We start from the raw sequence: 143,335 nt of genomic DNA, 5'->3' as shown, positions 1-143,335 counted from the left end.
CCACTTCTGGTAAAATGAACTTGACGTCTTTCAATTTAATTCTGAGTTGAAACTCTATGATAATTTGTCAGTTTTTCTGCTTTTATTCAGGCCATTCTTGAAGTTTGATACAAGTTGTCACCTAAATTGGGAGGGGGGGAGTCTAAATGTTCAGCATTAAGGAAATCATTAAGAAAATGTATTGGATTACTGTCAATTTTTAATGTTAAATATTTGGATTATTTATTTACATAGAAAATCTTGTGAAATTAGTCAAAAAGGATTATCATTATAAATGTGATTTTGAAATAGATTGACAATTCAAGAAACTATTGAAACATTTGTGGGTATTTTATGAAGTAATCCTTTGACTTGTGGTTTTCTGTCTGGTAATGCTAATTATATAGTTTTTAAAAGGATCAGTTAAGCTAGTGGAAATGTATATTACAACATATAACACATGAAATTCTGAGATCTTTGATCTGTTTTTTAGATGGAGGTCATAATGCTATAATAGAGCATACCTATATATATGGTTTATTAATATGCTAGTATTTTCCCCTTTGTCTTTTTTTATAAAGGCTTCATCTCTTTCAACATATAAAATAGCAGACCAAGACTTTTCTTATTTCTTTCCTGATGATCCACCCACATTTATCTTCAGTCCAACTAACAGAAGAAGAGGGAGACCCCCTAAACGAGTATCTATTAGTCAGGTAAGTAGAGAATAGACAAAAACCACATCATAGCCCTTAGTAAAGCTATTCAAAATCAAGAACAGTGTTTGACTCCCCTCACCCTTGTAGCTTGTGGTAAGGAACACATTCTTTCACACACACCACATTTATGTAATCTGTGTTATAGTAACAGCTCAGCAATGACCTTGTAGAAGTTTAGGTGTGAATTAAGATGGCTCTCATATCACAGGGTATTATGCCAAAATGGAAGCAAGCATTTAAGCGGTTACTAAAATGTTGAGCAGGGTGTAAATTATGGAACATTAAAGAACATTTAAAAGATAATAAAATAAGAGTGTCACATTAAGCTGATTAGAGATATTATTCTCAAGAGAAATAAAGTAAAAATAAATGTTTCACACTGTTTAATGTTGGCCACAAGAATGTTTCTGACATGTCTTTTCTCTGCCTCTTTCATATTTGATGTACCCTGCAAGACTGTTTTAATTTTCCAATACTTAAAGTTTCTCTTTATATACTACCAGTTTTTTTCCTGGGAGGCTTTTGTACTAAATTGCGGGGCTAGAGAATTAACTCATATTCTCTATAGTCCTATGGTTAGAGTTTTTAAAAGTTCAGTTATGCTTTAGAATAAAACCTTGTTTTATTACAAAGGAAGTATAATTGATGAGTACTTAATTTTTTTTATTCTTACTGTAAGAACAAGACAGACTCGGTTTGTAAAATTTATGGTTCTATAACTTTAGTTTCTTGGTTTGTATTTTCAGGATGACAGTGTTGCTATTAAACAGACTATTGCTGGTTATAGGAATAAAGCTACTAAAGAAAGAGACAAACTTTTGAAACAAGAAGAAATGAAGTCACTGGGTAAGTTTTAACAGTCTCCAAAAAAAACTATTTCAGTATAAAAGAATATTTCTCTGTGCCAGGGCTGGCGGGGGGAGAGGGGGTCTAAAATGGCATATTTCTTGTGTTTGTGTGTGGTTTTTTAAGCATAGGTTTTTTTATCTCAGCTGTCAATTTTTTTTTTTTTTTTTTTTTGTGGGACCCTCGCTGGGGATCGAACTGGCGCTGCAGAGGCTGTGGGCAGCCTCGCATCCCAGCGCTCAACCGCTGCGCCTGCCACCAGGGGAGGCCCTCAGCTGTCAATTTTTATCAGTGAGACTTCTGTTCATCTCTTTTAAAGCAATATTTTAAGGCATATCCTATTCCCCGTTAAACTGGTGAAATGCTAATTAAACACAGGTTAGAATTGTTAGGGCTTACAACTGTTTTGGACCTTTTTTATTTTTTAAATTCACACTACCTTATAAAACATTGTTTCCCAAGTTGACAATCCATAATGAATCATTTGAGATCTTAATAAATGAAGACTCTAGATTTGTAGCTCTAGGTGGGAAAAGAGAGTCTTCAATTCAAGCAAGGTAACTCCTTGCTGCTGGTCTCTGGTCTAGAGTGAGTAAGTAGCAGGGCATTCAAAGGAAGGTATGTGTTTGTCTCAGTACAATAGTTTGTCTTAAACCCAGCCACTTGCTTTTCCATTTTATTTTTTTTTTTTTTTATTTTTTTTTTTTTTTTTATAGAGGCATGCTTTATTTATTTGTTTGCTGGTTTGTTTGTTTGGTTATACATGCACTGGGTACAGTCAGAAGCGCGGGAGGGTGAGAGAATTCACCAGAGCCAGAGCGGGGAGCAGAGCAGGCAGAAGGACCGAAGTACACTGCTGAGGGGAGCAGCGGGCAGCAGGAGAGGTCTGCGCGCCATGTGGGACCCTCCTCCGGTGGCCGGGGAGCAGCCGGGGATCGAACCGGCGCCGCAGAGGCCGCGGGCAGCTTCGCAACCCAGCGCTCAACCGCTGCGCCACCGGGGAGGCCCTGCTTTTCCATTTTAATTTTGATGGTTCCAGTAATTCATAACCCCTTTGAATCTCTACTGATCCCACTTAACCTTAAATTGTTTCTTTTGTTATATTAAAAAATGTGTTATTTTCTGTCTGTGTACAACGCTAAATTTGACTTTCTCCACAGCTTTTGAAAAGGCTAAATTAAAACGAGAAAAAGCAGATGCCCTAGAAGCAAAGAAAAAAGAAAAGGAAGATAAAGAGAAAAAGAAGGAAGAATTGAAGAAAATTGTTGAAGAAGAAAGACTGAAAAAGAAAGAAGAAAAAGAGAGGCTAAAAATAGAAAGAGAAAAGGTATTCAAGTATATTGGCTATATTCTCCCCACATATAGTACTTTACATATTTAAATTCATGCTTAATTTTCATATGCTTTTGCCACTTTGACTCATATATGTAGTTTCTGGTAAGCACTAGTGATCGATGTTGCTTTATTTGCCTTTTGCTTTGGAAAATTCAGTGAATGCCTATTTAGTTCAACACACACACACACATGCCTTTATACCTCACTTAAAACTTATTTTAATGTTCAATTTTAGTGATTTTCTTCATTACTTGCATATTTTTTTTTTTTTTTGGAAGATGGTATATATAAAACCTTCAATCGTAGAATGTATAATTCGAAAAATACAATTAAGTCTATTACTAACAATGAGGCCTCCCTGGTGGCCTAGGGGTTAAGTCTCAGTGCTGTCACCACTACCACCTGAGTTCGATTCTCCTGTCTTGCCTTCCTCTCCCCTTAGCAGGATTTCAGTAGCTCTGCCTCTTCTGCTCCCCTCTCTGTCTGATTAATCCCCTAATCCCCCCCCCCCAACACTGCCCCGGGCACCTCTGGCCTATACCCCAGTTCTTCTACGAAAAAATACATATTTTTTTAAAAAGGCTATTACTAACAAGTATTGCTCCTTGAAGAATTAATGTATCTCTGGTAATAGGGTATTTCACAGATTTTGACAGATTTCAAAGAGCAAATCTTTGATTATAATCTTTGGTGGTAGGTAATTCTTCGAGAATTCTGTAACTGGTTTCCTCCACAGTTAGTCATGTCATTGTTTTAGGTAGTAACAATTAACCTTGGGTGATCACAGTACTTAGCTGACTAAGAGATATTCATTTAGGGGGCCCCCTCTTCTTCCATTAGTTGGATGGAAGATAAACATGGGTGGATCATCAGGAAAGAAATAAGAGAAATCTTGTTCTGCTATTTTATATGTTTCTTAATGATTTCCTTAAGTTGTTTCAAACAGACCATTGAGGTGGGGTGTCTAATACATGTTTGCTCCAGAAAATGTAGAAAGCAAAAAAACCACTTGTAATCTGCATGGTAATATTTACAGATAGCATTGCTAATACTTTGATTAATTTGTACTTAATCTGGGCCTTAAAAAAAGAGACTGCAGCATTCATGCTTTTGTATATTTTGTTTAACACTATTATAAATATTTCTTCATATTTATAATAATGTTTAAGAAATATGAATACTTTCTGACATACATAGGTATTTGTTTGCCAAACATGAGCTTTTTTACATTCTTGGCAACAGTGAATGGGTAAACCCATCTTATTTCCTACAAGAATTATTTTTGCAGAGCGGAGACGACATATTTCAGCTTACTACTAAAAACACAGTAAGTTCCATATCTAGTCATTCTTTTCTATGTTGAAAATTTGATAAATGTACATCTGTGTTCCTAAATTCCAAGGAAGAGAATAGTATTGATATGTATTTATTAGAAATAATTATAATTTTTTTAACCTTGTGCTTCACAAGAGACTTTTGGTATCACTATTAATCTTGCAGTTTCAAATACCAGAACCAAATAGTAGGGTTTCAAAAGGTCAAATTAGCAAGAGAAATGGCCTACATTAAAAGAAGCATCTACCGGGCCTCCCCTGGTGGTGCAAGTGGTTGAGCACAGCGCTGTCAGACTGTCTGCATCCTCTGCAGCACGGGTTCAGTCCCGGCTGGCCAGCGAGATACCTGCATGGTGCCGCAGACCTCTCCTGTCTCGCCTGCTGCTCCCCTCAGCAGTGTATTTCGTCAGTCTGTCTGTTCTGGTCCCCGCTCTCTCTCTGGTGAATCCTTTCGCCCTCCTGCAAATCTGGCCTGTGTCCCTATTCTTTTATGCATGCATAATAAATCTTCTTTTAAAAAAAGGAGTCTGCTTACTGTATTATAATATTTCTTTTACTTGCTCTTTTCTTTGTGTCTGTCTAGCTCTTTTTCAGGTTGAAATAAATCTTGAAAGCAACAAATGTATTACAAAATATATGGGAAGATTTTATTTTCAATATTCTAACAATTTGTTACCTACATTTTCAAATATAATTGATTTGAGTAGGGGGAGAGCTGCTATGGGCAGAGTAATTGGAGTAGTATTTATCCAGTAGCTACTATGTGTCAGACATTTTTTAACTTGTCATTTCAGCAGTGTTTTGATCAGTGATTTTAACACTTTAGTCTGCATCAAAATCACCAGAAAGGCTTATTAAAACATCAGTTGCTGGACCCCAACCTAACCTGGTTCAATAGGTCTGGGGTGGGACCTAAGTATTTGTATTTCTTCAAGTTCCCAGGTGATGCTAATACTATGTCATAAATTTCATATACGAGTTGTTTTTTTTTTAAACTTTTTTTTAGGAAAGAGAGAAATTACGTGAGGAAAAGCGAAAATATACAGAATACTTAAAGCAGTGGAGTAAACCTAGAGAAGATATGGAATGTGATGATCTTAAGGTATAAGCATGTAATGTGATGTTTTGCACACCCACGTACACAGTACCCTGTGTGTCTTTGCTAATGAAACCTTTCTTTTTAATAGTGGCTTCTTCATATTTAACTTAGAGGAAACAGCCAATTGAACAAATGCTTTATGTAGAGTTCTAAAATAGCATTGTTAATATTTTATAACAAGCTTTGTGGAGATAATTGGTCATTTGTGTAATCCTTGTTAATCCAGTAACCACTAGGACCGGGCATTCATTTATTTTTTCTGCTAAAGATCTCTGCTTATCTCTAGAAATTACCAAACGATCTAAACTGAGCTCATTCATCTTTGTTTATTAGGAGCCATTTATAAGTCACTGGATTGTGAGTTACTTCTATTCCATGTTCTAAGAAGATACCACATTGAAGATAATATTGACACATCTAATATCTTAACCTCAGAATCTAGGTTAAAAGTTCCTCTTAATTAGAAAATGTAATCCAGAAATACTTCCTCATTTGTGACAATATGGCTAGACCTTTGAGGGTATTATTATACGTGACAAAGTCAAACAGAGAAAGATGATAAATACTATCATCACTAATACTAACCAAATACTAACCTCACTCATAACTGAAATCTAAAAAAGAACAAAACAAACTTGAGTCATGGATACAGAAAACAGGTTGGTGGTTGCCAGAGGCAGGTATGGGGGTATGGGTAAAAGAGGTCAAAAGTCACAAACTTTCCATTTTAAAATAAAGTCCAAAAAAAAAAGTCATGGAGGTATAATGTACAGTGTGATCACTACAGTTAATAATATATTGCATAGTTGAAAGTTGTTAAAGGAGTAGATATTAAAAGTTTTTATCACAAGAAAAAAATCTTTTTAACTATGTATGATAATAGTTATTAACCACACTTCTTATTGTGGTCATTTCATAATGTATACAAATAATAGAATCATGATGTTATATATACCTGAAATTAATAGATTATATTTCAGTTATACCCAATTAAAAAAATACATTTCAGTTTAAAAGCTGTATTCTTAGTGTCATGAAGAAAAGCAGTCTCTAGAGACTATGATTTAGTTAAATTGGAATAAGACCACATCTATAATTTTGTAAGTTCTAAAGGTAATTGTGATAAACATCCAGAGTTAAGAACTACTAGTCTCTATAATTCTTATTAGGTAAAGAGTATATGTCTATCTATCCTTTACTCTGTAAAGGATATATATCCTTTACTCTGTAAAGATATATATATATATCTATCCTTTACCCTGTACTTGATTCAAATAGTTATATAAATTATTTAATCTTGCAGGAACTTCCAGAACCAACTCCAGTGAAAACTAGACTACCTCCTGAAATCTTTGGTGATGCTCTGATGGTTTTGGAGTTCCTTAATGCATTTGGGGAACTTTTTGATCTTCAAGATGAATTTCCTGAGGGAGTAAGCCTAGGCAAGTGCTGTTGTTAACCTAAAATTAGTGTCTGAAAAGAAATTATGATCTCTCTAAGTTCTGTGGAGTCACTGGACCTAGCCTGTCCAGCCCTTATCCTCTCTTGGGGTCTCTCATGTGGTTAGTCAGACTGCTACTGGAACTGGAGTCCTCTGGAGGCTTACCTGTCTAGATAGTCAGGATGGCTTCTTGAACCAGACACATAAGACTGGTGCCTAACCTCCTCCACATGGTGTCTCACTCCAACTTAGTATCCTGCACTTTGTATGTGGCATCTGAGGGCTCCAAGAGGCAGAAGACAAAATGCCAGTCTTCTTAAAAGATATGCTTGGAACAGCCCAGTCTTATTTCTGTCATATTCCATTAGTCAGAGAAGTTACAGGCCTGGTGGGCTTTAAGGTGAAAGAACTTCTTGCAGATGGCTTGGTTTGTAAGTGCAGGTTGGGAAGGAATTGGTATCAGCAGATTTGGAAACAAATTATTGCTTGCCTTTTGTTTATGAGTTTGTTTTGCTTCTATACTTAAACAGTTTTACTGTGTATAAGTATCATTTGTAAGAACTAAATTAGTATGAGATCAAATTTTGGATTTTTCTGTCAAATAGCAAAATAATTTTCTCAAGATCCGAATAACAATTCTCAAATGTAGAATTATAGTACCACTCTTATATTAGTAACAGTGCATTCTTTTCAAGAGAGCTTTCATATTCCCTCACTTTTTATGAGCTAGGTGAGGCATGAATCATTGTGCCTTACAGATCAAGAAGGTCTAAACAATGATTTAGGTAAGATGAATTAGATGAAGCATTTATGACTTGGACACAATATTGGGATTAACATTATGCTGATGATCACCTTTCCAATGCATTTTTTGGTTAACAGTAATGTTCCACATAACTTTTAGAACTCTGGGACAATAATAATAAATATTTGTATTGTTCAAATAATTAAAATTATTATTTTTAAAAATGGGCCTTAATTTGCAACTCAGATTTAAACTTAGGTGAAAAATTACATTGATCTTTGAGGCCACTTTGGCTTTCTTGAATGTGGTGATTTTGACTTACGATTTTATTCTAATCATTATAAATTTTTTTTATTTGCCTTTGAAAATACTTGACTCTACTTTCACAAATGGACACTTTAGAAAATAGTCATATAGGTCTATTGTTGATTAAAATGTTTATTCCAATGGAGTTGTTTTTTCAGTATATGAACAGAACTTTAAAATCATTTTAAACATTTCATTCACAGAAGTATTAGAGGAAGCTCTTGTAGGAAATGACAGTGAAGGCCCACTATGTGAATTGCTTTTTTTCTTCCTGACTGCCATCTTCCAGGCGATAGCTGAAGAAGAAGAGGAAGTAGCCAAAGAGCAAATAACTGATGCTGACACCAAAGGTCAGAATTCAACATTATTGCTGACTGATAGTAGCTTTGTAGTAAAATGAATTTTTAAGGTTATTTTTAAATTAACTTTTATAGCTATAAACTACAGTTTAAGTTATCCAATTCTTGAGCCATATACTAGCAACATATTTTCAGTTGTTTTAGAAAACTTAATGTATCTTATTTCTGATGATCTTAAAAATATCTCCCCCATCCCCACTCCCTACCTCTAGTTATCTTGCTTTTTATTCCTTTAGATTTCTCCTGTGATTTAGCAGCATTATAGATTTTATTGGCCAGTATCTTTAATTCCAAGAGTCTACTAAAAAAACAAACACTGATTTTTTTTTTTGCCCCCATCTAAGGAAATACTCTAATTGTTGTAAAAACTTTCAATTGAAAATACTGCTGATTTTTAGATCTGACAGTTTTTAGATCAAAATTAAGTAAAATTATATTTTTTTATTTCACTAGTTTGAACTAGAAATGCTTCTCTATTCAGTGTGTAATACATACTAATGTAGGAATGATTCTTGGGCAACCCTTTTTTATTTTTAATGCAGTATGTTCACTGTTTTGTTTAGGGTATGCCTCAGAAGGAAGTGTTAAGCTTTTATATTAAGACAGTGATTTCCTACTCTCTGAGAACTGTCACATGTGAAATTTAGATTAGAAGCTTTATTTTCTTTTTCTTTTTCTATTTTATATATTTCTTACATAATTTTTCAGTTTTGCACAATATATGCATTTTCATCTTGGGTATAGTCCCCATACAATTCCCACCACCCTTGGAGATAGAAGCCTTATTAAACAATACTGTTACGTAAAATTCACAGTAAGAACTGTTGGAAGACATCTTGATTACAGAATCTTGCTACAAAAAGATGGGACATTCTATCATTCAGAGAGTATAGTTGGCCTTAGGTAGTTTGAGCTCATCTTTTTTAACACTGGGTCCCTAAAGCAACAAAATAATGATGAGTATACATTTGATGTTGGTTGCTTTTTGATTTTACAGCCTGAGTTTGAGCAAAATATATTTTCTAGCTTCAATACGAGGTCCCTTATCAAGGCCATTTTGGCAGTATGGTCCTCGTGGTCCTCTCAAATGACTTAGTCAATTAAATGAAACTATACTAAAAGGTAGATGAAAGGGTAACTCATTTATAAAACATCTGAAGATTTTCTAAGATGACAAGTGCCAGTACCAAAGGTGAATTATCTGAGTCAGACAATGTAGCAAATGTTACTTCTTTCACCATTAGTTTGTTTTATTGACCAATAATGTTATAGTATTATTGGCCAAATACTGACCTTAATACAAGAAATAAAGCTATATTGAATTTAGGATTTGAAGCAGATGAATTTTGTAGTTTTTGGAAGTCCTGATGACAAAAAGCGGGGTGACAAATAAGTTGTATAGGAAAATTAGCTATTTTAATGGAAGAACATATGTGACTATTGGCTGGTTGTATTGCCAATTACAGTTTCTATTCATGATTTATTTGATCTGTAATTTTTATAGGTCTACTCCTATACTGGACTATTTATAAATATAAGGTCTACCTCTGAATAAATTCTGGCCATTAAATAAAAGTTTTAATGGTCTTTTTTAAAATGTTTATTTAAATGTTATGGAGGAAAGAAAACATACTATGCGGTTTATCCACTTTTACTTCCCTGTTATTAATGGTCATTTGTACATGGTTATTTCAGTTTTAATGTATGTCCTGTACTTTTCATATGTTCTCCTATCTCAGTAACAAAAAAGCTTTTCCATAGTCTTCCTGGAAGCAAGGATAGAGTAAAATATCCTAGTGATGAAAAAACAGGTTGAAAGAGGCTATTTGTTTCATTTATTTCTCTTATCACTTTTGTGAGCTAGATAAGAATTTACTGCCTTTAACATATAAGGAGTTTCATTTACTTGTCTAATAAGGTAGCAATGGGATACAATCTCAGGCATTCTGTCTAGAGCCTCATAATGAGATTCTGCAATGTTAACCTCGTAATATAACACAGAAGTTGAAATTTTGAATATTTGTTTTCCTAGCATTGCATCTGTGAAATATCTGACAAGAAGTTATAATTTCTTTGCTTTTGGGCTCCCAGTTTTTCTGCCAAATCTTGGAAATTTTGAACAGCATTTTTAAATCTAATACTCAGTATATCCAATCTCTAGTCTTACATCACGAACTTCAGTCCTTCAAAGTATGAAAACAAGAGCATCATCCTTGTATAGTGTAGTTTTATGTATTTATTTGCTGAGATAGCATTATTAAAGAGCTGGAATTATAGGGTACCTAACTCTAGATTACAATGATGATGAATGTGTCTGTTTCAGACAGTCATAGTAAACAATTTAGCTATATTGTGTTAGTATGATATACCCAAGTGACTGTAAATAAATCCTAGAGGGACAATTACTGTTTTTCAAGAGTGCCATTGGTAGATAACTGAGATAAAAGAATGCATATTTTAACTTGTTAGTTTAACACAATTAAAAGTAAACTCGTTTTGTTGTTTGTCCATTTCCTGGATACATAGTGTTTGCCCTAGGGTATTATAACTTACTATCAAAATAAATCAGTTGAACCTGATGATTACTGCAAAGGAAAAGAGCCCGTACACGTTTGCTAGAGCTGTTGTTAATTTTAGAGTGCCTATTAATTTTAAAGTTGTTTGGCTTAATATATAAAAGGAAAATTGAGAACGTTTTAGGTCTAGTACTCCCCTGGTGAGGAATAATATGTCTGCTCTTTGTGCTAGATTTGTGGCCTGATAGGAATTACTGTTGCGTGTGTGTGTGTGTGTGCGCGCATAGTTTAGACAGATAACTTATAACTTCTCCTGTGTTATTGTTGATGCTTTAAATGCCATGGAGTTGTCAATGATTGTAATCAGACATGATCCCAGAGTTGCCTTTTTTCCTTTAGTAAAGGACAGCAGTTTTCTATGGTTCATTTTGTCAGCTTGTGAGTTTTGTGAAGGGAATCCTATAGTAGGTTAAGGAACCACAGAACCAGTTTAGCAAAGTGATTTTCCAGCTCTAATCCCTAGGCCTCTATAAATTGTATGGTGATTCCTCAATGCCATTGCAGGAGAGCTGGAAAGATGAATGGGCAGGATTATCATCTCCATACCCCACTTTAACAGGGCATCTTTCATTTTACATTGAGCATCCAAGAAACACTGAAAGAATTTGATACTGCTGATATAGGCTCACTCCTTTAAGAAAAATGAAGCCTAGAATAAGAGACTTGCCTGAGTACTTCATAACTAGACACTGGCAGAGCTAAGACTAGAATATATATTATGTGACTCTAAGTCTGATGTAGTATCTACTGTACTATGATACAACAGAAGAGGTTTTGTAAATTTTGAGTTTTAGCATAGTTGATACTTTAATTTTTTTATCTTCTGTGTGTTATAATTAGGAATAGTTGTATAAAGTAATATTTTAAATAATGCCAGGTTTGCTCCTTAGTCCTACTTGTAAGCTAAATATTGCTTTCAAAGCTAAATAATTTATTTAGAAAATGCAAGGACTCTTCCTGTTGTTTCTTAGATCAGAGAATTTTCAAAATAAAAAAGATATTTAAATGAAGAGGTTAAGTGCTAGCAGTGCAGATTTTAAGTTCTTTTAGTTCTTTTTCTGTGCAGATTTTGTGATTACACCATTATTTTGTTGTGATTCAGTTTTAAAATAGTTACAAAAGATTTGCTTTCTTCAAATAGATTCTGGTTTCCAAAGTAGACTTCTAAAATTATGCTGAGAAGATTTTTTTTTATTTCTGAAGTGCATTTTACCATTTGGGGGGATAAAATTATGTATATGTGCATCTTGTTGGAAACTTGGAAATTGTCTATGTTAAGGAAAATATTAGTGTGTCGTGCATGTTTTAGTATTTATAGTTTGAGGTGGAGACTTGGCAGACTGTGAATGATACTTGTTGTACCTAGTGTTGGTTCTTTTGAGGTTCCCGAATGTTAAGCTGTTTGCTGTTTCTTTCATCATTTTAAAAGGACATTATTCCCAAATATTCAAGTTTTGATTTGCACTAGAATAAAGTATTTATTTCCTTAAAGATTTAACAGAGGCTTTGGATGAAGATGCAGACCCCACAAAATCTGCACTGTCTGCAGTTGCATCTTTGGCAGCTGCATGGCCACAGTTACACCAGGGTATGTGTGGGTTTTATTTTTTTTATTGTCTTTTTATATTTAATTTTATAAAGGTACATTTTTTACATTGCTGAGGATTTATTGTCTATGTTCTTAATGACTATTTCATTTTTAACAACTATAGGCTGCAGTTTGAAAAGCTTGGATCTTGATAGCTGCACTCTTTCTGAAATCCTCAGACTGCACATCTTAGCTTCAGGTGCTGATGTAACATCAGCAAATGCGAAGTACAGATATCAGAAACGAGGAGGATTTGATGCTACAGATGATGCCTGTATGGAGCTTCGTTTGAGCAATCCCAGTCTAGTGAAGAAACTATCAAGCACTTCAGTGTATGATTTGACACCAGGTAAACTTTACAAGTTGGAATTTGTGTAATCGGCCCACTTCCTACATTTTTGTGCTTCTTATGCCCATAAAACTAAATAACTGAGAGAAATTTTAGTTGAGAATCAGTTTTAAAAGAGAGAGAAACCAATCTTTACTGAAAAATTGTTGGAATATAAATAGTATCCTAAGTTGAAACTACCATTGTTTATTCATATTAATTTTTATGATTTTCTTCCTCTTTTGAAAAATTTGTGATTAGTCTGCCACATCTATTATATGTAAAAGGGTAAGAATTAGCTGACTTAGGGGCCTCCCTGGTTAAGTCTCAACACTGTCAAATTATCACCAGCCACTGCAGTATGAGTTCAATCCCTGGCTAGGGAGCTAACCCACAGCAACCCTCTCCTGTCTCATCTGCTGCTCCCCTCAGCAGTGTATTTAAATAGATCCGCCTGTTCTACTCCTGGCACACTCTGTCTCTAGTGAATCCTCTCACCACCACCATGCCCCCGCACCTCTGACCTACAATCCAGTTCTTGTATGCATAAGTAAATTAAAATAAATCTTAAAAAAAAAGAATTAGCTAACTTTTACTTGTATTCATTAGTGTTGCAAATTTAAACTATAGCTTTTAAATTCTAACATTTGTTTGAATAAATGTTTGAGCAAGAATGAGGTAGTGTATAAAATTAAAATGAAGTTGTTTTTCACTCCTTTTCCAAATAAAATAATAATGTACAATATGCTTATTTAAGAACATTTAAGTGTACCATAATTCTTAACATTCAGTTTTTATCATTTATGGTAGTGTTTTTGTGCAGTGTTTTTAGAGTAGCCATTAAAAAAAATTCATGTGTTTATAATTTAGTTTTGATTTGTTCTTACGTGAGCCTAAAATTTAAAACTTGTAATTCTTTTTTTTTTTTTTTAAGATTTATTTATGCATACAAGAACTGGGGTACAGGCCAGAGGCATGGGGGGTGAGAGGACCCACCAGAGACAGAGCAGGAAACAGAACAGGCAGACTGACTGCTGAGGGGAGCAGCAGGAGAGCCAAGAGAGGTCCGCTGTGCCATGTGGGCAGCCCCCTGACCAGCTGGGGATCGAACCTGCACTGCAGAGGCTGCGGACATACAGGGACCCTTGCGCCATCAGGGAGGCCCCCAAAGTCGTTCTTTATAATTAGAAAATTTTTCATGTCGACTTAAGTACCATGTAAGATTTTCGTTAATATTTAAAATGCCTTATATGTCACATAACTGTTAAATTGGATTCATTGGTATGTTTGATTTCCAGATTTTTATGTGTTCTTTATTAAGCATTTTCAAAAATTTTTAAACAAATTCTTTTTTTGTCATTGATAATACAGAAGATATTTACCAATTTTTAACAGGAGAGAAAATGAAGATACTTCATGCTCTCTGTGGAAAACTACTGACCCTGGTTTCTACGAGGGATTTTATTGAAGATTATGTTGATATATTACGACAGGCAAAGCAGGAATTCCGGGAGTTAAAAGCAGAACAACATCGAAAAGAGAGGGAAGAAGCAGCTGCTAGGTAAAAGATAATTATAGTTAGTTGTGCTATTGGAGGCATTTTCTGAATCTATAACCATTTGTCACATTGTGCTGTAATTTGATACTTAACACAGATGTTTGATGGCTTTATTATGAGTTTATGAATGGATTACTACACCGTAGTTTTGTGATGGTACTTGGAGCACTTTCCATCATTTGATGGTTAAAGGCAAATTAACGGTATCTTTGCATCAGATAAACTACAATATTTTAACTTTCAGAATTCGTAAAAGGAAGGAAGAAAAACTTAAGGAGCAAGAACAAAAGATGAAAGAGAAACAAGAAAAACTGAAGGAAGATGAGCAAAGAAATTCAACTGCAGATATAGCTGTTGGGTATGGTTTGATTAAATTGCTCACCAGGGTTTATGTAAAACATAAAAACCATAAAGCTTAGGGCCTCCCCGGTGGCGCAGCGGGTGAGCGCTGGCCTGCGAAGCTGCCCGCAGCCTCTACAGCGCTGGTTTGATCCCCGGCCGCCAGGCGAGGGTCCCACATGGCACGCAGACCTCTCTTGCCGCCCGCTGCTCCCCTCAGCAGTGTATTTCATCACTCTGCCTGTTCTGCTGTCCGCTATGGCTCTGGTGAATTCTCTCACCCTCCCTCGCTTCTGACTGTACCCAGTGCTTATATAAATAAATAAATAAATAAATCTTTTAAAAAAAAAAAGAAAGAAAAAAAAAATCATAAAGCTTAAACTCTAAGATGCTTTCAAAATTTTTAGAGAACTAGTTTTCTGTAGTAAATAACAATTGTGTTAACTAGCCTATGAAATGTACATATAAATAATACCGAAATATACATGTCTTATATTAAAAAAAGTACTTCTTGGGCCTCCCTGGTGGCGCAGCGGTTGAGCGCTGGGTTGCGAAGCTGCCCGGAGCCTCTGCGGCGCCGGTTCGATCCCCGGCTGCTCCCTGGCCACTGGAGGAGGGTCCCACATGGCGCGCAGACCTCTCCTGCCGCCCGCTGCTCCCCTCAGCAGTGTACTTCGGTCCTTCTGCCTGCTCTGCTCTCCGCTCTGGCTCTGGTGAATTCTCTCACCCTCCCACGCTTCTGACTGTACCCAGTGCTTGTATAAATAAATAAATAAATCTTAAAAAAAAAAAAAAAAAAAAAAACCATTTGTTAAATAAATAAATAAATAAATAAATAAATAAAGTACTTCTAGAAAATCTAGAATTAATTTTGTCGTAGCCTTAATGATGATAATTTTCCAGAAAATCTAAAGTAGACTATTTTTAACCAGTACTGTGATTACAGCATTAATAGTATTCTCTTCTCCACCACCAACATTGCCACAATTGAGCCTTATATTTCACAGAGCTCTTCTGAGCCTATTAATAAGGATAATGTTGGAGGTTTTGGTAGAAGATATAGGGGGAGGATGGCAACACCTGAAGTAATTTAGTGACTGCCTAAGTGTTTTAGTGCATTTCAGAACATCTGGGATGAATATTACTGTAAAGATGTGGGTGTTTTTCTATATTGTAGATGGCAAATCATATTTAAGTTTTGCAGAAATTATTTCATTTTCTTATAAAATCTGAAAAGGCAAATTCTGAAAACCTCAGTATTCCAAATTTTGTGTATTCATTGATTATACTTGCCTGTAAAAATACCTACTAAGTCTTGGGGACCATAGGTCACAAAGTTGCAATAGCTATGTTTAACTGACTATAAGAAATTGAGGTTTGATATGTTGAGAAAGTTAATAGCTATGACACCTATAGTTAAGCACAAGCCACCAAGGAAAAAAATAAGTAACTGGACATCATCAAATTAAAAACTTTACACTTCAACGAACACTATTGAGAGAATTTAAAAAACACAACCCAGTGAATGGGAAAAAAATAATTGCAAAACCTACTCTGGAAATAGCTTAATATCCTGAATATGTAAAGAACTCGTACAGCTCAACAGTTAAAAGACAACCCAATTAAGACATAGGAAAAGGATTTTAATAGACATTTCTCCAAAGAAGAGAATATAAGAAGCACATGAAAAGATGCTTGACATCATTAGGGAAATGCAAATCAAATGCACAATGACATATTACTTCATATTCACTAGTCGGGTCTTAATTGAAACAAATATTGGTAATAATGTGGTTAATGTACATACAAAAGTCCACAGCAAAGTTACTTTTTTAAAAAAAAATATGTATACAAGTAAGGTATAAGCCATAGGTGGGGGTGGGGGTTGAGAGGATTCACCAGAGACAGAGTGGAGAGCAGAACAGGCAGATTAACTGAAATACACTGCTGAGGGGAGCGGCGGGTGAGTTAGGAGAGGTCTGCTGCACCGTGTGGGTAGCTCCCTGGCCAGGGATCGAACTCCTGCTGCAGTGACTGTGGGTAGCTTCATAGGTATAGGTTGTATCTTAACCCCTTGCGCCACCAAGGAGGCCCGCAATGTTATTCTCAATAGCCAGAAAATGGTAAAAAACCCAAATGTCTACTGGTTGATGAATGGAAAAACGAAACAATATATTCCTTTTTTGGTATATTCATACAGTGGAATATTATTCAGCAATAAAAAGTAATGAAATCTGATACATTGACAGTATGGATGAACTTTGAAAATACTAAATAAAAGAAACTTGTCCTATGATTTCATTTATATTAAAAGTCCAGAAGGCGGGGCCTCCTTGGTGGCTCAAGGGGTTAAGCATCAGCACTATGAAGCAATTTGCAGCTACTGCAGCACTGGTTCAATCCCCAGCCAGAAAGCTGACCCACATGATGCAGCAGACCTCTCCTGTCTTGCCTGCTGACAGGATCGATCCCCACCAGCCACGGAGCAACCCACATGGCACGGCAGACCTCTCCTGTCTTGCCCACTTCTCCCCTCAGCAGTGTATTTCAGTCATTCTGCCTGTTCTGTTCCCCACTCTCTCTGGTGGGTCCTCTCACCCTCCCACGCATCTGGCCTGTACCCTGGTTCTTGTAAAAATGAATTGAATCTTTAAAAAATTTTTTTTTAATTAAAAAAATGTATATATATATTTAAGTGTGTGTGTGTGTATATATGTATCATATATATGCACACATACATACACACATATATATATATGATGTGATATCCCTCTTCAGGTGTTGATGCCATACCACACCCACCACCATAGTCCATTATGCTCCCTCACAACCTTGCTCTCTTTCCTTCCTCTCCCTCTCTGTCAGCCTCAGTTCTATAGCCAGCTTTATAAAGTCATTTTCAGTTTGGCTTTATCTGATCCTTTGTTTGATTTCTCTGTATTCCACGTATCTGTGAAACCATCTGGTATTTGTCTATCTCCTTCTGATTTTTTTTGATAGCTGAATAGTATTCCATTGTGTGATCCATCTTCTTGATCCATTCATTTATGTTTGGACACTTAGGTTGTTTCCATAGTTTGGCTATCATAATTAGTGCTGCAGTGAACATGGGAGTACATGTTTCCCTTGAAATTAGTTTTTTTGTATTCTTTGGATAGATATCTAGGAGTAGAATTGCTAAATTGTGTGGCAGATCCATAAAGTGGTGATTTTTATGGTATGTGAATTAGATCTCAATTATTTTTATACTTTGTGAACTTTTCCCAGTTTAAATATAATTGATATATAGCACTGTATCCATTTAAGTTATTCAACATAATAATTTGATATATAGTGTGAAATGATTACCACAATAAGTTTAGTTCATTCCCATCACCTCACACAATTAATTTTTTTCCTTGTAAAATCTTAATTAAAAAAAAAAGAAAAATAGCATGGTAAAATCTCACCATTTTTTAACTTAACTTTTTGTACTTCTCTAGTCTCAGTCACTTGTATTGCCTCTGGCTCTTGAATACATTTTAGTTTACAGACCTCCCTTTGAATGTAGAACATGCATAAGAGAATTTACATCACACACAATTTAGGTTTAATTTGGGCAATATAATGGATTACATAAAACTCCCATTTTGTGTTCATTCTGCCTACTTATTATATCTGAAAGTTGTATATTTAACTTTGAGCCACTATCACCTCCCAGCTGGCTACTTAGACTATTACAGTGACTTCTTTACAGGTCTCTCCTACTTTCTCTGCCAAATTATTTTCTACATAGCAACCGAAGTGCTTTCTCATCATATAATATACCTTTTCTTAAACTCTTCTACTTTTTCCCCCTTGCTTTTGAAATAATGCCCTACAAGAGCTAGCATGACCTCTTCTCCCTTTTTCTCATCCTTAACTTAGATTTCTTTTTCATTTACATTCTTCTCAAAATATAAGCTCCTTCCTTTCCCTTCTGCTCAATGCCCTGCACGCTATCCCTGCTGCTAGAAATGCAGATTTCTTCTCAATTACTCCTCCCCAGCTTCCCAAATCTTATTTATTTTTTGTAAGATTTATTAATTTATACAAGACCTGGGGTACAGGCCAGAGGCGTGGGAGGGTGAGAGGATTCACCAGAGACAGAGCGGAGCAGAACAGGCAGACAGACTGAGAAACACTGCTGAGGAGAGCAGCAGGCAAGACAGGAGAGGTCTGCCGCACCATGTGGGCTTCTCCCTGGCTGGCCGGGAATTGTTGAACTGACACTGCAGTGGCTGCGGACAGCTTCACAGCGCTGTGCTCAACCCGCTGCGCCGCCAGGGAGGCCCTCCTAATCTCATTTTAAGTGTCACTTCTTCAAGCAAGCCTTTCTTGATTCCTGAGATTAGATTCAGTTCTCAAAATGCTGTCTTACCAACTTATACTTCTTTTTTCGTACTTACTACATCTTTTAATTTTACAATGGTTTATATAGTTATATGTTTCTTCTGCAAAACTATAACTCTTTGTCATCTTGTCCACTACTTCCTCAGCTTAATGCCTGGCACTTCATAGGCAAGCAATAAATATCTCATGTATGGAATTATAATTTCATTAATGAATATTATGTTTGTTTTTATCCTTAAGGGAGGAAGAAAGGGAAGATTTTGATACTAGCACTGAGAGCAAAGAAATAGAGCAAAAGGAGCTAGATCAAGATACAGTCACTGAGGATGAAGATGACCCAGGATCACATAAAAGAGGCAGACGGGGTAATACAGAAATTTCTTAAAAACATGCTTGCTTCATTTTAATTGATGAAATACTTTACTAACTCAGCTGTTTTGAAGTATACATTGTATTGCTTCTAATTGCAATTCCAAGGTTGTGTTTTTTAATTCCCCTACTCCTACCTGGGATGAGTTTTAAAAATGGTGACTATTTCATTCTAAAAGTGTTTGAAGTTACATTATTATGTTGTTTAGTATTTTTATATGTGGATTTATATTTGCCTATTATATGTACTTAAGGGAAGAGAGAGAATATTCATGTGTCTTTAACAGGTCGATTTCATTTAACTTTAACTTGGTTATTCAGCAAGTTTTGTTGAGATTTTTACATTTACTATTTTATATTAGGTCAAATAGAAATTTATATTTTGTAACATACCCAGTAATTCAGTGTGCAGTGAATGTTTCCTAGAAACTGGAAATACAGACATCAATAATAATGGTCATGGTATTATATTGTTGTGAATGGAAAACTCTCTGCCTTAAAATAATTTTATTAATTACTGGATCAAAGGGAGTACAATTTTATTTTTTTTTTTTAGATTTATTTATTTATGCATACAAGAATTGGAGTACAGGCCAGAGGTGTGGGGGTAGAAGGGAGTACAATTTTTTTTTTTTTTAGATTTATTTATTTATGCATACAAGAACTGGAGTACAGGCCAGAGGTTGGCGGGGTGAGAGGATTCACCAGAGTTGGGAGCAGAACAGGCTGATTGACTGAAATACACTTCTGAGGGGAGCAGTGGGCGAGTCAGGAGAGGTCTGTGCCATGTGGGTCACCTCCCCTGGCCAGGCATCGAATTTGTGCTGCAGTGGCTGCAGATAGCTTCATAGTGCTGCATCTTAACCCCTTGTGCCACCAGGGAGGCCCCAAAGGGAGTACATTTTTAAAAGCTATTGATACAAATTACTTCTAAGGAACTTTAACTATTTCCATTTGAGAACTACTGAAGTAGAGATCCTTAGGTTTATTCTGTGTCTGTAATTTGAATATTATTTTTCCCTGGATTATTTTCTAAATGGTTATTATAAATACATGAAAAATGCCCTGTGATCAAGGAGGCTATATTTCCTGATAATGCAGTTGACTTAGAAATCCAAGACAAATAAATTTCATATGACTAGAGTTTCAAGTATACTTCTAAGTAATGGGTCAAAGGAAAAACCACAATGGAAACTAGAAAATATTTCAGACTAATCAGTACTGCACATTAACACGTTTTTGGATACCCTCTTCCTCTATACAAATCAATACCTTTTTTTTTTTTAAAGATTTATTTATACGAGAACCGGGGTACAGGCCAGATGTGCGGGAGGGTGAGAGGATTCACCAGAAACAGAGTGGAGAACAGAACAGGCAGACTGACTGAAATATACTGCTGAGGGGAGCAGCAGGCGAGACAGGAGAGATCTGCCTCACCATGTGGGTATCTCCGTGGCCGGCGGGCATCAAACTGGCACTGCAAAGGCCACAGACAACTTCACAGCACTGTGCTCAACCGCCTGTGCCACCAGGGAGGCCCCAAATTAATACTTTTAATACATATTAGGAAGGGAGAAAGGAAAATTGAGCTAGGCATTCATTTAAGAAGAGAGGTAGAAAAAAATCTCCCCTGTGAAGAAATGATAGACATGAATAGACATGATAGAAATGATAGACATGAATAGACATGAATAGACATGATAGAAATGATAGACATGAATAGACATGAATAGAATGTAAAACTATGATGAAGAAAGACAACAAAGTTTGTTCTTTGAAAAACACACAAACTAGACAAACCTTTATTAAAACTAACTTTAGAAGATGAAAAGTTGAGTTAAAATAAAAGCTAAGACAGAAAAGGGAAACATTAAAACTACAGTTAGAGTAGAAACAAATAGAAGGGGATAACATACAGTTTTATGGCAATAATTTTGAAAATGGAAGTAAAATGTCATAATCCTAGAAAAATACAAATTGTAAAAATGAATTCATGAAAAAATCAGAAGTGTAAATGGTCCCAAGCCATTAAAGATCTTAAATAAGTATTCAAAATCTTCCTAAAAAGAAAACATCAATCCTAGACTGTTTTATAGTTGATTTCTGTCCAACTTTAGAGAAGCAGATAATTCCAATCTTGTACAAACTCTTTGAAGCAAAAGAAGTAGAAAGAGGAAACATCCCCAGCCATTTAAACAATTTTGACAGTGACTGAAATACAAGAGAAGTCCTTTAATACAGCATAAAAGACCAGGTGGGTCACCAGGAATCCAGGCTCTTTCTGTCAGGTACTGCTATCTGGAGGGTTTTGTTGCCAGGTACTGCTCCCCTTAGCAGTATATCATCACCATGTCTCCATTCTACCTATGAGTAGATTTTAATAGAATATAAAACTGTGGTGGAGAAGAACAACAAAGCTTGTTCTTTGAAAGAGACACAAACTAGACAAACCTTTGTTAAAATTGGCTTTTAGAAGATGGAAGGGTGGGCATAACACAGAAATCATAAATAATGCTTCTGCTATCATCTCTCAGATAAAGTTTCTCATGTAACCATGCCTACTGAGGAAAGAGGGCCTGAGATATATTGTCTATCTTTTGGATGTCTGGTGCTGAGCTAAAAAATACAGGTTCTGATACCTCAAAGTAGTGGTTAGTAAACTATAGCTAGTGGCCCAAATCTGTCCTGCCCTCTCATTTTGTATAACCCATCAGCAAAAATATGAAAAAATAAAAAATGGTCTTTACCTTTTTAAGTGATTGAAAAAGTTTTTAAGTATACTTTGCAGCATGTGAAAATTATATCAAATTCCGATTTCAGTGACCATAAGCAGTTTTATTAAACACATTCATGCTTGTTCGTTTATATGTTGTCTATGGCTGCTTTTTTGCTACAATGGCAGCGTTGAGTATCTGATATAAAAGCTAAAGTATTTACTAGCTGTACTTTTATAGAAGTAATTTGCTGACCCTCTAATGCAAATTAGAGGGACTGAATGTTTGTTGCAGAATAACTATCAGACTCTGTCCCTTTAAATTTAATTGTCAACTGGTACAATAAAGAAAAATTGGTTTTATTAACAGTGTATGAGTGATTATGATGCCTTTACAAAAATACCACAGATTGCTTGGCATAAGCAATGGAAATTTACTTTCTTACAGTTCTCGAGGCTAGAAATCTAAAGCCAAAGTACAAGCAGAGTTGATTACTTGTGAGAACTCTTTCCTCAGCTTGCAGACAGTACCTTCTCAATGTAACCTCACCCAGCTTTTCCTCTGAGCTCAGAAGTGGAGAGAGTGCTGCTTCGGTCTCTTTCTCTTCTTATAAAGAGACCAATCCTGTTGGGTTAGGGCCCCACCCTCACGACTTCATTTAACCTTAATTACCTCCTTTAAGGTCCTGGCTCCAACTATAGTCACACTGGGGTTTAGGATTTCAACCTATGGATTTGGGTTTAGTCTTTAACGTATAGGAATTTAATCTTTAACATATAGGAACTTGGTATAATTTTGTATTATATTTCTCTTGAAAAATTAAAAGGATAATGATCAAGTGTTATTTCAACTGTAGGGAAAAGGGGACAAAATGGATGTAAGGAATTTACAAGACAAGAAGAAGTCAACTGTATAACAAGAGAACCTGTTACTGCTGATGAGGAAGAAGCTTTAAAACAGGAACATCAACGAAAAGAGAAAGAACTCTTAGAAAAAATTCAAAGTGCCATAGCATGTACCAATATCTTTCCTTTGGGCCGTGACCGCCTATATAGAAGATACTGGATTTTCCCTTCTATTCCTGGATTGTTTATTGAAGAGGATTATTCTGGCCTCACTGAAGACATGCTGTTGCCTAGACCTTCTTCATTTCAGAATAATGTACAGTCTTCAGTTCCTCAGGTATCCACTAAAACTGGAGAGTCTTTGATGTCTGAATCTACCTCCAACATTGACCAAGGTCTGTGTGATGATTCCGTGCAGCTGCCAAAACCAGTGCATAAGCCAAATCGGTGGTGCTTTTACAGTTCATGTGAACAGCTTGACCAGCTTATAGAAGCTCTTAATTCTAGAGGACATAGAGAAAGTGCCTTAAAAGAAACTTTGTTGCAAGAGAAAGGCAGAATATGTGCACAACTTGCCCATTTTTCTGAAGAGAAGTTTCATTTTTCAGGTAAATCTCAATGAAAACTGTTTTTCTCTCCCTGTAATCTTTGGTTCACTTGAACATTTTCCAGCAATTAGAACTGTATTTAAAATACCTTGTCTTTTGTTTAGGACTATGCTCTTAGTTTGAGAAAGTTTACAAAGAAACAAGGTTCTCTAGTTTCCACTGGGTTCCATTTGGATTATGAGGAACACATCTAGCAATGTGAGAAGATACATACTTTTACTGATCTTCTTGTTCCTTCATTAGTAGACTCTGAATACCCAAGGCACCATCAGTTTGAGAGATCTGATAGTGTTTCACTCAATAACGGTTTTGGCAGAAGGTCCAGGGACAAGTTCCATTAGTAATCACTTCTTTGGAGATTGGCTGCAAGGGCAGATAAAGTACCAACATTTCCTCTTTGATGGCTGATCTGTTGATGACAAACGAGAAAGCAGTAAGGGTGTTTTTCAGTATAAGCTTTAATATTACTAAATTAGGTTTTCTAGATAGAGAATCTCTTAAATGTAGCAACATACTACCACGACTACTTTAGTTTTCTTGAGGATTTTCAATTCTTTTTCTAATGGCTTTTTCAAGATTTAATTAATACACCGTAACACACCCATTTAAAGTGTGTAATTTTTGTTTTTCGGTATATTCAGTTATGTGCAAACATCCACAATTTTAGAAAATTTTCATCACTTCAAAAATTAACACCATGCCCTTTAGCCACCAACTTTATACCCCCCCCCCACACACACACACAAAAGCCCTAAACAACCACAAATCTATATTCTGTGTCTTAATTTTCCTGTCTGAACATTTTTATATGAACAGTGTTAAATAATATATGGTCTTTGGTGACTGACTTCTTTTTCAGTGTTCATCCAAGTTGTTGCATATATCAGCATGTTATTCCTTTTTATGGCCAGAGAATGTTCCTTTATAGTATATACCATACTTTACTTTTCCACGTAGTTGATGGATATTTCACTTGTTTCACTGACTACAGTTGACTATTATGAATAATACTGCTATACGCTTTTGTATACAAGTTTTTGTGTCAACACTTTTTTTTATTTGGGTTATGTACCAAAGAGTGGAATTTCTGGATCATGTGGTAATTCTTTTTAATCATTTGAGGAACTGCCATCTGTTTCCCAAAGCAGGCAGGCCATTTCATATTCCTGCCAACATTACATGAAGGTTAAAATTGCTCCCACTTCCTTGTCAACACTTAATATCTCATTTTTTTATTCTAGCCATCCTAGAGGTATAAAGTGATGCCTCATTGTGCTTTTTATTCATTTCCTAAATGAATGATAATGTTGAGCATCTTTTCATGCCCTTGTCATTTTATCTTTATTAAACAAATGTCTGTTCAGATTCTTTGCCCAGATTATTTTTATTAGGTTATTTCTTGTTTCACTGATTTGTAACAGTTCTTTATATACTTGTTAGATACAAGTCCCTTACCAAACATATGATGTGCAAACATTTTTTTTAAAGATTTATTTATTTATGCATACAAGAGCTGGGGTGTAGGCCAACGGTGCTGGGGGTAAGAGGATTCACCAGAGACAGAGTGGGGAGCAGACCAGGCAGATTGACTGCAATATACTGGTGAGGGGAGCAGCAGGTGAGACAGGAGAGGTCTGCTGTGCCATGTGGGATCAAACTCGTGCTACAGTAGTTGTGGATTGCTTTATAGTGCTAATAACGCTTCACCCCTTGCACCAGGAGGGAGGTCCTGCAAACATTTTTTTTTTTTTTGCCTTTTTCTTCACTTGAAGATTTACTAAGTGTGTTTATGCCCATTATCTCTCAATCATAAGTCACATGGGACAATTGTATTTTTAATTAAAAACTCATAATAAAGGTGTTCAATAACTTTCAGATAAACTTCAAACTGATAGTAAACCTACATATAGTCGGGGGAGATCTTCCAATGTGTATGATCCATCGCAGATGTCTGCAGAAAGGCAACTTGAATTGAGACTGAGAGATTTTCTTTTGGATATTGAAGATAGAATCTACCAAGGAACATTAGGAGCAATCAAGGTTTGTACCTGTTCTCATATTTAGTTTTCTAATTATCAGAATTTTGGTCATATTTATTAATTTGTTTTGATATAGGCAAGGTATATGTGTTTTAAATAAATGTCAGGGACTAATTTATGAAAACTAACTTACTCTCTTGGATCAGAATGTTTATAAATGGATAGAAATCTTCCTAAAATACACTGTGATTATCTTTTTTAAAAAACAATTTAGTAAACATTATTGCCCTTTTTACTATCAATTTTTAGGATTTTAACTTTTTTTTAATAGTATTTTCATCTGAGATGTTGAAATGTGTAAGGATATTTTCTTTCTTGACTAGCTCCTGCCTGCTCTGCTGAGCCTGGTTTGTTTATTGGTTTCTTTGTTACCTTTTAAAAATCTGTAAGTAATTCATGCTTGATATGTGTGTTCTAATCATTCCTTTGTCTAATCATTCTGTCATTTTTTTTGCTACAGTCTGGTCACAAATCTTAGAATTGCTTATAATTTCACTATATAGAGAGCAAGGCATTAGAGCTTCCATGTATGAATAATACGAATTACGTTTTGTCACTAAGTAATCTTATTTTTAGGTCCCTTTTTTTTTTTGTTTTTTTGTTTTGTTTTTTTTTTTAAAGATTTGCTTATTTATTTATACAAGCACTGGGTACAGTCAGAAGCGTGGGAGGGTGAGAAAATTCACCAGAGCCAGAGCGGGGAACAGAACAGGCAGACTGATGAAGTACACTGCTGAAGGGAGCAGCAGGTTGCAGGAGAGGTCTGCGTGCCATGTGGGACCCTCACCCAGTGACCAGGGATCGAACCGGCGCTGCAGAGCCTGCAGGCAGCTTTGCAGCCCAGCGCTCAACTGCTGCACCACCGGGGAGGCCCTTAGGTCCCCTTTTTATTCAAAATATGTTCTAGAATATTCATGAATTTTTCATATGTATATTGAACTTTATATCTTTTAAGAGCAACATAGCCATTTCCCTAGGATAGTAAATTTCAGTTTTGTTACAGGTTACAGATCGTCACATCTGGAGATCAGCTTTAGAAAGTGGACGATATGAGCTGTTGAGTGAAGAAAATCATGAAAATGGGATAATTAAAACTGTGAATGAAGATGTAGAAGAAATGGAAATGGATGAACAAGCAAAAGCCATAGTAAAAGACAGGTACTAAAAGGATTTTTCTAAAGTAGTCATCACTTTTTGCCACTTTAATTGTATCATAAATGTAATCATTTTTTAAGTAAATGTTTTTATTTCTTAAAAAAATTGTGTTCTGGGGACCTCCCTGGCGGTGCAGAGGTTAATGTCTCAGTGCTATCAAGTTATTGCCAGCCCCTGCAGCACAAATTTAATCCCTGGCCAGGGAGCTAACCCACCTAGCACAGCAGACCTCTGCTGTCTTACCTGCAGCTCCCCTTAGCAGTGTATTTCAATAGATCCACCTGTTCTGTTCCCCACTCTGTCTCTGGTGAATCCTCTTACTCCCCATACCTCTGACCCACACCCTGGTTCTTGTATGCATAAATAAATAAAAATAAATCTTTTTAAAAAATTGTGTTCTTAGCATGGGGATTTGAGTATTTATAACTACTGAAATGATGATTTTTCTAAATCTGACTCTTCAGTTATTGCAATTTGTATTAATACAGCCAAAAGACAACTTGTTAGGATAAAGATGATTTCTCTAGTTTTAAAAATGTCTTTCAACATAAGATTTTACTAATTTCACAAACTAACTTTATACTAGTCAGTCTTCTATGGGAAAACAGTAAATTGTTGTAGCCTTAAATGTTATCTGAACAGTAATCAAAACCTGTGTCTGTGTATCTATAAATAGGTACTTTTACTTTTTCTGAGTTATTTTGGATATCTGCCCTTAAGGATAATTGTCTAAAAGGAAATAGTGGGGAGACATTAAACTAGCAAATAACGACCAATATAAGGGTTGTGGTAGAAGTGAACACCCTCTGCGGCTGCAGCACACAGAGGGGAGCACACAGAGGACAACGAAGGAGTGCTAGAGGACTGACCACTGGCCAGCCGTGAGACCTGAATTGGAGGAGGGTTGGTGCTGGGAGAAGAGAAAGTGTCCTCAAGGCTTTGAGCTTCTCAATGGCCATTTTCTCCAATATGGAGATTTATTGCAAAGGGAATAAGATTGGAGGCTAAAGAATTAGAGGGAAGCTATAGTGTCCAACCAGTGAAAGTTTAAGAGGAAGGTAGAAATACGCTGCCTGAGACACTTAACCCTTGTGGCTCCTCAGCAGTGTTGCCTCTCTAAAACCTTTCTCTAAGCCCTGTCTTACCCATCTTCCCCCATTAAATATTTGACCCTGTGACCCCCCTTAAGTGACTTGACATTTAATTTAGCTCTTGATTCATGATTTATCTCCCTTCCCTACTAGTTTATGAGAGCTCCTTTAGTTTGAGGAAAGTATTTCATTCATATAAGCCTTCAGATGACAAGTGAACTCAAGTTTTACCTAATAGTTTTAAGTTCCATAAACTCTTCATTTTTTTAATTATAGACTTGTGGGCATAAAAACAGAAACTCCAAGTACTGTCTCAACTAATGCAAGTACACCACAATCAGTGAGCAATGTGGTTCACTACCTGGCAATGGCTCTCTTTCAAATAGAGCAGGGCATTGAGCGGCGTTTTCTCAAAGCTCCACTTGGTAAGTATCTGTTTTTATTTCAAAATATTAGTAATGTTTTAAATAATCTTGAACTTGCTCTTTAATGAAGAGAACTTTATTGGCCAACAGTAAGACTGATTGACTAATTTGATAACTGGAGATTGTATTAAAATATGAGTACTTTCAGGTGAGATTTATTTTTTAAATACCTAAATACTAAGGTTTTTTTAGTTATTCTAGTTAATTATTGATTTTCATGGGTGTATTTTTTACAGTTGATCTCTTTTATAAAAGTTTCATCAAAAGAAAGGTTACTGAAATCTGACTTGCCCCCAAAGACACAACTTAAATGTCTACCATTAGGAATAAAATTAATAAATTATAATTACTAACCTGAATGCTGTACTAAATCAGAAATGTTAAAAGGGACACAGAGGAGGAAATGCTCTCTAACTTATGGTTAGTATGATAGAAATGATACTGTCTGGATCATGTTTCAGCAATTTATGAAATTAATATGCTTTAAGAGACTTAAGACCATTCTCACTGAATAAGGGATCAGGAAAAAGACTAATTATAATAAAGTAAAAATCAAAATCAACAGACAGCTATAAGCCAGAGACACACTACAGAGGGGGAGAAGGGAGTAGGATCAAAAGGGGGGGGGGTGGGAATTTAACAGGGACAATATCCAAGATGAAAATGCATACATTGTACAAAAATGAAAAATGATGTAAAAATATATAAAATAAAAAATAAAATAAAAAAGAATAAATTTTTAAAAGTTTATGATCAGATATTTGAAATGGTGTGAAATATAATAAAAATATTTTAAATTTAAAAAAAAAGAGACTTGGGACCATTGTGTCTTCAGGAAAATTTTTATGTTATAGCTGTCTCTACTTCCCTGTGGCTTTTCTGAAATTTTAAATTAATTTATAATCCAATATAGTGATATAATTCAACATAAATTTATATTGAGATCACAGTAGTGGATACTGGAAGAAACAATTTTTAATTTTTTTTAAATTGAGGTAACACATTGGTTTACAACATTATATGTGATTTAGAGGTATGGGATCACAACCTCAGGTGTATGATACCAGAAGAAACATTTTTCATTTTCTTACATCATTGTTAATTTTTGTCCAGTATTTGATTTCTCTCCCCAAGTCAGTCCTCATAGTTCTCCCACCACCATAGCACCTGTGAACTATCATAGTCCCCTGTGTGCTTCCCTCCTCCTGCTCTCCCTCCCCTTCTGTATGCCTCAATTCTATGGTTAGTTTACAAGTTTTGTCTTTTTCCTGACCCTTTGTTTGGTTTCCCTATATTCCTGCTATAAGTGAGACCATCTGATACTTCTCTTTTTCCTTCTGACTTATTTGTCTAAGCATAATCCCTTCCAGCTCCATCCATGTTACTGCAAAGGGCATACCATTGTGTATGAATGCCACATCTTCTTTCTATTCATCTGTTTTGGGGCATGTAGGTCATTTCCATAGCTTACCTGTTGTAGGTAGTACTGCAGTGAACATAGGAGTTCTGGTTTCCTTTCAAATTAGTATTTGTGTGTCCTTTGGGTAGATTCCTAGGAGTGGAATCACTGGATCATATGGCACATCCATGTTTAGGGTTTTGGTTTTTTTTTTTTTTTTTTTTAAGGATTGATTGATTGATTGATTTATACATACGTACATACATACATACCATACATACAAGCACTGGGTACAGTCAGAAGTGCAGGAGGGTGAGAGAATCACCAGAGCCAGAGTGGGGAACAGAACAGGCAGAAGGACCAAAGTACACTGCTGAGGGGAGCAGTGGGCTGCAGGAGAGGTCTGCGCGCCATGTGGGACCCTAGCCCGGCGCTGGGGATTGAACCGGCGCTGCAGAGGCTGCAGGCAACTTTGCAGCCCAGCGCTCAACCGCTGCGCCACCAGGGGAGGCCCTCATGTTTAGTGGTTTGAATCTCCACAAAGTTTTTCTTAATGGCTGAACCAGTTTGCATTCCCACCAGCAGTCTGAGAGGGTTCCTTTTTCTCCACATCCTCGCCAGCATTTGTTGTTTCCAGTTTTTTTAATATGGGCCTTTCTCACTGGTGTGAGGTATGGACTCTTATTGTGGTTTTGATTTGCATCTCCCTGATGATAAATAATGTTGAGCATTTTTTTTTCCAAATGACTGTTGACCATTTACATTTCTTCTTTTTTTAGATTTATTTTTATTTATGCATTCAAAACTGGGGTGCAGGCCAGAGGTGGGGGGAGTAATGAGAGGATTCACCAGAGACAGAGTAGGGAGCAGAACAGGCAGATCTACCAAAATACACTGCTGAGGGGAGCAGTAGGCAAGATAGGAGAGGTCTGCTGCACCATATGGGTCAGCTCCCTAGCCGGAGATGGAACTCATGCCACAGTAGCTGGCAACAGCTTGCTAGTGCTGAGACTTTAACCCCTGTGCCACCAGGGAGGTCCTTGCATTTCTTCTTTGGAGAAGTGTCTTTTTAGCTCTTCTGCACATTTTTTGACTGGGTTATTTGCTTTGTTTTTGTTGAGTTGTGTAAGCTCTTTGTAGATCTTTTATATCAGTCCCTTATCAGTTGTATGGTATTCAAATGTTTTCTCCCACTTAGTGAGATGTTTCTATTTTGGTTATTGTCTCTTTTGCTGTACAGATGCTTTTTACTTTGATGTAATCCCAGCTGTTTATCTTCCCCTTCATTTTCCTTGCTTCTGGAGATAAGTCCTCAAAGATGTTCTTAGGTATATGTCATGGAGTGTTTTGCCTGTGTTTTCTTCTATTTACTTTATGGCTCCAGGTTTTACATTTAAGTTTTTATTCATTTTGAGTTATGTGTGTGTGTTTGTATGGTGTGAGGTAGTAGTCTAGTTTCATTCTTTTCCATGTGGCAAACCAGTTTTGCCAGCACCATTTATTGACAAGGCTATCCTTGTTCCAGTGTGTATTCTTTGCTCCTTTGTCATACATTAGTTGACTATATATATATGGTTTTATTTCCGGGCTTTCAATTCCATTGGTCTCTGTGTTTGTTTTTGTTCCAGTACCATTCTGTTTTTATTATTATAGCTTTATAGTATAGTGTGAAGTCTGGGAGTGTAATGCATCCCTTCTTCCCCCTGTTAGTCAGGAGCACTTTGACGATCTGAGTTCTTTAAACTTCTTCATCTTCAGACTGATTGTTTGCGTACGAAGACTACTGATTTTTATGTATTGATTTTGTAACCTGCTAGAAACAATTTCTTTTAACCATATCTTTTGGTGGTCCCCATATAGACAAACCAAACAAAAGATCAAAAAATAGTCAAAACTAGCCAGGTCTGCTTTTAAATTGAAGCACTTATAGCCATTATCTCGTTATTCTAATAGACTTTTTCATAATTTTTATAAATTGGTATTTCCATCATAAAATTTTATCTCACTTTGCCGTTGAAAGTAGCAGTTATGGGCCTCCCCGGTGGTGCAGCGGTAGAGCGCTGGGTTGCAAAGCTGCCCGCGGCCTCTGCGGTGCCAGTTCAATCCCCGGCTGCTCCCCGGCCACTGGAGGAGGGTCCCACATGGCGCGCAGACCTCTCCTGCCGCCCGCTGCTCCCCTCAGCAGTGTACTTCGGTCCTTCTGCCTGCTCTGCTCTCCGCTCTGGCTCTGGTGAATTCTCTCACCCTCCCGCGCTTCTGACTGTACCCAGTGCATGTATAAACACAACAAACAAACAAATAAATAAATAAATAAAACATGCCTCTATTTAAAAAAAAAAAAAAAAAAAAAAGAAAGTAGCAGTTATAAAAAATAAAATACTGTGATCGCAGCTCACAAAAATACTAGAATTTATCTTTGCTCTATATCACTTTTACTTCTGTCTTCAATGTTCCTTTTTTGGTTTTTTTTTTCAGTACTAATATTTTCAGTCTAAATCAAATTATACAAAAGATCTCTGTATTATTTCTTAGTCACCTTTGAATTTATATTTATTTCAATTAAAATTTACTTTGTACATAAAGTAATCTTCATAAGTATATTACTACTACTAAACTCATTAATCCCATAATTCCAAAAGGGATAAGAAATAAAAATTCTGCTGATTTTTCTACTTTTGAAATTGCATCAATCAAATTGTTATGTAAATTCAAGGGGAAGAAATAAATCTAATTAGTGTCTGTACATTTTATCCCTGCATCTTATTAAATATTTCAACAGAGGGAAAAGTTGAAACACTGGGAAATGTTGCAATTTATCTAGTAGGTTATGTGAGTGCATGAGAGCTATAGCTTTTCTCATGCTAGTTTGTATACAGTAATGTTTGATTCATTTCATTGAGAGAGAAAGGAAACTGTTTTAATTTTGGATCTTGAAAAAATAGCTGAAATAAGAAGAGTTCAACTTCCTTTTATGGTAGATGTTGGTCAGTGTCAAATGTTGATCCTTTATTATGTGGATATTAACTATCCATCATTGCTGCCCCATAAAAAAACAAATAGAAGACTTGATGTCTGCAGCTCTTATTATATGTTTAAGCCTTTGAAAGGTCTATTTTGAATGGAACAGCAGGAGATAGAGGTATCACTGGGATTTTAAGATAGTCTAAATATTGGGAGCAAGGTAATCTTAATCTGGGAAACATAAGAGGGTTCTACTTTATGAATGTTTATGTACAATATTAAAAATTCTTCATCCTCTTGATAATTTTTCAACATCACAAATTAACTGTAGTAGGAATCATTTAAAGTATTTCATATCTTAAGGAAACAAATAAAAAATTACTTACGTTCCATTTTCCCTAACATATCCCTTTTATTCTAGTAATCATTGGACTTTTTAAGTTTGTTTCAGTTATGTAGATAAGATGTGTGAGAAATGTTTTAGCTTGGTAACTTCATCACTTATAAAGTCATGCGTACAGTTAAACCCTTAAGCTATGAAAGAAATCCTCAAACTAACTTTATCAATTTGAAATTAGGTAACACAGAAAGTAATACAGATCAAAGGGGAGATAGAAAAAAAAAGGACAAGAAAAAGAGAGAGGAAGATCAATCTAGTGTGAGAGATGGTAAATTTTTAACTTTTTAAAGAATTTTCTCATAAAGAATTACTTTACTTGCTATATTGCTGAATACTAATTTACATTTAGGTTGTGACCGAAAACCTTGGCTATTTATTTTTTAGATGGGAATGGTGTTGGTAGCAAACTTATTGAACAATATTGTCTTCCTAACATATTTCTTTCTCCATTTCAGAACTCAGCTAATCAGATACTTAAATCAGACAAAAAAGTTGATATTCTTAGTATTCTTAGTTTTTATTTTATTCTCCGGGAAACCTACATGGCATGGTCACATGGATTACTATGTAGTGGCTGTTATTCAGTATGAGATCTCCTGGTGTAATGATCATTGTGACTCTACCAATATTTTATATTTGTAAATTTCTTTTAATTAGTACTTCCCTGAGGAATTTAGCTGTGCTGCATAATGAAAGATAAAGGAAAAGATATTTCTGCCCTTGAGAGTTGTAGAACATGGAGAAAAGAAGCAAAGTTTAAGATAGCATTTAACAGAAAAATGGAATCAATTGTGTGTACTGTTTTGTATCCTTAATTACTATGTGAAAAAAGAAAAATGTAGACACCCAACATGGACTAGAATATTTCAAAGGGGTTATGAGTAGGAGAGGTAAGAATGGACATTGAGCTAGACTGATTTAATTTTCTCAAGCACTTCTTTGATCAAAACCTATTGTGTTTTCAACAGCCTTTCAGTTAAAAACCAAAGATTTACAAAGATTTACAAAGATACCCATTTCTTTCATTCTTCCATATTAACTTATGCAACCTGTTTCTTGCCTTTACCTGTAAGAATGCCCTCTGATTTATCCAGATAGATTTCTCCATATTTTTTTTTTTTTAAGATTTATTTATTTATACAAGCACTGGGTACAGTCAGAAGTGCAGGAGGGTGAGAGAATTCACCGGAGCCAGAGCGGGGAGCAGAGCAGGCAGAAGGACCAAAGCACACTGCTGAGGGGAGCAGCGGGCGGCAAGAGAGGTCTGCACACCATGTGGGACCCACCTCTGGTGGTCGGGGAGCAGCCGGGGATCGAACTGTCGCTGCAGAGGCTGTGGGCAGCTTCGCAACCCAGCGCTCAACCGCAGCGCCGCCGGGGAGGCCCCCTCCATAATTTTTGAACTAGCAACTGTTCCCACTCAGTCCAGAGCTTTTCATAAAGCCTTATATTAAAAAGCCAAGATATATAGAAATTAAAAAATGAGAGGTTTGAGATAACTCAAATGCATTTAAATGGGTTTTTTTCCTCTTCACTAATATTTCTCTTTACATTATCTGAAGTCATTTGACCTATGCATTATTTTCCCTCTCCAATTGAGTTATTAATCTAAATTATTTTTTAAAAGTTCTTATCAGATTGCTAGTTATCTACACATTTTTAATGTTCATTTCTTAAAATATATTAAACAGGATTATTTTATATTCTCTATCTAATTCTAATTTCTCAAGTCTTAGATTTTTCTGACTCTCACTTAACAGTGTTTGTTTCCACTTATACCTGTGGGTTTTGATTGCTAACTCTATTCCTCACAACCTGGTCTATGGAAATTTAGGTTGTAAAAACCTGTTCAAGACTTAGCTTGCAGTTATACATTCTCAGGACAGAAGTTGTGTATTCTCAGGACAGATTATTTCCCCTTTCTGCCCAACACTAAGGTCCAAATGAGCAGATTTCCTTGTTCCCTTTCTTTCTGTGTACCCTTTTCCATCCTGACACTTGAGTGTAGCCTTTTAGGATCCTAGCTTTTTAGAGAGAACTTACGACATTGGGCAGATCTTAGGTTTCATGTCTTGTCTCTCACTTTACCCAACAAACAGGAACTCAGCATCTTCTAGTGTTTGTCGGGTCTCTTACTTTTTTACTTCAACTCTTTTTATTTTTTTTAAACTTTGCCCTCCCAGATGTACTATGAATTCCTTAAAGGTAATTTATAAAGTGCTTACACATAGGAGGAAACAATATAATTTAGATATACTACTACTAATAATAGCTTTTACTCAGTGACAGGCAGCTTCATTCAGTGATAGGCAGCCTACATGTCTTGTGCATGTCCTTTTTTAATCTTCCCAACAACTCTCATATTTACTGTTGAGGAACTTGAGGCACAAAGGGGCTAAATAACTCTCCCACCCTCACATAAGGAAACAAGTGCTCACCTCACAGCAAAAGTCCAGGTCCACATTCTCTTAATACTTCTGACCAAGGGGTCTTATTTCAGGACAAGGATAGGAAATATGGCAATGATAGGGTCAATCACATACAGAGTCTTACACACCTTGCAGAATTTTGACATGATGTGGTAAACCTTTCATAATTAAGGCAGTCAATATTTAAGATTAATTGAATATGGAAATCACATGCCAGTATAAAATGATAGACTGCTAGATTGATGGCATCTAGTTAAATGACAAATTTTTGGGGCCTCCCTGGTGGTGCAGGCGGTTGAATGCCGCACTGTGAGGCTGTCCACAGCCTCTGCAGCATGGGTTCGATCCCAGCCAGCCGGGGAGAATCCCGCAAGGCAGACCTCTCCTGTCTCGCCCGCTGCTCCCCTCAGCAGTGTACTTTGGTCACTCTGCCTGTTCTGTTCCTCACTCTGTCTCTGGTGAATCCTCTCACCCTCCCTCGCATCTGGCCTGCACCCCGGTTCTTGTATAAAAAAATAAATCTTTTATTTATTTATTTTTAAATAATAAATTTTATTTTTATATTCCCCATACAATTGCGACCCCCCCCCCATTCTGACCCCAATCCTTCCCCTCCCGCCCCCCACCCCCAAAAAGTGTCTCTGGTTCATAGTTTTTGTTGATTTTGATTTTCACTTTCTTATAGTTATTCATTTTCCTTGTCCCTTATTTAAGTTTTCTAGATTCCTGCTATGAGTGAGACCATCCGGTATATTTCTTTTTCTTTTTGGCTTATTTCACTGAGCATGATCCCTTCCAGCGTCATCCATGTTGCTGCAAATTGCATGTGTTTATCTTTTTTGAATGCTGAGTAATATTCCATGGTATATATGTACCACATCTTCCTGATCCAGTCATCTATTTTTGGGCATTTGAGCTGTTTCCAAAGCTTAGCTATTGTAAATAGTGCTGCTATAAACATAGGGGTGCAGGTGTTCTTTGGAATGGATGTTTCTGTGTCCTTTGGGTAAATACCTAGGAGTGGAATTGCTGGATCATATGGAAGCTCTATGTTTAGTAGGTCCAGAAATCTCCATACAGCTCTCCATAGTGGTTGGACCAGTCTGCACTCCCACCAACAGTGCAGAAGAGTTCCTTTTTCTCCACAACCTCGCCAACATTTGTTGTTGCTAGCTTTTTTAATGTGTGCCATTCTCATTGGTGTAAGATGGTATCTCATGGTAGTTTTGATTTGCATTTCCCTGATTGCAAGTGATGTTGAACATTTTTTCATATGCCTGTTGGCCATTCACATTTCCTCTTCAGAGAAGTTTCTTTTTAGCTCTTCTGCCCATTTAAAAAAAATAAATCTTTAAAAAAAAAAAGACAATAAATTTTTTTTTTTTTTTTTTTTTTTTGCTTCTTTTTTTTTTTTTTTTTTTTATAGAGGCATGTTTATTTATTTATATACATGCACTGGGTACAGTCAGAAGCGCGGGAGGGTGAGAGAATTCACCAGAGCCAGAGCGGGGAGCAGAGCAGGCAGAAGGACCGAAGTACACTGCTGAGGGGAGCAGCGGGCCGCAGGAGAGGTCTGCGCGCCATGTGGGACCCTCCTCCTGTGGCCGGGGAGCAGCCGGGGATTGAACCGGCGTCGCAGAGGCTGCGGGCAGGTTCGCAACCCAGCGCTCAACCGCTGCGCCACCAGGGAGGCCCGACAATAAATTTTTTAACTCAGAAGACAAAGGAATGCTATTAATGACAGAAGGTTTTAAGTATTCCTATATAACTATCAGTGCTGAAATTGCTTTGGGGGGGGCATTAACATTGTTTTTTATTTACTTCATTTTTGAAGCTTTCTTAAAAGATAGAAGACAATGTAGTTAGCATTCATACATAATTGATATTATTAAAAACATTAAACATATAGTTCACATATATATAAATTCACCCTTTTCCAGAAGTATCATCCTGTGGTTTTCTGTATATTCACAGTTATACAGTTATACAGTAGTGGTAGATACCACTACTTAATTTCAAAACATTTTCATTAACCCCAAAAAGAATCTTCATATATGATTGATATTTAAGTTAGAAAGCAATCTACCTTTTATCTGAAAATGTGGATGTAGCATTCTTGACTCAAATGAGTAGTAGCTGACTTATAATTAAGCTTAAGAATACATTGCCTAGGGTGCCTCCCGGGTGGCGCAGTGGTTGAGCGCTGTTTTGCAAAGCTGCCTGCAGCCTCTGCAGCACGGTTCGATCCCCGGCTGCTCCCCAGCCACTGGAGGAGGGTCCCACATGGCGCGCAGACCTCTCCTGCCGCCCGCTGCTCCCCTCAGCAGTGTGCTTCGGTCCTTCTGCCTGCTCTGCTCCCCGCTCTGGCTCTGGTGGATTCTCTGACCTTCCCGCGCTTCTAGCTGCACCCAGTGCTTATATAAATAAATTTAAAAAAAAAAATTAAAAAAAAAAAAGGAATACATTGCCTAGGGCCTCCCTGGTGGAGCAAGGGGTTAAGACCACAACCTATGAAGCAATCCACAGCCACTGCAGCACGAGTTTGATCCCCGGCCAGGGAGTTACCCACATGGCGCAGCAGACCTCTGCTGACTCGCCCGTTGCTCCCCTTAGCCGTGTATTTCAGTCAGTCCTCCTGTTCTGTTCCCCACTCTGTCTCTGGTGAATCTTTTCACCCTCCGCACCTCTGTCCTGTACCCCAGTTCTTGTATGTATAAATAAATAAATCTTTAAAAAAAAAAAAGAATACATTGCCTAAATTACTTTTTCTCTTAACTATTGAAATTCTTAAGTATTTGATTTGCAAATTTCTCATAAACTAGATGTGACTTAAATATTTTCTTAAATATGAGGTTTTGGGGGCCTCCCTGGTGGTTCAAGGGGTTAAGAACTGTACTATGCAGCAATCCGCAGCCTCTGCAGCATGAGTTCGATCTCCGGCTGGCCAGGGAGCAACCCACATGGCGCAGCAGACCTCTCCTGACTCGCCCACTGCTCCCCTCAGCAATGTACTTGGTCAATCTGCCTGTTCTGTTCCCCACTCTGTCTCTGGTGAATCCTCTCACCCCCTGCATCTCTGGTCTGTATCCCAGCTCTTGTATGCATAAATAAAATTAAAAATAAATAAATAAATAAATAAATAAATAAATAAGAGGTTTTTAGTTTTAGTACCAAAATTCTTTTTGTTAGGAATGACGAAAACTGCACAATATAATCAGTTTAAAATGCCAAGAAAATAATTATAGGAGATGTCTAGGGTTTGTCCAGAAACTTTAATCACTTTCCCTTTTCATTTAAGATGCCAGTGACAGTGGGCGGTCTTACAAGACAGTACTGGATCGTTGGAGGGAGTCTCTCCTTTCTTCTGCTAGCCTATCCCAAGTCTTCCTTCATCTCTCCACCTTGGATCGTAGCGTTATATGGTCTAAATCTATACTGAATGCTCGTTGCAAGATATGTCGGAAGAAGGGTGATGCTGAAAACATGGTACTCTGTGATGGCTGTGATCGGGGTCATCATACCTATTGTGTTCGACCAAAGCTCAAGGTATTTTTTTCTTCTACTTCTCAGATTAGAATTGAGATTTTGAGTGATGGATTATTAATGATCATTTATGTGATTTGTCAGACTGTGCCTGAAGGAGATTGGTTTTGTCCAGAGTGTAGGCCAAAGCAACGTTCTAGAAGACTCTCCTCTAGACAGAGACCATCCTTGGAAAGTGATGAAGAAATGGAAGACAGCATGGAAGATGAGGATAATGAAGTTGATGATGATGATGAAGAAGGTCAAAGTGAGGAGGAAGAGTATGATATAGAACAAGATGAAGATGACTCTCAAGAAGAGGAAGAAATTAGGTAAGTCCTAGCATACAATAAAATGGGAGTTCATGAGTCTTATCTAGATAATCTCGACTATTCAAATATAAATAGAATAGTTGGGATGCATAATTTTTTTTTAATTAGTATGTAATATAGTACTGCTGTCACATTTCTGCAATTGACAAGCAGAACTGATCTTGGGGATCCTAACTTGGCAGATGTGAGGGACTGTAACTCCAAAGGATATTTATTGCCTTAGCTTTGACCTGCCCACAGGAGAGAGGCAATGCAAACAGCCAGTGCCCTGAATGTTCAGGTTGCCTCGGGCCACCTGGCAGTTGATAGCTAAGACTGCACTTGGGGTGGGACCTGGGATTTGATTTTTGACTAATTTCCTAGTTTCATCCATGCCAAATGGTACTTCTCAGAAAGGCTTTCTCTGACTCCCTAATAGGAACAATTTCTGTCTGGTTATTTCACATCATTCTCATCACACCTCCTAGGTGGGTTATAATTGATACTCATTTATGAAAAAAAAAAAAGGTGTGCATGTGTATAAAGAGAAAAAGAGAGTGTAATGGCCTGAAGATATCTTTGCTTTATGTATTATACACATTTGAAACTACTCCCAGGGGAATGTAATACCTGTGAGAGCTTAGCCAGATCACAAGATCAAATATGAATTAAAGTTTGGACAGAGGTGCCCATCAGATCCACAGCAAGGTTGATGTTACATAATTTTATGCCTAAAGCTGCATGTCAGTAATCATAAGATAAAAATAAATGTAGTTTTCCTATGCTTCATTGCTTTCTCAAGAAGTTATAACCAAATATTGGTGATCTTGGCAATGTACAGAGAGAAAGATGTCAGGAAGTACATTGTATTTTAATACTCTTACTACATCAACACCCAGAAACAACTTCTATACTACCATATAGCCAAGTTTTCTGCAACTTAGCAAGCTTTGACATCTAAGCGTAATGAATTAATTTGGAGACTGATTATTTCTGCTGTGGCAGTAGTGAAGCAGTTTCGCCTTATTTGTCCCTTAGAATCCTCCCCCACCCTTTTAGCATTTGAACCCCATTCATGTGGAATCAGGAAAATGATTGTGAAGCAAGGGCAACCTAAACTGGCAAAGTCTAAAAAAACCATAGTCTGAAGAGGGATAATAGAGCCACCACATCTGTTTTAAACAATTTGTTTTTCAAAGACTCCAGGAACCATATGGGAATATGTCAGGAACCATATTCCCTATAACTTATAAGAACAGTATTGTGTTAAGCATAAAGATCATAAAGAGTGTGGAAAATTCTTGGAAATATTTTAGGTAAATTGGAAGTCCAGGTATGTAGGGAGATGGAGAGAAAAGCTAATGTGTAGTTTCATCCTTTTCTACAACTTAAAGGCAATTAAAAGATTAAATCCAATTTGTATTTTACAGTAAGAACCAAAAGGTAGCAAAGAGATTGTTAGGATTCAGGAGTCACAAGTTTAAGGTCTCTTTCAGTAGCAACCATTTGCAAAAACTGCAGGTTACTTCAGTATAAATAGTAATGGAAAGTGATAGTCTCCTAAAGCTAAAGGAGACAGATGATTTACATTTTAAGATTAATTCACCACTCTTAAGTTTTTCAACATGGAGTACATTTATTGATTATTCTGAGGCTTTTGTTAGAGTTCATCAAAATTCAGGATTTGATTTTCATGACAATGTCCTGGAGTTACCAAGAAAATATAACATAGAAAAGTAATTTATATAGTACTCTTTAGCTGAATAGAAAAGAGGAATAAAAATAATCATTGACTCTATACAATAATTGTGTTTTCTAACAATTTTTATAGCCCACCGAAACGAGGAAGACCACAAGTTAGATTGCCAATTAAAACAAGAGGGAGATTGAGCTCTTCTTTCTCAAGTCGCGGCCAACGACAAGATCCTGGAAGATATTCTTCAAGGAGTCAGCAGAGTACACCCAAAACAGCTATTTCTTCTAAAACTACTGGTAGAAACCTAAGAAAAATAAGATCTGCTCCTCCTACAGAAACCAAATCTTTAAGAATTGCCAGTCGTTCTACTCGCCAGAGTCATGGCCCACTGCAAGCAGATGTCTGTGTAGAACTACTTAGTCCTCGTAGAAAACGCAGAGGCAGGAAAAGTGCTAATAACACACCAGAAAATAGTCCCAACTTACCTAACTTCAGAGTTATTGCCACAACATCAACTGAACAGTCAAGATCTCTCAATGTTGCTTCAAAGCTTTCTCTCCAGGATAATGAATCTAAGAGAAAAGGCAGGAAAAGACAATCTGCAGGTATGAATAGGTTTTGATTTAAGCTATCTTCACCTAAGAGTATTGAATAATTTGGACAGATTGAATATTGAGATACTTTGGATCATGTTTTAAAAATCTGTCTCTAAGTTATAAAGTTATTAGGGAGCAACCTGACCTGAAGCTTATTTATTGAAGGTACAGCTATTTGAGGAATAAAGGTAAACTATATTACTAGTATTTCTACTCATGTAGCAGGATAGATGTAAGAAGTCTGCAAACAGGATATTTGGTCAGTATTTGAAATACCTCCATTTAACACTTTCTAACACTTCATTCATTCTTTTTCACCTTTTCTTCCTTCAAAATACACATGCTCATCATTGCCTAGGCAAGCTACTTCAGGTTATTTGGTTAGGTTCTCAGATGACATACCAAATTTGTTCAGGGTAGATGGGGAGTTGGGAGTAGTAATATTGTTAGAGAGTAATCACCAACTAGGCCCAGGTTGTTGGGTTTTGGGGGACGGAGGGTATCAGGTAACTACACTGAGGTCTAATTTAGCTTTTTCTGTCCACTTAATCTGTTTTACTCTCTCCCAATTCTGAATTCCAAGCTATCTGGAAAAATGAAACACACCTAAAAAATTTTATTCAAAAAAACTACTGAAAAAAAAAAGTTGTGCTGATTGATTTGTTAAATAATTGAACCTGTTTCTAAGGGAAACTAAAGGGGGAAATTTATATGTGTGGATTTATATGTAAATAGAGTATTTAAACACCTGGATTCATATATGGACTATACTACCCTTTTCTACTAATTAATACACCTTAGATTTCATTGTACCTCTTAGATTTTATGAGAAAGCATTTTTCTTTTAGAAAAATGTCCAGTGGGCTCCCTAGTGGCGCAGGGGTTAAAGATACAGCATTATCAAGCTATCGCCAGCCACTGCGGACAGTTAGCTCCGAGCTAACCTACCTGGCACAGCAGACCTCTCCTGTCTCGCCAGCTGCTCCCCTCAGCAATGTGTTTCAGTAGATCTGCCTGTTCGCTCCCTACTCTGTCTCTGGTGAATCCTCTCACCACCTCCCCTCTCCCCTCCTCTGACCTACACCCCAGTTCTTCTGAGCATAAATAAATAAATTTAGAAATTTTTCCCCATGTAAAACTGATATATAAGAAGAATCTTCTTTTAAAAAATAATCTGGGGCCTCCCCGGTGGCACAGCATTTGAATGCTGGGTTGCGAAGCTGCCCCCCAGCCTCTGCAGCGCCAGTTCGATCCCCAGCCACCGGGTGACGGTCCCACGTGGCATGCAGACCTCTCCTGCCACCCGCTGCTCCCCTCAGCAGTGTATTTCGTCAGTCTGTCTGTTCTGCTCCCTGCTCTGGTTCTGGTGAGTTCGCTTACCCTCCCGCGTTTCTGACTGTACCCAGTGCTTGTATAAATAAATAAATAAATCTTTTAAAAAATAATAATAATCTTTAACTTCAAAAGTAAGAATGCAATGTAAATTTATAAAGAGGTATAATTTCTGGGTCTGAAGAGGTTACTTTCCTAAGGACATGTTTCAGTAATACTAGAGAAGTGCTTACTTTCATTTTACTATAGTTGAAAGCATATTTTTAATAAAATGGAATTAAGAAAATAATCCACGAACTTTGTGTTCTAAATTTTTATTTTGCATAGCATTCTTTTTGCAATCTGTTCCCAATGAATGTGTGGTTCAATTTGAAATTTTTAAGATCAAAAAGAAAATAAAGAATATTTGGTCCAGATTTTCATACCTTTCAGACTGTAAGTTAAATATCTCAGTGTAGAGAGTATTGATTTTCTGTTCAGATTTACTTTGTATTTATTGGCCTTGTTTACCTTGTGATCAAATATTTTGCTTTGTCATCTCATAAAATGGTTTATTCAGAATCATCTCCCGTGACACTGAATAGGAGGAGTTCAGGCCGACAGGGAGGAGTTCATGAATTGTCTGCTTTTGAACAACTTGTTGTAGAATTGGTACGGCATGATGACAGCTGGCCTTTTTTGAAACTCGTTTCTAAAATTCAGGTAATATTATTAGATTTTATCATGTATTCATGTATGGACTTTATCAAATATAACTATATACCCTGTAGTTCACATGGCAACTTTGAAGTAATCAAAACACCTTTTGGTCACTATCTATTTTTCAAAACCACTTGGAAGTTGCATGGCTTCTTATGTTGAAGAAAACCAAAACGGAGTTATACAGCATAGTTTCCTCAGTCTCTTCTAATCCTGTGACTGATACTTGTGTATGATGGCAGTATTTTGAAATCATCTCAATGTTTTTATTCTGTGTAGCCATGAATATGAATAGAGTTGATTTAACTGAGTACCATTAATAGTATATTCTACTATATAAAACAGTGGTTCTCAAACTTCAACATAAACCAGAATCCCTTGCGAGGGCTTGTTAAAACATAGATTATAGGACCCCACCCAAAGGGTGGGATGATGCCAACCATTTGCTTTTCTAAATGCCTAAGTGATGATGAATGGTACTGGCCCAGAGACTGGAGTTAGATATTGATGTAAAATACAGCTACTCTTAAATAAGTGTTGGTCTGGTGTAGCTAATGAATTTGAAATAGTGTTATAATTATTTATATATGTATGACAGAATTATGTATTGTGACAGAACAGTGTTTCAGTGCTTTAATCGAAGTTATAATGGTCTTTCAGAAGTAGAGAGTAAAATGATTTGAACATTTCTGAAGGGAGAAATTACAGAAATTAGAAAGTTTTTTATGGAAGAACTATTTGGTCTGGTTATTGAAGGAAGGTGGAACTTCGGTGAGAAATGATAGGTGGTTTGAATGGAGCAGAGGGTATGCTGGCCTAGATAGAACTAGATACAAAGATTCTCACTTGTCGATGTGTACATGGTTTCTGATGAAAAATTAACATCATTGTACTTCTGCTTTGAGATTTCTAGAACAGGATCATGAAGCATTAATTAACATTGAGTATCATTTTATTAGAATTAAATCTCATGTTGACTCCAACTCTTTTTTCGCCCCCCTGAGGAGTTTGTATACTGAATTAAGTTTTTTCACATGTACATTCTATTCATTATTACAGATGCAATAATGTTCATTAAAGAAATTTTAAATACCTACATATATAATATATAGAGAGAAGAGAGCACACAATCAATCTTTTCCTCTCATGATAAATTGTTAATTTTTTTATACTCAGGTAGGCTTCTGCAACTTTGTAACTGAAATATCTGGTTTCAGTGGAATAATAATATTCAGAGATTGATATCAAATTTGCTTTTAAGTGCAAACCTTCATGCACTTAACCACTTAACACTGATAAATTTTCTTTATCACTGATAAATTTCTATAGATGAGCTATATTTGAATTGTTTTACAGGTCCCTGACTATTATGACATCATTAAAAAGCCCATCGCCTTAAATATAATACGTGAAAAAGTGAACAAATGTGAATATAAATTAGCATGTAAGTAATTTATGTTCTTTCTAATAATTATTTGTATTTAAAGATTTTTTTATTTAAATCATGTATAAATGTAATTGCATAGATGGTATCTAAGAAGTTCATAAAATGCGTGTATATGAAGATGAAAGATGGATGGGGATTGAATGAGTTAAGAATATATTAGACTCTTGTCTTAATAGAAGTTCTTTATAATTATGTATCTAATTACACAATTGCATAGTTTCAATAAAAGAATTTTAATATTTGTAGTTAAAACATTTTAAGCTTCAGTTCTGCTACCTTGATTCACAATCTTCAATTTCTAAAGAAAAAACAGGTTTCCATTTTCTCTTTTTTAATTTAATTTAATATATATTTTATATCATTCTTCCTTTTTGTACAATTCATGCTTTCTCCTCTCAGGTGTAGTCCCCACAAAATTCCTACCACCAGTTCACCCGTGCACCATCTCCATAGTCCCTTGTGTAAGAACAAATCCCTTCCCCTGTGTGATCCCTCTCCCTCCCCTGTGTTGATCCCTCTCCCTCCCCCTCCCCTGCAGAAGTGTCTTTGATTAATAGTTACCTGTTAATTTTGTTTTTTAATTTATTATAATTATTTTTGGGGGGTTTCCATTTTCTTTTTTTCACATCCAAGTTGTCCAAGACAGCTGAAGGATATCTTCAACATATTTTTAAAATTTATTGTTTTTGAAGTACTGTTGTTTTATATCCTTGCTAGTGTTTTGACAATGTAGGATTTTCCCCCCATCTCTCCCCACCCCACCACAGGTATATCAGTGTGTCACTCTTACTACCAAAGCATCCATAGTCCTCCACCTTAGTCTTTTGTGCTTACCCCAACTCTTTTCTTCCCCCACCCCCTCAGAAAGCCCCAGATCTAGATTTCCATTTTCTTAATGATGTTTCTAGATATAATACAAACAAAAGTATGTTTGTTATTTATGTACTTTCATTCTAATCTCATTTGTTTTGTTTTTTTTTCTTTCTAGCTGAGTTTATTGATGACATTGAGTTAATGTTTTCGAACTGCTTTGAATACAACCCTCGTAACACAAGTGAAGCAAAAGCTGGAACTAGACTTCAAGCATTTTTTCATATTCAGGCTCAAAAACTTGGACTCCATGTCACACCTGGGAATATGGATCAAGTTAGCACACCACCAGCTGCAAAAAAGACGCGAATCTAATTTTGTCCTTCTAAAGGATATTTGAGGAAAAACAAATTGTTCATGAAAACAGAACATTAAATCATGCTTTAAAGCAGACATAGTTGTACAAAGCAATAACAACTTATTGACCACACTGAAGTGTGACGTGCACTATATTCTCAATTTTAATATTAAGCACTCAGGAGAATGTAGGAAAGATTTCCTTTGCTACAGTTTTGTTCAGTATCTAATAAGTTTGATAGATGTATTGGATACAGTACTGGTTTACAGAGGTTTTTATACATTTTGAGATCATTCATGTGTCCCAGTATCTTGGGAAATATTTTTTCACCTATGATTTATTTTGTTGTTGATGATCTTTTTAAAAGTGTGGTATTAAGGGAGATTTGTCTATATAGATAAATCATTTGTTATAGCACAGTTTAGGAGGAAGTGTGTATGTCTAAGAATTGTTTAATGAACACATTCTTTCAACACTACACATGAGTGAATCCAATTTTATATCCTTGAAGTGCTGTACCAGTGCTGGCTGGAGGTATTAAGTTTGAGTTTATTAACTAGATATTTATTTAGCATTCAGAGTAATTTGTGGATTTGTTTTGTATTTATAAAATTTGTACCTGGAAAATGTTCTTTAATTTTTTAAACATTTTACTGTGTTTTTGTTGTATTTCTCTAACTTCCTTAATAAGCAATCAATAAAAGTAACACCCTCCCTTTTCCCTGACAGTTCTTTCAGTTTTACGGAACTGTATTACAAGTTTCTATGTACAACTTTTTAGGTGTACAAATAAAATGATACTTTTTTTTAAGGATTCTGAATTTATAGAATTTTTACAAATCAGAATTGGAAATACACACACTTATTATGTACAGAAAATAGAAACCAGTGTTTTTTTGTACTCAGGTGTCTACAGTAGTGATTAATTTTTTTCTGCCCAAACCCTTGAGGAATAAAATAACTTCCATCTGTAACAGCAACATTTTATGGTAGGGAATCTCATTAAAAGGAAGAAAGCTAGTTTGGAAAATGCTTACATTGTTAAGAAATACCAATCTGGAAATTTTTTTAAAATAGAGCTATTTCTTAGGTATGAAAGATATTCAGGGACCGTGGTTTGGTCTCGGAGTAACTTCCTTTTTTAGTATGCAAAAGGCATACTGTGTTCCAAGTTTTAGATTTAGTTCCCATGTGTATTTGGCTACATGTCTCATTAATACTGGCTACAGAGTCCTTGTTAATATGTAAGCATATGCAGAAATGTGTGAGAAGCAGAAATTTAATCCCTATGCCAAACTTTGAAGATAGTCCATTCTCTAATTATAATGCTAGCTATTTTTCCCAGTGTGTTAAAATTGTTTGGTCTTGGGCCTCCCCGGTGGCGCAGCGGTTGAGCGCTGGGTTGCGAAGCTGCGCGCGGCCTCTGCGGCGCCGGTTCGATCCCCGGCTGCTCCCCGGCCACCAGAGGAGGGTCCCACATGGCGCGCGGACCTCTCCTGCCGCCCGCTGCTCCCCTCAGCAGTGTACTTCGGTCCTTCTGCCTGCTCTGCTCCCGCTCTGGCTCTGGTGAATTCTCTCACCTTCCCGCGCTTCTGACTGTACCCAGTGCATGTATAAACAAAAACAAAACAAAACAAAAACCAGCAAACAAATAAATAAAGCATGCCTCTATAAAAAAAAAAAAAAAATTGTTTGGTCTTAAGGGGTTATGGTGAGTTGCACACATATGTGGTTATAGTTTGATTTAAGTAGGCAGAGTGGCTAGGTTAATTTCACTAATAACAAAAGGAAGATTTCAACATTAGCCTTTTTTTTTTTTTAAGATTTTATTTTTATTTATTTATTTATACAATCACTGGGTACAGTCAGAAGCACGGGAGGGTGAGAGAATCCACCAGAGCCAGAGCCGGGAGCAGAGCAGGCAGAAGGACCGAAGTACCTGCTGAGGGGAGCAGCGGGCAGCAGGAGAGGTCTGCGCGCCATGTGGGACCCTCCTCAGGTGGCCGGGGAGCAGCAGGGGATCGAACTGTCGCTGCAGAGGCTGCGGGCAGCTTCGAAACCCAGCGCTCAACCGCTGCGCCACCGGAGAGGCCCTCAACATTAGCCTTTATACTCACTTTTAAAGAGAACTTGCCTTGAGAAATAAAGGTATTAGAGAAAAACCTTTAGGTTAGAAAATATATGCCACAACATCAGTGTATAAGTAATATAGTGGTATGCAAATACTACCCAACCTTTAATCTTTCTATTCATTCTTTTTCTCAGTAACAAGTTTTGTCTTGGGAGCCAATAACCTTTTTCTGTCAAAGAAATGTGAAAAACATATTCAGAATATTGGTGAATAAATCTGTGTAGAAGTTAAGATTCAGGGCCTCCCTGATGGCGCAAGGGGTTAAGACGCAACCTAAGAAGCTGTCCACAGCCACTGCAGCACGAGTTCGATCCCCGGCCAGGGAGCAACCCACATAGTGTGGCAGATCTCTCTTGTCTTGCCCACTGTTCCCCTCAGCAGTGTATTTCAGTCAGTCTGCCTGTTCTGTTCCCCACTCTGTCTGTGGTGAATCCTCTCATCCCCCACACCTCTGGCCTGTACCCCACTTCTTGTATGCATAAATAAATAAATCTTAAAAAAGTTAAGATTCAGATGTTAGAGATACATTACTTTCCCCCCCCAGTAAAATGAAAAGTTTACCTCTAATTATAAAATTAATAAATGGTCATTATCCAAAAAATAGAGAACACCACATATAAAATAAATTTTCTCTAAAATTTTTCAATTCTGCAAAAATAGAATCATGGTATACAAATCAGATTTTACGTAGTTTTCATTTGGTGCAGTAAATGGTAAAGAACTATGTGCTGTTCAAGATCCCATTGTATCCTGGACTACATTTGGAACCCTTCTCTTAACCCAGTTCTGCATTTACTTAACCTGTTAACTGATGACAATTAGGTTATAGAAAATTATAATTTCCTTGGGACATTCTGAGTAACTAATTTATAACTATAATTTATATTAGTAATCACTTTCATAATAGCTGTTTCTGTTACTAGATCACCAAAGTAATCTTAGTGATCAAAAGAGTAAGAGACAGGTAATGGAGCAGTGTACCATTTAATGATTTTAAAAGTTTTAATTCTTGTATTTTTTTTTGACAGATCCTATGCAGTTTTTGCTGTTCAGTCTCCATAGTACTGTAGGGCATAGCTTAGCAAGCTCTCTGTAAATATCCAAACAGAAATATTTGGGCTTTCCAGCCACCTATCTCTGTGGTAACTATGCAACTCTGCCATTGTAGCCCCAAAACAGAGAATACATAAACTAATATTTGACTGATCGCAGTCGAGCTCTACTAAAACAAGTAGTAGTCCTAATTTGATCTGCAGGTTAGAGTTTGCTGATCCCTGATTTAGAATAAATAATTGAGATTTCACCTTTTTTTTTTTTGCCTTCATTATCAGGAAACTTAAGATTAAACTGCTTTATCATCCTTATGCTCTTTTAAAAATAGAAATACGGGGCCTCCCCTGGTGGCGCAGGTGGTTGAGCACCGCGCTGTGAGGCTGCCCGTGGCCTCTGCAGCGCCAGTTCAATCCCCGCCGGCCACGGCCACGGAGAATCCCACATGGCACGGCAGACCTCTCCTGTTGCGCCCGCTGCTCCCCTCAGCAGTGTATTTCCGTCAGTTTGCCTGCTCTGTTTCCCGCTCTATCTCTGGTGAGTCCTCTCACCCTCCCGCGCATCTGGCCTGTACCCTGGTTCTTATATAAATAAATCTTAAAAAAAAAAAAATAGAAATACGCTGATAGGAAAGTGTAGTATATCAGCCATAAGACTTTTCAGCACTTCAGATTTTTTTAGGAAGCATTTACAATAAAAATTAAATGGATGGAACTTCCCCCACAGTCATTTCCTCATTGTTCCAGACTCTCCTCCTACTTTACTATCCCAACCCCATCTCTTACTCTTTATGTTTATCCCAAGCTTGCCATTTCTATTGGAAGGGTTTTAAATGCTGTTATGACTCAGAATGATTCTGTTTTACCATATGGAAGCAAAAAGCTAACACTTTCAGAGTTCTTGGGTGCTACTAGCCTATGGATCAAATGATAAGAACTATGCTTGTGGACACTAGAAATCACATAAATGTATTTTTGCCTCTGAGGCAAAAATGGAAGCTGCAGAGACAGTTGATTATTTGATATTCTCTATCTCATTTTATAAAATGTGCTTGTTTTTATGAGTAACAGGTGAGGATTAACAAGAATGAAAATATCTCTTCTCTGAGTCTAAAGTACCTGTTCTTAACTAAAGGGCACATAATCAGAGACAGACAAAATAGACTTCTCTGAACTCTTGTGTATCTGCTTGAGAACTATCACTGCATTCCTTCATTAGTTACCAGTAGGGTTAGTAATGGGTTAGTTAAACCTTTCTGTAAGAGTTGGGCCACTAGAGTACTAGGGACATGAAAGCATACAGTAAAATTTATGGCTATTAAATGTGCAGGAAAGAGAGCCCAGAGATGTGTGTTGGTTTTTATTAGAACAGGATATTTTACTTCATCCTGAAATCTAGATCTCAGACTACAGTTTCATTTTATTTCAAAGCAAGAAAAAAATTCAGGTCATATGCATCTTTCTAATATTCTTCAACTCAGCTTTTTTTTCTCTTTAAAGTTTAAACCAAGTATGTCAGATTCTACAGTGTTGTCTTTATTTATCAGCTAGCCTGAAAATGCCGTCATGAAGGACAAAGAAAATAAAGGGCCACCCTTCCAAACCATTTCTTGAAAGTTTCTTGGAGGGAAATTAGCAAACTACAAATCAAAGAACATCTGGAAATCCATCCTGTATAATAGAAGGCAAGAGATCTATAACTAAAGAAAGTTATACATTGACATATATGAACCATTTGGCTCCATCTGGTAGAATTAAAGAATTGTGTTGAGAGTTCACATGTGTTAGAAATCCCAACAGATCAAAGACTCGACTTGAACTCTCCTAGATCTAAAAGCATCTGCCACTCCTCCCACAAATGTGGAAGAAGCGCTTCATCGAATTTTGCATGTAACTTTGAAGGTTTAAATTATTCAAAGACTTAACTCCCCATATTATTTTGAAGAAAATTCCAGTCCATACTATATCATCTGTTAGCATTTCTAATGTATCTCTCTAAAAGAAAAAAGACTAATGAATGCAGTATCATTACACTTCAAAAAAAAAAAAAGACATTTGATACTAATTCCTTGAGTTCATGAACTATCTAGTTGCGAAGAATTTCTTGAAGAAAGGTGAGAAGAGGAATAGAAGGAGAAAGGAGAGCAGGAGAGGGAGGAAAGGGAAAGGAAGGGAGAGGAGAAGAGGAGGAAGACAAACAAAACAACTGGAAAAGGCACTAACCTAAAGGAATAAAAATATGTCACATTTTTTAAAACTTCTTAGGAGACACCATAAACAAAATGAAAAGGCAATCCAGAGAATGTTAGCTATTTCCAATGCATTTAACAAGGAGTTAATGTACTGAATATATAAATTTGAATTTCAAATAAACAGTGAATAATTTTCTAGTGTAGAATTATTTCCCAAACATTGCATGGGATATACTTATGCTAAAAAAAAATCATCAGTTGTTTCCCTAAAATTCAAATTTACCAAGCATCCTTAATTTGGCAGCCCTACTATGCTCCCTCCTGGGTAAAAGGCTGAATGTGAAAGCACAAGTCATTTTGATCCTTGCTGTTTTTTTAACTCGAGGGTTTTGATTACAGTTTTATTGTTTGAAATCTGATAACAGTTTTTGCTAAGAAAATAACCATTGGAGAAATTCTCCTAAAAAGATTCAAATTCTCAAACATTTCTTTCTATGCATTGCAGTTAAATCATTTCCAGTTTGTTTTCTATTTTCCTTTCTATTTTGCCCAAGTTAGTTTCAATAGGATTCTGTTTTCCTTATAAATATTTCAACATAGATTTGATTTTCCAGTTTCCTATACATGAGACATTTTAAATATTTTCTGTACATTTGAAGTTTTTCTATACATTATTTAAAAATTTGATAGTAGCATCTGCCATTATCAGTTTTCTTTTGCTTCTATCAATTCCAACATTTTTAAGTGTGGTTTTATGTTATTGGTTTTATTTTATTATTTCTACCTAATCTTTTTTTGTTTTGTTTTGGGGTTTTTTATTTGGTTGGTTGCTTTTGGGGTGTGTGTATGTGTGTTTGGGAGGATGACCTGGTTAAAACAACTTCAGCATAAAAATTCCTAGCTCAAGATTACTCAGGGCAGGGTAGTGGTGGTGGTATAGAGGGTGGCACCTCTTCATGGGTCCACAGACAGGCCATTGGGGATGCATCCCTGTGCCAAGTGCTCCGGATTTGCCATTAGGGTTTTTTCAGAGAGAGCTGGGAAACCAACCCAAAGTGGTGACTACAACAGACACCTTGTGTGTGGTTGGGAAGAAAGTTGAGAACTTTTTCAAACTAACAGAGGCACTCCATTTCTGCCTTTGCTAGCCACAGCAATTTATGATAATTCCATTCAGGATCATTGTGGAAGTATTGTTGCTGTGTATGAATTGTTTTTAAAGTGTATAAGCTGAGAAATGATATGTATTGTCAAAATATATGTATGTGAATAAATTTAAAAAAAATGTATGTATGTGGATATGTCACTCTCCCTGTTTAAAACCTTTTAACAGCTTCCTGAATAAAAGGGGGAAAAAACGAAAGTTTTCAGTTCAAGATGACATAGCTCCTGTTGGGCACTGCATGATTTCTCAACTCTTGGAATCAGATTGGACATAGTCACCATCGTCTTCTGTTCTACAATGGTTTTCCCGAGGAACTTGCTTTTTATTGCAGCAACAGCTGAAAACCCATCCAAAGGAAGGCAGGGGTAGGGTCAAACTAGTAGTTCCCATGGTTTCCGACAGATGTCACTGTGCTTCCCATAAAATTTAAAGCATCCATGGTGGCCATGGCAATATGCCAAGGAACCTGGGGAGCCTCAGTGCATGGTTTGGGACATGGTTTCTAGGTCCAGCATTAACTGGCCCTGACAACTTCTTCGGTCACTCTCCTACTGCTTTCATCTTACCCACTACACCGTAGTTCTACTGTTTTTTTTTTTTCTTTTAAAGACTTATTTTTATTTATGCATGCATGCAAGAACTGGGGTACAGGCCAGAGGTGGTCGCTGAGAGTATTCACCAGAGTGGGGAACAAAACAGGCAGATCCACTGAAATACACTGTTGAGGGGAGCAGCAGGTGAGACTGGAGAGGTCTGCTGCTCCACATGGGTTAGCTCCCTGGGTAAGGATCTGAACTCATGCCTCAGTGTCTGGCAAAAGCTTGATAGCACTGAGACTTTAACCCCTGTGCCACCAGGGAGGCCCCAAGAAATAACTTTTTAGACACACAAGTGATCCAGTTGCGAAATACAAGAAAAATTCCTTTCTTCTTATCAGTCCAATTCATCAATAGGCAATTATAAATCTAAATTTTGATAATATTTAGAATGTGATTGCTAGTGTACCTATAATGGTATTTAAAAAACAAATTTAAGGAAAGAATAGAGACCTCAAGTGGCACAAGGGGTTAAGCACAACACTATGAAGCAATCAGCAGCCTCTGCAGCATGAGATCAATCCCTGGACAGCCAGGGAGCAACCCACATGGCGCAGCAGACCTCTCCCGTCTCGCCCACTGCTCCCCTCAGCAGTGTATTTTAGTCACTCTGCCTATTCTACTCCCCACTCCGTCTCTGGGTGAATCCTCTCACCCACCCTCCTGCTTCTCTGGTCTGTACCCCAGCTCTTATATGCATAAATAAATAACTCTTAAAAAAAAAGAAAAAAAATTTAAGGAAAGAATAATCTTTTCAATAATTGGTGTGTGACAACTGAATGTCCATATGCCAAAGAATGAAGTTGGATCACTTTCATTACCGTAACTAAAATAGTAATTCAAAATAGATCATATTCCTAAATGTAAAGCTGTAACTATAAATCTCTTAGGGGAAAAAAAATAGGAATAACTCTTTATAACCCTAGATTAAACAATAGTTTCTTGGTTATAATACCAAAAATATAAACAACAAAAGAAAAACTACACAAATAGATGTCATTAACATGTCAAAGCTTTTTTTTTTTTTTAAGATTTATTTATTTATTTATACAAGCACTGGGTACAGTCAGAAGTGCAGGAGGGTGAGAGAATTCACCAGAGCCAGAGCGGGAAACAGAACAGGCAGACTGACGAAAATACACTGCGGAGGGTAGCAGCGGGCAAGACAGGAGAGGTCTATTGAGCCATGTGGGACCCTCGCCGGTAGCCGGGGATTGAACCAGCGCTGCAGAGGTTGCAGGCAGCTTCGCAGCCCAGTGTTCAACCACTGTGCCACCAGGGGAAGCCCAACATGTCAAAGCTTTGCGCTTTAAAGAATACTATTAAAAAAGTGTCAAGACAGCTCACAAATCACAAAATGGGAGAACTTTTTTTTTTTTGCAAGTCATATATCTAAAAAAGGGACTTGTATCCAGAATATATAAAGAACTCTAACAAGTCATTTTTTTTTTAAAAGACAACCAATGAATAAATGGACTAAGGATAAAGGAATATGTTCACACAAAAATCTGTGCAAGAATGTTCATGGTAACATTATTCACAATAGCCCAAGTGAACAAACAACTGGAATGCCCATCAACTGATGAATTAATTGAGGAACTGTGGTATATCCATGCAGCACAAGAAAGGAATGCAGTACTCACATACTAAAACATTGAAAACATGCTAAATGAAAGAAACTGCCCAAAAGTTACTAGTAGATTATTCCATTCATATGAAATATCCACAACAGGCAAATCCAGAGAGACAATAGATAAATAGTTGCCAAGGGCTGAGGAGGGGAGAAAATATGGATTAACTGCTAATAATTTTGGGATTTTCTTTTTGGGGTGATTAAAAATGCTCTAGAATTAGGTAATGGTGATGATTACACAACTGTGAATATACTAAAAAACACTAATGGGGGCCTCCCCCAGTGGTGCAGCAGTTGAGCGCTGGGCTGTGAAGCTGCCCGCAGCCTCTGCAGCGCTGGTTTGATCCCCGGCCACCAGCGAGGGTCCCACATGGTGTGCAGACCTCTCCTGCCGCTCCTGCTGCTCCCCTCAGCAGTGTACTTCATCAGTCTGCCTGTTCTGTTCCCTGCTCTGGCTCAGGTGAATTCTCTCACCCTTCCACTCTTCTGTCTGTACCCAGTGCTTGTATAAATAAATAAATAAATCTTTAAAAAAAAAAACAAAACACTAAATGGTATCATTTAAAAGGGTGAATTTTATGGCAAGCGAGTAATCCCTCAATAGAACTGATATTTTTTAAAATTATATAAACTTACAATGCGATGTTACTCCAATAAAAATTTTGAAAAAGCAAACTATATGTGAAAAATGTTTATGGTCATCCTCATTTGCAGAACAAAATTTTGACTGTAAGAGTATATACAATGCTCATAGAAGCCTCTACCACCTACCATACCATGTTCATTTCATACCAAGTACAAATCATAGCAAATTACTGTAGCAAATTACTTAGGGTTTCTTGTTTTCACTCCAGCCACTGTGGTTTTATACAGTTGGTTGCCTCAGGTTTGAATACCCTTTTCCCATTTTAACTCTCTCTTCTCCCTAAAGAACTAACTTTACTCCAGCTTGAACGAGTGATCCACCTTTGTGCTCCCAAGACATCCAGTACAGATGTGATTGTAGCATGCATGGATTGTTCCACAGATACTGGTTCCCTTGGTATATTTTCACAGAACTGACTTTCTTCAAGACAGAGGTTGTATTATTTTTATTTTTGCATTCCTAGTCCCTAGGATAAGTGTTCAATAAATGAAACAAAGCATTGAATGAAGGAAGTGAAATGATTAAATTCTTCTCATTAGTTTTTGAACTTTCTTTTACTTTTTGCTGTTTTCTCCTCTTTCACTCACGTCATGTTAACATATAGTTTTCATATGTTACATTTTTTTTCAGGTCTGTGATTTCTGTCTATAATTTAAAAACCTACAGCTTTTGTAATAAAGTTAGCTAAACACAGGATTTCTACATGAAATTAATTACTAGCAAGTTTCTTTTCTCAGACACTGTTTTGGGATGAGTTGTATAATTTAGTTTGTATAACTGGCTGCAACATATCACAATTCAATTAATATGACAAATAACTCGTGAGTGAATTGGTAAATACAACACTTATAAATACAACATTTGTTGAGACCATTTGAACTACATTTCATTACTTATTGCGTTTCACTGCTGCTACCTTATTACCTCTTCATGTGACACAAACTGCTAAGTTCCTTTATTGTGAGATCATGTTCCTAAATTAAAAAGAACTAAGGGCTAGACCTGTAAAACCCAAAGTTAGTTTTGTACATCAGAGAGTGAATCACAGATATAGATTCCAACACTCACCTCCACAACTATGTTTATCTTCTAGTTCTAGGTTCAAAGTTGGAATTAGAAAAATAGGACTTGCCTCTTTACCAGTCTTTGAAATCAGACATGGATTAGGAAGGCTATCTCAGAGTGAAAGTGGAACTTGGATACCAAGGTACCTTTTGAAGTGGTGAGCATCTCTGTGCTTCCATTCATCTCTGTCAGGAAGTGGCTGTGGCTGCTGAGTGTGGTGTCTCTTGGCAGAGTCTGGGGCCTAAATAGAAATTTTCAGCATAATCTTCCAGAGTCATCATTTTAGGTTTTGAAAAATGACACCTTCACAGGCCACAGGTACAGGCAATCTAGATTGTTTTTTTGGGAGAATATGTTCACTTTTGCAATTTTCTAGGAATCTTGAGAGAAGAAACTTGAGCTGAGCCTTCTGAATCACTACTGAAGAGGCTTGGGTTTGCTCCATGACTGTTGCCTGTGAGTTGGTAAAATCATGCACTCCCCTTCACACCTGCTACTGTAACAATAGCCCAGAGTTCCTACTCCTGTGCTGGAGAAGCTTTACATCCATTATCTCACTGGATGGTCACCATAATCCTGAGAGGGGGAGGGGTAACATAATCGCCATTTTATACATGAAAAAAACTACCTCCCTCAGAGCACTTAAGTCAACTGCTGTGTCAGAGCTGAGATTCCATCCAGATCCATTCACCTTGAGGTTACTCTGACTTAGTTAATACAGGTTATTTATTATTATCATTCATGTGGTGGTCCAACAAATGAAAGATAATAGTTTAGATATGCATTCTAGTACTAAATTTTTCAAGGGTATTCTGACCCACCTGTTAATTGTTTTCTTGGGCTTGAAATTGCTAGAAAGAGCAGATGTGGTATGGTAGGCAGAATAATATGCCCTCCCCAAGATATCTCTGTCCTAAACCCTGAATCCTATGACTATGTTACCTTACACAGCAAAAAGAACTTTGCAGATGTGCCTAAATTAATGATTTTGAGATGGGAGATTATCCTAAGTTATCAGGTGGGTCCAAAATAATCACAATGATTCTTAGTGGAAAAGGGAGGCAAAGGGCCTCGCCAGAGCACTGCACTATGAAGCAATCCGCAGCCTCTGCAGCACGGGTTCAATCCCCGGCTGGCCAAGGAGCAACACACATGGCACAGCAGACCTCTCCTGTCTCGCCCACTGCTCCCCTCAACAGTTTATTTCAGTAGATCTGCCTGTTCCCCGCTCTGTCTCTGGTGAATCCTCTCACCCCTTGCATCTCTGGCCTGTACCCCAGCTCTTGTATTCATAAATAAATAAATATTTAAAAAAAAAAAAAGAAAAAGGGAGGCAGGAAAGAGCATCAGAGATGTGATAACTGAAGCAGAAGGGAGAGTGATGTGATTGCTGTCTGGGGCTACAAACTAAGGCATCTGTGCAGGCTCTGAAAGCCAGAAAAGGCCAGGGACCAGATTCCCCACCCACAGCCCCAAATCAATGAAGTACTGCCAACACCTTGATTTTAATCCCACAAAACTCATTTCTGACTTCTGACTTTCAGAACTGTAAGACAATACATTTGTCTAAAGTCACCAAATTTGTAGTAATTTGTCATATCAGTGACAAGAAACTAATACATATGATGTCTGAAAAGAAGGAGCTACCAGCTGGCCCTGAGTTTTTCTAAAGCCACCTTCATGATCCTCAGGAATTTCCCTTTTGTTCTCTTTGCAGCATTAAAGCGCCTTAAATTTATTACTTCATCACCTAATTAATAGTTACTATGAAATTCAAAATTAAGTAGGACTCAGATCCTTAAGGAGCCTACAGTTTTAGTGGGGTGGCAGGACACATAAACAAGTTATTACAAAGCAATGAAATATGTGCAAAGACAAATACCTTCAGGAAAAGAATCCTAGTGCTTTGAAGCATGAACTCTGCCTGGAGAGGTGGAGGGGAACAAGGAAACTTGGAGAAGGACTGATGTTACAGTTGGGAGTGTCTAACATCTTTGGAATTCTCAACTTTGTTGGGAGAGGCTTTGGCACCTAATCTAGATCTGGGTGTCCTCAGACCTGGTCTTTCCCTGAACTGTGGCCCCTGTGGAATCTCATTGTTGCAAATTTCAACACTGAGAAGAGAGGGAGATTCTGAAAGTCCAGGAAGGGAAATTGTTGCTGATACCCACACCATTTAAATATAATGTATTTTTGTTTGGGATTGATGCTTAGACATAGGAAATTTTTTCTCAGTTTTCTAAGTCTGTCTTCCCATTATGGAAAACACAAGATATGGACATAAAATCTAGATCTATGTTTCATGGACAATACATAGCATGTTACACTTAAATATATTTACTTTTGTAGAAGATTTCCAGATTGGAAAGGAAGAAGTAAAACTGTCAATATATCGGATGAAATGATTTTGTACATAGAAAACCCTTAAGATGCCAACAAAAAACTATTAGAGATACTAAACAAATACAGTAAACATGAACTAAATATACAAAATTCTGTTGTGTTTCTGCACACAATGAACAAACAGAAAGTGAAATGGTGAAGATAATACATTTATGACCACAGCAAAAATAAGAAAATACTTAGGAATAAATTTAACTAAGAAAGCGAAGTGTCAATACACTGGAAACTGTACAATACTATTGAAGGAAATTGAAGACACATAAAACAGAAAGACATTCCATGTTCATGAATCAAAAGTTTCAATATTATGATAATGGTCATTCTACCTGAAACAATGTACAGATTCAGTGCAATTCTTTTTAAAGACCCCAGTAGCACTCTTCACAGACTAAAAGAACAACAAAAAATCTTAAAAATTGTATGTGATTTGAATCACAAAAGATTCAAATACCCAAAACAGTCCTGAGAAAAGAGAAAAAAATGGAAGTACTGTGCTCCCAACTTCAAACTGTACTGCAAAGCCAGGGTACTTAAAACTATATAGTACGAAATTTAAAAAAAAAAAAAAGTGGTGGGGGACACAGATCAGTGGAATAGAATCAAGTCCAGAAATAAAACCACATATATTTGGGCAACTTATTTATGACAAAGGACCCAAGAGCACACAAGGAGATAGAAAAGTCTCTTAAATAAATGGTGTTGGGAAAATTAGACAGCCACATGTAAAAGACCAGACCACTATCTTATACCAAATACTAAAATAAGTTAAAAATGGATTGAACTTTGAATGTAAGAGCGCAAAGCATGAAATGCATAGAAGAAATATCTGGCACCACGCCTAGCAGTGTAAGCAAGAAAAACTTTCAACCCTTGTAGACCTCAGGTACTTTGTAAAACAAGTTCTCATTAAATTGTTAAAGTTTTTTTCCAACTTTAAAATTCAGTTCCCTAGACATCTATGTTTCTAAGGAAATGGTGCCAGAATTACTATGCATTTCCCAATTCCCAACAGATAAAAAACTTTTTGACATCAACCTTAGTGATGTCTTTGGTAACTCATTCCCAACAAGAGAAACAAGAGTATACAAACAAATGGGACTACATCAAATTAAAAAGCTTTTGTACCATGAAAGAAATCATCTTCAGTTTTAATTTTTTAAAGATTTATTTTATTTATTTATGCATAAAATAGTTGGAGTGTAGGCCAGAGGGGCAGGGTGGTGGGAGCATTCACCAGAGACAGGGTGGGGAGCAGAACAGGCAGAGCTACTAAAATACACTGCAGAGGGGAGCAGCAGGCAAGGCAGGAGAGGTTTGCTGTGCCATATGGGTTAGCTCATTGCCGGGGATCGAACTCATGCTGCAGTGGCTGCTAATAGCTTCATAGTGCTGAGGCTTAACCCCTTACGCCAACAGGGAGACCCAAGAAATCATCTTTAAAATGAAAAGTCATCCTCCTAAATAGAAGATATTTGCAAACTACATATCAGATAAGTAGCTAATATCCAAAATATGTAAACCACGTATACATTTCAACAACAAAACATATGACCCAGAGAATTTAAATATACATTTCACCAAAGAAGATATCCGGATGGTCAACAGACACACAGAAAGATGTTATACATCATTTATCATTAGGGAAATGCAAATCAAATCCACAATGAGATTTTACCGCACTGGCTAGAAATGGTAATTATTAAAAAGTCAAGAAAAAGAACGTTGGCAGGGATGTGGAGGGGAAAGGAACCCTCTGTCCACTGTTAGTGGGAATGTAAATTGGTGCAGTTAATCTGAAGGTTCCTCAAAAATTAGGAACAGAACTGCCCTGTGATCCAGTAATCCCACTTCTGGGCATTTACCTGAAGAATATAGAAACATCAATTCAAGAAAACATAGGCACCCCTATGGTCATTGCCACAGTATTCACAAGAGCCAAGATGTGGAAACCACTCTAGTGCTCAATGAGAGATGAATGGATAAAGAAGAGGTGTTGTCTATACATAATGGTATTCAACTCATCCAGAAAAAAAAGCAGCTCTCTTGGCATCTTGTGACAACATGGATGGACCTTGAGGGGATTATAGCAAGTAAAATAAGTCAGAAGGAGAAGACAAATATGCTATGATTTCACTCATTTATGGAATGTAAAGAAAACAAAAACAAACCCTTAGACTCTGACAACAGAATGATTACCAGATAGTAGGGAGAGGGTTAACAGAAAGGGCCACAATCTTGGGGGTGGACACTGGCGATACATTTGGTGGTGAGTGTGGTGACAAAAATGTACTCTTGGAACCTATACCGTGCTGTAAGCTAATGCTACCTTAATGAATATATATTGCTTTGGATACAGAAACTTATCACACAAACTACATCATAACGTCTTCTCATTATGATTCTCCGTCCCTACAATTACTTAAATCCTGAGAACATGTACATACTATTTCCTCAGAAACACCAGTATACCAGGAAACCGAATTTCAAAGCTAGAGAGGACTTCTTTCAGCCACACATTTTTGGAAAGTGATTTTCGACCCGTTTATCAATGTTTTTGCTGAGTAATTCAACCGACTGGGGGTAACTGAGTGTTTATTATCACTTAATTGGAGGAAGATCTAAACAATTCCTATCATCTCTTAGGAGGCTTTTACAAGGAGATTCAAAACGTTGAAATCCTGCTCCGGTCTGAGGCGACCACAGGTGAATGAAAGACACCTGGGCCCGCCGTGGCCTCACACGCGCCAGCCCGGGGAGCAGCGCCCCGGGGCCCGCAGAGCGGAGACGCCCCCGCAGAGTCCAGCTTCTCCCCCGGCTGCCTGACGCCTGGGGCCGGGCGCTGGCGTCGGCTCTCCAGGGCCCTGGGCTGCGGACTCCCCCGCGCCGCCGCGCGCGCCGGGGTCAGGTCGAGGACGCGGGCGGGGCGGCGAGGCGGAAGGGCCGGTCCGGGGCGTGCCCACGTGACCGCCCCGCGCGCGGCCCGCAGCCCCCCGAGCCGCCGCCGCCTCCTCTCCGGCTGCAGCTCCCGGCGTGCCCCGCACTCGCCGCCGCCCGCCCCGCCCGCCCCGCCCAGCGCCTCAGAGCCGGAGCCCGAGCCGCCGCCGCAGCCACAGCCGCGGGCACTATGGTAAGGCGGGCGCGCCAGCTGGGGGTCGGGGGGCCGGGGCGCGGCGAGCCAACCCCCCCCGCGCGGTCCAGCAGGGCCCTGGGGTGAGGCCGCCATTTTAACCCTGATTTTGGCCTCAGAGGTGGGCGCTCCTGCGCTGCGGCTCCGCTTCTCCCTCTCCCTCCGGCCGGCGGTCGGCCTGCCCTCCCGCTCTCAGGCCCGGCCCGGCCGCTCCCCGGATTCCTGGGGCGGGCGTCCCGGCTGTCCCGGCTCCCGGCGGCCGGAGGGGTCGCGGCACCGGCGCGGAGGCCCGGGGCGCCCGAGGGTCTGCGGAGCTCACGCCCGCGCGCGCTGCGTTTTCCCGGAGCTCCCTAATTAACAGGCGCGCCCTGAAATTGGAATGTGCTCTGAAGTCCTTGCTGAGGGCTTCTGGGGAGGGTCGTCTTGATGGCCTGTAATGATAAAACCCTTAGGGGGAGGTGAAGGAAGTGGCAAAACTCTTAAAAATGCTTGCTCGCGGTGCAAAGCTTTTACTCTAAACCCGTTAGTTTTGAAGTGTCTGCTTTTGAGCTGAGGCAATTATGTTGTAGCCGTGGGCGGTTTGGAGTTCACACTTGATTCTCTTTCCTTATGAGGAAACGGTACTGGCTAGGATGACTTTAAAGAAAAAAATAGTAGACGCATTAAGTGAAATCCAAAAGTGTTTTTTAAGGCCTGCAGAGTTGACACAATACAGAAGGTATTTTTGCTGCTGTTCCCTGAAGCTCTGACATCACGCATTGAAATAGAAAGCATTTCGGGGATGGGACAGCTTGTATTTGGCCCTTTGCTATGCCGCCCATTTACTTCAGTCTCCAAACCCTTTTAGAAAGCATGAATGGGGCAGAGTGAGTTAGATTCCATAGGTGCTACACACACCGACACTTAAAATGTGGCAAACCTGATTGGATACTTGCAGAGTAGGATGGAATTTTTGATGTCCTGACTGAAGTGAATCCTGTCTAGGCAGATCGTAATTTTGGTCAAAACTGAAATACTTGTTCTGAACTACTGTCCTTTGTTTACTTTCAGGCTTCTGGAGTTACAGTGAATGATGAAGTCATCAAAGTTTTTAATGATATGAAAGTAAGGAAATCTTCTACACAAGAGGAGATCAAAAAAAGAAAGAAAGCAGTTCTCTTCTGTTTAAGCGATGACAAAAGACAAATAATTGTAGAGGAAGCAAAGCAGATCTTGGTGGGTGACATTGGTGATACTGTAGAGGACCCCTACACATCTTTTGTGAAGTTGCTACCTCTGAATGATTGCCGATATGCTTTGTACGATGCCACATACGAAACAAAAGAGTCTAAGAAAGAAGACCTAGTATTTATATTCTGGTGTGTAAAAACAAAAGAAAAAAGTACTTTTGAAATGCAAGGATTGTTATTTAACATAGTTAGTTTTATCTTTGTTTGTCTTTTAAGTGGGATTCAAAAATTTCTTTTTCTCTCTAGGGCTCCTGAAAGTGCACCTTTAAAAAGCAAGATGATTTATGCTAGCTCTAAAGATGCCATTAAAAAGAAATTTACAGGTACAAACACGTGAATATTTTGTGAAGAATTATTCCTCCTTAATTATAGTAAGGTCATTATATAACTTTTTTTTTTTTCTTTTTAGGTATTAAACATGAATGGCAAGTAAATGGCTTGGATGATATAAAGGACCGTTCCACACTTGGAGAGAAATTGGGAGGCAATGTAGTCGTTTCACTTGAAGGAAAACCCTTATAAAATGACAGTCAAGTGCCATCTGGATCTTAAAGAGCTTTCCATTTCTCCCACTCAGTCATTTGGAATATTATTAGGTGTTTGTTTTTCCCTCTTTCCACTCATTTCTTCCAACACAATGAATGAAGGAAATATCATTCATATACGCAACCTGTCAGTGATTGCCATTAGACTGTTTACTACCATTACTTTTATGTAGAATCCAAGGAATGCCTTCCTGTCATATTTTAGCCAAAACAACTGGTTATATGCCTTCCTTGCAGCAAGCACTACAATGAATGTGATTGTCAATGTGAATAGCTTAGATTATTGCAAAGGGTAAGCTAATTGAATGCCTTGAAAGTATTATCCACTGGTCAGATGGTAAACTTTATTCAGTATTATTTATAGTTGCACTTGATTGCAGTTCTGTGAGGCTCAAGCATTTATACACCTCACCTGCCTTGGCAAGCCTATTTTTGTGACATGGCAGCACGGATATAACACTATGCATTGAAAGCACTTTTTTGTAATGAATTTAACGCCCCCACTCCCAAATGGAATGCCAATTAAGTTTTGTTAAATATGTCAGTTTATTCTAGTACCTCAGTGTTCATTCCTGTTACCTGCATATCTTCAAGGAAAATAGCTGTTATTAATACCTTTTTTGTTTTCCATTGAGTGTACACTACTGAATAAGTGTAGGAATTTTATGTTTACCATGTAAGTCTTGCAACAGTAAAGATATTTTGAATATCAGTCATGATGGCAATTTCTGTATAAAAGAGCCTTAAATGGAACATTGTTTTTGAGCTCAAACCCCATCCTTACAAAAATGGCCACGTTGCAATAAAAATTGTGGCATATTACAGAACCTTGCCTTGTTTTCCTTGTACATTTTGCAAAATGGTATGTGAAGCAACTCCTAGGGTAAATAGCTATTATTAATCTCTACACTGGTCATTTAAGATTTTTTTCGTACAATATAATATACAATATTTTCCAGTTTGTTAGGCTTATTTGATTTAAAAATATTTTATCCTAAAGCCAACTAGTATAAATACTGTTGTTATAGAGAGATACATTTATAAGCATTAGCTTATTTCCTATGTGTTAATACGAAGATCAGAAATTACTTTTTTTGCCCGTTATCATGACTCGTCAATATCTGGTTTATTCTCTGGATAAATTAGGGTGGTTATTTTCTGATTCACATTTACATTTTTATGTAGTTGAATGGTAGAAGCAGGAGGCTTGTATTGTATATTTGGTCATAATGAAAATTATTTTTCAAATTTGCCCCTCAAAAGTTTAATAATAATTCCTATTTAGGAACTTTGATTTCAGCTACTATTTCTTAATCTGTTTTGCAAATTGAAGGGAAAAAAGAATTGATCCAGCAATCTTAAACATTAATATGAGATCTGGCAGTGTTCCACATTACTCTCCTTATAGAGAATTTGATCTGCTCACTGTGAGCAGTTTGCTGTTAGCCAGAGCTATTTATGGCAAACACATGCTTTTGTATCTTGTCATAGTTATCCACAAATGGCAAAACTGGACTTGATTCTACTGGTATGCAAAACAGGCATGCTAGTAAGCAGGCAATCATGATTTAAAACTTAATTCCATAGCTCTGAAGACTACTCCTGTCAGAAAACAGGAAATGAAAAACCCTCTTTTCAAGTGTATAAAAGTAATCTGATTGTAATTAGATTTTCTCAATATTTTCAAAGGCATTTTCAGATGGAAACAAGTAGAAGTAAAATGTCTAGGCTTCCATTTAAAATTATATGAATGACTTGGGATCTTTTGCACCGAATAATTTTATTTCAGGCTTCCAGCTGTCACTGTGAGTTATCCTGGACATTTTGATGACTTTTTGGTAAGGCAAAACTCCTAAGTAAAGCATGAGAATACTGACATGTACTAAAACATGTGTAACTGATACTAGTACCATGGAATTATTTTTATTTCCTCATTCTTCTAAAAAATAAGGGACTCTTAAGTTTATATAGTATATTTGTTTTCATAGCTGATTTCTCAACTTTCTTAACATGCCTCTTTAATTCTATAATAATTTCAGAGATTATATCGTGCTTTAAACTGTGATACTTTGTGTTTCTTAGCTTGACATAACTGATATTGATATAGTTAAGTTCATCTTTGAAATACATCTTTGTGCATAAAACCAAAAATAATGATAAAATCAATGACTTACATTCTTGAGACAAATTTGGCATTTGAAATTTAATTCAATGGCAAATTTTATTTTATAATGATTTACAATGAACCAGTGTTCCAGTTAGCTTTATAAGGTATATGGTGCTAATTAGTAAAATATTGAGGACAATATTTGAGGCAATATTTTGCTGCTAGCTTGAAAAATTATGTTTTAAAATAAAATATATGAAACTATATCAAGCTGTTGAGATGTGTTTACTTCAGAACATTAACAATTTTAAAAATTACTGAAGATCAGAAAGGCACCATTATCTTTAGTGTTTTTTTAGGATTTTAGTTGGTATACTTTTTCATTTATAGATACCAGTAGTCTTTGAAAAATGAGTGTTGTTGCAATTAATTTTAACATTTCCAGACAAATGGGAACAGTTGGCATTTGTCCCAAACTGACTGTCAGCTGTTGTTTTCCATCATTATCTAAAATAATATGACCAGCATTGTGCAGTTGATGTGCTTTTTTAGTAGGCTGGAAGAAAAGCCTCTTTACTGGGTTTGAGTTTTTCTGATATATTATCTTCGTGGCAGCTAATTTATGGAATCTAACAAATGAGCTTTGGAAGAAAATGTGTTTCCTTGGTAGGAATAATCTCAGCAATGGTAAATCATGGGTTGAGAACTTTTCATTCGGCTTCCTACTGTGAAAAAATAATCCAGTTCCGCTCTTCATAGGTCTTAATTTTGCTTGCAAATTTAATAATAGTTTGAGGTCTAAACAAATATGAATATTCATTTTTCAATGAAAATTAAGGCTACTGGGGAATGTGTTCCATCCAAAATATAAAAGTCATATTCAGAATCCAAAGAATTTGCTTTTCAGACAGCATGAATTTATAAATGTTCTGTCTCAGTGAGTAAAGAAGTTTAAGGCTTTTCTTTTCCTCTGGAACATCCAAATAATTTCTTTCATGTAAATTGGGAGTCATCCCTCTACTTCAATTTCATGATATAAAGCAATTGGGCAAATTAATCTCACTGAGCTTCACTTTCTTAATTCATAATTTGAGAATAATACCTGTCTACCATACCTGGTTGCTGGATCAAATATGAAGTACCTTTTGGAAAACAAGAAAGTACATGTAAATGTAGTAACTCGTTTAAACTTTTCCAAATACATGTAGTTAAGTAGATAAAGAGCCACATTAAAAATAAGATTAATTGTTCCCTGAAACTTCTTTATTGTGTAACTATTCTGTTTAATCTCAGTTTTAGGACTAGTTGATATGTAGCATTTGTTTTTCAAAATGAAGTGAGTATAGTTTTCATTTTACATGTCATCAATCAGATACTAGGTTTTTTTTTCCCAATTTTTTAAAAGATTTATTTATATGTACAAGAGCTGGGGTATAGGCCAGAGTTGCGGGTTTTGGGGGTGGTGGGATGTGTGTGAGAGAATTCACCAGAGAGGCAGAGTAGGGAGCAGAATAGGCAGATTGACTGAAATACACTGCTGAGGGGAGTAGCAGGTGAGACAGGAGAGGTCTGTGCCATGTGGGTTATAGGCGTTGAACTTGTGCTTCAGTGGCTGATGATAGCTTCATAGTGCTGAGACTTAACACCTTATGCCACCAGGGAGACCCTCCCCAAATAATTTTCAAGTAAATAATAAAAGAGGAAATAAAGTTAGAGAAATACTGTTTTAGAATATTTGGCATAAATTTATGATCCAGGTTATGGAAACTGAGTGTATATTATTAATACCCTAAGTTCGTGGTTCTCAAGACTCAAGAACTGGTAGTTCTCTGTCAGATGGTGTTCACTTGAAATCCATCTGATACCTTTATGTTCCTTTAACCAGCTAGCTATATTTCTCTGCTACACATGAGAAAACTGAAGTTGAAGATATTGAGACATCCCAGCTACTTGGTTCAATGAATAGCAAAGCTGGTTCAATGTACTTTTCACTCTGATTATATAGTAATATACAGTGAGTTACTAGTTTCCTTTAAAAAATAAAAGAGCAGCCTGATTTTTTTGAGCAAGACATAATTGCTAATTAATATGTTTTTAAGGTAGTATCTCAGGAATATTTGGGAAAAGTCTTGGGATTTTTTTTCATAAGAAAGCACATGCTCATAAAAATCTGAAGTATTTTTACACGAGATTTTCTTAGATGTTTTAGTATTGTAAAACTGGGGTTGTGGAAAATCAGAAAGATTGTATAGATGTTTTTCAGAAAACTGATAGCTCTTAATCCTTTGCCTAAAAGTTGGTTATGTCCCTCTCCATTTCTCTGCCCATCTTTTTTAAAGAGAGAAAGTATTTTGTGGTAGAGTGGCTATATACTAGTATCAGACTGCCTGAGTTATTTGCATATAGAGCTTTAATGCTAATTAAATGATTTTAGGAAAGTCATTTAACTTCTCAGAGCTTTAGTTCCTCTATAAAAAGGATTATTGTACCATATCTCTCATAAGAGTGTAAGGATAATTGAAAACACCTGGGATAGTTCTTGGCAACTAGTAAGCAGTGAGTAAGATGACCCTAAAATTTACAGTCCAAACCAGGACACTTTTTGAGAGTGAAAGGGAGAGCTATTAATAAATATGCCAGGACAACAGGCTTAAGCTGGGATAATCCCAAGCAAACCAAGAGATGTCACTATCAAGAAGTACAAACATATCAAAATGCAATACTTAAATAGAAGGAACTGTATTGAAACCTGAGGTCTTTAATTTCAATTATATAATGCACCAGCATACTAACTTGAGAGTCTTCTGATGAATATAGTGGTAAGTACTTAACCCTATAGAAGGGTCAATTTTGGCTTTTTATGCCTCTTACAGCTTTGTTTTCTTTGTTTGGCTTTTTATGTCCTTAGCGCTTTCTTTTCTTTCTTGTAGATGCTCAGATACTGTATTTTGCTGTTATCAGTATACTTGGCTTTAGTGGCTTTTCTTAATTGTTGCGCTTCTTTTCAAAAAAAGGATTTATTTATTTATGCATACAAGAGCTGGTGTGTAGGCCAGAAGTGTGGTGGGGTGAGAGGAGAAACCAGAGACAGAGTGGGGAGCAGAACAGACCACTGACTGAAATATACAGCTGAGAGGAGTAGCCGGCGAGTCAGGAGAGATCTGTTGTCCCATGTGGGTTAGCTCCCTGGTCGGTGATCTAACTCAGGCTGCAGTGACTGCTGATAGCTTCATAGTGCTGAGACTTAACTCCTTGTACCACCAGGGAGGCCCTAATCGTTGCTTTTCATCTTGTATATTTATAAACCCATTTTTGCTAGAACTGTGTATTAAAAAAGTGAATAGATCAGAGTTTGAGAGCAAAATGCCTGAGCACGTTTGAACTATCTAACATGGCTTTTGGCTATTTAAAGAAATTTTATGTACTTCGTAGGTTTTGGTTTTATTTACAAATAAGGTGGTATGCAGAGACACACTGCGGGGGGAGGAGAGGGGTGGGGAGAGGAAGGACTAGAGTCAAAATAAGGGGGGGTGCAATTGTATGGGGAATATAACCATAATGAAAATGCATACATTGTGCAAAGATGAAAAATGAGTAAGAATTATATAAAATAAAATATTAAAAATAAAACATATAAGGTGATATGTAAGGTAGCTAAACAGTAAGATAAAGGAGTCATTACTATATCCCAGTGAGATGTCTAAAATATTAATATTTAAAGAAATTATAGTTTCCTTTGCCTACCTGATTCATTAAAGGCACACAAAGGAATTTGTTCTCATTAAGAGAAAAATGATTTACTTAATCCAACTTTTTTAGATTATTGAAGCAAAAATAGGATATGAGAACATGCATTTAATAAGGAAAATAATTTTAAAAATATTAAATGCCAATTGACTTTTCAACTTACTAGATTTTTCTTATATGTACAATAGACATGTCTGTCTGAAAGTATCTTTTTATTAATTCATCTAAATAGATGAATACTTTTCCTTTATTCTTAACTTCTGATAGCCTGCCAATTTGATCCTGTGTAGTCAAAATTTTAGTAGTTTATTTGGAATAAAGTTTTGGAACAGGACCTCCCTGGTGGCGCGAGGGGTTAAGACACTACCTATGAAGCAATCTGCAGTCACTGCAATATGAGTTCTATCCTCCGGCCAGGAAGCAACACAAATGGCACAGCAGACCTCTCCTGTCTCGCCTGCTGCTCCCCTCAGCAGTGTATTTCAGTAGATCTGCCTGTTCTGTTCCCGACTCTGTCTCTGGTGAATCCTCTCACCCCCCCGCCCCCAGCCTCTTGCCTGTACCCCAGTTCTTGTATGCATAAATAAATCTTAAAAAAAGATTTGGAACAAATTTTTATTCAATGTGTAATTTCCTCATCGACATTAGGAAGCTGTCATGTGGATGTATACTATTTTCTTGTAGCACTTTTCTCATTTTACATATTCTTAATAGTGGAGTATCAGATATTTCCTTTGGGAAGCTGATAGTTACTGAGTAAATTGCTAAATTCCTGGGCATATGGCCCAAAGTCTTCTGTGTGTTCCTGTGAGCTGATGAGACCTTTTTTTTTTTTTTTTTTTTGATTAGCTGCTGACTAAATTACCAGATAAAAAGAAAGGCACTTCCCAAGCTGGCATAATTGGACAGTTTTATAAACGGTGAAAATGGTAACAATATTTTGTTCTAGAGAGCATAAAACCACATAAAAATATTAAAATATTTATGTCTGGTTATACCATACAAAAAAATAAGATGTTGTGAAAGACTTGGAGACTTCATGAAATAAGGGGAAAAGAATTTGCGAGGATTAAATTAAAGATTAAGCCTTTTACTTGTAAAATAACTATGGGTCAAAACTTGAGAGTAAAAGAGTCATTCCCTTTACTTATTACTGCTTATTGATAATTATGTTAGGGAGAAATGTATTGAAATTTTATATATTTTCCAATTTATGTGAGGGGTAAGGAGATGACTTAACAAAACTGGTGTTAACCATTTCCCTAATTTGAAATATATCTAGATTTTAGAATATATCTGAATTTTTTTTTAATTTAACTGATTTTTAGGAGTAAAGAGATTGACTTACAATTTTTAATATTGTATTCTGAGTAATGTGCACACTGAATAATTGCTGCATTAGACTTATTTTTGTTATGAAATTGATTTAGTAGCACTTTCCTCCTAATTTTGGTTTTGTCTTTACCTGCTGAAGAAAAATGCTTTTAATTATAGTCATTTTTAAAAAACTTTTATTTATTTATGCATACAAGAGGTGGAGTGTAGGCTAGAGATGGGGGGTGGTGAGAGGATTCACCAGAGACAGTAGGGAACAGAATAGGCAGATTGACTGAAATACACTGCTGAGGGGAGCATCTGGCGAGACAGGAGAAGTCTGCTATTCCATGTGGCTTAGCTCCCTGGCTGGGATCAAACTTGCTCCTGCAGTGGCTGGCTATAGCTTGATATTAAAGCTGCCACCAGGGAGGCCCTAGGGAATAGTAGTTCTTAAGAAATACTAGGTAACCAAATTAGGTAAATATATTGTCTCTTGGATGTAAAACATTTTGGGATTCAGTGAACATGTCATTCAGTGCCATTGTCACTGCAAAAGTTGCCTGGGGCCTCCCTGGTGGCAACTAGGTTAAATTCTCAGTGCTATCAAGCTATCATCAACCACTACAGTTTGAGTTCAATCTGGGGCCAGGGAGCTAATCCACATGGCACAGCAGACCTCACCTGTCTCCCTTGCTGCCCTCCACAGCTGTATATTTCAGTAGATCCACCTGTTCTGCTCCCCACTCTGTCTGGTAAATCCTCTCATACTAACCCCAGCACATACCCCAGTTCTTATATGCATAAATAAATAAAAAATATATCTTTAAAAACAAAAAAATGTTCCCTTCTCAGAGCTGGATATGTTACTTTGTGTTTTCTCTTGCCAATAGATAAATAGAATCTAGAAAATGAATCTCCGTTGAAACAATATTTAGTGACATTCTCATTAAGAAACTCTAAAAATATGGGGTAAACTAATATGTTGATATTCTGGGTAACTAAAATGTTGGGTTGTTGGAAAAGTCATGACATTTTTTCTGTTTTTCAGGCAAAAATGTGTCATGACTTTTCTAACAACCCAATAATTGTATTTTTTATTTCAAAAATAGTGTACTCAGTATGGAACGTTTGACAAATTATTTGCATCAAATTATGGTGGCCTAACGGAGATTCCTGTAGTTAAAATGAGTTTTAAGTTATTTGTATATGCTGACAAGAGGTGAAATGTTATCCTTAACTATTGTTTGGGCAGATTCTTTAGAGTTTTTCATGCCAGAAAGGGAACTGCATTGTGACTATAGTCACAGACAAGGATTTGGATCATGAAAATTATGCATTGCACCTACCTACATGCTTACTGCAGCTGGATGCTATCTGTCATCAACATGAGGCCACAAAATTTCTCATGCTCACTTACTTTTGGCCCAAATGGGATCTAATCATAGGTACCCTTCGTGTAATTTTTACTGTTCCTTATAGGAATTGTTTTACAAAATAAATAGTTTCCAGGAAATCAGGACTGTGCTTTTCCTCTGGTATACATATGACAAAGTTTAACAGATGCCAGTTCCTGGTGCAAGGAACTCTAGTCCTCTAATCACTTTGTACCCTGGGAAAAGATTTAAGGAAAAACACAATGTATATATTTTGTGCTAAACCAGAAACAATCTATATTTAAGAGTTTGTGTTTTGTTTGCTATTCCAAGAGGGTCTAGTAAACCCTGTGATTAAAGAAACATAAGATTTATGTTTGTTACAGAGAGACATGATCATCCTGGACACTATGAATCACTCTGGAAACATCTCATCTGTTTCCCAATTACTCAGATCATTAGATCAAATTACAAACATGAAACACCTTTAATGGTCTCACAAAGTTGTGATTTAAGGAAGAAAAGATTATAAACAGATACAATGCAGTATGGTAAGGTACAGTAGTCTATTACAAGAAAGAAGTGATTAACTTTGGAGTTGTGAGAAGGCCTTACAAAAACAATGTTTGAGCTCAGTTGTGAGAAGCATAGAATTAATCAGAAATCTGTGGACAGGCCCTGCAAATAGGTTTTTTTGTTTTGGTTTTTTTTTTTTTTTTTTTTTTTTGCAATTCTAGTATGAAGCTGTGAGGAAAGCAGTGTGGGAGAGATGGCTATGAGCCAGGTCACTGAGGGCTAGGGATATTGTACTAATGAACATGAAATTTATGTATGATGAGTCAATGTAGATTTTAAGCAGACAGGTGGTATCTTTCTGGTCATTTTATGACCATGTTGAGAATGATTGGAGGGTGAAGAAATTGGAGGTAGGTAGGAGGCCTGAATTAAGGCCGTGGCAAGCACACTTGGGCTACGTGTTTTGACAAGTCTGTAAGAGAATTGACAGGACTGATTTTCATAATTAGATGAAATGGTACAAGGCTTATACATTGCTTGGAAAATGTTAGCTATTTTTAGTGTTGTTGACATTTAAGATCATTGAGGTATTAGATTGGCACAGAAATTAAACAAGAAATTCATAAATGTGAAGAGAAAAATATTAAACATATTTTAAATGAAAGTAACATTTTGAAAGCATGAAGTGAATCATTGACTAAATAAGTCAGTTCTACTATTTGAATTTAGAGTTACAAAGCTGATTTGCAGTAATTTTTAGATAACTGGTTTCAGTAGATAAGGAAAATGTAAAAAACTACCATAGCTATAGCATCTTTGAAATGGAATATCCTATAATTTTAAAATTATAGAATTTTTAATCTTTCTGAGATAAGGAGGACCTTAACTCTTTAGTTATAAGTCTTGATTATATTTTTCTATTCTATGTTTGAGCTTTTATTGTAAAACTCTTTGTCTTCATAGAAGCCGTGCCTGAATCCTTTTTTTTTTTTATTTTGTTTTAAGGTATTTTTATTTATGCATACAAGAACTGGGGTACAGGCCAGAGATGTGGGGGTGAGAGGATTCACCAGAGACAAGTGGGGAACAGAACAGGCAGATCGATGGAAATACACTGCTGAGGGGAGCAGTGGGCGAGTCAGGAGAGGTCTGCTGTGCCATGTGGTCACCTCCCTGGCTGGGGATCGAACTAGTGCTGCAGTGGCTATGGATTGCTTCATAGTGCTGTGTCTTAACTCTCCACACCACCAGGGAAGCCCTGTGCCTGAATCCTTGAACCAGATTTTAGAATTGAACAACATTTTAAAAAATATTTATCTTTGTGTGTGTGTAGAACTGAAGTGTAGGCCAGAGGTGTAGGGGGTGAGAGGATTCACCAGAGATCGAGCGGGGAGCAGAACAGGCAAGTTTACTGAAATATACTGCTACGGGGAGCAGTGGGCAAGACAACAGAGGTCTGCTGCACCAAGGAAGGGTTCGCTCCTTGATCAGGATTGAACTCAGGCCTTAGGGAAGATAGCGCTGAGAATTAACCCTTAGGCTACCAGGGAGGCCCCCAACCATATTTAGCATTAATACTGCTTTTATGTTAAATTGGCTTCTGAAATGCCTCACACTCATCAGAAAGCACTTACTGAGTGTTTTTAGGAGAACAGTATTCTGTTTATCCCAAGAAATAAACTTCCCAAGGGCAATTATAGTCCATTTGAAAAGACAAAATAGACCTGTGAACTCCTAAATAATCAGTGATTATTAAGAAAACATTGAGGGAATAAAGGAGGAAAGAATGATGAAAGGAGAAAAAAAAATTCCTAGAAATGAGTTTTGGACAGTGCTTTGAGAAAATATTTTTTAAATCAAGACTTTTTCCCTTCAAATACAGAATAATTTGAAATGAGTTTCCAACAAGCTTTCTACATTTAGAATATCTCCTTAATGTCAAGAACGAAAAGGAACTTTTTGTCACCACTTTGGAAGAGGACAAGGGACAAAGTAGAAGCCTTTTTTGTAGGAGCTCTGTGTTCCATGTGTGTAATTGTTAGAGAGCCCTGAGTTTTCTGGGCTTTTAACTTCTTGTGCCAGGGTTCCCTTTGCTATCTAGTAAAGCTTACCATCCCTTCTCAGAATAATATTCTAAAATTAGTAGTGTACATATTAAGTATTGTGATGTCTATATGTGCTTTTTTATTAGCATTTATATAATATGACTGTAGTGATCATTAATATCTAATGATGTAGTGAAGAATGTAAATACTTTGAGACATCTGTATCTGTTAGTGAGAGACCTATAGGTACTATTAATGTTATTATGGTTTATTGACTATTCATAATTACAGGAACTTGTGGATTTCAAGTAGGGGTTAGTTAAAACAAAGTTGTAACTTTTCATGGGTCCTCTGAATTCTTCCCATGAATTCCTTGGGGATCTAAAGACCCCAAGTGGCAAAACCTTGTGGTTTAGCAATTACCCAAGAAATCCCAGAAATGAAAAGACTAGATGGATAAGACACACATCCACTTCAAAGAAGGTGCTTTATTTTGTTCTATATATTGGAATTGCATATAAAATTCCATTTATATGGAGGTTTCTGGGGGTAAACACATAAATAATTTTAAAAACATGTAAGTGAAAAAAGATTGTTTATCTTGCCTTTTTAACTAAAAATTTATTACTTTTGTAAATATTCTAGCACAATATTCTAGTGTACCATCAAGTTTATAACCCTGAAAATACAAGTTTAGAAGTCAACAGTACCTAATTGATGTCAAAGAACATCAATTAAAATTGCCCAGCAGTAATGTGTGTGAATATAGCATGAGAAGAGAAACTGACAAAGGAGTGGGCAGAGGAGCAGCATGGAGAGAAAACAAAAGGGAGTTGTCAAGGAGATAGGAGAACACACCTTCTGTACAGAAGTAAAGCATGTCAACTGCTGCAGAGATGTCATGTGAAGAAGACTAAAGGCCATAGAGAGGTCAGTGACCTTCAGCAGGTGGGGAGGGCAGATGCCATATTGAAATGACTTGAATACTGAACTAGAGATGAAGTGGAGACAGTGTGATAAACACCAGTACTTTTCAAATGACAGGTAAAGAGCATTGTCTGTAATTTCCAATCTGTAATAGACAACAGTCCCACTGTGCATCACTTGCACACGGCTCACATCAGGTGCAAGGTACCCTGAAAACTGGATGACAACCAAACTGGTCTTTACACTTTTCAGCAAAACAAGTCCACTGATAATGGGATGGATGTTATGGCTATGTCAAATTTTTCTAAGTTTCTAAATACTTATTTTTTTTAAATATTTATTTATTTATACAAGCACTGGGTATAGTCAGAAGCGTAGGAGGGTGAGAGAATTCACCAGAGCCAGAGCGGGAAGCAGAAGAGGCAGACAGACGGAGGACACTGCTGAGGGGAGCAGTGGGCATGGCAGGAGAGGTCTGCGTGCCTTGTGGGACCCTCGCCAGTGGCCGGGGATCGAGCCGGTGCTGCAGAAGCTGCGGGCAGCTTCAAAGCCCAGTGCTCAACCGCTGCACCACCCGGGGAGGCCCTCTAAATACTTATTTTTAATTCTGTATTGTAGCAGAAGGATAGACTATTCTTTGGAGAAGTTTACCTGTCAAGAAAGAGTAGCCAGTATAATATGAGGCCTTACAGGGCTGAGAAAAGATATAACCAATACAATTTCTTGCAACTTTCTAATCTGAGTATTTCCTAATGTTCTTTATCCTCCACATTTTTCTCAGCCTACTTTGCATCTCCTGCACCTAAAATAGTTCCTGGTACATAAAGAGCATTTTAATTAAAAGATTGTTGAACAAATGAATGAAGTTTCATGTGAATTATGGAGAGGACCTCAGTCGTTCTGTATTTCCAGAGTTTACAGTAGAATATCCTGCTACAGTGAATCTCTGGATACTTGTTTTCCCTGTAGTGAGGGAATTTTCAGGGAGACCCATAATCTTCCCAGTCTTTGAGTATATGAAAGCATTGCTCTTTGTTATCAAAGATGACATCACTGACCTTAGTAGGTCCTGTACTTTGAAGTTTTTTGTTTTGTTGTTGTTGTTGTTTTCTCAAAGTTGGTAGTGGATTTGCCTCTTGTTTTATCTTCCTTTCCCTCTTCAAGGGCATGTATTAACAAAAGACTGTCAGGTGGCCGTACCATGGTTAGAGAATAGAGAACTGAACCTGCACAGAGCTCAAACCTTAAGGTAGTGTTTTATCATAAAAACAAACTCCAGGGCCTCCCCGGTGGCGCAGCGGTTGAGTGCTGGGTTGCGAAGCTGCCTGCGGCCTCTGTGGCTCCGGTTCGATCCCCGGCTGCTCCCCGGCCACCAGAGGAGGGTCCCACATGGCGCGCAGACCTCTCCTGCCGCCCGCTGCTCCCCTCAGCAGTGTACTTTGGTCTTCTGCCTGCTCTGCTCCCCGCTCTGGCTCTGGTGAATTCTCTCACCCTCCCGCACTTCTGACTGTACCCAGTGCATGTATAAACAAACAAACAAATAAATAAAACATGCCTCTATTAAAAAAAAAAAAAAAACTCCAGGTTTTTAAAATAATAAACCTTCAATAAAACTGCTTTTCAAACATTAGTTTTATTTTCTCATCTAAAGCATTTCCCCTAGGGTCTCCCTGCTGGCCTATGGGTTAAGTCTCAGCACTGTCTGTGCTAAGGTCTGAGTTTGATCCCCTGCCAGGGAGCTAACCCACATATTGTGCAGTAGATCTCTCCTGTCTCGTCTGCTGCTCCCCTTAGATGTGTATTTCAGTAGATCCGCCTGTTCTGCTCCTGGCACATTCTGTCTCTGGTGAAACCTCTCACACCTCTGGCCTATACCTCAGTTCTTCTGTTAAATAAATAAATCAATCTTTAAAATAAATAAATAAACAAACTTTATAAATGAATAAATAAAGCATTTTTCCTAGCCCACACAGAACTGTTATCTGTACCTAGGGAAAAATAAGAACTCTTAAAATGGGCAATATGAACAGGAATCAAGGCCTCCCTGGTGGCACAGGGATTAACTCTCAGCACTATGAAGCTGTCCGCAGCCACTGCAGCATGGGTTCGATCCCCAGGCAGGGGAGCTGACCCATATGGTGAATCAGACCTCTCCTGTCTTGCCCGCCACCTGCTGCCCCCCTCAGCTGTATATTTCAGTAGATCCATCTGTCTGCTCTTCACTCTGTTTCTGGTGAATCCTCTCACCCCCACACCTCTGGCGTATACCCTAATTCTTGTATACATAGATAAATAAAATAAATCTTTTAAAATATATATATATGAACAGGAATCAGAAAAATAATTTAATGTGGCAGACATTTACTCAATGCTTAATATGTGCCAGATTCAGTGCTTAATGCCAGGTATATATATAATTTCCCTTCAGGGATGCGTGAAAGTGAGGACTAGTTGGTGTAGCAGGCTAGACTTCTATGTTTAGTATTCAGCCAGACTTTTCCTATGGCAGCTGCAAGACTACACAGAGTATGCCACTCATACAGCTAAAGTGCATCCTCTACTCGATTATTAACCTTAATCAGACATTGTTTAACAGGTTTAGAGAAGCAGCAGAAAAATGCCAGCTGTGCATATGTGTTTTGGGGGTAGGGTAGAGAGGTAAGTGATTAATGAGAACTTTCAGTACACAAACGTTTGGATATAGTTGGCAGTTTATAGCTTAAACAATAAGGATTATTAGAGATTTTTTTTGCCTATTCTGGGATAAGAAGGACCTTAACTCTTTAGCTGTAAATCTTTATTCATCTGATTCTTAGCAGAAAGATACAGTTTAAAGGAAAATTCATTCCATTTTAGACCAATGACTGTTGAAGTATTTGGCTTGTATGTATTTATTCATTCAAAATCAATTTAGCGGGCCTCCCCGGTGGCGCAGCGGTTGTGCGCTGGGTTGCGAAGCCGCCCGCGGCCTCTGCGGCGCTTGTTCGATCCCCGGCTGCTCCCCGGCCACCAGAGGAGGGTCCCACATGGCGCGCAGACCTCTCCTGCCGCCCGCTGCTCCCCTCAGCAGTGTACTTCGGTCCTTCTGCCTGCTCTGCTTCCCGCTCTGGCTCTGGTGAATTCTCTCACCCTCCCGTGCTTCTGACTGTACCCAGTGCATGTACAAACAAACAAAAAAAAAACAGCAAACAAACAAATCAATAAATAAATAAAACATGCCTCTATTAAAAAAAGTGTAAAAAACAAAACAAAACAAAACAAAAAACAAAATCAATTTAGTGCATACATTCTATGTTTATCGTCATTAAGTGCCCTAAAAGAACTTGGCTAAGAAGAGAAGATATGTCAATAGCTATAATGCAAGATGGAAAGTATTCAATACTGCACTTAATGTGTTATTAAATCCATTAACCTGTCTATAAAAATAGGCCAGGATCATTCAAAAATACCACATGACTAGGGGAAAGGCCACTTCTCACAAAGAAAAGTTGTGATCTTACTGATCCCCTTTATGTCAAATGATCACACTAGAGAAGTTTGAGGAATATTAAATAAATAATGTCACTTTGGCATAAAAGTCTGTCTCTAAATTAGAAGTGTGATTTTAGCATAGTGATTTCTCAGGTGTAGTTACATAATTCTATGTACACCAGAAAACATGTCTATTCTGGCAGGCAAAATTACATGGTGGAAAACAGCTTTTACTAGGTGCATGACTTTAGGCAAGGTATTAAATTTTGTGGGCCCTCAGAGTCCTCATCTGAAAAATGAGAATAGTCCTAACTCTAAGTTTGTTGAATAATAACAGCAGCCAACATTGTAAACACTTACTATGGGCACTTCACCATAGAGTATTCCCCAAACAAGGTTGGTCGTGATACCACCACTCAACTGTAGCTTAGAGGTAAAATAATTTGCCCAAGTTTACGTGCCTAGGAACGTGATAAGAGACAGAATCCAAAGCAAGACAGTATTTTTTCTAATTTTTTTTCTAAATTTTATTTTTATTTTGATTTTCAATTTTTATTATTTTTTAATTTTTTTCTAATTTTTTTATTATTGAGATGGCATTGTTTTACACTATATGATTCAGGAAATAGGTTCACACCTCAGATGTACATCACCACACCACTCCTACCACCAGAGCACTTGCATCCTTTTACCGTATACCATTGGCTCACCTGTTTTGTTCCAGCTCCCACCATCCCCTAGAGTAACATCAATTTCTAAAGTCAGAGCTAGTTTTGGTTTGTCAGTTCATTTGTTGTGTTTCTCCATGTTCCATGGTATTTGTTTTTCTCCCTCTGCCTTATTTCACTTAGCAATCCTCTCCAGTTCCACCCATGTTGCAAATGGCAAAATTTCATCTTTTTTTTTTCAATAGCTGAATATTACTGCATGGTGTATATGTACATCATCTTAATCCATTCATCTGTCATTGGACGCTTAGGCTTATTTCCCTAACTTAGCTATTATAAATTGTGCTGCAATGAACATAGGAGTGCATAATCCCTTTGAATTAGTGTATTTGCAATCTTTGGATGAATACCAAGGAGTGGAAATGCTGGATCCTATGATATATCTATTTGTGATATTTTGAGATACCTCCATACTGTTTTCCATGGGACTGGGCTAGTCTACATTCCCACCAAGAAGGTATGAGGGTTCCTTTTTCTCCACACCCTTGCCAACACTTGTTTCTAGTTTATTTTTATTAAGATTTATTTATTTATGCATACAAGAACTGGCATACAGGATAGAGGTGCAGGGAGTGAGAGGATTCACCAGAGAGAGTGGGGAGCAGAACATGTGGATCTAGTAAAATACACTGCTGAAGAGAGCAGTGGATGAGACAGGAGAGGTCTGCTGTGCCATGTGGGCCGCCTCCCTGGCCAGGGATCGAACTCGTGCTGCAGTGGCTGCAGATTGCTTCAAAGTGCTGACGCTTAACCCCTTGCACCACCAGGGAGGCTCTGTTTCTAGTTTTTATGAAATGTGCCATTCTCACAAGAGTGAGGTGGTATCTCACTGTGGTTTTGATTGTCATTTCCCTGCTGATAAGTGATACTGAACATTTTATTTTATGTGCCTGGTTTTTTTAAAAAAGATTTATTTATGCATACAAGAACTGGGGTACAGGTCAGAGGTGTGGGGGAGAGAGGATTCACCAGAGACAGAGTGGGGAACAGAACAGACAGATTAACTGAAATACATTGCTGAGAGGAGTAGCGGGCGAGTTAGGAGAGGTCTGCTGCGCCATGGTGGTACCTGGTCAGGGATCCAACTCATGCTGCAGTGGCTGTGGATAGCTTCATAAGTTGCTTCTTAACCACTTGTGCCACCAGGGAGGCCCTTTATGTTGTCTATCTGTACGTCTTCTTTGGAGACTCTTTAGCTCTTCTGCCCATTTTCTGGTTGGGTTCTTTGTTTTCTTTTTATTGGGTTGTATGAGTTCTTTGCAGATCTTGCATATCAGCCCTGTGTCAGATGTATGAATGCACATATTTTCTCCCATTCAGTAAAATGTCTTTTCATTTTAATGACAGTTTCACCGAACAGAAGCTTTTTAGTTTGATGTAGTCCCATTTGTATATTTTTTATTTTATTTCCCTTGCTGTTGGAGCTGAATACCCAAAGACATCACTGAAGCCTATATTGTGGAGTGTTTTGCCTGTGTTTTTTTCTATGCATTTTATGGCTTCTGATCTTGCATTCAAGTCTTTAATCCATTTTAAGTTAGTTTTTGTGTATGGTGTGAGTGGTCTGGTTTCATTATATTTGCATATTGATGATCAGTTTTTCCCATCATCATTTATTGAAGAGATTTTCTTCCTCCGTTGTATACTCTTGGTTCCTTTGTCACAGATTAAGAAAGTTACTGTTAATTTATTTTGGTAATGGAATTTCAGGGAATATTTTTCTTCTTCAACACTTTCTATATTTTCCAAACATTTTTTACAATAAACACCATACTTTGATGTTTAGGAACAACTGAATTTTCATGTTAGCTGTAAGTTCCAGTTCCAGTTCTACCTCTGCTGCCTAGTAACTGAGTGATGGGACAAGTTATTACTTTACACCTAATAGTCAGAAAAATATGTCCAGGCCTCCCTGGTGGTGCAACGGGTTAAGCACTGCACTGTGAAGCAATCCGCAGCCTCTGCAGCGCAAGTTCCATCCCCGGCTGGCCAGGGAGAAACCGCATGGTGAAGTAGACCTCTCCTGTCTCGCCTGCTACTCCCCTCAGCAGTATATTTCAGTCAGTCTGCCTGTTCCATTCCCCACTCTGTCTCTGGTGAATCCTCTCACCCCCCACATCTCTGGCCTGTCCCCCAGCTCTTGAATGCATAAATAAATAAATCTTAAAAAAAAAAAAAAAAGAAAAATGCCTCCATATAAGGTTGTTGCAAGAAGCAAACGATAGAGTGCACTTAAATCACTTAGCATTATTTAAAGTTATATCCAAAACATTGAAAGAAGGAAGGACAACTGGTCCTGGAGGAGTAGCTATAAGAACCTTGACTATTGAAATTCAGGAAATTAATTCCTGAGGCACTCCCTAAGAAAAAAAAAACAACCAAAACCCTAATGTTGCCAGTTTAAGGAGAGGTTAAGAGAACAAGCATCGCATGGATTCATGTACTGAAGTGAAATTGCCGCAGCAGACTCCATCAGAGCAGTCAATGCCATCGTCAAAAGTGGGAAATAATTTTGCCAAACTGTTTGACTTGAATTGTGTCAACAACCTGGTGGCCAGTATTGGAATCCCTGTAACCTTCTTCGTGATAGGCACAGACCTATATAATCTTATCTTTAGCAAGTGTTGGTTCCACACTTTAGTTGAGAATTTATGAACTATCCACGATCTGCTCGTCATGTTCTAGTTAGAGCAGAGCATCAGGGATTCTGTAACATTTGTTAGGTTTTCTCTAGTGAAAATTCCTGGTTTCAGTCTCAGCTCTACTACTTTATGATTTGGGGCTAAAGCTTAATCACTCATGAGCTTGATTTTCTCATTTATAGCTAGGAATAATAATTCCTTCCTCCCCCAGAGTCTGTGCAGATTGAGGGAGATCATATATGTGAAAGTCTAGAACACAGCCTGACAACTGTCAGGATCAGTGAATTAACTGCCACTGCCCGTGGTTACCCAATCCTCACTATAGAACCAAGTGTGTCACCCTTACATTTGAGCATGAAATGCAGCCTACTTCCTTCATGGGACACACGGCCAGTGAACAGGCTTCCTGCGAATGGTGCAGGCCTTCAGAGAGGGGATTGATGTAGTTTCTGGCAATATTCCCAGGCAGTCCCTCCATCTACTAGAACAGTTCTAACTGGCAGTGGCATTAAATAGACAATGATCATCACATCTGCTGTCTTAAATGACTGTACCTCCAAAATTTAATATAAACTTACACTATACTACCTCCTATAGAAACATACACACACACACACACACACACACACACAGAGTCCTTGGATCAGAAGAGTGATTTCTTCCACTTCTCTGGCTTTTCCCCAGCTTTTTATTTTGAAAAAAATTCAACATAGAAAAGTTGCAAGTAGTACAATAAGTACCATACGCTGTTTGCTTAGATCTATCAATTGAATTTCACCACATTTACTTTCTCTTTCTGCTTTTTAATTTTTTGTTATACCATTTGAGAGTTAATTATAAACACTGTTGACACTTCATCCCAAAACACTTCATTATGTATTTCCTGAGAATAAGAACATTCCTCCTACATAATCATACAAGAAGCTTCTCAAAAAATTTAGTGCTAATGCAATAGTATCTAATACATCATATTCAGATGTTTCCAGTTACTTCAATAATATCCTTTGTTGTTGGTTTTTAAATCAGAATCCAAAAAGAATAAAGGAAAAAACATTTACTCATTGTATTTATTACCTTGTCTCATCCAGTCACTCTGAAATTCAGCCCTTCCACCTTTGGAGCTGGAGCTAAAGCTGTTGTTTCCCTCTTAATTTTTCTTTGTATCAATAGGTCCTCATCACTAAATGCAGGCTCTGGCAATATTTCATCTTCATTTTTTTTAAAGATTTATTTATTTATACAAGCACTGGGTACAGTCAGAAGCACAGGAGAGCGCGAGAATTCACCAGAGCCAGAGCAGGGAACAGAACAGGCAGACTGACAAAGTACACTGCTGAGGGGAGCAGCGGGCAGCAGGAGAGGTCTGTGAGCCATGTGGGACCCTCACCGGAGGCCAGGGATCCAACCTGTGCTGCAGAGGCTGCGGGCAGCTTCGCAACCCAGCGCTCAACTGCTGCGCCACCGGGGAGGCCCCCATCTTCATTTTTGATCCATGTATTTAAAAGAAAAAAAAAATGAAGTAAAGATTATCCCACTGTTTTTCAGTTCTTAGCTTTAAACATTATTTAAATAGACAGTAACTGTTAACATTTACACAAGGACAGGTCTGGACAGGGAAGTAATGAGGCATTCAGCTTGAGACATGTTCAAAGCAAAGTAATAGCAGACTATCCAGGTGACAAGACCAATAGCTGGTGGTTGGAGATAGGACCTGACTCTTTCCCTTAAATAGGTAATGAAAGTCACCTACAAAGAGGTGAGGGGAAGTCACAGGAAGAATGATTTCCCCTGGAAAATTACTATTCTGTAAGAAGGGCCAGCCTAACCCATAGAAGACTTGCAGGACCAAAGGAGAAGCAGCAAGACATGGTGGCTACCCAGAGGAACCAGGGCACTGGGGTGTGCTAGGAGGAAGGAAGGAGTGGAGTGAACAGGAAATGACAAAAAATATATGACTCCCACCCCTGAACTGGTTGTAGTTTTTAATTCCCAATGCAAATTAATCTGATGAGCAGGCCAGGAGAGGGGTCCCAGGAAGGGGAACTTTGCCAGCTAGAGTCAAATTAGCTACCCTTCTAAAGGGACAGAACAGAGATGGCCAGAGGTGCAAAACTCCAGACCTCAGATCTCCTGAGGCAAAACTCCTTTAGGGAAGGAAACTGGAGAAATAATACAAGAATGATCATCAAAAAGAGGAATTACTGGGCCTCCCGGGTGGTGTAGGAGTTAAAGTCTCAGCACTATGAAGCTATTACCAGCCACTGTGGCATAAGTTCGATACCTGGCCAGGGAGCTGAACCACAAGGCACAGCAGACTTCTCCTGTCTTGCCCGCCTCTCCCCTCAGCAGTGTATTTCAGTAGATAGCCCTGTTCTGCTCCCCACTCTGTCTCGTGAATAGTCTCACAACCCGCCCCCACCCCCCACACCTCTGGCCTATAGCCCAGTTCTTGTATGCATAAATAAATAAAAACAAAACTTTAAAAAAAAAAAAAAGAGGGCCTCCCCGGTGGCGCAGCGGTTGAGCGCTGGGTTGCAAAGCTGCCCGCAGCCTCTGCAGCGACGGTTCGATCCCCGGCCATCGGGGAGGGTCCCACATGGCGTGCAGACCTCTCCTGCCACCCGCTGCTCCCCTCAGCAGTGTACTTTGATCCTTCTGCCTGTTCTGCTCCCCACTCTGGCTCTGGTGAAGTCTTTCACCCTCTCTGCGCTTCTGACTGTACCCAGTGCTTGTATAAATAAATAAATAAATAAATAAATAAATAAATAAATAAATACATCTTTAAAAAAAAAAAAGAAGTCTTAAAAACCAAGCGAATGAAGTAAAAATATCAAATAGGTGAACATAACATAGTCACAATGACTGCAGCAAAACCACTCCATTTGTTAGAGTTCCTACAGATGATTATATTTAAAAGTTTGTGAATAACAAGTCTATTACCCAGTGATAATGATTTCAAAAGGATCAGAAAGAAATGTACAAAGGCAGGCAAAAGGAAAACCTATATAGGCCCTCAATTTCTTAAGACATTTGAATATACACATACATTATACATGTGTGTACATAAAACATGTGCATGTAGATATGTACCATATATGTATATACACTATATTTTTTGTGAGTCATTAAAAAGTCAAGATCAAAAAACAAGAGAGAAGAAAATATAAGTGGCTGTCACCATGACTTTTTATTATTTATTTTCTTAAATCTTTGTTAGTTTTTGGACGATATTTGATCTCCCCCCTCATGTGTAGTCCCTGAAGTCCTCCCACCACCATAGCACCCGGGATCCATCTTCTCCATCCCTTATGTCCTTCCCACCCCTCTTTTAACCCCTGTCCTTCCTCCTCTTCTGCTGCATAAACACTAAATTTGCCCCATGCAGGAGGCAGTGATGAACAAGTGGCTCCAGCAAAAGTAAACAAGGTATCGACTGCTGAAAGTTGGAAAAAAATTGCTACCTAAGAAGGGATTTTTTTTTTAACCAATATAGCTAGAATAAGAGCTTTCACACATGGCAGGTTTTAATAAGGTTTCAAAGGGGAGAAAGAGAGGCGGGAGTCCTCACACTTTTCCTATTGTTGAGCTTCTGGTGGTAAACACTTCACAGCAGATACTAAATTATCAGGGGCTCAACATTAAACTCTTTTTGTCTAAAAAATCAACCTTGTTGTACTTCAATTTCCCAGTACAAATCTTTCTTTGGAGTTGTTTTCAGAACGGTAAATAAATCTAACAGGCTCTAGTTTGCAAATGTAACCCTCAAAGTGTTAAACTTTCCCCCTTCAATTTATTATGAAAATAGTGTGCGCTGGAGTTACAGAGAAGAGGGAAGCGTATTTTCACCCTCAGATGAATAATATAACTATTTAAATGAAACATCCACAGTTCATTCAGAGACTGCTGTGCTGCCTACCGCTTTCCTATTCCTTAAATCCTCTGCTTATTAAGGGGTGGTGCTGGTGGGAATTTAAACAGCTGCACATTTCCAACATAGTATTCCCTACATGGTGTCAAATGACTAGGAATGAAGTTTTGGTGACTGGATGATTTATTCACTTAGTCATCATTGTTCCATCAGGGAAAACAATAAGAGGCTTTTGTGTTTCTGTGTGTAGGGTGTGAGGGATGAAGAGAAGAAAATAGCCGTATAATGAAACGTTGGTCCTCTTTTTTCTTCTCTCAAAAGAGGTCTTTATCTTCAAATTGCTATAAATATATAACAAAAATAGATTATATACCACATTGTGGCTCTTTCAACATCACTTTTTAATATTTGTCTAGATTCTTTTTCCCTTCTTTATTGAAAAAAGCAATGGATAAATATGTTCTTATCATAAAATTTACAAACATTATAGAAGTATACAAAGTAAAAACAAAGTCTCCCTTCACTGCTTTACCCAATGGCAGCCCCCCCCCACCCCACCATTCAGCCCCTACAAAAAATTCTATTCTTTTCTTTCCCTCTCTCCCTCATTCCCTCCCTCCCTCTCTCCCGCCTTCCCTTCCTTCTTTTTCTTTCCTTCAAACCTCTATTACCCCAGTTTGGGGCAGTTACATGACAACAGATGGCAAATTGCAAGCAACAGGCAATTTCTAAAATACAGACAATTAGGAATCACTGAAATTGAGTGTAATCCAGAAAGTGCCAGGAGAATTGCTGCAGAGTGAAAATACAGACCAGGGAAGCTCCCTTGAAAAAAAGACATATGCTGGGCCTCCCCTGGTGGCTCAGCGGTTCAGCGCTGGGCTGCGAGGCTGCCCGCAGCCTCTGCAGCGCAGGTTCCTTCCCCCGCCTCCGGTGAGGATCCCACCAAAAAAAAAAAGACATATGCAGCCAGAAATACCTGAGTTTGCTTCTGCTGCCACTAGCTAGCTGGATGTCCTTGGGCAACTTTTGTTTCCCCAACTGTAGCATAGACTTGATGAAATGAGATCGTGAGTGCAAAACACTCATTCGGTGTCTGGTTTAACCTAGGTCTTTAACAAATAGTAGTTTTCCTCCCCACTTCCAGAGGAACTTTGCTGTCTCTAAAGTACAACTTGGTTGGGCCTCCCTGGTGGTGCAGGCAGTTGATCGCAGCGCTGTGAAGGTGTCCGCAGCCTCTGCAGCACGGGTTCGATCCTGGCTCACCAGAGAGATGCCCACGTGGTGCAGCAGACCTCTCCTGTCTCGCCTGCTGCTCCCCTCAGCAGTGTATTTCGTCAGTCTGCCTGATCTATTCCCTACTCTGTCTCTGGTGAATCCTCTCACCCTCCCGTGCATCTGGCCTGTACCCCGGTTCTTGTATAAAAATTAAAAAATCTTAGAAAACTTAAATAAGGGACCAGGAAAAAGAATAACTATAAGAAAGAAAATATCAAAATCAACAAACAACTATGAACTAGAGACGCTCTATGGGGGGTGGGGGCGGGAAAGGAGGGATTGGGGTCAAAATAAGGGGGTTGCAATTGTATGGGGAATATAAAAATAAAATTTTTAAAAAATGAAAAAAAATAAATCTTTAATAAAATAAAATAAAGTACAGCTTGGTTTATTCCTGGTAAAACTAGACTTATATATGGGTGTTTGCGGAGAAAAAAAGAGTATGATTTGCTCTCAAGCTGCTCAGAGTACATCAGTAATTTGAAGCTGATGTAGAAATAAATCTGCATTGCATTTGGATCCAGGCAATGAATACAAATTCAGATAAAAGTTTTCACTTTTTTTTTTTTTTAAGATTTATTTATTTATACAAGAACTGGAGTACAAGCCAGAGGCATGGGAGGGATAGAGAATTCACCAGAGACAGAGCAGGGAGCAGAACAGGCAGACTGACTGAAAACACTGCTGAGGGGATCAGCGGGCAAGTCAGGATAGGCCTGCTGTGCCATGTGGGTAGCTCCCTGCAGGGGATCAAACTCGTGCTGCAGTGGCTGCGGACAGCTTCACAGCGCTGTGCTCAACCCACTGCACCACTGGGAAGGCCCAAAAGTGTTCACAGTTAAGAGATCCTGATAACCAGGTGTGTATTATCTCCCATAATCCTGTATCATTAAGTGATTGATTCAAAGAACATGTTGAATAATAGAGGAACACTGTTGCAATAAAGTTGGGTTATTTTTAAATTATTCGTCTAATATAAACGTGCCTATTTGGGAGTTCATAAGTTTTGATTTTCATCAACAAGAAAATTACTTTGTAATCATCGTACAAACAAGTTCGTAATAAAGTGAGATCTTGCAGAAGGTAAGATTAAGCCTTCTGGAGGGCTCCACTAGCATTTCTTCTGTCTGTGTAGCCTAGAGTGCCCTCTACTGGTTACTTGCTAAAATGCCAGGTAGCTAATTGTTTCACAGGATTCATTTTTTTTGAAAAAGTACCATAAATATAACTTTATCTATGTAGCTTCCCTGTTGAATGATTGTATTCTGAAAGCTCATCATCTAAAAGAGAGAGCAGTTATTTCCTTAATCAGACGTGTGTCTGAGATACCATTTTAAATGTGATCACTTACGTCTGTTGGATCCCAAACTCTGAAGTAACATTTCCTAAGCAAAATTAAATGGAATAAAGTAGGCCAAAAATATTTAGCTTGATTTTACACTTAAAATATTTTTTTTGGCTGGGGGGGGTAGGGTACACAGGATCTCTCTAGCTAGTTTTTCAACTTCTGCTGAATCTATAATTATTTCAAAATAAAGTTTTTTGATCAGTGACTTTGTTTTGCAACTTTAACTCATTTAAATCTTTGAGCTCATTAAACTGTAAATGAAAGAAAATGTCAAAAACATAGAAATTTGCAAAATTTGAAATTTGTATTTTCTATATTTTTTTCTTTCTCTGTTTCTTCTCTTGCTAGTGGCTTATATCCTTTGAAGGACCAAGGAATATGTATGCCCACACTTGTTAACCAGCAGAGAAAATCAGACTTCTAACATGTACTACTTGATTTTTCCATTCATGTGTTTAAAAGCAGAATCTTTACTTCTAACTTAGGGTTATCCAGACTTTGCTTTCAGCCGTTCATTTATTTCTTCAAGTCATTGAGGACATATTATGTGCTACCAGTCTCTCCATGATGAATATGTGTCACTTCTCCACATAGGAATCCAAAATATAATCATATTCCTTTTAACATTAAAACTAAATAACTGACACTAAATAATATCTCCCATTAGAAGAACATGTATTCTTTTTCCCCTCTCCAGAATTCCTCTCTATAATAAATCCATGAACTTCAGGGCCTCTCTGGTGGCACAGGGGTTAAGTCTTAGAGCTATCAAGCTACTGCCAGCCACTGCAGCATGAGCTAGGCCAGGGAGCTGACCCACTTGGTGCAGCTGATCTTCCCTGACTCCTCCACTGCTCCTCTCAGCAATATATTTCAGTAGATATGCCTGTTCTGCTCCCTGCTCTGTCTCTGGTGAATCCTCTCACCCCCTGCACCTCTGGCCTACATCCCAGTTTTTATATGCATAAATAAATAAAATAAATCTTTTTTAAAAATCCATGACCTTCAGAAGGCACTCAGACCAGAACCCTACTTGTCCTCTTAGCTTGCCTACTCTGCTGGGAGTGTGGGATCTCAGATTCAGAGTGCTTCCCTTTGGCCCCAGCATTGCCCTGGATCATGTAGCACCAGAAGAGATGGAGTGTGCTCCCTGCCACTCAGCACCAATGCACACAAATGGCAGAAATCCCAATGTGCTCTTTAAACACCTCCTCCCCCCGCCACACACACACACATACACACACCCAAAAACCCACCTTTCCCCAGAGAACTGGCAACTGGATTATCCACTCTAGCATCCATAACCTCAGAAATCTCCAAATCAAAGTTTTCCAGCCTTAGTCTTGGACTCTTTGGTTACATCTAAGGTTATCTTGTTCCATATACAGTAGATGGCAGCAGAACTGCCCTAGTTAAAATGGGGAATATGGGGTTTGAGAAATGCAAATTGAAAACCATCGATCTATTTCAAAATCCTCACTTTACAGGTGAAAAAGATGAGGCCCAGAGATGTAAACTGATGATCTGAAACTCAACTGTGATGTCCTGGTTCCAAACCTCCTGCTCTTCCTTTTGCATTGTGTTGTTTTTCTTTGATCTCTATGAAGATAAAGATTTTTCCTACCTCCCATTCCCTCTGAGCCCAAACTTTAGTAGTTATACCTTGAAAAGCATTCTCATAGAACAATTTATAATTGGATGTTTATGGCCAATAATAACTTAGTAAATTGCTTCTATCAAGGTGTATCTGTCAAAATCCCAGGAGGAAACAGATGGCACACTCAAATTAGGATAATGCAAGGTGAGTTTAATAAAGATATTATTTACACAAATGTATGACATGTATAGGGAGATAACAAGGTGTGGCAGTCCAGGGCTTTCCCACCCCTGTGCCTTTGAGGACAAAGGGAAGGAGCAGACTCTCCAGAGACAAAAGGAAAGTTGTCTGACATGAGAGTAGCAGTTGACTTTCTGGTGAGAAATCCAAGCAACCCAAGCGTGGGCAATAATAATTCCACCATCACTGTCCTTTCTTCCTCCCATCTTTGTTGGGGATCTTCATTGGTTGAACCCAACTGAAAGTCAAAGGCATTGAACTAGTCCTTAGGGGTCAGTCACTACAGAGCAGAGAAGAGTAGAGGGAGTTTCTAGACAGCAAATGGAAAATCCTTCATACAAGTTTAAATGCAAATTAGTAAGGAACTCCTGGTGTTATCTAACGACTCTTTGTGATATTGTGATTTATAATGAATATTAAGAAATATATTTGGGACCTCCCTGGTGGTGCAAGGCGTTAAGCACCACACTATGAAGCAATCCGCAGCCTCTGCAGCACGGGTTCAATCCCTGGCCAGCCAAGGTGCTACCCACATAGCGAAGCAGACCTCTCCTGTCTCACCTGCTGCTCCCCTCAGCACTGTATTTCAGTCAGTCTGACTATTCTGCTCCCCACTCTGTCTCTGGTGAATCCTCTCATTCCCCGCATCTCTGGCCTGTACCCCAGCTCTTGAATGCATAAATAAATAAATCTTAAAAAAAAAAGAAATATATTTGGTTTCCATGTTTCTGGCAAACAGCTTCCTAAAATCCTTGGGAAAGTAAAAAGGTATCCTTTGTTATGTTAGTGAGTGACTTTTGGCCTCCCTAATAATGAGGGTTGATTGTCAGAGGACCCAGCCACATTATTAGAGGGCTGAAATTTTCAGGCTTCTCACTTAATGTCCCAGGAGAGAAGGGGTCTGGCAGTTGAATTAATCACCAGCAGCCAATAATTTTTTTTAATGTGTCAATTTTTATTTTTTAAATATCCTTATCCTTGTTTATTTTTTCACAATAAAAGATTTCTCCTCTCAGGTGCAATCACCATAGCTAATCAATCATGCTTATGTAACGAGGTCTTCATAAAATCCCAAAGGACAGTTTCAGAGAACTTCCAGGTTAGTGAACCAGAAGGCATCCAGTTGCCACCATACTGAACCCCAAACTCCATGGGGACTGCAACTCCTTTGTTCTGGATCTTGACCTGTGTATCTCTTCATTTGGCTATTGATTCATATCTTTTAATATCCTTTGTAGTAAACCAATAATCTAGTGAGTAAACTGGTTTCCTAAGCCAGTTTACTTCCTAGCAAGTTAATTGAACCCACAGAGGGGGCCGTGGGAACCTGTGACTTATAGCCAGCCAGTCAGAAGCATAGGTAACAATCTGAACTTGTAATTTGTGCTTGAAGTAGGAGCAATCTTGAGGGACTGAGCCTTTAATCTGTGGAATCTGATGCTACCTCTGGGTAGATAGTGTCATCATTGAGCTGAATTGTAAGACACCAGATGGTGTCAGAGAATTGCTTGGTGTAGGGAAAATCCCACACATCAGAACTGGTGCCAGAATTGTATTCACCTAATGATGGGCTCTCAGAGTCTGTGGAAAAACAAAAAGAAGGAGGTCTCTGAAAGGGAGCTTTCTCAAGTGTCCTCAGCTGAAACACACAGCATACCCTGGAACAACTCTCCCTGTAACCTGTGACCTGTGCTCTGAATTCCTTTGACATGATGCATATAGAGGGATTTTAAAATGTAAGTGTTATAGTTTTTTAGATCCACACAGGTTGCTGGAAAATCCCTCAAAGTACTGCCTGAGCAAAGAGAGAGGACCTGGCTCAGAGTCATGAACAGAAGGGAGGTGGGCAAATCAAGACTTACACCCTCATGAGCCTGGTGGCCAACCTCTTGTATGGGACTGGTTCAGCCCCTAGTACACAGAGCCAGTCATTGCTGAAGACCTTTAGCCCTTCATTTGCTCTCTAGACCTCATGGCTGCCCCATGGTGACTGATGACTTTGTGGCCAGTGGCACATGTGCTGAGCAACTATATAGGATGTGTGAGTCTCTCTGGGAGCTCAACATGAATCCAGAACATCTGCTTGAAACCACATCTCAAGCCATGATGAATGCTGTGGACAGGGATGCAGTGTCAAGCATGGGAGTCATTGTTCATATCATTGAAAAGGACAAAATTATCACTAGGACACTGGAGGCCCTAATGGACTAGCCCTCTATTCCCTGAGGGCACTTTATTTTATTTATTTATTTATTTATTTATTTTTTAAAGATTTATTTATTTATACAAGCACTGGGTACAGTCAGAAGCGCGGGAGGGTGAGAGAATTCACCAGAGCCAGAGCGGGGAGAAGAACAGGCAGACTGATGAGGTACACTGCTGAGGGGAGCAGCGAGAGCTGCAGGAGAGGTCTGCGCTCCATGTGGGACCCTCGCTGGCACCCAGGAATGAATCGGTGCTGCAGAGGCTGCGGGCAGCTTCACAGTCCAGTGCTCAACCACTGCGCCACTGGGGAGGTCCTTATTTTATTTATTTTTAAAGATTTATTTCTATTTATTTATGCATACAAGAACAGGGATGTAGGCCAGAGGTGCAGGGGGTGAGAGGATTTACCAGAGAGAGAAAGTGGGGAGCAGAACAGGCAGATCTACTGAAATACACTGCTGAGGGGAGCAGCGGGCGCAACAGGAGAGGTCTGCTGTGCCATGTGGGTTAGCTCCCTGGCCAAGTATTAAACTCATGATGCAGTGGCTGCAGATAGCTTGATAGTGCTGAAACTTAAACCCCTGTGCCACCAAGGAGGTCCAACCACCTTTTTTTTAAATAAGAGTTTTTCTCTCAAAAAAACCCACAAAAACAGCAACACTGTACATTAAACTAAATATGTGTATATTTAGAGCAATGTCATGTACTATTTGAAGTTTAATACATTCAGTAATTCTTTTTTTAAAAGATTTATTTATTTATGCATATAAGAACTGGGGTACAGGCCAGAGGTGTGGGGGTGTGTGTGAGAGGATTCACCAGAGACAGAGTGGGGAACAGAACAGGCAGATCGACTGATATACGCTGCTGAGGGCAGCAGTGGGCGAGTCAGGAGAGGTCTGCTGTGCCATGTGGGTAGTTCCCTGGCTGGGGATTGAACTCGTGCTGCTGTGGCTGCGGATAGCTTCATAGGTTACGACTTAACCCCTTACGCCACCAGGGAGGCCCAAAACATTCAATAATTCTAAGATAGCATATTTGATATTTAACTCAAAATTCAGTTAATAAAATTAAATATTTCAGTATTTCTCATCTGCTCTCTCTTCCCAAGATAACCATAGCACTCTCTACTTCTTCCTATACCAACTCTCAGTCCAATACTTAGCATAAAGTAGATGGTCATTATATGTTTGTTGAGTTGGATCAAATAATAACAGAAATAAATAATTTCCCAGCCTCTATTTGCAGTTCCTTCTGAATTTCTGCAGAATTGTGACAGTATTATGTTCCAAGCACTATAAGACCTTTACATGTATTATTTATTCTTTATACCAACCTTATGAAGGTGGTGCTTTATTTTACCCATTTTATACATGAGAAAACTGAGGCTTAGAGAAATTGGTCTCTACTATTCATATCCTTTCCAAATTCTTCACATTCCATAGATTCCAGAAAAGACTGCTCAGTTAACCTCATGCCTAGATATGCTATGGTTCTATTTGAAAGACTTTTGTGCATGTATTTAACAACAATCACTTTTTCTGCAGGAGATGGCAGAGTGTGCTGTAGAGGACTTAAACTAAACAGGAATTATAATATTCCACACTTTTGGGCCTCCCTGGTGGCACAAGGGGTTGGGATACAGCCTATGGGGCTGGCCGCAGCCGCTGCAGCCCGAGTTAGATCCCCTACCAGGGAGCAAACCCACATGGTGCAGCAGACCTCCCTTGGCTTTCCCGCTGCTCCCGTCAGCAGTGTATTTCGTCAGTCTGCCTGTTCTGTTCCCCACTCTGTCTCTGGTGAATCCTCTCACCCCCCATACCTCTGGCCTATAGTCCCATTCTTATATGCATAGATAGATAAATCTTAAAAAAAAAACAAACACACACTTGTAAGATGCAGTTTTATTGTTCTCATCTTAATGTTTTGCAATCAGGATGTAGTATACAATTGGTGTGAAACATCCTCCTACATGCTGCCAGTGCATCTTAGAATTGCAGAAATACATGTCAAAGATGTGGCCATTGTCTCTAGCTTCCCCACAGTCTGTTAGAGAATGTGATGACTATGACAATCCATATGTTTCGTAAAGCTTTGGTGACATCCTGTTGTTTTCCAGGAACTTACTGGCTCTCTGCCATATATATGCATTTGCAAAACATATCTGCAGAGTAAAGCATTTTTAATTTTGAGGTTCAAAAACACTTGAGAGATTCTGATTTCTCTTCTGCAGTAAACAGGAGTATAAAATACAATCTCTTACATGTCAGAGAAAGAACCATCTATTTTCTTGGAAAACCAATTTTTTTCTGTATACAATAACAAGCATATTTACCTAAGGACTATCATGATTATTTTGATCAGTATGATCACGCTATCGCCATCAACGTGGTGTATATGTAGCAAGGGTGAAAGTTCAAAACTAACCCTGGTATTCCTTCCTTAGTTATAACTGTTGGAGTTTAAGAGACCATTTAAAATTTAATTATGAAGATGAGACCTTTGGGAATAGCGTGAATGGCCTGCAGCCAGTAAAGAAAGAGCTAAATGGCTCTATAAGAAATGAATGAGAATTTGGGACTTGAGAACAAGTCAGCTCGGGAAGGAAGAGGGCTGAACAAGATGTCAGGATACTGGGACTGAGGTCTGCAGTCAAACTGTGAAATGCTAGGCCTCCAGAAGGGTGTTTTTTTCTAAATGTGTGTTCAGGGGCCTCCCTGATGGTGCGGGGGGTTAAGCTCCACGCTATGAAGCAATCCACAGCCTCTGCAGCATGAGTTTGATCCCTGGCTGGGCCAGGGAGCAATCCACATGGCACAGCAGACCACTCCTGTCTTGCCCACTGCTCCCGTCAGCTGTGTGTTTCAGTCAGTCTGCCTGTTCTGTTCCCCACTCAGTCTCTGGTGAGTCCTCTCACCTCCTGCACCTCTGGCCTGTACCCCAGTTCTTATGTGCATAGATAAATGGATCTTTAAAAAAAATAATATATGTGTGTGCAGTGGTGTCTTGCAGGCCAGCAGTGATCCTGAGAGGGACCCAGCAAAATGCCGGGAGACTACAACCTGGATGGAAGAGATGCAGGGTGATTTTTCCATAAGAAGGAATGAACCGGGCCTCCCCGGTGGCACAGCGGTTGAGCGCTGGGTTGCAAAGCTGCCCGCAGCCTCTGCAGCGCCGCTTGGATCCCCGGCTGCTCCCCGGCCACGGCCACGGGAGGAGGGTCCCACATGGCGCGCAGACCCCTCCTGCTGCCCGCTGCTCCCCTCAGCAGTGTACTTCGGTCCTTCTGCCTGCTCTGCTCCCCCCTCTGGCTCTGGTGAATTCTCTAACCTTCCCGCGCTTCTGACTGTACCTAGTGCTTGTATAAATAAATAAATAAATCTTAAAAAAAAAAAAAGAAGAAGATGTGGTACATATACACAATGCAATATTACTCAGCAATCAAAAAAGATAAACACATGCAGTTTGCAGCAACATGGATGGAGCTGGAAGGGATCTCGCTCAGCGAAATAAGTCAGAAAGAGAAAGAAAAATACCGGATGGTCTCACTCATACGAGGATTTAGAAAATCTAAATAAGGGACTAGGAAAAAGGCTAATTAATACAAAGTAAAAATCAAAATCAACAAGCAACTATAAACCAGACACACACTACGGGAGGGGCGGGGGGTCGGGGAGAGGAAGGATTAGGGTCAAAATAAGGGGGGAGATGCAATTGTATGGGGAATATAACCAAAATGAAAATGCATACATTGTGCAAAAATGAAAAATGATTTAAGAATTATATAAAATAAATATTAAAAAAAGAAATAATTGAATATATGTTGTGCTGTTATTCTAGGCATGAAGCAAAATGAAACTATGTTTCTTCCTTTAAGAGCTCATGTTAAAAATGGGCAAAAGAAAGTGCTAGTTTTCAGTTCAATAATCTTTGGCTTCTGGGCCTCCCCTGGTGGCGCAGCGGTTGAGCGCTGGGCTGTGAAGCTGCCGGCAGCCTCTGCAGCGCTGGTTTGTCCCGCATGGCACAGCAGAACTCTCCTGCTGCGGCCGCTGCTCCCCTCAGCAGTGTGTTTCTTCGGTCTGCCGTTCTGTTCCCCGCTCTGGCTCTGGCGAATTCTCTCACCCTCCTGCGCTTCTGACTGTACCCAGTGCTTGTATAAACAAACAAACAAACAAACAAACAAACAAATAAATAAATAAATAAATAAATAAATAAATAAATCTAAAAAAAAAAATCTTTGGCTTCTGAATAGAATTAGAGATACTGACATTAATAAATGTGTTTGTGCCCTGAGCTCTGGGTTCTGTAGACACCATGTCATTTCTCTTGGTCCTCAAGTCCTAGGGTCAAGATTAGCTGGCTCACTCTTGGTGCTGGTTCCCAGGTCTGAATCCAGGGAAGTGAGAGTTTCATTTTTTCTCTAAGAGTAATTTTCAAATATGGAACATTAGTCATTCCACCCTCATTCCAGTTGAGACATAACTTTTTTTTTTTTAACTTTCTAGAATGTGGACTTGTGTATTGATTCATTTAAATAAATAAAGTATGGTTTGCTTTTTTTCTTTACATTTTTAAAGGACAGGCTTATCAGTAAAAGAAAGGAGAAGACACACAAATGAAAGGGGCAGAGAGAGGGCTGGTTTGCATTTTTTTTAACTTCTAAATTGTGGAGGAGAATTAAGGAGCAATGAGGTTGACTAGTTTATTTTGTTCATTTGATTTGATCCGTTAATTGAAGTCAACAACTTTCACTTCAAAAACTTACTAGAAAAAACATTTGTGGATATTTTTGTAATCATAGGCTAGGTAGGCTCTTTCTTGGCATCATACTAAGAAGCTTAAAGAAAAAGTTTGATTTTTGTTTGATGAATATATTCAAAGCAAACCCAAATTTCAATTTTCAAAATTTAAGAGTAACTCACTCATTTTTCTCTAAAATTTTACTGTTCTTTGAAATATTCTACTACATTTGTTTTCGAAGCACAATACTAGGCAATGATTCATAATTATAACATTTTACTTTCAAGTAGCCAAACCTATGAAGTAATCAGATTGTGAGTCAACAAATTTGTTCATGAAATTTATATAGAAATAACCTCAGGGAAGTCTATCAAACAAGATAAAAATAGATTATGTGGTTAAAAGTATTAGAAGAGAAGTAGTAGAAAAACATGAAACCTTATCTTAATTTCTTTTGAGATTCCTTAACATTCCCCCTACCCCTCCCCTTATCTTTTAACTGACTTTTTGATAGCTGTTAGTATTAGTTACTGATAATTCCTCTTTATCATTCACAAAATATTGCTCGAGTCCTTTGCCCAGACAGAAAGGCTCAGGTGTTAATGATCACCCTTATTATTACAAGCTGGGTTTTCTGTTCATGTGAATTTTTGGCTATTGATTTTAACTGCCGTCGTTAATATAAGTCCATTGATAATTTTAGCTGGCTACTCATATTTTAAATTTGTCTTTTGTGTTTGTAACTGGTGCTTTTAAAGTTTTGGCATTTGAGAATTTCAGTATCTGTACAAGATTTCTGGACTTCACTTAAATGTTGACATTTAAAACACTTGGTTAATCATCAGAGGCATTTGAGGGGGTCCTATGCAGTACTTCCCAACCTTTGTCCAGGAGGACACACACATAACCCTCCCATTAGTTGTTCACAAAACTGTCTCAGTAACTGTCGCTCCATTCCACTCTCTACCTAGGAAATGAAGATTGCAGGTATGACTTTCAATCCAAAAACAAATCTTTAGGAAATATTTGTACTTTTTATCAGCAACAAGTTATTAGAAAATTGCTCTTGACAACAACACTACAAGATGCCTCATGACTCCCAGTAAAAAACACTACTATAGTTGTTATTACAATCCACTGGGAAATAAAAGACAGACCAAAGCACTATCCCCTCTATCATACTGGAGAATAACCCTTGTTGGGACAGAATGTAACCTCTCTATGCCTCAGTTTTCCTTATATTCAAAATGAAGTCTACAAGTCTTATGAAAATATTAGTTTAACATTATTGCTTTGAGAACCTCAATAAGATAGAAGGGAGGGCCTGGCCAAATATGGAGGGAGTCAATTGTGGAGGGCCGGGAATGACAGGCTGAGGAGTTGGACCTTTATGCAACAGAGACCTGAAGATTATTGAACAGGGAAGTAGCAAAATCATCCTATGTGTGACTTAGGAGAAAAGTTGGAAGATTGTTTAGAATGGAGGAGAGTTGAAAATAAGAGAAGTTAGGGGAGTATTGCAAAGGTCCAGAGAAGATATTGAGAGAAATTGCTGCGTAGGGGGCTTGGTGGGAGGAATGGGACCAGTTTAAGAGATAACACAGATAATCAGTTATAGAAAGCAATAGGATTTGGTTACTAAATGGTGTGACGACTGAGGAAGCAGAGCGAAGAATTTGAATAGTACTGTGAGGTTTCTGGCCTGACCATCTGAAGATGTTGATGTTATTAACTGAATATAAGCACAAGACTGTGTGAGTGTGTGAATGTGTGTGTGTGTGTAAACTAGGTAAAGTGGGACAGAGGTTAAGGAATGCTTTTGTCTTGCTTGAAGTGCCTGTGTGATGCTATCCCTCTGGACAGTTAGAGTAGATCTGAGGAAATTCTTTCGTATAAAGGAAAAGAACAGCTTATTTTTATAGTGCTCAATCATTAGCATCCAAACCGGAGGTAGTTATTACCTTGGCAGCAGTAAAAGTTTGATTACCATCCCAGACTGCTGACTTTGTGAAGGCCTCTGGCTCCAACAACTTCAACGGGCAAAATATTAATTGTGATAAATTATCATGTGGCACAATATAAAAATTGTGGTTCCCGGAGGGCGCTGGCTTGTTTTTTTCGCCGCAGCCCTGAAGGAAAAGGAACTGGACAGCTCCCCGGAGGCCCTCCGCCTTCCTCGGGTCAAAGCGGGTCAGTCGCCAGCTGCCCCCGGCCACGCGGGTCTGGGCCTACCAGCCCTCTGTAACCTGGGTGCTTCGACCTTGACCTTAGCGTGCGCGGTCGTCCGTCTCTCGCGGACCCAGGCCCCCTACGCCGCGACGGGGCGGGGCGGGGCTGAGCCGAGGCCCCGCCCACTCTCGCTGCCACCCACCCCCTCCGGCCCGCGATGCAGTGCGCGCCTGCGCCGTCCCTCGCCTCGGAGCAGCCATGATGGTGGGTGTTCTCAGCGGCGCCGAGCCCCGGGCGCGCGGTGGGGGCGGCGGGCGCGGGGCGGGTGCGGGGGCCGCGCTGGCCTGACACTAATGACTCCCTTTGTGTCTCCCCTCCCCTCCCCTCTTCCCTGGCGTGCTGGTCCTCGCCGACCCCACAGGAAGGCCTGGACGACGGCCCCGACTTCCTCTCGGAGGAGGACCGCGGAGTAAGTTCTGCCTTCTCGCTCGCGGAACCCACCCTCCCTCCGCCTCAGCCCCCCGTCGTGTTACTGGGAGGGGTCCCCGGCCTTGAGGCACCGCTCCCAGCCGGCTTTCTTTCGGTTTCCTCGCTGCCCTGCGCCCCGCCCTCCTGCAGCCCTTCCTCCCTCGGGGCCGCTCTGTTCTGATTTCCCGGAGACCCGCGGCGGCTTCTCATCCCCAGCTCCATCTCCGCTGGGCTTCCTCCCCCTCCGGGATCGGGGTACAGGTGGGGAAGTGGAGATGGAGACGGGAGCTGGGCACCCCCAACCCCACTACTTTGGGAGCTATAAAACCCCTTCTCAGACCTTTCTGGCGACACCCCTAATTTTCTCCCCTGGTGGACTTCTCGGACTCGCTCCTGCCCACCCTTTTCTCTCTAAAATAAATATAGTATAGGCTTGTAATATTCTTTTACAAGGAATTTTACAGTTGCTGAATCTTAAATGCTTCTCCAGTATCCTACCAGATTTGAAAAGCGCTGGTAGCCCGCAGACCTTTACAAATCCTCTTAGAGAGTTCTCTTAGTGGTGTCTTGAGGCGAAGTGCATTCCCTTCGGAAAGGACCTTCAGGGCTCGAGTCCTCCCTTCTACTCTCGCCCCGTTTGCCTTGTACAAGTGCTCTTGAAAGATGTTGCTATATGGTTATTGCATCTCAGCAAGTCTCCTTCACATAACGAACCTGCGCTTTAGTTTTCCATTTTGCTTTTACATGTTAGGTAATGTGAGAAACATATCTGTTAGTTGATTTTTGGCAGGTGATAAAATATTCTTATAGAATATTACTGTTTTTTAGTCAGATGAGGTAGTAGTAACTGATGACCTGTATAAAGCTTTCAAATGGTAAGAAAGATGCGGAGGGTGCTGCATACTTTTCTTTTGTAAATGAGGTTATAATTTCTCAGTTTACACGAAAGCATCATTTAGGATTTGTAGTTGGTGCAAAAGCGTCATATAGTATTTCTGATTGTGTCTAAAATTTTTAGTTTCTAATGAATTTTAAAACTGTGTAAATGTACGTGTATCTTCTGAGAAGATTGTGGAGTTGGATGACCACTTACAAGTTATATTTTGGATATTAACATAGGGGCAACCAGTAGACTTCCTTAATGATCTGAGAGAAATTGATTATAGCACAAGAAATTGTTTTTTTAAAATACAAAGCATGTAATCTTTCTTTAGATGACAACTTTGTGTCTTTTTTTTTTCTGCTTATCAGGAAAAGAAAACACAGTTTGCTCTGCTGTAAAATTTAACTAATGTTTAGTGAAATTATTAAGTATGTTCATGTGGAAAGTACAGTATTTTCTGGTGAATATTGTGTTCATGGCATCATGCCTTTACTTTAGTAAGTTTGGTTTGGAACTGGAAGCTTTTAAGTAGTACATCAAAAAAGTCTTTTATATATTACAAAATTAAAATGAGAAGAAGAAAATGAGCATGGCTGACCAGGAGGTTCTTGTAGAATCTCCTAGACGAAAATTTTATTATGAAAATGGAAAAAAATCATTACTGTGAAAGCAGTCAGAATGTCATGATGAATACACACACATGTCCAGTTCTTGTTTTTCTCCTGTGGAACTGAGTGAATCATCATAATAATTATAGCTGGGTATTCTGTTGAGCACTGTATCAAACTTACTTCACTAACCCACATCATCCTTGTGAAGCCTTTAGTATTTAGTAGCCCTCTTTACGGATGAGAAATCTGAAATTCAGAAACTAAGTAGGCTTAGATAAGACAATCAGTGAGTGGGAGAAGTGGACTTGAAACCATTTTTTGACATCAGGACCGCATATTTCCTTTTTTTTTTTTTTTTTTAAGATTTATTTATACAAGAACGGGGGTACAGGTCAGAGACGTGGGAGGGGTGAGAGAATTCACCAGATTGAGCAGGGAACAGAACAGGCAGACGGACCAAAGTCACTGCTGAGGGGAGCAGCGGGCAAGGCAGGAGAGGTCTGCCACACCACATGGGTTTCTCCCTGGCTGGCCAGAATCAAACCCACACTGCAGAGGCTGCGGACAGCTTCACAGTGCAGTGCTCAACCCGCTGTGCCACCGGGGAAGGCCCAGGACCACATATTTCTTAAAGTGGCCTTGAAATACTTTCATCAGAAGCACCTGGGACTTTTGAAAAACAAAAGTTTCTGGGTCTACACCCTAGTTAATCAGTATCTCTTGAGATGGGAGGACAGATAACTTTTAAACAAGTACCCACGAAGAGTCTATTGTACACTGATAAATTTGAGTATGACTACACAAAGTTATCCTATTTCCTCATTTAAGGAACAGAAACATCTGATGTGTTTAAATTTCCTTATATTGTGTTTGTCCTGATAGAAATAGATTGCTGAAATTAGAATTTTTAGGTGTTGCACTTTTAGTTTAGATTATCTTTTTCAACCTTTTAAGAAAGAGTTTAGTTTGATTATTTTAGATTATCTTGTTTAACCTTTTAAGAAAAGGTAGAGGAAAAAACATACAGTGCATATTTGATATGAATTGCAAATGGAAAATTAGATGCAAAAATAATGATACAGGCGTTTCATACAAAGCATGAAGTGAGCAAAATTAAAGTCAGTGTTTGAAAATAAATTTTTAAACAGCTTTAAATTTTCGCCACTATATTTGGAACAGAAGAGAATCTTGCAACCTTAAGAAAATACTGTTTTGTAAGAAACCTAAAAAGCAGACTATTCTTAAATACACAGTATTAGGAAGAAATACTACATTATTTCACTCATTTGGATTATAAAGAAACAAAACAAAACAAAACCAGGTGAAACTGATCCAAAACAAATCCTAGAAATCTGACTATAGAATTAAAACTAGCAGAGGTGGGGAGGTTGAAGGGAAGGGGCCCAGTGGACTATGATGGAAGATTTTGAGTGCTTTTGTGGTAGGTGTGATATGATGTGGTAACATTCATCTAAAAAGGTGTAACCTATATCCCTATATTATATACACTGTTGCAAACCAAGGTTACCTCAATAAAAAGTAATAAAATAAAAAGAATACACAGTACTGAAAATTATTGGCCATTTTTTGATCTCTTAGGCCACATCTCTGCATCATAGGGTACTTTTCCCTCACATTAAGGACAGTAACATATTATTTAGTAAACAAATGAACCCTTTGAACTGCACAGTTCTGATGTGCTTGTTATAAAAGAGCAGTGGGTAGCTGCATAATGACATAATTCTCTTTAGCATTTGATTTGAATTTTAAATAATATGTTTATTTTCAAAATTACTTCAGGTGGAGTAACTACACCTCCCTTGGATTTCTAGTCCTCTGTGTTCCTTATCTTCATTAATGTCATCATTTTCCAGTCATGCTGCCAAGAAACTTCTGAATCATATCCTTCATTGCCATATCTGAACAGTCACTGGGTTGGTTAATTTCACCTCAGAAATGTTTATACCATCTTTTATTTGCTATCTCTTGCCTGTATTGTGGCAATACTAGTCATTGATCTCTATCTCTAGTCTTTATACTATAAAATCCAAACTTCACGTTACATCTGGTTACTCACCTAAAATGGTTAAATCATATATTGCCATTCGACAGAGACATACTTGCACCTTGTAACTTTCACAGTAAGGTCCAAGAGAGCATCTAACACCTTTCATAACTCTTTCAGGCTGACTTTACTTCCAAATATGCCCGCTTCTCAGCATACTCTGTTGATAGTTTTCTTTCTTTCTTTCTTTTTTTAAAGATTTATTTATTTATGCATACAAGAGCTGGGGTATAAGCCAGAGGTGTGGGTGAGAAGGGGCGAGAGGATTCACTAGAGACAGAGTGGGGAGCAGAACAGGTGAGTTGACTGAAATACACTAAATACACTGCTGAGGGGAGCAGTGAGCAAGAAAGGAGACATCTGCTGCACCATGTGGGTCAGCTCCCTGGCCCGGAATCGAACTCATGTTCCAGTGGCTGGTGATAGCTTCATAGTACTGAGACTTAACCCCTGGCACCACCAGGGAGGCCTGTTATAGTTTACTTGTCATTGTCCAAACATCTTTGCTCTTTAATGACTACATTATGCTTTTTCTGGAGTGCTTTTTTTTCTCATTTTTTTCCCCCAAAGAAATTTGACTTCATCTTTCAAGACTTGCCCAGATATTTGCATTTTCACTTGAACTTACTCAGCATTTACTGATAGTTATTTAAGATAAAAATATAGCATAGATTGCGTTGGCAGAGGATAAAATAAATATTGACGGAAGAATAAGTTCCTCCCCTGATACCCTCACAATATAGTGAGGGATTTATGATAAAGTGCCATGAGATGACTAAGGAGATAATGTGTTTAATTTGGGAGAAAGAGGAATAATGTCGACAATAGCTACACACTGACGTAGCATTTATGGCATGCCAGGAACTTTACATATATCAAATCAATTCTCAAATCCCTGGAAATAGCTGTTACGGTTATTCCTACTTACAAGGAGAATAGGTTCACGGAGATTTAATACCCTGCCCAAGGTCATATAGCTAGTACAAGCTAGATTCAAACTGGGCTAGTCTAGCTCTTGGTCCTACTCTCTAATCTATGCTGTCCTCTAAATCAGATAAGCTTGGGCCTCCCGGTGGCGCAATGGTTGAGCGCTGGGTTGTGAAGCTGCCTGCAGCCTCTGCAGCACCGGTTCGATCCCCCGCTGGTCCCTGGCCACCGGAGGAGGGTCCCACATGGCGCGCAGACCTCTCCTGCTGCCCGCTGCCCCCCTCAGCAGTGTACCTCGGTCCTTCTGCCTGCTCTTCTCCCCGCTCTGGCTCTGGTGAATTCTCTCACCCTCCCGCGCTTCTGACTGTATCCAGTGCTTGTATGTATAAATAAATAAATAAATCTTAATAAATAAATAAATCAGATAAGCTTTAAATGTTGATCAGGAATTTTGTAGGCTCTCAGGGAAGAGGAAGACTTGCTAGCAGAGAGGGGAGCTTGTGTAGGTAAATTCACCTGAAGCGTTTGTTTTTACAGGAAGCCAGGGTTGCAAAGGTAGATATAGATAGTACAGATAGAGTGTAAGTCATGTAATGATAAAAAACTTCAAGCAGTGGGAAGTCTTGAGGGATTTTAAGCTGGAAAAGACTTATGCCTGCCCCAAAGGTAAAATAGCATTGTAGATTATTCTGATGGGAGTGCAGATTGTTTAGGAGATAGACTTGAGGGCATAGTGGTTGAATGGTTGAAGAGGTACATGGACAGGGCAAAGGAGGAGAAAAGGAACAATTATACAGGAGAGACAAAGTTGGAAGGTAGATGATAAGTTTGGTTTAGATATATTGGATTTGAAGTGCTTTTGAGGCCTCTAATCCCTCTAATGCCAAAAGAGATTGTAAGATCTGTAAGAGTGAGTATTAAGTCTTTTCACAGCTCTTTTCCTAGCACCTAGGACTGTCATTGGCACACTGAGGGCATTGAATTGAATAAGTGAATACATCCCAGTAGATAATTCTAGTTAGTAACTTGAAATTCTAATTGGGAGCTTAGAATAAGAGGTTGGAGTTGAAGGTAATAAATTTAGGCGTTATTAGTCAAGTAGCTGTGTTGCCAAGACTGGGGGGTGGGGGGGTGGGGACCCAGTATTTAAGGGCCAAGGAGAAGAAATCAATGAATGATGGGCCTGAGAGGGATTAGAGGAGAATAATAAAATCTCCAGAAGTTTTGAGAGTTTTAAGGAGTAAATGATTGGAATGATCACCAAGGCAAAATACTGCAGAAAAGCCAAGAATACTGAAAAGTGTTGTATTTGGAAATTAGGTACTTGATATGTGAAGGTTTTGTGAGACCAAGGCTAACTTGACTAGAAGAGCAGTATATGAGGGCCTCCCTGGTGGCACAAGGGGTTAAGTACAGCACTGTGAAGCTGTCTGCAGCCTCTGCAACACCAGCACTGGTTGGTCAGGGAGCGACCCACATGGCACAGCAGACCTCTCCGGTTTCGCCTGCTGCTCCCCTCAGCAGTGTATTTCAGTCAATCTCCCTGTTCTGTTACCCACTCTGACTCTGGTGAATCTTCTCACCCCCCGCACTTCTGGCTTGTACCCCAATTCTCATATGCCTAAATAAATAAATCTTTAAAAAAAAAAACAACTGTGTGAGGACAGAAAGATCAAATGCTCAGAAGAACAGCTGAGCTCTCCACAAGATGCCACTCTGATGAGAATATGGAGAAAATGGTAAAGCTAAAGTTTTATTTGTAGAAAGATTTATTGATAGCTCTTAAGGAAAAACAGCTGCTAGTGTATATTTCTCTGGCATGTGGAAGACAAAGTTGCTTGTTGAGACTAGGGAGTGGAAATGTGATAGAGGTTTGAGGTAAAAGTTGAAAATAGTTTTTGGATGGGATCAGAGGGTTGCTGAGCAGATCGGCTCAGGACTGTTGAGTGGTTTTAAGAGCCTAATGCTGTTTGGGGACAGTTTCTAGTGGACCGTTATAAATAGTTGTGACTTTTCTCTAGCCACACTGACCTGCTTAAAAAGCAGAGAATGGTGATGGTTGAATTGATGATAAGGATGGGAATTTGGAAGCCAGGTATGGCAAACAGCATTGGGAATAGATAAGACCATCAAGAAAAGGCATTAAGGGCCTCCCTGGTGCCACAGCGGTTGAGCACTGGGTTGTGAAGCTGCCTGCAGCCTCTGCAGCGCCGGTTCCATCCCTGGCTGCTCCCCGGCCACCGGCCACCAGAGGAGGGTCCCACATGGCGCGCAGACCTCTCCTGCTGCCCGCTGCTCCCCTCAGCAGTGTACTTCAGTCTGCCTGCTCTGCTCCCTGCTCTGGCTCTGGTGAATTCTCTCACCCTCCCGTGCTTCTGACTGTACCCAGTGCTTGTATAAATAAATAAAAATAAATCTTTAAAAAAAAAAAAAAGAAAGAAAAGGCATTGAAGTGATATTACTACCCTAGTAATGTTTTGTTGTTTCTGGTATGATACATGAAAGAAAATTTGATTGCATTGTCAGTTTCCAAAAAATGAATGTATAATCAACCATTGATGTAACTGGGTACACAGGACATACAGTAATAATGGAAATGATGTGTTATAGGATTCCAAAATCATAACTGGGCTGAGTGAAATAAGAGTAAAATTCGGCTTGAATTTAGGATTTTTTTTTTTTTTTTGTATATTTTAAAAAGGATAGGTTTATTAGGAAAAGGAGAAAGGCGCCTGCATATTCACAGGTGGGCAGGAGAGCTCAAATTTAGGATCTTAATGGAATTTGCTTATCTGTCTCGCGGAGTTTTTTTTCATTGATTCTACTATAAATACCTGAAAACAGTTTTTTAGCCCACTTATGATTACCCCCATTCTTCTCTCCAATCAATATTTGTTGAGGATCATCGGTGGGACTATAACAACAAACAAACAAAAGTGTATGTCCTCATAGAACTGACATTCTAATTGGGGAGGATCATTAATCATTAAAAAATATATAGTGAGTGTTTCTCTGGTGGCACAGGGGTTAAAGACAGCGCTATCAAGTTACCGCCAGCCACTGCAGCATGAGTTCGATCCCCAGCCTGCCCAGGAGCAACCCACATGGCGCAGCAGACCTCTCCTGCCTCTACCCCTGCTTCCCTCAGCAGGGTGTTTCAGTAGATTTGCCTGTTCTGTTCCTCACTCTCTCTGGTGAATACACACACACACACACACACACACCCGCACCTCTGGCCTAAACCCCAGTTCTTGTATGCATGAATAAATCTTAAAAAAAAACCATTTTTATGTATTTATATATGTGTGTATATATATATATAATAAGTGCTATAAAAAATAAGAGAGGGATAGGGGTTATTTGAGGGTAAGGGTGGTTGAACTACAGTTTTAGATAGGGTGATCAGGAAAGACCTTTCTGAGATAGTGGCATTTCTATATAGATTTAAAGGAATAAAGGAGTGAGCCATGCAGACAGATACCTGGGGATCAATAAGAGTAAAGACTTCTAAAGTGGTGTATGCTAGTGTGTTCAAGGAACAAGGAGGCCATATGGCAGGACTTCAGTGAACCACATTAGTCAGATGGTACTAGCTGCAGATTTTTAGGGTGTGGTGAACCACTGTAAGAACTTTTGCTTTTCTCTAAGTGAGCAGCCATTAGGTTTTGAGCAGAGGAATGATTTCTAATTTAATGGGGATTATTCTGTTGGATCTGTGGGAATAGATTGAAGAGTAGCAAAGGCAGGCGCAAGATGCCAGTTGGGAGACTTGGAACATTCAGTTATGTTCCTTCCTCCATCCATCCATCTGTATACATTTACTTTTCTCGCAAAAGATAAGCAACTGATTTTTTTAGGAATGTTCTAAAGCAGGTAAAGAAAACTGTAATAAACTAGTAGTGAATTTCTTCATTAAGTAATTATATGTGGAGAATTAATCCATCAGCAATAAGACAGTGTCTTTATTTTTCTGGTGATAGTGTGTTTGTTTTGCTTTTTCTGTCCTAGTCGTTTTCTTGATCATGACACAAATGTTTAACTTGTCTCTGATGAAAGAAAATACATGTATTGATCCAGATCAAGATAAATGAATGTATTGTAATTGGAATTTCCTCAAACTGACCTCACTGTTTGTAGAAATTTTTTTTTAAAGATTTATTTATTTATGCATACAGGAGCTGGGATACAGGCCAGAGGTGGAGAGGGGTGAAAGGATTCACCAGAGACAGTGGGAAACAGAATAGGCAGATTGACTGAAATACGCTGCTGAGGGGAGCAGCGGGTGAGTCAGGAGAGGCCTACTGTGCCATGTGGGTCACCTCCCTGGCCAGGGATTGAACTTGTGCTGTGGTGGTTGAGATAGCATCATAGTGCTGAAGCTTAACCCCTTGTGCCACCAGGGAGGCCCCTGGTTGTAGAAATTAAACATCAGTTATAAATTGTTTGCTTTGACTTTCTCCCTTCATAAAAACACTATGAAATTGTGGGATTTTCTCTAAATAAAAAAGAAAATATATCTGGAGAGTCTGTGTACATCTTATGTTCTTATGTACACTAAATTATAATACGGTATTTTATCAAATGTAAGGTGCAGTTGAAGTAATACAAAAAATAATTGCCTGTTGAACTTTGCCTGTTGAACATTGTCATTAGTTGAAAGACATCCCTGTTTCAGATATATGAGAACGAAAAATATGCATCTAGAATTGATGAACTAGAATAGTACATTAGCTTTCAGTGAAATTTTTGTGTTATGTCAGGGATGATAATATTGTATTGGCTAACTTTCTTATCATACATCTTAGTTGTTAAAAACAGAACTTAAAAAAACAGTGTATCCAATAAAAAATCCTTTATTTCTGCTTTTCTCCATAGACTTAGGAAATGGGAAAGAACTATTTGAGTTTTTTTGTAAAGATTTATTTATTTATGCATACAAGAGCTGGGGTACAGGCCAGAGGTGTGGAGGGGTGAGAGGATTCACCAGAGACAGAGTGGGGAACAGAACAGGCAGACTGACCAAAGTACACTGCTGAGGGGAGCAGTGGGGCAAGTTAGGAGAGGTCTGCTGGGCCATGTGGGTTGCTCCCTGGCTGGTCAGGAATCGAACTCAATGCTGCAGTGGCTGCAGATAGCTTCATAGGTTGTGTCTTAACCCTTGCGCTACCAGGGAAGCCTCTTGAGATTTAAATTGTATATAGGAACTGACTGTAGTGAAGTGCAATATCAATATGAACACTTTAGCTGGTATTTTCAACTTACTATGAAATATAAATTAAAAAATTCAGAATTTCACTGTCAGAATTCTGTTGTGACCTTATTTGTGATTCATGCACATTTTTCTGAGATCAATTCTAGAGCTCAGTTATTAAAGGAATGAAAAGGACAAATGATAGGTTTCATTAAAGCTGTTAAGGCAAAAAAGAAAAGTTGTTACCGCAATATGTGAGTGGATCATATGCTTTCATAAGCATGCAGGAGAAAATTTACAGACGAGTCAGAAAATAAGGAAGTAGAGACCTAAAAGTAAAGTTGTTAAAAGGAATGAGGGAACCTGTAGGGATGATGGAAATGTTCCATATCGTCATTATGGTGCTGATTACATGAGTGTTTCCTGTATGTTTGTTAAAATGCTTCAAATTATATACTTAAAATATGGATATCATTTTATGTAAACTATACTTTAAAAAATGCAATCTAGGACCCAAAGTGGTAAATATAAATTATAGGATTTTTTTTTAAAGATTTATTTATGCATACAAGAACTGGGGTACAGGCCAGAGGTACAGGTGTGAGAGGATTCACCAGAGACAGAGTGGGGAGCAGAACAGGCGAATCCACTGAAACACACTGCTGAGGGGAGCAGCAGGTGAGACAGGAGAGGTCTGCTGCACCATGTAGGTTATCTCCCTGGCTGGGGATCGAACTTGTGCTGCAGTGGCTGTGGATAGCTGTGCTGTGACTTAACCCCTTGTGCCATCAGGGAGGCCCCCATACTACAACTTTTAAGACTATTTCCCTGAGGAATCTGTTTTGGATAGGTCTGTGGTCTGGCCTACGATTCTGTATTTTTAACAAGCAAGCAGGGTGAGTCTTATAATTTATATTTGGGAAATGCTAAACTAGGCAATGAAAACAAAAATCGGAGAAATGCTAAGATTATTCCCGAAAAGTATGATAAATTTATTAGTCTCCTTTGCTGCTATAACAAATTACCACAAACTTTGTGGTTTAATACAACAAATATTTATTCTCTCGTAGTTCCGTAGGCCAGAAGTCCAAAATCATTATCACTAAAATGAAGTCAAGGTGTGGGCAGGGCCACACTCCCTCTGAGGTTCTAGCGACGACAGTTATTTATCTCTTCCAGCTTCTGGTGACTGCCCAAAGTGCTTGGTTTGTGCCTCTATAACTCTAATCTATGCTTTTGTAGTGCCTTTGCCATCTCTCTCCTTTGTGTTAAATCTCCTTCTGCTTCCTCTTCTGAGGGTACATGTAATTGCATTCAAGGGTCACGTGGATAATCCAGGATAATCTCCCCATTTTAACGACTTTAATGACACCTGCAAAATCTTTTTTTGCCAGGTAGAGTAATATCCATAGGTTCCAGGGATTTGAATGTAAGTAAAGAGAAAAAAGGAAACATGTTTTAAACTAGAATTAAAGTAAGGGACTGGAAGAGGTATGGACAAACTTGATAAGCTAAATAGAAACAAGAAAATCAAAGAACGAAATAGACTGTTGTTTACAGTATTAGAGGCATAGAGTTATTTGAAAAATGAAAAAGAAAACTTGTTATAATTTCATTTCTTTTTATCAGACAATGGAGTACATGTAGTATTGAGTACAATAATGAATTTTTAGACATTTTACATGTTTAAAACTATGTAAGTTTATAGTATAAAGTTTAGAAAATTTGATTAGTTGAAAATAACATAAGCTTATTCAAGTTAACAATAAAATTGTCGTTAAAACCCATTATAGGGCCTCCCCGGTGGCACAGCTGGTTGAGCGCAGCACTGTGAAGCTGTCCGCAGCCTTTGCAGTGCGGGTTCGATTCCTGGCTGGCCAAGGAGATACCTACATGGCACAGCAGACCTCTCCTGTCTCGCCTGCTACTCCCCTCAGCAGTGTTTCCAGTCTGTCTGCGTGTTCTGCCCCCCCACCCCGCCTGGCCCCGCCCCCCGCCATCTCTAGTGAATTCTCTCACCCTCCCGTGCCTCTGGCCTGTACCCCAGTTCTTGTATAAGTAAATAAATCTTTTTAAATAAAACACATCATAGATAGTAGCACCCAGTTTAAACTCTTTAATTTCTTCTGTGAATCTGAAGTTGGAATTTATGCAATGTTATTTACTTTTTTAAAAACATATCTACTCATTCTATAACCAGTAGTACAAAATGAAATAGTATGTTACTTTTTTCCATTATTAATAAAGTTAATCCCATTTGATGAGAAACTTCACACAAAATTAAAAAACTCATCTTCTGATCACAGGATCAGTTATCCTTGCACCACCAGGGAGGCCCTTGGTTTAATTTTTTAGGTAAGACTGCAATGGATCATGGTTAGCACATTAACTCATATAAAGCAAAGTATATAATTGAATAATGTATAGTAAAATTGGTTGAGATAATAACATACATAGCAAAGCACTTGCCCCAAGATACGTAAGTTAAATAAACTTGAGTACTTTTTTTAGATTTAAGATTTAGTTTTGTTTTTTGTGTTGTCTGAATGAAAGACATTGAAGAATGAAATTATATAAAAAGCACACAAATTTTGTTAAGGCATTATTTTCTTTTTCTAGCTTAAAGCAATTAATGTAGATCTTCAAAGTGATGCTGCTCTACAGGTGGACATTTCTGATGCTCTTAGTGAGAGAGATAAAGTAAAATTCACTGTTCACACAAAGGTAAATGATTCTGTACTTGTATTATTTTAGCTATTTATTATGCTAATGTTACTTATGTAGTATGTTTACTGGAACTTTGGTTTTGAACTTAGAAACTACTATAGTGTAATAATTTGTTGCTGTTTGAACAAAAAAGTTTTAAGGAAATGTACTTTTTATGCTTTTTAAAATTAACATTTAAAATTTAATGACAAAACCTAGACATAATGCAAATTTAATTTTCTCAAGACTTTTAAAAATATCTCTTACCATGCTTGTTATTTTAATTTTGTCGTGTTCTTTCAATTAATCATTTACTACTTAAAGAGTGTCCTATTTTCAGATTTCAGTTCTCATGCACATTTTCAGATTGCAGGTCTATTTTCCTTTGTTTGAATAGTTGAGTTTTATATATATTAAAAGGATAACATCTAATTAACAGTAGCAGTACAATATAGGAAGAGGCTGTTAATTTATTTTCTCCAGGTTCCCAGGATAATTTTTAAATATATCAGGATTTTCATAGTGAAGTTTAAAACTGAAAATCTTTCATATATTTTATAAAATATTTATTAAAAACTTTCAAGTGTAATTTGATTTTTATTCTAGAAAATCTCTATCTTTGCAGAGTTCATTGCCAAATTTTAAACAAAATGAGTTTTCTGTTGTTCGACAACATGAGGAATTTATCTGGCTGCACGATTCCTTTGTTGAAAATGAAGACTATGCAGGTTATATCGTAAGTGTTGAGGTTCCATTTTAATCCTGTTTTCTGGGAGCTTTTTAGATATTTTATTATGTGTTGAAATGTTGTTTAGCATATTTAATGAACTGATACAATTTTTTCAATTGCCAATTAAAAAACAAAATTGCTGCCACCTTTTGTCTTGAGTTGTTTGGGAGTATGGGGGTATATTATATGCTTCCTCCTTTAAACTTAAATTTTTCTGTTCATTAGAATTGAAATGGATGGCTTGTCCTAGGGATTAATAAAGGACACATTACAAGCCATACTGGTTTTAAATTCTTAAGTAGACAGGTATTTAGGGTTGGAAGACTTCATAAGAGGTTATCCAATCCTAAGTATGCACCAGATGTTGTGACTCAGCAGTTGACCATACTCAAGATTTCTGAAATCATCCTGACCTCATTCATTTGCTTCTTTTTCTTTCTGTAACTCAGAGTTCAATAGACAGCGACAGTGCATTTTTGTTTTTGTTTTTTTTTTACCATTACCAGTTTATATAAAGAATACAGTTCAGGAATAGCCATATGTAAGAAATGCATAAGACAAGGTATGGAGGAGTGGAAGTGGTGCAGAGCTTTCATGACCTTGCCTGGTACAACACTTTCCACCCTGCAAACATTTAATGTGTTCATCAACCCTGAATTTCCTCCTTTTCTTCCCATCCAGTTTCCATCCCCCCCACACCTCCCAATCTTCTTATATAATAGCACTTTCTAACTACTTTCTCCTACCATAAGCTGAATGTTCCTCAGAGACCAAGATCATGTCCTATTTATTTTTATATGTTTATTGCTCAACATCATGTCTGTATAAGTATCAGTGTGTACTAAACTATGCCTGATGTTTTAACTTTTACCCTTACTTAACTTTTCTTCCTCTTACTTGCTCTCTTCCATCATTTCCTTTTAGCCATTCTTTCTTGTAGACACTTCCTTCCAAGATAAATTTTTTTAGCATTCACAGATTTAAAAAGAAAAACACAATACCATAAAGAATAGTTACTATGAATTCATGCACTTAAAACAAACATACATTTATATTTAATCTTAACACGTACTTTTGAAAAATGGTATGCTTATTTGGTATACATAATCATTTAGTATATGGTTGAAGTTTAATGCACCTACACGTTAACCCAAGACTCTGGGTTGCCACGTAGGAATTTCTCTCTTAGAGTTTGGGAACTACTGTTTTAATACTGGAAAATCGTGTTCTGCTATATTTTTTCGTTGATGTAAAGGACCTAACGGATCTTAACTTCTAGACCTAATCAAGTTCTCTGTCCTGAATTGGGATATTCCTGAAGCCTAGTTAATTCAAGATGTTTTTAGTCTTTCACAGTAGCAGTAGTACAACAGCTACAAGAACTGAAATCTATAAATTAGTGATTTGGCTCTCTTATAGATCCCACCAGCACCACCAAGACCTGACTTTGATGCTTCAAGGGAAAAACTACAGAAGCTTGGAGAAGGAGAAGGGTCCATGACAAAGGAAGAATTCACAAAGATGAAACAGGAACTGGAAGCGTATGTGTTTTTTGTAGTTGTTCTTTCTTTTATTAATTGTGCTTGTTTCAGTGCCCTTTTTGTGCTCTCTGATATCCCATCTCTTTATAATCATTTTCACCGTAGTGACACTGTTGGATGAGACAGGTTTAAGCCACACAACCAGTATTAACGATCATGATCAGAGCCCACAGGAAAATTATAGAATAATTATATACATTGAAAAATTCTTTAAGTTAATGTTTTATATATTCTTAAAATTGAAAATGGAGGATTCAAAAGTTTATTTAACAAAAAAGCCGAAAGGAAAATAATGATTTTTTAAAGTGACATGTAAATTGTTTTTTATTTATAAGGCCTTAGTCATTCCCAACCTAGATCTCTTCTGTTGACATGTGTGTAATACCAGAAACTTCTATTTCTCATAGAAGTATGTGATGAGCAACTCTTTGCATATATTCTGTTTTCTTTTAAAAGAAATGTGTGAAGAGGTTGTATGCATTATTTACACGCTCCCTTTTTCTCTGCCTATGGCCTCTGGCTGCAGGGAATAGAATAGGAGCAAAGTAAAGAGAAAATAGCTTTTAAATGCTTTTCATTAAATGATTATTTAATATAGTTTCATATATATATATTGGAAATGAATAAATCCTTAAACTATATTTGAATTTTAGTATATTTGCTGAAAATACAGAATCTTTCCCCTTTTATTAAACATTTGAAATTGAGATTTGCTGTATATTGATTCTCTGTATTTTGAAAGTTATCAAGGAAAGAATTTTCCTTGCGTTATCATCACCTCCATTACTCTTTTTCTGGTCATTTCTCCCCTTCATGTATTTCTTTTTCTTGTTTTCCACTTAGTTTCATTTTTTAAGCATATATTCACTCTGCTACTAGACTCCTTTTCAGAATGCTGAACTCTCTTGACAAGATAAATGAGCAAGTAGATTTTCTTTGTCTACATGAAAGATGACAGATACCTTAAGAATTCTGTCAATGCTGGTACAGCAGTAGTCTGATAGCTGATACATGTATACGTTTACAGTTTCTAAGACTGAAACCAGAAATTAGCAGAGCACATTAGTATTGAAGAATCTGTGATTTTCCAGTGGCCCTGATCATGATTCTTTTGTGGTCTGGTTAGGGGTTGGATAACAGAGAACCTTGGGTTTATTCTACTGCTACCTCCATCCTCTGCATCCTTCTTTTTTGTCTTCACTGAATGACTACTCTCACAGAGATCAAACTTCTCCCAACATTGGTCCTGCTGGTTTGCTGGTATGTAAAACTTATCCTCCTTGCACGTAGTTGAAGCAAGAATATTGGGCCTTTCCTTGAGTGTTTCCCCTGCCCAAACTGACATTTATTATTGTATGAGCTCTATAATTCACTGATGAAATTAAATACTTTAAACATAATTCTTAAATATAATGGCAAAATTGTCTCTTCATGGCGTGTTTCTTGTGTGGTTGGGTCATTAGATGAAAATAATTATTAATGTTGAAAATAATGTTTATTGAGGTTTGGGTTTTGATTCTTTTTGTATAAAGATGTTTAAAAGTAGTGGTTATATAAAAATAGAATCTTTAAGATTATACCAAATAATTTGCAGTATACTTTCTCTGGAAATGAAAACAAATGCCCCTATAGATGTTACCTTTAATAGCATCGATTTGCACAGGAAGAAAGGTTCATTAAACCTAAAAATATTAACATTTAAATATAATAAAATGTATTAACTAGCATGAAGTCTTTGAGAGCTGGATTTTATATATTTCATTAACAGTTCAACTAAAACCTTTGTTTACGTGTATCTAATTTTGCATTTGGAATAATTCAGAGTATTTGTGGAAAAAATTTTTGCACATAATTTTCTAGTTGATGCAGTTTTTTAATTTTGTGTATTGTTTCTAGTGAATATTTGGCAATATTCAAGAAGACTGTTGCAATGCATGAAGTGTTCCTGTGTCGTGTGGCAGCACATCCTATTTTGAGAAAAGACTTAAATTTCCATGTCTTCTTGGAATATAATCAAGATGTGAGTATTGAATAGTCCAAGCAGTGATCAAGGTTCCCCCCCCCCAGTTTTTTTCCCCACCAAAGGTTTATTTATTTATTTTATACAAGAACTGGGCTACAGGCCAGGTGCGCGGGAGGGCGAGAGTATTCATCAGAGACAGAGCGGGGAACAAAACAGGCAGACTGACGAAATACCCTGCTGAGGGGAGCAGCGGGCGCGACAGCAGAGGTCTGCTGCCCCATATGGGACCCTCGCTGGCCGGCCGGGATCGATCCAGCGCTGCAAAGGCTGTGGACAGCTTCACAGCGCTGCGCTCAACCGCCTGTGCCACCAGGGGAGGCCCGATCAAGGTTTATTTTTAAGGGAGTCATTGGAAAAGGCAAAGTGTAGTTAGAAAAGTGTTATTTATTTTTATTTTTAAATAAGTCTTTAAAAATAAAAAAAAAACACGATAGAATATTTTTTAAAGGTCTTTTATTGTTTATTTTAAGATATTTATTTATGCATTGAAGAACTGGGGTGTAGGGCAGAGGTACAGAGGGTGAGAGGATTCACCAGAGACAGAATAGGGAGTAGGGAGCAGAACAGGGAATAACTGAAATACACTGCTGAGGGGAACAGCGGGTGAGACAGGAGAGGTCTGCTGTGCCCTGTGGGTTAGCTCCCTGGCCGGGGATCAAAGTCATGCAGCAGTGGCTGGCAATAGCTTGATAGTGCTGAGACTTCAACCCCTGTATCACCAGGGATGCCCCTTTTAGTCATTCTTTTGTGTTACTTGTACTGTAAGTTACCTCTAAAACAGGACAAGAGATGACACTTGGGTAAGTTCAGAGTGAAGAATTTGCAGATTATATTTTCAAGGGTATTACAGTATTATTTGATGGTATATTGTCTCTAATAAATTTCATGTTTCAGTGAACTCCAGAATAAACATTTAGTTGCCTTTATATTATATAGTGATTTTTGACAGTATGGTAAGAGGGCTACTTTGTAACAGAATTATCACATATGATTGTAAAATTTGAGATGTCTCGATCTTATTGTAGATCAGCTAAATCTGAATCTTTTAGAGTAAGATAAAATTCTTCCGAAAGTCACTGATAAGTATTATGAAATTGCCAGGTTAAAAAATGGGATCATTTGAGTTTGTCATTTTGTTGTCAGAGAATAAATAATGGAGGCACTGTTCTCCATTTGTAATTTTTTTTTTTTTTTTTAGAAAGCTAACTTAAATTTACCTTTCAGTTGAGTGTACGGGGGAAAAATAAAAAAGAAAAACTTGAAGATTTCTTTAAAAATATGGTTAAATCAGCCGATGGTGTAATTGTTTCAGGAGTAAAGGTAAGATTTTATTTAATTATTGGTTTGAGATTTTACTTCTTTTAAAAGGAAGATAGATTGAGATTTCAGATGTGCAGATTATATTGGAGTAAAAGAGAAGTTTGTACAGTAGAATTCTTAGGCTTGGAAAACCAGGCTTCTTGCCATGGGGTGAGAGGTCTGCAGGGTACTTACCCCATACCCTTTGCCTCCAAGCCAGACCATGCTTCAGTTATCTAGAATCCCATACTTTCCTGCTGAAATCCCAAACCTTCTTCCAGGTCTTGTGTGACTTTCTTTGCTAAGCTTATCCTCTAGAGGGTAGGCTGTGTCACTGGTATGGGTACTTCTTGGGTGGTCACAGGGTGACCCCTGGGCAACCAGGTATAGGGAAGGCATAGGGGGAGGTCATTGTGCAAGACGGAATATCCTACCTATGCATATAAGGTCTCTCTGAATTCCTCAAAGAGCTGCACAGTGGGGCAGTAAAACGGACTGCCTCCATTTATATGAAGTTAAGTATTTCCCTAAAGATGTTCTAGGAAGGGTATAGGAATTGATTTATCTGAAGACTCTTACCATTCAAAAATATATTTTAAAAAAGTTAAACATTATTGATCAAAAGCTAAGAAAGAAATAATGCTGCTTTGTCATCACTGCCTTCTTTTAGAGATATGTCTACAACAAAACTTATGTGTGAAGCGCTATTTATTTGATTTTTTGAAGACAGTCAACTGATAACTTGTCAGTTATGTGTTGTGACTGCTTTTTATTAAGGGCTCAGCTTACCTCCATTTTGATGTTCTCCACATTAAGTGTAAACAACTGTCTTGATTATTATTTTTATAATAATATATAATATATAATGACAATCAGTAATGTTAATATATAATAATTGGTAAAGTAATAACTCTAAAATACTGTTTTTGAACATTTATAGTATTGACAGCACATTTTCTTAATTATGACTACAACCTGAAAGTTTTTCCCCCATTTTTACATTTAAGAAAACTCTACAGACTTTAAATACATTTTGTCAATACTAATGTGCTTCTTGCATTTTATTGATATAGGTTTCAAAAATGTCAGGTGAAACTTCTAAAGGGGAGAAAGTACTATTAGTAATTTTTATTTTTAATGTGTATCTACCTTTGCTCCAGAAAAAGATTGTAGGCATTGGCTAATATGGCAGTTGGTCCCATAAAGCTAGTTTCACCAAATTCCCCAAAGCAGTCAAAGAGAGCCCTAATGACTAAGGCCTGGCAGACTTCAGGAATGGCCTATAGACTATGTAGTAGACCAAGAAAAATTGATCAGTCTCCTTCGCATAATGTATTTGTTGAAGAGGCAGAACCTAAGGTAAGAATATGTTTTAGAGTTCAACGTAAGAGCATATGGAGTGCTCTGAGCCTTCAGCTACAAAACCATAGAAGACTTCTTGATGGATAGAAAGGCATGCCTATTAAAGTCTGACCTTAGTGAAATCAGTGTAATAACTTCTTATAGAGGATAGCTGTGCTGTTTTACTGATGATCTTTCATTATAATAATAAAGTAAATTACAATTAGACTAGAGCAAATAAATGTAAAAAGTTCATACTTTCTTTTGATCCCATAGGATGTAGATGATTTCTTTGAGCATGAGCGAACATTCCTTTTAGAATATCATAACCGAGTCAAGGATGCATCTGCTAAATCTGATAGGATGACAAGATCCCACAAAAGTAAGGTTTTTCTCTGGCTAATACTTACACTTTGAAAAAGGAATAATTACAAAGTTACGTTATTTATAGTTTGTAAAAGTCTTGATATAGAACGGAGGTTCTCAAACTGTGGTCCATGAAAACTTGGCTCCAATTCCTTTTAGTAAGTCTGTTATATCAAACTATTTTCATACAGAAGGGATAGTGTGATAGTGTAATGGCACTGGAGCTTTGGGGGTGGGTGAGCTTGCTTCCCAATACTTAAAGACTTGTCTGAGGAGATTGCTGATAATATTAGTGAATGTAGTTTTTGTGATACTGCTTACTGAATTATGTCCACATTTAGAAGAGCTGCATAATTCATTGAACCAATATTTTCTATATGATCAAATGCATGATAATACAGAATCATCATGAATGTAGAAGATCCTTCAAACTGCAAGTTAAATAGATACTATAAACCACTTTATTGAGGTATAATTAATAGTAATAAACTACAATGTTCAAAGTATACAGTTTGATAAGTTTAGACAAAATCTCTGAAATGATCAATATAGTCAAGATAATGATGTATTCGCACCCCAAAATTTCCTTATGGCCCTTGTGATTCCCCCCCCATCCACCACTTTCATTGGCTTTCTTTCTTTCTAGGTTAGTTTTCAATTTCTAGAATTTTATATAGATGGAAACATATAGTATATATTCTTTATCATCTGGCTTTGAGACTCAAAAAAATTATTTTGAAGTTTATCAGCGTTATTGTATATATCAGTTAATTCCTTTTTGTTACTGAGTGGTATTAATTGTATGGTGAACATTTGGGTGTTTATTAACAATAAATAATAGAGTTACCAAATTTTAGTCTTTTCGGTTGATTCTAAAGATTACTGTCTTGTTAGGGAGTGAACACATTTAAAAAGCCTTGTACAATGACTGTTAGTATAAATAGGAATATCCATAATAGGCATGTCTTAGATCTCATTAATAGTAGCAAATATTTATGTAGCACTGTGCTTACTGTTTACCAGATATGTGGTAACATTTACTAACTCATTTTATCATCCAAATAATTATGTGAGGTAGGTATCATGATTATCCCAGGTTAAGTGATATGCCCAGTCATATAGTTGAGAAGCTAGAATTCATCCCCAGGCAGGTTTCTGCACTTAACAAGTGTGCTATACTATCCTTATTCTGAACGAACTAAAAGCATCCATTATAATCCTTTCTCAGTAAGTCCATTGTTCTGTGGTGTGAACTTTAGGAAGAATATTGTATTAAAGTTGAGTATTTTCCTTCCTGATATCCAAGGGTAATGGTGTAACCATTCATGTAGCTTTTTTTTTTTTAAAGATTTTTTTTTTTTTATGCATACAAGATCTGGGGTGTAGACCGGAGGTGTGGGGGGAGGTGAGAGGATTTACCAGACACAGTGTGTAGAGCAGAACAGGTGAGTTAACTGAAATACACTGCTGAGGGGAGCAGCGGGTGAGACAAGAGAGTTCTGCTGTGCCATGTGGGTAGATCCCTGGCCGGGATTGAACTTGTGCTGCAGTGGCTGTGAACAGCTTCACAGTGCTGCGCTTAACCCCTTGCGCCACCAAGGAGGCCCATTCATGTAGCTTTTGAAGCTCCACAGTTCCATTCCTGCCCTAGGTCTTCTCTTTCTAATTCCTACCTATTATACTTCCTAAATAATCTTCAGGTTTGTTAGATTGTCTCTGCACTCATTGTTCCCGCTATCTTGATCCTGACCCCCAGTTTCTGACACAACAGTTACCTAGTTGGTCACCCTGTCTTCTTTGTTTCTCTACTTCTGGTCTAGGTAACAGGGTTTTTAATCTAAAATCTTTATCAGGTTGATTTTACCATCGTTATGATTTTAAAGTGTTTAATAACACTCATTTCCACTTGCTCAGATCCAAGCTTTATCTTGATTTACAAAGAGAATTTTTTTTAAAAAAATTTATGCATACACGAACAGGGCTGCAGGCCAGAGGTGCGGGGGTTTGGTGAAAGGACTCACCAGAGACAGTAGGGAGCAGAACAGGTAGATTTTTTTTTTTTTAAGATTTATTTATTCATGCATACAAGAACCCGGGTACAGGCCAGAGGCGTGGGAGGGTGAGAAGATTCATCAGAGACAGAGCGGTGAACAGAACAAGCAGACTGACTGAAATACACTGCTGAGGGGAGCAGTGGGTGAGACAGGAGAGGTCTGCCACACCAGGTGGAATTCTCGCCGGCCAGCCGGGATCGAACCCGTCCTGCAAAGGCTGCGGACAGCTTCACAGCCCTATGCTCAACCGCCTTCGTCACGAGGGGAGGCCCCAGAACAGGTAGATCTACTGAAATACACTGCTGAGGGGAGCAGCAAGTGAAGACAGGAAAGGTCTGCTGCTCCATTTGGGTTAGCTGCCTGGATGAAGATTGAACTCGAGCTGCAATGGCAACAATAGCTTGATAGTGATGAGACTTAACCCCTTGCGCCACCAGGGAGGCCCTACAAAGACATTTTTTTCCAAAAGATGCTTCCAATTTATTTTTCCATCTTTCAGCTCCATCCTCTTACTGCTGCACTGTGCAGTGCCACAGTCCCATGAGACTCTGAAAACACTGTGCTCTTTTATGTCTGCCTGGTAAATACTCATTTCACAAGCTCCTGTTCATTCTGAGGTGTTTGTAAGTCCTTCCCAGAATTAACTGGGTAGAGTAATCTGTTTCTTCTGTTCCCAAAGTAGTTTGTACCTACTTTGATATAGTAGTGGTCATATTGTAGTATAGTTTTTTGTGTCATTTCCTTCACTGTAGACTTGGGGTGTCATTATATATACACATTACTTGACAGGTTCCCATAAGTATTTTTGAATCAATGAATAAAGTATTAAATCCTTAAAACTTTTTCCATAGGTGCTGCAGACGATTACAATAGAATTGGTTCTTCATTATATACTTTAGGAACTCAGGATTCTACAGATATATGCAAGTAAGGATTCTGACTTAAAGTTAAATGTAGCAACTCTCTGCCTGCATGTGTCTATGCAGGCATCTCTCTCTTTCCTTTCTTTGTCTTTCCTTGCCCTGTTAAAAAATAAATAAAAAACTTAAGATACAAATAAAATTTGTTGGTGACCTGGGCACATGCCAGTACTTATGACCCACTAGCCATTTTGGGATATTTTTGTCAAAACACTTTGATAATAAGGAACTTCTTTATAAACTTATGCCAGTGTCATTTTTTTCGCCCACCTTTCTTTCAGATCACAGAAATAAAAATGGACTCTCATAATTTTAACATTTACAAAGTTTTATTTAATGAAAATGTGCTGGTTTGTATGTTGGGCAGGAGGAAAGACAATTTATGTCAAAATGTTTTTAGGTTTTAACAAAGCTTATTATAGATGCGATGCTATTTTACAATTAGTATATATGTGTGCATAGGCATTTCATTAAAGGCTAGATTGACTTACAGTAAAATTTTATACTTTTATCCACTGGAACTTTTAAAAGAGGCCTGCTACTCTAGTTTTTGTTGCTTAGTGAATCTTACAGTTTAGCAATCTTAGGGTGACTGGATGGGAAAAGTATGCATGTTCATGTAGAAAAACTCTTTTGAAAGTTTGTTTACACTGCTGTCTTTTATTTACTTTATCCTAGTTTTCCACTTTAATGATAGTGAATCTTAGTTGCTCCTGTAATATTGTTTAAATATAGTTGTTCATTGAAAAGTAATTCAAACATGTTTTTAAAAACATTTTAAGTGAGAAAACTAAAATGTCCATAGTTTTCTCCAAATCACATCCTTGATTTTTTTTTTTCCTAGTATATCCAGTTTCAGTAAAAACCTCCAACTTTTTCCACAAAGCGAGATACCATAGTTTATACTAATCAACATGGCTACCTTCCCAGAGTAAGCTCTTAAATCTTTGGTAAAATAAAAGTCAGTCTTGCCATGTGTTGTGTGACACAAACCTGTTAAAGCAAGTTCTCTTCAGTGAAGCCAAGTTCACAGAATCATGTTTTTGCTCTCAATAATTTTTGTCCTAAGCCAAATAAAATGTCATCTGTTATGACATATTTTACAAACTTGAGTAGTTTGGCATTGGGATTTTTTACTTGGTGGCAATGTTTGAGAGATAGTTAAAAGTAGAAGTGAATTTTGAGATAAAAAGTAGTTATTTCTCTTTTTTCTCAAAATCAAGCAACTCTAATTTGTAAATGTTTAAAATAGAACTGTGAGATAACAGAGTTTAGCTCTGAGATAACTGATTAACAACTGTTCCTAATGTCAGTGCTATCCTTTTAAGTCAGCCTTTCGTGTCTTTGGATGTGAATGTTAAATACTTCTCTATTAATTTTGAAGGTATATGGGCTTTATTTGGTATTCTGTGGCATTTGACTAAAGAATACCAAAGAATTTTTAAGTTTAATGTATGACTTAGATTGTTATCTTCAAGCAAGTTTTTCTGTAACAACAGATTTCAATTAATGTTATGAGAGTAGAAGAACAGAGAGATTATTGTTGAACTAAAATGAAGTCTGCACTGAAAAAGACTATTAAATAGTAGTGTAATAAGAAAGGAATGTTCATTATTAGTTTGGTTTGGGGCCATAGTCTCTGAATATTTAAAAAGGAAACTTATTTCCAAGGTAGCTTCTGATGAAATATTATTCCTTTCCAGGTTTTTTCTCAAAGTTTCAGAACTGTTCGATAAAACAAGAGTAAGTACTATTAATTAACCTTTGAGGGGGCTCTAAATCTCTGCATACAGTGGTATTTTTTTTTATTTATTTGTTTGTTTGTTTATACATGCACTGGGTTCAGTCAGAAGCACGGGAGGGTGAGAGAATTCACCAGAGCCAGAGCAGGGAGCAGAACAGGCAGAAGGACCGAGGTACACTGCTGAGGGGAGCAGCGGGCGGCAGGAGAGGTCTGCGCGCCATGCGGGACCCTCCTCCGGTGGCCGGGGAGCAGCCGGGGATCGAACGGGCGCCACAGAGGCCGCGGGCAGCTTCGCAACCCAGCGCTCAACCGCTGCGCCACCAGGGAGGCCCTACAGTGGTATTTAAATTGTTGCTTTGTTTATTAAGGAAGATGAGTTATACTTTATGAAGGTAAAGAGACAGATTTAGATTTGAAAATTTGAAATTTTTCCAGAGATTTCAGTATTTCTTTTCTTTTTTTAAAGATTTGTTTATTTATGCATACAAGAGCTGGGCTACAGGCTAGAGACACAGGGGGTGAGAAGACTCACCAGAGACAGAGCCGGAAACAGAACAGGCAGACTGACTGAAACACACTGCTGAGGGGAGCAGCAGGCAAGACAGGAGAGGTCTGCTTCACCATGTGAGTTGTTCCTTGGCCAGCCAGGGATCAAACTCATGCTGCAGAGGCTGTAGATTGCTTCACAGTGCAGTACTTAACCCCTACGCCACCAGGGAGGCCTGAGATTTCAGTATTTCTATAAAAGTTCATGTTCTTGATCAGAAAACATGTTCATTATGGAGATTGCATTGAATTGTATGAAAAGCAGTCCTTTACTGGGGCTTTGTAAACTAAAAGGTAGTTTTAGATCATTGTTGCTTTACTGAGTCTTGCTTTTGATCCTGGAATGGGTATCTGATCACATTCTGATGTAGTGGGTGGCGGGGGAAATCCCTGCACAAGCAGCAGTTCTCCAGACATTAACTGTGTATCCCATAATTTAACTCAGTTCTGACACAGTCTATCTGGAAGTAGCATCAAATTCCACAGATAAAAGACTCAGTCTCCCAAGACCACCCTCTACTCCAAATGCCAGTCCCAAGACCAGGTAGTTATCTGTAAATCAGGGGTTCCCAGGACTTCCTCCTCAAGTTCAATATGCTACAGCTGCTCACAGAACTCAGAGAAATGTTTATTTAATAGATTGCTGATTTATTATAAAAGGATATGACTCTGGAACAGCCAGATGGAAGAGATACATAGGGCAAGGAATGGGGAAAGGGTGCAGAACCTCCTTGTTCTTTCCAGGCACACTACTCTCCATGTTCTTTTCCAGGCACAGTACTCTACCCAGAAGCTTTGTGAACCTGGTTCTTTTGAGTTTTTATGGAGACTTTGTTATATAGATATGAATGAATAATTGGCCTTAACAGTTGAACTCAGTGACCAACCCCTCTTCCACCTCTGGGCTATCGACAGAAAGTTCCAACTCTCTAATCACATGGTTGGTTCTCCTAGTAATCACCTATATTTAGTTACTTCCAAGAATTACCTTATTTGGGCCTCCCCGGTGGTACAGCGGGTTCATTCTGCCGGCACTGTGAAGCTCTCCTCAGCCTCTGCAGCACGGGTTCAATTCCTGGCTGGCCAGGGAGATTCCCACATGGTGTGGCAAACCTCTCCTGTCTCACCTGCTGCTCCCCTCAGCAGTGCTTTTGGTCTGTCTGCCTGTTCTGCTCCCCACTCTGTCTCTGGTGAATCTTCTCACCCTCCCATGCCTCTGGCCTATACCCCAGCTATTGTAAATTAAAAAAAAAAAAAAAGATTTACCTCATTTGCTTAGCAAAAAATACCTTTATCACGCTCAATATTTAAGAAGTTCCAAGGGTTTTGGGAGCTGTGAACCAGGGACTGTGGCTTGAAACCAGATATACATGATATATTTTGATAATCTGAATGACCAAAATATATTTTTCTTATAAATAACAATATCTCAATCCCCCATGACACACTGGTTTAAAAGTGACTTGTATCAATATGAGGCAAGTATACAACTGCAGAAAGGTTGTATTCATAAAGCAATAATTTAATATTGACATAGTCTTGTTTTTCAGGGATCTGTCCTATACATAATAATTTAATTAGATGTTTAATGGTACTTAGATAAGAGTGTTATTGGCTCCATTGTAGAAAGTGTCAGTTAAGTGATAAGTAGTGGAGACAAGTAAAGGAAAAGAAGATACTCTCTCACAAAGGAAGAAGTCCTTAAGTATGTGTTATTATACTGGGATCTATGATAGCCCATTTTTTTCTGCCTTTGATACCATTGAGCATTTTCTGGGAAGATGTAGTTATTTTTCTGTGCATTTGCATTAAAAGATCACACTCCCAGACTTCAAACTATACTACAAAGCCATAATCATCAAAACTGCATGGTATTGGAACAAGAACAGACATACAGACCAATGGAATCGAATAGAAAATCCAGAAATAAACCCACAGATTTATGGTCAACTAATCTTTGACAAAGGAGCAAAGACTATGCATTGGAGCAAAGAAAGTTTGTTCAATAAATGGTGCTGGGAAAACTGGGTCGCTACATGCAAAAGAATGAAGCTTGACCACTACCTCACACCATACACAAAAATCAACTCAAAATGGATTAAAGAACTAGACATAAGACCTGAAACCATAAAATACATAGAAGGAAATATAGGCGAAACACTACGGGATTTGCACATCAAAGACATCTTTACAGACACATCACCCAAAGCAGTGATAGTGAAGAGAAAGATAAACAGCTGGGACTACATCAAATTAAAGAGCTTCTGCACAGCAAAAGAGACAATAACAAAAACAAAGAGAAACCCCACCAACTGGGAGAACATTTTTGCACCCAACACTAATGATAAAGGACTGATCACAAAAATCTGCAAAGAGCTGATGAGACTCAGCAACAACAAAGAAAATAATCCAGTCAAAAAATGGGCAGAAGAGCTAAAAAGAAACTTCTCTGAAGAGGAAATGCAAATGGCCAACAGACATATGAAAAAATGTTCAACATCACTTGTAATCAGGGAAATGCAAATCAAAACTACCATGAGATACCATCTCACACCAGTGAGAATGGCACATATTAAAAAAACTAGCAACAACAAATGTTGGCGAGGATGTGGAGAAAAAGGAACTCTTGTGCACTGTTGGTGGGAGTGCAAACTGGTCCAACCACTATGGAGAGCTGTGTGGAGATTTCTGGACCTACTAAACATAGAGCTTCCATATGATCCAGCAATTCCACTCCTAGGTATTTACCCAAAGGACACAGAAACATCAATTCCAAAGAGCACCTGCACTCCTATGTTTATAGCAGCACTGTTTACAATAGCTAAGCTTTGGAAACAACCCAAATGCCCAAAAATAGATGACTGGATCAAGAAGATGTGGTACATATATACCATGGAATATTACTCAGCATTCAAAAAAGATAAACACATGCAATTTGCAGCAACATGGATGGCACTGGAAGGGATCATGCTCAGCGAAATAAGCCAAAAAGAAAAAGAAAAATACCGGATGGTCTCACTCATAGCAGGAATCTAGAAAACTTAAATAAGGGACCAGGAAAATGAATATAAGAAAGTGAAAATCAAAATCAACAAAAAAACTATGAACCAGAGACACTTTTTGGGGGGTGGGGGGCGGGAGGGGAAGGATTGGGGTCAGAATGGGGCGTTTGCAATTGTATGGGGGAATATAAAAATAAAATTTAATAAAAAAAAAAAAAAAAAAAAAAAAAAAAAGAATAGGGATCTGGGCCTCCCTGGTGGCGCAGCGGTTGAGTGCTGGGTTGCGAAGCTGCCCTCAGCCTCTGCAGCGCCGGTTCGATCCCCGGCCACCGGCGAGTGTCCCACATGGTGCGCAGACCTCTCCTGCCACCCGCTGCTCCCCTCAGCAGTGTATTTCGTCAGTCTGCCTGCTCTGCTCCCTGCTCTGGCTCTGGTGGATTCACTCACCCTCCCGCGCTTCTGACTGTACCCAGTGCTTATATAAATAAATCTTACAAAAAAAAAAAAAGAATAGGGATCTGTCACAAAATAGCCTTTTTAATTGTAGCCCATGTACAAGAGATTTATTACAAAGAAAAAAGAGGAAGGAACAGGAGTGAAAAGGAAGGGCCTTCGGTAACAATACCAGTTTACACCTGCGAAAGGAGAAAGCAGGAGGACTTTGTGGGAAGTCTCAGACTATTGTGCAGTTCTAAGAAAATTTTGTCCCTTGCCCTTTTTTTAAGATGTATTTATTTTTCTATAAGAACTGGGGTACAGTCCAGATGCACGGGGGCGGGGGTGGTGAGAGGATTCACCAGAGATGGAGTGGGGATAGAACAGGCAGACTGATGAAATACACTGCTGAGGGGAGCAGCGGGCGAGACAGGAGAGGTCTGCTTCTCCATGTGGGATACTTGCTGGCTGGCCAGGATCGAACCTACACTTCAGAGGCTGCGGGACAGCTTCACAGTGCGGCGCTCATCCACCTGCGCCACCAGGGAGGCCCTGTCCCTCGCTTTTAAAAGGGGAGTCCCTGATCCAGAGTTGTCCATTAGAAGAGTTCTACATCAAGTAAGAGTAGCCTGATACCACGACCCTGTTCTCTTGTCATTCACTGGGTATAACCTAGACGAGGAGGGAAGGATAGAACATAACCCTGATGCAAACTTCTGGATCCAGAGAGATTGCAGTGGGAGCTGTAAGTCAACTATGCTCCCCTCATGTAGCAATCCTTATTTATAAGGATTATAATAACCACAATCCTTATTTTTTTAATGCTTCATGTTGTTCTTGCTATTATTGATATGAATGATGATCCTAAAATCAGTAGCATAAAGCAACAACCATTTTATTATGAATGTTAGGGTCAGGAATTCAGCAGAGATGGCTTGCTTCTGCTCTACAGTGTGTGGGACCTCAACTGGTAGACATTAGTTCTGGGAACTGCAATTATTTGAAGCTCTTCTACTCATATTTCTTGGGGTCAGTACTAGCTATCATCTGAGACTTCGAGGATTGTTGGTTGGAGTTCCTACTGTGACCTTTCCAAAGAACTGCTTAGGCTTCCTCACAGTATGAAGGGTAGTTTCCAAAAGATGGAAGTGGAAGCTGCTCGTTTTATAAGACCTGGGCCTGGAAATGAATGCAGAATCACTTCTATACTGGTCAAGCAGTCTTAGAGCCCAGATTCAAGGGGAAGGGAACACATTCTCTACTTCTTAATGGAAGGAGAAAAGCCATATGTAAAAATAGCCAACACCTTTCTAGTATGTTATTAAGTTATCTTAAGTCAATTTTGAATGTGTTCTTTGTCTATGTTCTCATCTGTTAAGAAGTTCCATAAGGGGCTTTCCTGGTGGCACAAGGGGTTAAGTGTTAGCACTGTGAAGCTATCATCAGCTACTGCAGCATGAGTTCGAGCCCCAGCCAGCCAGGGAGCTGACCCACATGGAGCAGCAGACCTTTCCTATCTCGCCTGCTGCTCCCCTCATCAGTGTATTTTAGTCAGTCCACCTGTTGTGCTCCCCACTCTCTCTCTCACCCTAACACCCCTGGCCTATACCCGTTCTAGTATGTATTAATAAATAAACCTTTTTTTTTTTTTTTTTTTTTAAAGATTTATTTATTTATTTATACAAGCACTGGGTACAGTCAGAAGTGCGGGAGGGTGAGAGAATTCACCAGAGTCAGAGCGGGGAGCAGAGCAGGCAGAGGGGCCGAAGTACACTGCTGAGGGGAGCAGCGGGCGGCAGGAGAGGTCTGCGCGCCATGTGGGACCCTCCTCCAGTGGCCAGGGAGCAGCCTGGGATCGAACCGGCACTGCGGAGGCTGCAGGCAGCTTCGCAACCCAGCGCTCAACCACTGCGCCACCGGGGAGGCCCATAAATAAACCTTTTTTTAAAAAAAGTTCCGTTACTTTATTTCTCCATAAATAATGTTTTGGGGTTTTTTTTTAAGATTTATTTGTTTATGTACACAAGAATTGGGGTATAGGGCAGAGGTGCAGGGAGATGAGAGGATTCACCTGAGATAAAGTGGGGAGCAGAACAGGTGGATCTACTGAAATATACTGGTGAGGGGAGCAGCGGGCAAAACAGGAGAGGTCTGTGCCATGCCATGTGGGTCAGCTCCCTGGTCAGAGATCAAACTCATGCCACAGAGGCTAGCGATAACTTGATAGCACTGAGATTTAACCCCTGTGCCACAAGGGAGGCTCCATAAATAATATTTTCTAAGATGATTCAACTTTTTTCTAACTTTTCAATAAGATGTTATACAAATAAGAAAGTAGCACATATCAGACGTGTACAACCCAGTGATTTTACACACACATAATCAACACCTAGATCAGGAAATAGAACATTATCAGCAACTCAGTTGTCTTGCCCCTTTCCTACACAAACCTTTCAAGTCACTCGTGCAGGGGTAATCACTCTTTTAACAGCAAAGATTAGTTTTACTTTCATATTTCATATAAACGCATTATGCAATATGTATTCTTACATGTCTGGTGTCATTTACTCAACATTGTGTTCCGAAGATTTATTTCATGTTGCTGGTAGGTATAGTTCCTTCATTGTTACTGCTGTATACTTGCTGTATAATGTATTTTTTTTTTTTTTTTGCAAGACTACCTAAATTTATTTGTTCTGTTGTGCTAGTCATTGGATAGCTTTTAGTTTGAGCCTCCTTACAAATAGTACTGCTGAGACCATTCTTCTTCAGCTGAAACATAAGTATGTATATATTTCACACTAACAGGGAAGTTGCATGAATAGCACAAAGAATACCTATACATAATCACCTGGATTTCCTGAATGTTAACATTTTCTGCTTTGCTGTAAGCGTTTCTATTTCAAAAAGTCTGTATTAGTTTTTGTTTTCTGCCTTTTACACACAGCTCTTCTTTTTAAAGATAGGAATAAATTTTTATGTAGCCGATATGATTATCAGTGATTCCCCTTACTGTCACCAAATATCCAGTATTCAGTTGTTCCCAGGTGTCTCATAAGTGGTTTTTACAATGGTATTTATTTGAGTCAGGATACAAACAAGATGTCCATGTTGCCTCTGGTTGCTGTGGTATATCTTTATTTTCTGTCCTCCAGATTGAAGATTTCTTAATGCTTTAGTCTAACATGACTATTTCCCATTCCACCCTATCCCAAATTCTATCCTAGCTAAAATTTACTACATCCGTTTATAACTCTTCAAGCACATTTTGTTAATATATTGGCTATGTTTTCTGGTTGTCCTAGGCAATAAGTTTGGTTTAAGTATATAGTCTACCATTGCTAGCCTTTATTACTTAAAAATTATATGTACGGAACAATTGCCAGTGGTATGAATAAAGAGGTAAGGGAAGTTGAAAGATGATAGTGAAACTCAGTATAGTCAACTTGGGTCACATAGAGTCCTTTATTAATTCACTAATATCTTTTTCTCTATCATTTTTGTTAGGGTTATGAAGAAACACAACACTAGAGACAGATGCAACTTTTTAATAGTAATTAAAAAGAAAATACTGAGAGTAAAATGTAAATGCTGTGATTAAATACCCAATTTTCCTCCCCTTTTCAGAAAATAGAAGCACGGGTGTCTGCTGATGAGGACCTCAAGCTTTCTGACCTTTTAAAATACTACTTAAGAGAATCTCAAGCTGCTAAGGTAACTTTATAATTCACTGTTTTTTTTTGAAATAGCTCTTTATTTTATTTAAATTTTATTTTTATATTCCCCGTACAATTACAACCCCCTTATTTTGACCCCAATTCCTCCTTCCCCCCACCCCATTCCCCCATAGAGTGTCTCTGGTTCATAGTTGTTTGTTGATTTTGATTTTTACTTTCTTATAGTTACTCTTTTTCCTGGTCCCTTATTTAAGTTTTCTAGATTCCTGCTATGAGTGAGACCATCCGGTATTTTTCTTTTTCTTTCTGGCTTATTTTGCTGAGCATGATCCCTTCCAGCTCCATCCATGTTGCTGCAAATTGCATGTGTTTATCTTTTTTGAATGCTGAGTAATATTCCATAGTGTATATGAACCACATCTTCTTGATCCAGTCATCTATTTTTGAGCATTTGGGTTGTTTCCAAAGCTTAGCTATTGTAAATAGTGCTGCTGTAAACATAGGGGTGCAGGTGCTCTTTGGAGTTGATGTTTCTGTGTCCTTTTGGTAAATACCTAGGAGTGGAATTGCTGGATCATATGGAAGGTCTATGTTTAGTAGGTCAAGAAATCTCTACACAGCTCTCCATAGTGGTTGGACCAGTTTGCGCTCCCACCAACAGTGCAGAAGAGTTCCTTTTTCTCTACAACCTCGCCAACATTTGTTGTTGCTAGTTTTTTTAATATGTGCCATTCTCACTGGTGTAAGATGGTATCTCATGGTAGTTTTGATTTGCATTTCCCTGATGACAAGTGATGTTGAACATTTTTTCATAAGCCTGTTGGCCATTTGCATTTCCTCTTCAGAGAAGTTTCCTTTTAGCTCTTCTGCCCATTTTTTGACTGGATTATTTTCTTTGTTTTTGTTGAGTCTCATCAGCTCTTTGTAGATTTTTGTGATCGGTCCTTTATCATTAGTGTTGTGTGCAAAAATGTTCCCCAGTCGGTGGGGTTTCTCTTTGTTTTTGTTATTGTCTCTTTTGCTGTGCAGAAGCTCTTTAATTTGATGTAGTCCCAGCTGTTTATCTTTGCCTTCACTATCACTGCTTTGGGTGATAGTAGTGTTTCGTCTATATTTGTAGTGTTTCGTCTATATTTATTATGTAGTGTTTCGTCTATATTTTGTAGTGTTTCGTCTATATTTCCTTCTATGGATTTTATGGTTTCAGGTCTTATTTCTAGTTCTTTAATCCATTTTGAGTTGGTTTTTGTGCATGGTGTTAGGTAGTAGTCAAGCTTCATTCTTTTGCATGTAGCGACATAGTTTTCCCAGCACCATTTATTGAACAAACTTTCTTTGCTCCAATGCATATTCTTTGCTCCTTTGTCGAAGATTAGTTGACCATAAATCTGTGTGTTTATTTCTGGATTTTCTATTCGATTCCAGCTGTGTGTCTGTTCTTGTTCCAATACCCTGCAGTTTTGATGATTATGGCTTTGTAGTATAGTTTGAAATAGCTCTTTAACAAAAAGCCATCTCTTTAGAAGTTGTTAGACTTGAAATTGTTGAAGAGGATATATCTCTTGGTTCTAAATTACATTTTCTTTTTAAAATTTATTTATTTATGCATATAAGAGTTGGGGTACAGGCCAGAGATGCGGGGGTTGAGAGGATTCACCAGAGACACAGTGGGAAACAGAGCAGGCAGACTGACCAGAATACACTGCTGAGGGGAACAGCAGGCGAGACAGGAGAGGTCTGCTTCGCCCCTGGCCCGCCGGGGATTGAACTCATGCTGCAGAGGCTGCAGATTGCTTCATAGTGCAGTGCTTAACCCGTTACACCACTAGGGAGGCCCCTAAATTACATTTTCAAGTGTGAATGATTTTTTTCCTCCTTTTAGCTATTATTAGTTAGAAAACCCTACATAAAAGATTTCCTTTAAAATTTCTGATACAATATAGTCTGAAACTTTTTTTTTAGTTTTATTTTTATTTATTTATGCATACAAGACCTAGGGTCTAGGCCAGAGGTGCAGGAGGTGAAAGGATTCACCAGAGACAGAGTTTGGAGCAAAACATGCAGATCCACTGAAATACGCTGCTGAGGGAAGCACCAGGCGAGACAGGAGAGGTCTGCTACATCATTGGATTAGCTCCCTGGGCAGGAATTGAACTCATTCTGCAGTGGCTGGCGATGGCTTGATAATGTTGAGACTTTAAAAACCCTTTGCCAACAGGAAGGCCATGCACATTTTTTAAAAATGTGCATTGTTGGGCCTCCCCTGGTGGCGCAGATGGTTGAGCACCGCGCTCTGAGGCTGTCCACGGCCTCTGTAGCTCAGGTTTGATCCAGGCCAGCCGGCAAGATGCCACATGGCACAGCAGACCTCTCCTGTCTCGTCTGCTGCTCCCATCAGCAGTGTGTTTCAGTCAGTCTGCCTGTTCTGTTCCCCGCTCTGTCTCTGGTGAATCCTCTCACCCTCTTGTACATCTGGTCTTGTATAAATATATAAAAATCTTAAAAAAAAAAAAGAAAGAAAGAATGGGCCTCCCAGGTGACGCAGGGGTTGAGCACTGAGTTGTGAAGCTGCCCGCAGCTTCTGCAGCGCCGGTTCAATCCCCAGCCGCTGGGTGAGGGTCCCACATGGCGCGCAGACTTTTCCTGCCTCCCGCTGTTCCCCTCAGCAGTGTACTTCGGTCCTTCTGCCTGTTCTGCTCCCCAATCTGGCTCTGGTGAATTCTCTCACCCTCCCGCACTTCTGACTGTATCCAGTGCTTATATAAATAAATAAATAAATCTTTTTAAAAAAAAAGAAAGAAAGAAAATGTAACCTTTCCTCTTTAAAAAAAAAAATAAACAAGTGTGGGTTTTTTTTTTTTAAAGATTTATTTTATTGGGGCCTCCCTAGTGGCACAAGGGGTTAAGCACAGCACTGTGAAGCTATCTGCAGCCTCTGCAGCACAAATTCAATCCCCAGCCGGCCAGGGAGCAACCCACATGGTCCAGCAGATCTCTCCTGTCTCAACTGCTGCTCCCCTCAGCAGTGTATTTCAGTCAGTCCGCCTGTTCTGTTCCCCACACTGTCTCTGGTGAATCCTCTCACCCCCCACACCTCTGGCCTGTACCCCATATTTATTTATGCATACAAGAGCTAGAGTGTAGGGCAGAGGTGAGGGAGGGTGAGAGGATTCACCAGAGACAGTGTGGGGAACAGAACAGGCAGATCTGCTGAAACAGACTACTGCGGGGAGCAGCAGGTGAAATAGGAGAGGTCTGCTGCGCCACGTGGGTTAGCTTCCTGGCTGGGTATTGAACTCGTGCTACAGTGGCTGTCGATAGCTTCATAGTGCTGAGACTTAACCCGTTGCATCATCAGGAAGGCCCCTAAAAATGTGAAATGTGTTTTTAATTTCCAATTTTATTTGTTCATTCTTGGTGTATAAAGAAAGTTATTGGCTTTTGTGTATTAGTATACCCTACAACCTTTTTATACTCATTTATTACTTTCAGGAGTTTTTTGTTTGATCCTTTTAAATTTCTACATAAGCATTTTATGTCATGTGAACAAAGATAGTAAGAGCTAAAATTATAAAATTTTTAGAAGAAAACAAACAAATCTTGCCACCTTGGATTAGGTTTCGATTTTTTCAGTGATACCAGAAGCACAACAACCAAAGAAAAGTAACAAATTGCATTTTGTTAAATTAAAGACTTGTTGGGCCTCCCTGATGGTGCAGGGATTAATTCTCAGCATTATGAAGCTATAGGCAGCCACTGCAACGCGGTTCAATCTCAGCCAGGGAGCTAACCCACATGGCACGGGACACCTCTCCTGTCTCACCCGCTGCTCCCCCCATTAGTGTATTTCAGTCGATCTGCCAGCTCTGCTCCCCACTCTGTCTGTGGTGAATCCTCTTGCCCCCCACACCTCTAAGTAATGAACTATGACAGAGAAATTAAAACTTGTTAAAACAAAAACTTGTACCCAATGTTCATATAGCATTATTCAAAATATGTGGTATATCCATACCATAAAATATTTAACGATAAAATAATGAATTACTGATCCATGCCATAACATAGATGTACTTAGAACTTCATTATGAGTTTAAAAAACTAGACACTGGGCCTCCCCGGTGGCGCAGTGGTTGAGCGCTGGGTTGCGAAGCTGCCCGCAGCCTCTGCAGCGCCGGTTCAATCCCCGGCTGCTCCCCGGCCACCAGAGGAGGGTCCCACATGGCGCTCAGACCTCTCCTGCTGCCCGCTGCCCCCCTCAGCAGTGTACTTCGGTCCCTCTGCCTGCTCTGCTCCCCGCTCTGGCTCTGGTGAATTCTCTCACCCTCCTGCACTTCTGACTGTACCCAGTGCATATATAAACAAACAAACAAACAAACAAACAAATAAATAAAAAATGTTCCCACCACAAAAAAAATATTATAAAAAACTAGACACCAAAGACCACCTATTATATGATTCCATTTTTAAAGAAATATTCAAAATAGGGTTAATCTGTAGAGGCAAAAAGCAGAGTGATATTTGGTGGGGGGCGGGAGGGAGTGGTCTTGCTTTGGGTGAAAATGGAGATCAACTGCTAATGAATATGGTGTTTTTGGAAGAGGGGCAACGGAAATATCCTAAAATTGATTGTAGCAGTGGCTATCCAACTCTGTGAGCATATTAAAATCCATTGAATTTTGCACTTTGAATAAGTTATATGGTGTACGAATAGTATCTCAATTAAATTTTAAAAATTAGAATAGCTGGCATGTAGTATTCACTGTATAAATGTTAGCTCTAATGATCAGCGGTGGGATAGTGGGAGATGTCTGGGGTGAGTGTTAACCTCTGGAAATATGCAGCATGTATTATTGTAAAGCATTGTGTTGTTTATAGGATCTCCTCTATCGAAGATCTAGATCCCTAGTGGATTATGAAAATGCTAATAAAGCACTGGATAAGGCAAGAGCAAAAAATAAAGATGTTCTACAGGCAGAAACATCCCAACAAATGTGTTGTCAGAAATTTGAAAAAATATCTGAATCTGCAAAACAAGGTACTTTCATATTAGCCTTTATCAGAGGGTATGATGTAAAGTATTATGTAAATTAAATAATTAATCCTGACTCTTTTGTTCACAGAACTTATAGATTTTAAAACAAGAAGAGTTGCTGCATTCAGAAAAAATTTAGTGGAACTGGCAGAATTAGAACTGAAGCATGCAAAGGTAGTATCATATTAAATAAAGATTTAATAATAATTAAGTGACTTATAATAACACCTATCATGTTTCTGATGATCAGCTTGGTTTTTGTTTGTTTTTTAATTTTTGTATAGAAGAACTAGGGTGTAGGCCAGAGGTGTGGAGGGGTTGGGGCAGGAAGGGGTATGAGAGGATTCACCAGAGACACAGTGGGGAGCAGAACAGGCAGGTTACTGAAATACACTGCTGAGGGGAGCAAGGGGTGAGACAGGAGAGATGTGGTGCGCCATGTGGATCACCTCCCTGACCAGTGATCGAACTCATGCTGCAGTCAGTGGCTGCAGATAGCTTCATAGTGCTTCAACTTAACCCCTTGCCCCATCAGAGGCCACTGTTTTGTTCTTTTTAAAAAGATCATAGGGCCTCCCCTGGTGGTGCAAGCGGTTGGGTGCAGTGCTATGAAGCTGTCCCGCAGCCTCTGCAGCGCCTTTTGATGCAGCCTCTGCAGCGCCTTTTGATCCCAGCAGGCCAGTGGGGGTCCCACATGGCACTGCGGACCTCTCTTGCTGTGCCTGCTGCTCCCCTCAGCAGTGTATGTCGTCAGTCTGCCTCTTTTGTTCCCCACTCTGTCTCTGGTGAATCCTCCCACCCGTCTGGCCTGTACCCCGATTCTTGTATAAAGAAATAAATAAATCTTTAAGAAAAAAAATAAATAAAAAGATCATAAAGTATCAAAGATTTTGTTAGAAATCAAACAAACTGTGGCCCTTCTGCTTTTTGTGTAGCCTGTGTGCCAGGAAGGGTGTTCATATTTTTAAATGGTTGTAAAAAGACAGCAAAAGAATAATATTTCATGATATGTGATAATTATATGAAATTATATTTAACCTATAAATAAGAATATAGCCACACTTATTAATTAATGCTTTGTCTGTGGTTGCTTTCACACTGCTATGGAAACATTGAGACCGAATGTCTTTCAAAGTCTGAAATGTTTACTCTTTTTTTTTTTTTTTTTTTTTCAATTTTAATTACAGTATATTATAGTTCTATTTTATTTTTGTTAGCCTCTTATTGTGCTTAGTTTATAAATTCAACTTTAAATAGGTATGTATAAGAAAAAAACAAGTAGGGTTTAGTGCTGTGGTTTTAGGCATCCACTGGGGGTCTTGGAACATATCTCTTGCAGATAAGTGGGGAGGGACAGCCTTGTGGACTTACTGTTAACCATTTTGGAGGTAATTTTAATTGTTTTTTTTTTTTTTTTATGGTAATTATTCCTGTTTAATTTTTAAAAGGAAAGTGAATATGTAATAAATGCAGTTTGTTTTCAAATTAGGTATGCAACGCACTTAGCTCAGTGCCTGGTCCATAACAACCATAATTAATTCAACCAATATTTATGGAGTCTCCACTCAGTGCTAAGCATGATTCAGAGTGTTGAAGATATAGTAATTAGTAAAAGACACAAAAATTCCTGCCTAATTGAACTCACAGTCTAGTGACAACAATAATGTTAATAAAAATGCTTACAATTAATTAGCATATGAACTAATATGAATTTATATGGCCCCCAACTTATGATGGTTCAATTAACTATTTTCAACTATGCAATGGTGCAAAAGAGGTGTGCATTCAGTAGAAATTGCACAAAGAAATTTGAATTTTGATATTTTCCTGGGCTAAAGCTATGTAGAGTGATCTCTGATGATGCTGGCAATGGTTGCGAGCCACAGCTCGAGTCAGCCTTGAAATCATGAAGGGAAACAGCCTTCTGGACTTTATTTATTTATTTATTTATTTTATTTTTATTTTTATTTATTTATTTATTTATTTTTTTATTAGATAATAAATTTTATTGTTATATTCCCCATACAATTGCAGCCCCCCCATTCTGATCCCAATCCCTCCCCTCCCGCCCCCGCCCCCCTAAAAGTGTCTCTGGTTCATAGTTTTTTGCTGATTTTGATTTTCACTTTCTTATAGTTATTCATTTTCCTGGTCCCTTATTTAAGTTTTCTAGATTCCTGCTATGAGTGAGACCATCCGGTATTTTTCTTTTTCTTTTTGGCTTATTTCACTGAGCATGATCCCTTCCAGCGCCATCCATGTTGCTGCAAATTGCATGTGTTTATCTTTTTTGAATGCTGAGTAATATTCCATGGTATATATGTACCACATCTTCTTGATCCAGTCATCTATTTTTGGGCATTTGGGTTGTTTCCAAAGCTTAGCTATTGTAAACAGTGCTGCTATAAACATAGGGGTGCAGGTGTTCTTTGGAATTGATGTTTCTGTGTCCTTTGGGTAAATTCCTAGGAGTGGAATTGCTGGATCATATGGAAGCTCTATGTTTAGTAGGTCCAGAAATCTCCACACAGCTTTCCACAGTGGTTGGACCAGTTTGCACTCCCACCAACAGTGCAGAAGAGTTCCTTTTTCTCCACACCCTCGCCAACATGAAATGTTTACTCTTTAGCCCTCTACAGAAAGAGTTTTCTAACCTCTACTGTGGATACATGCCTTCCTCTGATTTTCCATATTCTGTACTTCAAATCTTGTCTAAAATGAATTCTGTCTTCAGATTTCAAAAGCTCTTTTATTCCAATGACTCTCAAATGGAGGTGATTTTGCCTCCCAAGAGACATTTAGCAATGTCTGGAAACATTGTGGTTGTCATACTGCAGGTGAGGATTATATGGACAAAAAAAAGTCAAGGAGTGTGAGGTTGAGAAATCTTTCTCTGTTGTCTAAGATATCCCAGAATCCACAAAAATTATTCCCAAGACTAGATACTAGTAGGTTTACAATAAGGTGCTTACTGTTTTGTATTTCATTTATTATAATTGGCATATGTGGGGCCTCCCTGGTGGTGCAAGGGGTTAAGCACCGCACTATGAAGCTATCTGAAGCCTCTGCAGCACGAGTTCGATCCCTGGCCAGCCAGGGAGCAACCCACATGGCACAGCAGACCTCTCCTGTCTTGCCCGCTGCTCCCCTCAGCAGTGTGTTTCGGTCAGTCTGTCTGTTCTGCTCCCCGCTCTGTCCTCTCACCCCCCACATCTGTGGCCTGTACCCCAGCTCTTATATGCATGAATAAATAAATCTTTAAAAATGTATATATAATTGGCATATGTCTTGCCACATAATTAAAATCTGGTTATAATAGAAAACTAGGTTGTTAGGCCAGTTGTTTTTTATTTTTTTTAAGATTTTTAGTTATTTATGCAAAGAAGAACTGGGCAGAGGAGTCAGAGGATTCACCAGAGATAGAGTGGGGAGCAGAACAGGGAGATCTACTAAAATACACTGCTGAGGGGAGCAGTGGGCGAGACAGGAGAGGTCTGCTGCACCATGTGGGTATCTCCCTGGCCAGGGAGTGAACTCATGCTGCAGAGGCTGTGGATTGCTTCACAGTGCTGTGCTTAACGCCTTGCGGCAACACAGAGGCCCAGGTATAGATGGAAATTTACTGAAGAACTGGTATGTGGAAAACAGTGCACAGGAAACAATTTAAGTAATTTTTTTTTCTTTAAACTTGTATTTATATATAGTGAATGGCACTTTGCAAAATTATCATACCTTAGCAAACTTGTATTTTCAACAGGAATCTTCCAAACTCTGAACTTCATAATTTATTTCCCCCTCCCCCACCCCTTTTTTAGGGTAACCTACAGTTGCTGCAGAACTGCCTGGCAGTGTTAAATGGAGACACATAAGCCACACTCCACCTTCTGGTTGAAAAGGGCTGCCTTCCTTCAGATTTTTTTTCTGTTTTCTTAATGATATTAGGCATTTACTGCTCACTGGAAACAAAAGAAACAGCTGACAAAGTGCATCTACTCTCCTTTTCTTCTGAGAAATAGTGGAGCAGTGCCGCCCACAGGTGCTGCAGTCTGTGGTGGTCACTGTGGTCCAGCATCTGAACCCCACACAGCTCTCCATCCCCATCACCTTGCGCGCCTGCCCTTCAAAAGCCAAAAGTTCAGTCTTTTTGTTTAAATTGCCTCTGTAATTGTTAATTTTATGACTAGCATTCCTTATGGCTTCCAGTCTTATTTACCTTTAATTTCTGAAATTTAACCCTTTCAAAATACATTGTTCAATTGAGATAAAGATTGCTGTTACTTTTTTGCGAATTTTGTTTTTAAAAAATACCGTATACCACCTTCATGTATTCTGGAAAAGCATCTTAATCAGACTTACTTTTAATTAATGACATTTTAGGGACAGACTTTATGTAATCTTTATGATTTCTGAAGAAAAGCAAATGCATTAGTATGTTTGCCTTAAACTTGTAGACTAAACCAATTATTGTCAAATAAACGGTGATAACAGTGATACTTTTTAACTGTGGTCATTGTAGATCACTTTAAAATGTGGAGTAGCTATAATAAATCTACTCCTCTATTATGTATGCTTTACAGTGCAAGTCTTAGTTTTCTCTTTACTTGTATTTCTTTTAAAGTGGCATACTGGACCAAGTTGACCAATCCCTTTACAAAAGAAGGAACTGCTTCTCTGTGCACTTTTAGCCTTCATAAAAATTGGAATTGGGCAGAGGCAGGTTAGAGACAGCTATGTGTGAAATGCAGGTTTCCTGGAACCCATCCCTAGCTCAGCCAGTGAACCATGCAGCAATTTGCCATTGGAGCCCCTTGGTAATTGTCTACATGTATGACTGACATGTAGAGGGAAAGAGCCTGCTATAGGAAATGGCACCTGTTGATGAGAAATGAGACTTGGGATAAAAGTTGGTGTACAGAAAGGATACTAATAATGGTCAGTTACAATACAGATGTTATTGGACTTTCTAATGTGAATGAACATTATGTCTTCCTAGTTTAAAACTAGATTGAGTAGTTGGAGTCTTCCACTTTTTTGTTAACTTCTACTTCAAGCCCATTTGTGTTGGCCTCCTCTCAGTGGGCCTCTAGTTCATTTATGTTTCTCCAAACTGTTCTGAATAATGCCTGGTCTGGGTCTGCATCATCCCAGTTGTTTCAGGTTTCATCTCTTTAACAACTGACATTGTTCCCCATTTGAGCTGTTTGTTTTTTCTGTTGGCTGAGAAATCTGTGTCCTTCATGTCACCCTCACTAGTAAAAAATATGTCCACGTGATGCCCGTTAGTGGATGAATGTAGGATGGAAAACACTAGCTTCTGGATCTGGGTGCCACCTCCTCTCTTGTGGCCTCAGCAGATTTGCTTGACCTCTGTCTGCCTCCGTTTTCTCTACTATAAAGGACATATTGACCTACCTCACAGGGGTGTTGTGAGGAATAATAAATGTTGGTACAGTGCTTTGGAAATGTGAAGATGCTGTGTAAATGCTAAAAAAAATAATAATACCAAGTACAGGGCAAAAAAGCTAACGTTCTACTTCCATCAGTTT

The 143,335-nt window shown here is 38.4% G+C and overlaps 3 protein-coding genes across 7 annotated transcripts; all 3 read left to right on the top strand.

Moving 5' to 3' along the window:
- The first annotated feature begins 520 nt into the window (after window positions 1-520).
- On the top strand, window positions 521-46,935 carry BAZ1A (bromodomain adjacent to zinc finger domain 1A). Of its 4 annotated transcripts, XM_054689837.1 has the most exons (22): window positions 521-695; window positions 1,445-1,544; window positions 2,705-2,871; window positions 5,220-5,315; window positions 6,616-6,754; window positions 8,008-8,154; window positions 12,232-12,327; window positions 12,452-12,676; window positions 14,051-14,216; window positions 14,458-14,571; window positions 19,164-19,288; window positions 22,863-23,459; window positions 25,336-25,499; window positions 26,502-26,656; window positions 28,021-28,169; window positions 33,108-33,197; window positions 38,657-38,904; window positions 38,986-39,212; window positions 41,023-41,492; window positions 43,375-43,517; window positions 44,871-44,958; window positions 45,950-46,935. In XM_054689837.1, exons 1-22 carry the CDS (start codon window positions 525-527, stop codon window positions 46,144-46,146), a joined length of 4,074 nt encoding a protein of 1,357 aa, XP_054545812.1. In that variant the 5' UTR covers window positions 521-524; the 3' UTR covers window positions 46,147-46,935. The 4 variants fall into 4 exon arrangements, with proteins under 4 accessions (XP_054545812.1, XP_054545815.1, XP_037357731.2 ...); XM_054689840.1 differs by lacking the exon at window positions 12,232-12,327; XM_037501834.2 differs by lacking the exon at window positions 33,108-33,197.
- Window positions 46,936-62,000: 15,065 nt separating this feature from the next.
- CFL2 (cofilin 2) lies at window positions 62,001-66,282 on the top strand. 2 transcript variants are annotated; one of them, XM_037503200.1, is made up of 4 exons: window positions 62,001-62,136; window positions 63,187-63,494; window positions 63,612-63,688; window positions 63,775-66,282. In XM_037503200.1, exons 1-4 carry the CDS (start codon window positions 62,134-62,136, stop codon window positions 63,885-63,887), a joined length of 501 nt encoding a protein of 166 aa, XP_037359097.1. In that variant the 5' UTR covers window positions 62,001-62,133; the 3' UTR covers window positions 63,888-66,282. The 2 variants fall into 2 exon arrangements, with proteins under 2 accessions (XP_037359097.1, XP_037359098.1); XM_037503201.2 differs by lacking the exon at window positions 62,001-62,136 and adding an exon at window positions 62,203-62,257.
- Window positions 66,283-100,439: 34,157 nt separating this feature from the next.
- SNX6 (sorting nexin 6) lies at window positions 100,440-142,280 on the top strand. The gene is made up of 14 exons (XM_037503199.1): window positions 100,440-100,492; window positions 100,650-100,697; window positions 112,993-113,097; window positions 113,705-113,815; window positions 115,229-115,350; window positions 117,247-117,370; window positions 118,598-118,693; window positions 120,290-120,395; window positions 123,285-123,360; window positions 125,057-125,096; window positions 132,708-132,794; window positions 137,633-137,792; window positions 137,878-137,963; window positions 141,605-142,280. The coding sequence occupies exons 1-14, from the start codon at window positions 100,487-100,489 to the stop codon at window positions 141,656-141,658; spliced, it is 1,221 nt and encodes a 406-aa protein (XP_037359096.1). The 5' UTR covers window positions 100,440-100,486; the 3' UTR covers window positions 141,659-142,280.
- Window positions 142,281-143,335: the final 1,055 nt, after the last annotated feature.

The sequence above is a fragment of the Talpa occidentalis genome, unplaced genomic scaffold (genome assembly GCF_014898055.3).
Source record: "Talpa occidentalis isolate TD23 unplaced genomic scaffold, MPIMG_talOcc4v2.1 talOcc4.11, whole genome shotgun sequence".
Lineage (NCBI taxonomy): Eukaryota > Metazoa > Chordata > Mammalia > Eulipotyphla > Talpidae > Talpa > Talpa occidentalis.
This window is presented reverse-complemented; position numbering and strand designations above follow the sequence as displayed.

Coding starts and splice junctions, on each gene's coding strand:
- BAZ1A (XM_054689837.1), top strand. CDS start 525: ATGCTAGTATTTTCCCCTTTGTCTTTTTTTATAAAGGCTTCATCTCTT. Junction 5,316..6,615: donor TGGAATGTGATGATCTTAAG/GTATAAGCATGT, acceptor TTAATCTTGCAG/GAACTTCCAGAACCAACTCC. Junction 12,328..12,451: donor ATGGCCACAGTTACACCAGG/GTATGTGTGGGT, acceptor TAACAACTATAG/GCTGCAGTTTGAAAAGCTTG.
- CFL2 (XM_037503200.1), top strand. Junction 63,495..63,611: donor GACCTAGTATTTATATTCTG/GTGTGTAAAAAC, acceptor TTTTCTCTCTAG/GGCTCCTGAAAGTGCACCTT. Junction 63,689..63,774: donor CATTAAAAAGAAATTTACAG/GTACAAACACGT, acceptor TTTTCTTTTTAG/GTATTAAACATGAATGGCAA.
- SNX6 (XM_037503199.1), top strand. Junction 113,098..113,704: donor AATTCACTGTTCACACAAAG/GTAAATGATTCT, acceptor CTATCTTTGCAG/AGTTCATTGCCAAATTTTAA. Junction 132,795..137,632: donor GAGAATCTCAAGCTGCTAAG/GTAACTTTATAA, acceptor TGTTGTTTATAG/GATCTCCTCTATCGAAGATC.